The 144179-nt window shown below is 42.9% G+C and overlaps 2 protein-coding genes across 2 annotated transcripts; one reads left to right on the top strand and one right to left on the bottom strand.

The window, feature by feature from the left end:
• Window positions 1-75411: 75411 nt before the first annotated feature.
• PTGER1 (prostaglandin E receptor 1) lies at window positions 75412-101588 on the top strand. The gene is made up of 2 exons (XM_082257011.1): window positions 75412-76248; window positions 100340-101588. Exons 1-2 carry the CDS (start codon window positions 75442-75444, stop codon window positions 100583-100585), a joined length of 1053 nt encoding a protein of 350 aa, XP_082113137.1. The 5' UTR covers window positions 75412-75441; the 3' UTR covers window positions 100586-101588.
• A 2524-nt stretch (window positions 101589-104112) lies between these two features.
• On the bottom strand, window positions 104113-138909 carry LOC309552800 (UPF0575 protein C19orf67 homolog; the record flags this gene model as incomplete). Its single annotated transcript, XM_082253714.1, has 6 exons — window positions 104113-104659; window positions 110766-110915; window positions 111005-111181; window positions 113211-113311; window positions 124311-124455; window positions 138773-138909. The coding sequence occupies 6 exons, from the start codon at window positions 138907-138909 to the stop codon at window positions 104452-104454; spliced, it is 918 nt and encodes a 305-aa protein (XP_082109840.1). The 3' UTR covers window positions 104113-104451.
• Window positions 138910-144179: the final 5270 nt, after the last annotated feature.

Below are 144179 nucleotides of genomic sequence, written 5' to 3'. Positions count from 1 at the left end.
ATAAATTCTGCCAGGGTATGTAAACTTATAAGCAAAACGGTATACAAGGCTTCCCTGTAGGTACTGTAAATATCTCCTAAACTTGCAACGTTTAGGAGATATTAACATTGCATGCAGCCGATGACATCATCAGTGCATGCGCTCTGATGGAACGGCTGTCCGTGCCGTTTATTCAGAGCCCTGTGCCATGACCGGTGGCTTCCGCACGCATGCGGCTCCGGCCAGTAGCACAGCTGGAGTCCGCAGACCAAGAAGGAAGAAGTGTGAACATAGATGTGGCCTCCAGCGTGGACGACCTGGGCTTCGCTTGCAGGTAAGTGTCACATAATGTGCTAGTATGCTTTGCATATTAGCACGTTATGCATTTACTTTGCAGGTAACCAAAAATATTTTTTTTTTTACAGGCTTTACTTCCTCTTTAGTAGACAAGAAAATTAGACATGTAAATGAATCAACCCTGTAAGTATATTTTAAGCTAAGCCCGGTGATCTGAGACCAAGGAATCAGCAACTGCAAAGATAAAGCAAATATTTTCCAAGATATCTCAGAATAGGTTTCAGTCTCTGAGCCTTTCTAGCCCATATGGGCTAAAGGATAATGTGAAGGGTAAAGTAAAGGATAGGCATCAAGGGTGAGGATTCACAGCTACCCCTCTTCAGAGGCTCTTGAGGATGAAGGTCTGGGGTTGGGGTCCCAGCATTCGAGCCGCCATTATGGTTATGCTTTATTTTGAATTTGATTGCCAGAGATCTTGCAGGGCTTGTTTCCATAAGGGGTAGAGAGAATTCCTGTTACTAATCAGGAAGATTCAGTGGAGCCAGGTTCAAGGCAAAAGTCAGGAAGATCCATTGGAGTACGCAAAGAGTGTTGCCATCCATTGTGATTGACACAATGACACATTGTGAGTGAAAGGGAAGCGCCACATGTATTTTAGATCTTTTGCTCTCAATTTGTCCAGTAAGGGTTGCAAGGCACTGCAGTTTTTCAATGTGATTTGAGAGAGGTCCTAAAAGAGTATGATGGTTTCTCCATTAAAAATATTTGGTCATTCCTTCTGACTTTGCGCATTATGTCTTCTTTCAGGGCAAAGTTCTGCAAACAACAGATGGTATCCAGATGGGGTGCTGTGTCCAGACCCAGCGCTCTGAGAGCCCTGTGGGCGCGAACAAAGTCTATCTCCATGTCCCTCTGTAAGGCCATGATGATTTGAATATTTTCCACTGTCTCAGGGATCCCCCTAACTCTGATATTGTTCCTCCGGCCCCTATTTTCAACAAAAACCAGGCTGAAGACTTTATAGTCATCTTTATTTTACTAAATAGGTATATATACTAGGGCCGATATTCACTTTTCCTGATATATCAGTACCTGGCCCCGAAACTTGCCGATATTACCGATATTTTCGTGACGTAATTCCGTGTGTTGCGCCGCGCGCCTCCGCGCACTGGGCCTAACCTTCTGCCTTCTTAGGCTGCCAGCCACCCACAGGCCCTGTACCAGCCAGTGACCCACAGCCCCTGTGCCAGCCACCCACCCACCACAGGGTGCCAGATAGCCAGCCACCCACCACCACAGGGTGCCATTCAGCCACCCACCACAGGGTGTCAGCCAGCCACCCACCAGCACAGGGTGTCAGCCAGCCACCCACCACAGGGTGCCACCCAGCCACCCACAACAGGGTGCCAGACAGCCACCCACCACCACATGGTGTCAGCCAGCCACCCTCCACAGGGTGCCAGTCAGCCATACAAAACAGGGTGCCAGCAAGCCAGCCACCTACCACAGGGTGCCAGCAGGCCAGCCACCCACCACAGGGTGCTAACAAGTCAGCCACCCACCACAGGGTTCCAAAGAGAAAAAGTGACTGCACTCAGAGATGAATGAACGTGAAGTGTTTATTCCCATTCATAAAAGACAACGGTGCATCGAACAGACATGGACACGGTTTACTCTGTTCGATGCACCATTGTCTTTTATGAATGGGAATAAACACTTCAAGTTCATTCATCTCTGAGTGTGGTCACTTTTTCTCTTTGGAAGTTTGATTACTGGACGGCGGATCCGACCAGCACCTGGATATCTGTGCCTCACCTGAGCGGCTTTCCCTGTGTTGCTTGAATAACCCACCACTGGGTGCCAGACAACTAGCCACCCACCACAGGGTGCCAGACAGCCAGCCAGCCAGCCATCACAGGGTGCCAGACAGCCAGCCAGCCACCCACCCACTACAGGGTGCCAGACAGCCAGCCACTCACCACAGGGTGCCAGTCAGCCACCCACCACAGGGTGCAAGCCAGTCATCTGGAAGAGCAGGATGCTGCAAAAAGAGAAAAATGTCCAAAAAGACAACAGACAGAAGACAAACTTTATCGTGGTCGAATAGATGCCATGATCAGTGTTTTATTGGGGCCTCATGCAGAGGATTCTTCTGAATCTGCATTAATCAGCCTGGATGATGAACTTCATCTCTATTTGAAGGAACCAGTAATTGACAGAAGAAGTGGTGATCCTCTTCAGTGGTGGAAAGAAAATGAAGCACGCTACAGAAGACTTGCCTCTCATGCTAGAAGATACCTTTCTGCTCCTCCCTCCTCTGTACCAAATGAGCGTGTTTTTAGTGAAGTTGCAGCAATTTATGAAAAAAACAGAAGCCGTTCAACTGGTGAACATGCTGAAATGTTATGCTTTCTGCACTATAATATTGTACTACTTAACTGGGAGTATTGAAAGCGATTGATACTAGTGTCTAGTCCACTGCAGTGTTGCCAACCCCCCGGAGGGAAATTTTCTGGCAGAACGTCCAAAATTTACGGACGGCACCAATTTTTTACTGGCACTGCAAAAATGTACATATACAGGCTGTTTTCAGTGCTAAACCGTGCAAATATCAATACTTAAACTATAAACATGTAGATAGTGCTATTAGCAAAGTGTTTAGGCTAAACAAAAAACATATTTCCCCATTTACATGAAGATCAGATTAATATAACCCAGCCAGCACAGAGTTCCCCCATATATCAGAGTGTGCAGGATTTCCCTTACAGTGTAACTCTGACATAAAGAGGAATGCTGCAGATCTGGATTTAAGGGGGAACTCTGATTTAAGTGGGTGCTCTGGTGACCAGAAACCGCCTTATATCAGAGTCCACTGCATTCCCCTTTACATCAGAGTTCCCTTTTACTTCAGGGTCCGCAGAGTTCCCCCTTCGCACTGTAAGGGGAGAATCCTGCAGACTCTGATGTAAAGGGGAACGCCAGGAACTCTGATGTGGGGGGCAATCTGGTGACCAGAGACCACCTTCCACAGAGTGAATACATTAAGATATGGGGGGTGGGGGGTTACTAATATAGAGGGATCTTTATATCAATGCCCCCTTACATCAGTGACCCCCCCCCCATCAGACTGGTCTGGCGGCACTGTCACTGACCTCCTCTCAGGTGCACTGTGCAGGGCTCAGTCAGATGGCTCTGGTCTCCACTCCGCAGGCCCCACACATCTGACTTCTCCCATGACCCCCATCCCGGCGGTGCTCTCACTCTTGACTCCTCTCCAGAGTCCAGACTCCCCTGCAGACATGATAAAATACAAGAGATGGTCAGAGACTGCGGACATAGTACAGGAGGTGGTCAGAGACTGCAGACATGGTACAGGAGATGGTTAGAGACTGCGGACATGGTACAGGAGGTGGTCAGAGACTGCGGACATGGTACAGGAGGTGGTCAGAGACTGCGGACATAGTACAGGAGGTGGTCAGAGACTGCGGACATGGTACAGGAGGTGGTCAGAGACTGCGGACATGGTACAGGAGGTGGTCAGAGACTGCGGACATGGTACAGGAGGTGGTCAGAGACTGCGGACATGGTAGAAGAGGTGGTCAGAGACTGCGGACATGGTACAGGAGATGGTCAGGGACTGCGGACATGGTACAGGAGGTGCTCAGAGAAATGCATCGGGAACACAGAACTTGTGGTGTGAAGTGATTTCAGCGATTTTGCTGACTACACGAGGCGCAGCTGAATCTTCATCACTGAGCGACGAAATACTGTACAATGGCAGTGTTTATGATCATGGACAATCCTTATAGATTTATCTGCTGATGGTGAGGAGGAAATGGCCTGGGTGTCACCAGCCTAGGATTTCATCTGGACTGGATCCCCTGTGAGGGGACAATGAATGAACACTAATAGGGGGACCTCATTGTAGGATACAGAAGGCAGGGTCCCCACTTTAATGTAGTTTTATCTCCTTCTCCTATGGGACACTCGGGAGATCAGATCACAGGGGATGATTGAGTCCCCGGGACAGGAGGTCATCCTGGGTGCAGTGAGATGGTGACATCGCTATGTACTATGTCTGATCGCCCACCGATCACATCTCCCGATGTGCCTCTTCTTCCACTGTGTAGTTTTATCTCCTATGGGACACTCGGGAGATCAGATCGCAGGGGAGGATTAGTCCTGGGACAGGAGGTCATCCTGGGTGCAGCAGCAGTGACTGAGATGGTGACATCGCTATGTATGTACTTACTGTGCCTGTCTGTGCCGTGCCACGCAGCGCTGCGCCGCCTGTGTAGAATCCAGCTCCGAGTCCTCAGCTCCACCCACTCGGCTCCTGCAACGATATGGTGGGAGCGAGAATGCGCCATGACATCACCACTGACACTCTCAGTAAGGGGCAGGGCGCCGCACAGCTTCTGCTAGACCCTCTCACCGCCCCCAGCCCAGCATTGGGCCCGCCCTGCCGGCCGAATGCAGCGTCGGATCACTCAGATGATCATCTTCTCGGTAATCTCCAGGACCGGCGCATGCGCAGTTCCGAGCTAAGCCGTTCACAGCCATTTTTACTGGCACTTTTCTCCTGCTACGGGCATTTACGGGCAGGAGAATAGTGCCCTGTGTTTACGGGCTGTCCGTAAATATACGGACGGTTGGCAACACTGGTCCACTGTCTTTTGCACTGCAGCTACTAGATTTAATCATTGCAGACAGTGAGTGCACTACTGCAGCAGTTTATGTATATTTTGTTTTGGGAAGCCTTTAGTTATTATTTTCCCAGCACTTTATTTTTCACAGTTGTCTACTCTTCTAGAACTCGTTCTTTAAAATGGTGTGATGCTGATGTACCTGCAAGTGAAAGCTGTACGATTTTCCTATCAGTTTTCATGCAGGTAAGGTGTGAAGAACGAGACTTTAATGTTAAAAATGTTAATAAACAAACAAAACCTTGTTCAGTACCAGATTTGTGTCAAAAAAATTGTCTTTAAATGTACAAAATATTGGCCCATATCGGTCGATACCGATACTTTGTGATCAAAATATTGGTATCGGCTCTGAAAAAACCATATCGGCCTATCCCTAATATATACACATTTGAAAAAGCGGACTATCTATATACAATTGATACTTTATTTTAGTTTTTGAGTTCACTAATTAATGGTTGCGGCTGTTCATTGCTACAGTGAAGAAAAAAAGTATTTGAACCCCTGCTGATTTTTGTACGTATGCCCATTGACAAAGAAATGATCACTTTATAATTTAATGGTAGGTTTTTTTTAACAGTGAGAGACAGAATAAAAACAAAAAAATCATCCAGAAAAACGCATTTTAAGAAAGTTATGAATTGATTTGCATTTTAATGAGTGAAAAAAGTGTTTGACCCCTTTGCAAAACATGACTTAGTACTTGGTGGCAAAACCCTTGTTAGCAATCACAGAGGTAAGATGTTTCTTGTAGTTGGCCACAAGGTTTACACACATCTCAGGAGAGATTTTGTCCCACTTCTCTTTGCAGATCCTCTCCAAGTCATTAAGGTTTCGAGGCTGATGTTTGGTAACTTGAACCTTCAGCTCCCTCCAAATATTTTCAATGGGATTAAGGTCTGGAGACTGGCTAGGCCACTCAACTTAACGTGCTTCTTCTTGAGCCACTCCTTTGTTGCCTTAGCCGTGTGTTTTGGGTCATTGTCATGCTGGAATACACATCCACGACCCATTTTCAATGCCCTGACTGAGGGAAGGAGGTTCTCACCTAAGATTTGGGGATGGTGTTATTGGGGTCATAGGCAGTATTCCTCCTCCTCCAAACATGGCGAGTTGAGTTGATGCCAAAGAGCTTGATTTCGGTCTCATCTGACCACAACACTTTCACCCAGTTCTCTTCTGAAACAAACAGATGTTCATTAGCAAACATCAGACAGGACTGTACATGTGCTTTCTTGAGCAGGGGGTCCTTACGGGCAATGCAGGATTTCAGTCCTTCATGGCGTAATGTGTTACCACTTGTTGTCTTGGTGACTATGGTCCTTACTGCCTTGAGATCATGTAGTTCTGGGCTGATTTTGCACCATTTTCATGATCATTGAAACTCCACGAGGTGACATCTTGAATGGAGCCCCAGGCCAAGGGAGATTGACAGCAAAGTCCTTTCTTGTATTAACAGAGGCATGGACTCCAGAGAGAGGGATATCAATTTGCCCCTATACAAATCATTAGGAAGACCTCATCTGGAATATGCAGTTCAGTTTCGGGCACCAGTTCTCAAAAAGGATATCGGGGAACTGGAGAAAGTGCAGAGAAGGGCAACCAAACTGATAAGAGGCATGGAGGAGCTCAGCTATGAGATAAGAATAGAGGAAATGAATTTATTCTCTCTTGAGAAGAGGAGATTAGGGGGGATATGATCAACATGTATAAATACATGAGGGGTCCATATAGTGAACTTGGTGTTGAGTTATTCAATTTATGGTCATTACAGAGGACAAGGGGGCACTCTTCATGTCTAGAGGAAAAGAGATTTTGTCTCCAAAAATGGAAAGGTTTCTTCACAGTAAGAGCTGTGAAAATGTGGAATAGACTCCCTCCAGAGGTGGTGTTTGCTAGCTCACTAGATTGGTTATAAAAAGGCCTGGATTCTTTCCTAGGTGTAAATAATATAACTGGGTACTAATATTAATAAGTAAAGTTGATCCAGGGAATATCCGATTGCCTCACGGGGGATCAGGAAGGAATTTTTTCCCCTGCTGTAGCAAATTGGATCATGCTTTGCTGGGGTTTTTCGCCTTCCTCTGGATCAACTGCGGGTATAGGATTGTGTATATGGGATTGTATGTTGTGTTGTCTTTACTGTTTTTTGTTTTTTATTGGTTGAGCCAGATGGACTTGTGTCTTTTTTCAACCTAACTATGTATCTACTGTATATTTTGTGTTACTTCTACTTATACGAATAATCGCACCAACTGTTGTCACCCTCTCACCAAGCTGCTTGGCGATGGTCTTGTAGCCCATTCCAGCCTTGTGTAGGTCTACAATCTTGTACCTGGCATCTTTGGTCTTAGCCATGGTGGAGAGATTGGAATCTGATTGAGTGCTTCTGTGGACAGGTGTCTTCTTTACAGGGATCTTAAGGGGCAAAAAAATACCAGGCGTGCGGACCATCCTCCTCAAAGCACACACGGATTGTCGGACCAGAGATCATGTGGGATCTCCCAAGCGCTTTTTGATCTTTTTTTGCCATTTGGTAAAAGAGATCGACAACATCTCTTTTCAATCTCCTAGTACGCGGATGTCACCATCACTATTGGATCTGGCGAATAGCACTTTACATTTGGCACCTTTTGAGAAGGATTTATGCACCTTTCCACCTTTGGGAAGAATATATGTTGTTTGGAATCCAAAGAACAAATTGTTTTTTATTGTAGATACATTTTTTACACTTGGACTGATTTTGCACTTTATTTAGGACTACACGCATTTTTGGAATAATATTGCACCTGTTCCTTCATTTTTTATGAATATATTCATTGCACCTGAGCACTTTATATATGTTATGAATTTTTTGTCACATAAAGTCACACAGGTTATGTTTATTTATTGAGGAATTGTGCTGCTAATAGTTGTTTGACTATTTTATCTTATATTGCTCACCCTGAGGGGTTGTAGTAGCAGCAGTCCTACTAGTAATTATAACTCTATTTTGAGTTCACGCTGATATATTGCCCACAGGATATACTGTTTTGGCAGTAACACGCTGAGGTAACACGCTGAGCTAATAATCTCAGCTCATTACCTGTATAGAAGACACCTGGGAGCCAGAAATTTCGCTGATTGATATACAAATAATACATATATCAATAAAATACAAATAATACATATATGATAAATACATATATCAAATACTTATTTCACTCATTAAAATGCAAATCAATTAATAACTTTTTTGAAATGCGTTTTTCTGGATTTTTTTGTTGTTGTTCTGTCTCTCACTTTTAAAGAAAAACTATCATTAAAATTATAGACTGATAATTTTTTTTGTCAGTGGGCAAATGTACAAAATCATCAGGGGATCAAATACTTTTTTCCTTCATTGTAGATCAAGTGGAGTTTTTTAGCTAGTTCCATAGCAGCGCAATGGTTTTTTCACAATATTTGATGCTTAGAGTGCTGTTGACAATGAATGACCAGCAACACGCTAACGCTCATATTGTGTGTTGCATCAACATGAGCATTCCTGCAGCGTACCATCCCAAAGAGGTGTGAATAGGAGCTAAATGAAACCTTATTGCATATTATTACTTACTATTATCTGCTTATACTGTAAGTATTGATCTCCTCCCTGCTTTACTCTTCTAACCTGAATGTAATTATTGATGTACTATAACACATTTGAGCAGAGTTCCTCTCCCTGCCCGGATGTCCCCGGGTCTGTGCTTCTTTATTTTGGATGCAGCTACTTCCCTGTCTATAGGGAACTGGTTGTATTCATCACACACAGTTTGCTAAGATCTGCCTTCATTATTAATTCATATCCCGAAGGAGCCATCTGTAAACAGTAATCACTACAAGGCTATTACCACCCATCATTACAGGAAGAAGCCAAGCATGTGAGCGATATGTATAGACAGATAGAAACCATTTGGTGACTACAATGACTGTGGCCAGCCAGTGATATCTTCCGACTGGTTATATGGGATATACAGTATATAGCAAACCTACGGGATGCATCATTGAAAAAAGCGACACCACACAGGATTAATGTGAGCGCTTCTGTGAATCCATTCCACATTCTGGTTTGTGTCTGCATACCTCTATATATGTATGCATTTAGGGACGTGTTGTTATGTGTGGGAATTTATCCGCAGCCTCTGTGAGAAGATTAGCAGTTCCCTAAACAGTGAGAGCCCTCAAATCCCCAGAGACCCGCAGAACATTGCTCCATTAACCCTTCCTCTACTGGCGGCGCCTGCACTGTGTCAAGTCTCCAGCAGAAGGACTTAGCTGTAAGAGACCAGGGTCACCTACTGTGTCATTGACACGGTGCTGCGCTCAGAGGCGCAGCACGTCATAAAGCGAGAGGCCTTGAATCATCAAAGACTGTTATTGTTACTCTGTGTACAGCCAGCGGCCTCTGCGATTCCAGCCATCAACATGCATTTATCACTGTGATCTGCCACTGCCTTGTCCGCACGCCTCGCTTTGCTGTTACTGCGCAGCCAGTCTGTTACATAACATGCCATATTTTTCGATGACTAACGTCTCCTGTTTTAAGAAGGCAATACATTACATTTTATTTCACAGTGCTTTAGTGGAAGGCTTTTCTTTCCCTTGGGCTTACTGCTCCATAGACGGACCAGCTATGCTACATTATATGGCCAAAAAGTATGAGGACCCCCCTCCAAGTTATTGAGTTCAGGTGTTCCTACTGAAGGGTAATGTTAGTGCTAGAACATACAAAACTTTTTTAAATAATTGAGGGCTTTTTAACAAAGCCAGCTCCATAATAACATGGTTTGATTAGGTTGTTTTGGAGGACCTTAGTGACTAGCCTCAATCCTACTACACATTTTATGATGAGCTAGATTGCCAATTATGAGCTAGGACTTCTCATCCAATATCTGTACATGACCTCACAAATACTCGTTTGGCTGATTGGGCACAAGTTCCTCAAGACACGTCCCCTCCAGCTCGCCGGGGTAACACAAAAACTTTGAGGAAACATTTACCAGGCTTTTATTAATGATTAAGCACACAGTCAGTGTGTGAAACGCGTCTACCTTGTCACGATTGTCATATTTGGATGTCCAGTCAATAAATCTGGATTTTGACTCAACCTGGAGTGCTGCCAATTCCTTTTCCTTTATCAGGCTTTTATTGCCGCCAAGGGTGGAGTAAGGAGAAGGGGCAACTTCATTTTAATGACCATGGTTTTGGAATGGGTTACCCAACAATCTCATATAGGTGTAATGGCCACGTAAATTTTATTGGTACTTTGTTAGCCCCATTCTGTAGAAGCCATGTATTCCGTATCTTGATGGTGGTTTTAAAGCCTGAAACAGCCCAATGCTGCTTGGAATATATACAGTAGATTTGCAATTTGATGATACTGTAAACCAGCAGTTCTGGGTAATCACCCAGGTATTCATAGGTTTATAAAGTTATGATTAGAATTCTTCACATGCGACCCTAACATAATTTCTTTGCATTTTAGATACAGGTAGTGGCATGTAAAAGCCTTCTGTTGAGCTTCAAAAGATTTATTCAGATGATATTGGTAAAAGGCCATGAGTAAGAAGAACCACATAGGAGGTTCAAAGGTTAGAACAGTAGGCTGGAAGTAACCGTATGAACAAGACTATATAATACCAACCTACATCTGAAATAACCATCGTGTAAATTTTTGAGTTGTTACAAAACTACAACATAGTGCTGGGGATTACGTAAATATTCTAGGGTGAATCCTATAAAGATAATTTGGCAGAGTTTATCTCTACATTGGAGCTATATTTAATTCAGGATAACCAGGTGTTTTCACAGAGCTCACCCTTGCCATTCCCAACAGCATTAATTATGTTTTTAATAGTATTCGTCATTGTGTCAAGAGACAGAGCCTCCCTTTTTGCTATATAAATCCAGGCGACTTTGGATATATGATGAGTTTATCCATGTGTGGGAAAATGTATTTTGGGAGGGTTGTCAAGAATACTATAAATGTCTAAATATAGTATAGTATATAGCTAGTACTAAATACAAAAAATGACTCTTGGCGCCTACGCTGACCATTAAGACTTCAATTACAAATCCTACAAAGAATGTACTGAGGTTTCATTAGATTTCTTCTACTTGCTTCAAAGGTTGGTATGGATCTACAGCCAAAATTTTGTTTGTATGTCTTATTCTCGCTACCTTTTTTGCAGTGAAAGAACTCTGTTCTGTTCTGGCCATCAATATGACAACTCCTTTGAACTAATTTAAATGGAACTATGATCCCATTTTAACGTCAATCTATGGCTCTGGAATACTACTACAATGTCATGGTTAGGCAATGTTTACCACACAATAATGGTTACAGGCTGGGAAAGGAAATTAATTAGCTGCAGGAAGAGAGACACAATTGGACACGTCCACCATATATCTGCTAGAAACCTTGGTTAATTACAGCCTCTGAAGCAAGAATGCGGTAGATTTAGTTTGAATCTCAGTGGCGCAAAGTACATCCAGGAGGAATAGAGTTTCTATTGAAGTTCCAGTCATCACAGTTTTGCAATTTCCCTTAGCCTCCCACAGCAATAATGCAATCTTACTATGGACATCTGAATATACAGTGCCTTGAAAAAGTATTCATACCCCTTGAAATTTTCCACATTTTGTCATATTACAACCAAAAACGTAAACTAACCACTTCAAGACTGAGCCTATTTTTGACACTTTTTGTTTACAAGTTAAAATCAGTATTTTTTGATAGGAAACTACTTGGAACCCCCAAACATTATATATATATATTTTTTTTAGCAAAGACTCTGGAGAATAAAATAGCGGTAATTGCAATATTTTTTGTCACGTGGTATTTGTGCAGCAGTCTTTCAAACGCCATTTTTTGGGAAAAATTAAGAAAAATCACATTTCACTGCATTTAAAAAAAACTAAACAGTAAAGTTAGCCCATTTTTTTTTGTATTTTGTGAAAGATGATGTCATGCCGAGTAAATAGATACCCAACATGTTACGGTTTAAAATTGCGCACACCCGTGGAATGGCGACAAACTACGGTCAATAAAAATCTCCATAGGCGACGCTTTAAAAATTTTTTAACGGTTACCAGTTTAGAGTTAGAGTGTAGCGACTTCCATATATGTTTTCTTTCGTGCGCGAGCTCGCAGAGACGTGGGCAGCAAAAAAATTTTTTTTCCTATTTTTATTCTATTTTTTTTTTTTTAATTCTAACACCGGTTTAAAAAAAAAAATAAATCTGATCACTTTTATTGCTGTCACAAGCAATGTAAACATCCCTTGTGACAGCAATAGGCAGTCACAGGTACTCTTTGTGGAAGGATCGGGTCTAAAAGACCCCAGACCCCTCCACTGCACTTCCATGTATTCAAAATGCCGAAAGCCGCATTTTTTAATACATTCACTTTTTGAAACTGCCGCCTTTAGCAGCCGAGTAACCCGGATGTGACGTCATGGACACCGCCTCCGGATTACGTCATCGGAGACCCGATCGAAGCCGCATCCGGCTTAGATTGGGACTCCATCCAGCCGGCGGACGCACGGGCTGGTTGCTTGGGTCTCCAGGTAGGACGGGAGACCCGGGCAGAGCTGCGGAAGGCGGCAGGAGGGGGGAGGACGTCCCCTCCAGCTCGCCGGGGTAACGCATACCGCCGGAAAGCCGACCGCCGGCTCTAATCAATGGTACCGGGATGATGCCTCTAGCTGAGACTTCATCCCGGTACAACCACTTAAAATCAGCCGACGTAGGCCTACGTCAGTTTGCGTTAAGTGGTTAATTAGATTGAGATTTTGTGTGAAGTGGAAGGAAAATGATAAATGGTTTTTCAATTTTTTTACAAATAAATATTTGAAAAGTGTGGCGTGTATTTGTATTCAGCCTCCCGAGTCAATACTTTGTAAAACCACCTTTTCCCGCAATTACAGTCTTTTTGGGTATGTCTATGCCAAATTTGCACATCTAGCGAGTGAAATTTTTTCCCATTCTTCTTTGGAAAATAGCTCAAGCTCTGTCAGATTGGATGGAGAACATATGTGAACAGCAATTTTCAAGTATTGCCACAGAATCTTAATTGGATTTAGGTGTGGACTTTGATTGGGCCATTATAACATATGAATATGCTTTGATCTAAACCAGGCATGTCCAACCTGCGGCCCGGGGGCCACATGCGGCCCGGAACCCCAGGCAATGCGGCCCACTGCCCCCTGACAATTTTTTTTTTGCTGGGGAGGAAGGAAGTCGGGTCGGATCGGGGGCATGGCCACAGTGGCTTCCAACGGTAACGGTAGACAAAGGCTGCCTCGGAGGGGAGGGGGGGGGGGGGAGACAAGCATGTGCAGTGTTTCTTTTTTTTTTTTTTTTTTTTTTTTTTTAGCCCCCCCCCCCAATCCCCCTAACCTATTCCCTCCTATATCTTATATCCAAAGATGTTTCCAACTTTCTTTAAATTTTTGCCATGTCTCCCACATCTCAATCCTATTCTCGTATTGTTCTTCTCCCCACACTCTTAAAAATTCCAACTTTCTCGTTTTTTCTACTCGTATCGGCCATTCTTTATGTAATGGGGGTTCTTTCTCATTCCATTTACGGGGAATTAAACTTTTTGCTGCATTTAACAGGTGTGGAATCAAAGTTTTCTTATATTGTTTTATTGATAATTGGGTCCCATGAAATAAGCAGACCCACGGATCTTCCATTATTTCTATATTGGTGATTTTTTTAATTGTAGCTAATACGTCCTGCCAGTATTTTCTAATTTTTGGGCAGTTCCACCAAATGTGAGTCATTGTACCAGTTTCTTGACAACCCCTCCAGCAATTTTTTGAGTTCTCCCCGTTGTAATTCCCCACTTTGTCTGGTGTATTATACCACCGGGAGACCAATTTATAATTAGTTTCTGCCGTGCCCATGTCAATGGCGGAGTTATGGACCAATTTCAGACTTTTTTCCCGTTGGAACCCTTGACTATGGGCACCTAACTCCTTTTCCCACTTGTCTACGAATGGGGGTGCCGCCAGCTCCTCCCTCTCGTTAAGAATTTTATAGATATTTGAGACACTATTTCGAAATTTCTCCGATACACATATCTGTTCAAATGGCAATAATTCTTTTATCTCTCTAATCGGCTGAGGGAGGGAGTCCACGAAGTGTTTCAGCTGGCGGTATCTCCATTCGGTAAGGTTCCAGTCTCCCCTCTTTTTCAAATCTACAAACGTATTCATTTTTCCCTGTGTCATAATATCCTTTAACCTTACATCTCCTTCTCCCATCCATTTTCCAAATTCCTTTCCCTCCCCGGGAGGAAAAAATTTTGTGTCCTGCAGTGGTATTAGTGGTGAGTTGTATTCCCATTTTTCTCTAGAGTATATTATATCCCAAATTTTCAGTGCCTGTCGTGTAATAATATGTGTATTGTTGTCTAATTTTCTATATTTTGGTGGAATCCAAATCATTTTACCTAAATCCGTGTCACTCATTATATTTTCCATTTTAACCCATTTTTTTCCACTTTCTTTTTTTCCCCATTCCAACACCCGTGTAAGTATTGATGCCTGGTGATATTTTTTAAGATCCGGGAGTGCTAAACCCCCTTCATCTTTACTTTTACTTAATGTTGTGTACTTTATTCTTGGTTTTTTATTTTTCCATACAAACTTGGTTATTAGTGCTTTTAATGTTTTGAAAAATACCTGAGGGATCTGTATTGGTATCATCTGAAATTTGTATATTATTTTGGGTAGGATTGCCATCTTTATAATGTTAACTCTTCCTATCCATGATATAGCTCTCAGTATTAGTCTATTTATTTCTGTCTTGATTTCATTTAATAAGGGCAGGAAATTTATTTTATATAATGGGAGTTAATTTGATTCCTAGATATTTTAATTCACCTTTTCTCCACAAAAAAGGGAATTCTCTTTCCAACCTATTCCTCTCCTGTTTATCCATCTTTATACTTAATATTTCTGATTTCGTTTGGTTAATTTTGAAATTAGAGAGTTCTCCATAATATTTCAGGTTCTTTATTAAATTTGGCAGGGTTGTTCTGGGGTTGGAGACATAGAACAGCAGGTCGTCTGCGAACGCAGCGACCTTATGTTCCATCTCTCCCACTTTTATCCCTTTGATATCCATACATCCTCTTATAGTGGCTAATAGTGGTTCCAATGAGATCACAAACAACATTGAAGAATTAAACCTCTGTATACTAATTCCATTTCATTTGATCATCCTCTGGTTGTGCTAAATTAGTGCGGGGGGTGCGCCGGTGCAGGAAGGGTGCGGCGGCATTTTATTACTTATATACCTTAACTATAGTATATATTTTATATGTGGCCCGAGAACATTTCTCTACACTCAATGTGGCCCAGAGAGGCCCAAAGGCTGGACACCCATGATCTAAACCATTCCATTGTAGATCTGGCTGTATGTTTAGGGTCGTTGTTCTGCTGGAAGGTGAACCTCCGCCCCAGTCTCAAGTCTTTTGCAGACTCTAACAGGTTTTCTTCTAAGATTGCCCTGTATTGGCTCCATCCATCTTCCCATCAACTCTGACCAGTTTTCCCTCTCCCTGCTGAAGAAAAGCATCCCCGCAACATTATATTGCCACCACTATGTTTCACAGTGGGGATGGTGTGTGTGCAGTGTTAGTTTTCTGCCACACATAGCGTTTTCTGCCACACATAGCCAAAAAGTTACATTTTGATCTCATCTGACCAGAGCAACTTCTTCCACATGTTTGCTGTGTCCTCCACATGGCTTCTCACAAACTGCAAATGGGACTTCTTTTGGCTTTCTTTAAACAATGGTTTTCTTCTTGCCACTCTTCTATAAAGGCCAGATTTTTGGAGTGCACGATTAATAGTTGTCCTGTGGACAGATTCTCCCACCTGAGCTATGGATCTCTGCAGCCCCTCCAGAGTTACCATGGGCCTCTTGCTTCTTCACTGATTAATGCTCTTCTTGCCTGGCCTGAGAGTTTAGGTGGACAGCCATGTTTAAGCAGGTTTGCTGTTGTGCCATGTATCATCCATTTTCGGAGGATGGAGTGAACAGTGCTCCGTGAGATGTTCAAAGCTTGGGATATTTTTTACAACCTAACCCTCCTTTAAACTTCTCCAGAACTTTATCCCTGACCTGTCTGGTGTGTTCCTTGGCCTTCATGATGCTGTTTCTTCATTAACATTCTCTAAGAAACCTCTAAGGGCTTCACAGAACAGCTGTATTTATACTTAGACTAAATTACACACAGGTTGACTCTATTTACAAATTAGGTGACTTCTGAAGGCAATTGGTTCCACTAGATTTTAGTTAGGGGTATCAGAGTAAAAGGTGCTGAATACAAATGCATGCCACACTTTTCACACACATATTTATTTGTAAAAAGTTTTGAAAACCATTTATCATTTTCCTTCCACTTCACAATTATGTGCCACTTTGTTGGTCTATCACATAAAATCCCAATAAAATACATTTACATTTATGGTTCTAACATGACAAAATGTGGAAAAGTTCAAGGAATATGAATACGTTTTCATGGCACTGTAGATCTCCATCTCCCACTCCTGAGAAACCTAAGCAAGTGGAATATACATTATATGCAGATTTGACCATTTCCCAGCACAGAAGGTTATATTTGGACTGATATTGGTCCCGAGAGATAACATTGTCCCCTGACATTAAAGATTGAAAATTTGTTAATTTCTTGAAGAGTCACAACTTTTGTTTCCATTCCAGGATTAAAGTCAATGGAAATATTTCAGTCAATGGAAATTCGTTTTTTTTTTTTTAATCAAAAGAAAGTTTTATTGAGAAAACGCACAAAAATACATGGTACTTCATACACAGCCAAAATAACATTGCAGTATGTACAAAGAAATACAGATCTCAGCCAATGAGTAAGAATACTGTAACAGGCCAGTGTCTACCCCAATCTTCAGAGCTCTACTTGTCTAGGCAGCATGACAAAAGAGTAAAAACAATACAGCGAGAAAAAAGGCAAAGGCAAAAGGAAAACAACAAAATTAGTCAGGTCCCCTTTGAAACTATGGAAGCGAGACCACAGATAACCCTGTTAGTCTAAAGTAATAGCCGGTCCAGGACCAATTCCGTTGGGGCCATACCCGGGGAACTCAACCACACTCCCCAAACTTTAAAAAACTTAGCTGTAGACCCTCTATGCTGGTATATAGATTTCTCCATGCGAAGAGTGGTGCCCAATTGTTCTAACCACATCTTATAAGTTGGAGGATCCTGGGCCACCCAGTGACGAAGAATGAGTAGACAAGCCTGAAACAAGGCCCGCCCCGCTGCTTTACGTAGATATTTATCTGGCACGATGTGTTCTAATATATCTAGAAGGCACTGTCTGGGATCCTGAGGAATCCCCAATCCCAGTACCCTGTTAATAGCGGAAAGCACCCCAGACCAATACCGGTGTAACTTCGGCATCTCCACAGTAAGTGCACCAGGTCCCCCACCCCACTCCCGCATTTACTGCACAGATCATCCGGCCGAATGCCCATGGAGTGGAGCTTCAGTGGTGTGTGATGTACTCTAAGGAGAATGTATAGTTGAGACACCTGGTGAGACACATTAAGAGAACACAGATGGACAGACTCCAAGGCCTCCTCCCATTGCTTGTTAGGAATTTCTCCTACATCAGCGCCCCAGCTCTCGCACGCCCTACTGGGGTACAGCTCCAGATAAGCTCCCAACAAGGAAGCGTAACAACTGGAGATGAAGCCCTTGGTGGAGGTAAAATGTTGCATCAGGTAGAATACAGGAGTGGGAGACAACTGTGAATGCTGCAGGGAGGTTTGAGCTTGCATAGCATGCTGTAATTGTATATAATAGAACACCATAGACCCAGGAATGGAGAACCTAGTTTGCTGCTGGTAGAAGGACAGTAAGGACCCATCATCTAAAACATGTTTAAGATGAGTCACCCCATAGGTACGCCACCTGCCTGCCTGGTCCAACTTGCACAGTTCAGGATACGTACAATTATTCCATATCGGGCTATACGTAGTGTAGCCCGATGCCCGCTGCAGCTGTTTGGTCTTGTCCCACACTTTTTGAAGCAGCCTATAAGTAGGGTATATTTTGTTGGATTTGGAGAAAAGTTGCGCCTCCAGACCTTCCGGTATCTCACAGGCACCAGTAAAGTGTTGCATAACCGCTAATGTGGAACCACCCTGCATCCCGGACATAGCACCCACCAGATGCTGCAGCTGGGAGGCCAGGTAGTATATGCATGGGTTAGGAAGTGAAAGACCTCCCTCATCCCGGGGTTTCTGTAGATGTTCTATTCTGATCCTGGCCGGCCGCCCCTTCCAAATGAGAGATCTAAACAGCGTGTTCACTACATAAAATATTTTTAGTGTGATTACAACAGGGCAGTTATGTAGAAAATACAGCAGCTGTGGCATGAGGATCATCTTTATAAGATTCACCCTGCCTGCCACAGACAACCATAATTTGTTCCATATTTTGATCTTGTCCCTAAATTTCACCAGTAGTGGGGCTATGTTAAGCTGGTAATATTGCAGCGGGTTCGCAGAGACCACCACACCCAAGTATTTAAAGGAGGATACCACTGGGACCGGGCAAAGTGATCCCAGAGAGGGGTCTGCCCTCCTATCCAGCGGGAGGAAGGCCGACTTGGACCAGTTAATGGTAAGGCCAGAGAAGCACCCAAATTCGGTGATAGTGGCCATGACTGCACGCAAAGAATTCCCCGTGTCACCCAGCGTCAGGAGCATGTCATCTGCATATAGCAGAAATCTTCTCCTGGATGGGGCCAAAATGAAAGCCAACTATGGAATCCTGGGCCCTTATACTAGCCGCGAGCAGCTCTATGGCTAAAGCGAACAGTAGTGGGGACAATGGGCACCCCTGTCTTGTTCCCCTCCCTAAACGAAAGGTATGGGAAATCCTACCGCCCTCCCGTATGAAAGCCGGGGATGGTGGTAAAGCAATCGCACCCATGATGTGAAAATTGGTCCAAACCCGAACCATCACCGCCCACAAGAAGTCCCACTCCACACTATCAAAAGCCTTGTTGGCGTCTAACGACAACAAGGCCCGGTCTCCCCCATTGTCAGCCGGGGTTTACATTGTGACAAACAGCCGGCGGAGGTTGAGGGCAGTGGACCTATTGGGCATGAAACCTGCCTGATCTTCATGGATAATATGCGTAATACTTTTATTCAACCTCCTCACCAGGACCTTCGCCAGGATCTTCACGTCTGCCTGGAGCAGGGAGATAGGCCGATATGAGCCAGGATCTGTGTCGGGTTTCCCCCGGTTTAAGTAGAAGTACAATGCAGGCCCTAGCCAAGGAATCTGGCAGTGCTCCCCCCTCCCTGGCAGCGTTGAAAACCTCCAGTAGGTTAGGTAGCAGTGTCTCTGAGTACTGATGATACAGTTCTATGGGGAGTCCATCGTCACTGGGGGCCTTGGAGCCCGGGAACAGAGCGACAGCCTCCCATAACGCCTCCTCTGTAATAGGAGCCTCCAAATCCACCCTCTGACGGTCCATCAGGGAGGGAAGGGAAATAGATTGCAGGTAAAGCTGTAAGTCCTCTGGAGTGTAACTCACTTGAGAGGAGTACAGGTCAGTGTAAAAACGTGTTAGTTCAGTCAGAATGTCCTCCTGAGAGTTAATCATATGACCATTTGAGAGCCGAAGGGCACCAATAGAGAAAGCTGAAGGGCACACCCTACAACAATAATACGTGAAAGCAGGCGGCCCGTCTGCTCACCCTCTTCATAGAAAGTAGTTTTATCAAAGAACCATTTTTTCTCAGCTTTGAAATTAAGTTCTTTAACCCATAACGCCTGAGCAGAAAACCAGGCATCTTGAATATCATCAGTAGGGTTGGTGACATACTCCTCCCCCAGTCTGCGGGCACACAGGCCCAACTGTTCCTCGTAGCGCTTGGAATTATTCTGTACTCCCCGTATGTTAGTTATCAGGACTCCCCTAAGAAAACACTTAAAGGAATCCCATCTCAAAAGTATGTCCCCGTAATGGGCATTTTCCGTGAAATAAGAGGAGATGGAGGTCTGGATATCATTATCCGGTGGAAAGAGTTTTAACCTAAAGGCATTCAGTAGCCAGGGGGCCCTACGTAAATTAAACTGCAGTCTTACGGTCAGCCAAACCACCAACGGGGAGTGATCCGATATCCCCCTCAATGCATATTCCGCTCGCTCCACCATAGGGAGGGCAGCACTAGACCCAATACACAGGTCAATGCGGGACAGGGAGGAGTGTGTTTTTGAAAAACAAGAGAATTGGACCACGCCAGGGTGTTTCAAGCGCCAGACATCCGTCCATGCCAACTCCCCCAAAAAACGGGATAGAGCCGTGCCCCTAGCAGAAGCCAGAGACTGAGCAGGAGGGTATCTGTCCCTGACGGGGTCCAAGACTCCATTGAAATCCCCAATGACAAAGAGGGGCACATCAACTTTATCTAGCGTAAACAGTAAAAGTTCCCTGAGTATTGCAGAGGAGAACAGAGGAGGAATATACAACACCGCTAATATACAAGTAACCCGAAACAGTGTACAATATATAAACACATAGCGACCCTCCTTGTCAATCTGTACCTGCAATTCCCAGAAGGCGAGGGATTTATGCACAAGGACACTCACCCCCCTGCAATATGAGGAGTGAGTGGAGTGGTACCCCCAGCCCACCCAGGAATAGCCCAGGCACTTCACCGAATCCCCCAGAAAGTGAGTCTCTTGCAGGCCAACAATTGCTGGTAGGTATTTCCACAACTGGGTGGCCACTATAGTTCTTTTCAAAGGACAGCCAAGACCCCGGACATTCCAGGAAACTAGTGGAACTAGTGGTATAAGGCAAGGGGACCATCCCAGGCCAGCGAAGGCCATCGGTCCAGTCCAGGCATACAACCAAGTGTAGACACAGTTAGCAGGCAAAAGCGGCCATGCATGGCATGTACCAAGAGTTTGTAATGTGTGCGATTTCCCAAAAACAAAAATAGTGAAAAAAAGGCTAAGTTTCAACAGGACAAGGCACAACGGTGCCGCAACATACATCCGTAGGCAGGCAGAGGAACCAACCCGCCTACTCAGGACGATGGCTCGACAAACACGCAGCGGCCATCCATCCCACCTTGCGCAACTGCACACCGAGATCATAGATATCCAAAGAGAAGAATGAATAAGATCCGTCTGTATTAGTGAAAAGTCGCAGAAGTAGGAGCGCAGCAGCGCATTGTAATCCGAAGGTCATGTCCCCGGCCGCGGGGAATTCCCAGGAGATCCCAGGCAGCAGATGAAACATGTCAGCAACAGATATCTCCTCACGCACCCGGATCATCTCGTCTGCGTTGGCGCAGGGCAGGTTCGTGGACGTCCAGCCATTGTGCTGCATCTGCAGCCGAATCAAAGAAATGCACCCTGCCCTCCGCAGTAACCCGGAGGTGCGCTGGATAAAGCGTGGCATAAATCAGGCGAATGCGTCGTAGACGTTGCTTCACATAAAAAAACTTGGATCGCTGTTTTTGTACCTCTGCTGAGAAGTCCGGATAGAAGGATACTCAGACGCCATTAAATTTGATATCAGCCCTGTCCCTGGCTAAGCGTAGCACCTTCTCCCTATCCCTATAGTGCAGAATCCTGGCCAGCATAGGTCTGGGGGCATTGCCCGGAAGTGCCCTGGCCGGTACATGGTGCGCCCGCTACACTGCAAACAGGGGAGAAAAGGCCTCCTTGCCAAAAACCTCATGGAGCCAGGTTTTAACAAAATCAGTGGGGTCCCTGCCCTCCACCTTCTCGGGAAGACCCATGATGCGGACATTGTTGCGCCGCAAACGGTTCTCAATGTCGTCTGTTTTATCTTTATTAATCTGTGCTTGCCTGGCAGTGGATCGGGATTCAGTAAGCAGGGCTGGTAACTGATCCTTTAAGTCGCTAATGCGACTCTCAGCAGCCGTGGTTCTCTCGCAAATCTTTTGCAAGTCCTGGCGCAGGAGGTCCACCTCCTCTGTGAGCCCCCCCCCAACCTGTCCTTAACAGAATTAACCGATGCAGTGCATTTATGAACAGCCTGTAGGATCTGAGTGAGAGTAGGTTGATCGTCTTCCAACATGCCCTCCTCTGTATCAGGAGCAGCTTCATGCTGCATATGAGAACCATCAGTGGCCATGTCCTGTGTCATCTCATCAGGGGGATACATGTCAGCAGAGATGGCAGCGTCAGGATCGTCAAGGGCTTGAAGCTCAGAGAGCTTTTTAGCATAAAGGAGGATGTCACCAACACTATCCTTACCCTGGGGACGGGATGGCTTATTCTTGTTCCCAGATTCCTTCGGCTTCTCAGGGCCGCGGGTGGCGTGCTGCACGGAGGCCTGGCCGGCGCCATCTTTGGCGGCCACACTGTCTTCTTCAGTCTTCCTGCCGCGGGTCATTGCGGCACCCGATAAGAGCATGAGAGGTATCGGGTAAGTCAGGGGGATCTCCTAGGTAAAGATCAAGTGGATTCAGAGCGAATTTCGGCCAGGGGAAGGATCATTCAGCAGGATCAAATGCGGGAGCTCCGTGAGATGGATCCTCTCACATGCCTCCTTTGGCCACTCCCCCTAATGGAAATTAGTTTGATCTTCATTTGGAATTTTCTCTATAGTAGTAAGGAAACTTTGGAGTAAACGGATTTGGAATTGATGAAGAGAAGGGTAGGAATTTCCATATCCACAAGGAACCATTAGTATTGAACGAGAAAGTCCCAAAATAATTTAGACAAATGCATTGCTTGTCTAGAGATGTGTTACTTCTTGTAGGACCATATCAAGTAAAAATTATATAATATTTGAATACTGAGATTGGGAGGTACAATATTCTGTACAAAATAACCATTTTTACATAGAAAATAGAGCCCAACCATAAAATTGTAAATGTATTCCAACTCATCAAGAATAAGCTAATCTTGTAAACAATGAACAGGGACATAAGTGTTAGTTAAAGTATAGTATATATGAACCAGATTTTTAAGTGTGTAACATTGGATGGATTTCCCTTTTTTAGTACTGTAGTTATGGCAAGAACCTAAAGGAAATCCTATTTTAGACAGTTGTCGCCACTTTGGAAGACTTCCTCTCTATTCCTGTTATGGTGATACCTCAAAATTTTTGATTTTTCCTCATTTTCTGTCCTACTGACTGGTCTAAAGTCCTCTGACATCATCAAGACCATAGCCCTGTACTGGACATGTGGACGCCAAGGGATAGTTCACCTCCAGAGCATGGAGGAGCACCGTCAGTTCGGGTAGTGGAGGATTGTATAAGTAAACATACTTTTTAATGTCCCCTTGACTAACACAATTTTAGGTTTCCTGGAGTTGGGCATGAAAAATACATTGTCTGGAATGAAACTAGGTTTAAGTGACCCGCTCTCAGGGATATCCATGTTGTTCCATGTGTAAAATCACAAGACATTTTATTGGAAGAGCAAACAGGGTAATTGTAGATGACTGCTTTCTTTCTCTTTGAATTGTAATCAACTGGTTTAAAGCGGAGTTCCACCCTAAAATAATACTTACCTCCATCTTCTCGCTCCGGGTCACCTGAAAAACAAATGGATAATCGCAATTTTTTTTTACTTACCTGGTTTAGAAGAACATATACTTACCTTACTTCCTCTTCCTCCCCTCAGGGGCCACTTCCTGGCTTTGCAATGATTCCTGGGAGTTGAACGTCATCGCTCCCAGGAATCAATGCGCCTGCACCGGCCCCGACGTCAGTTCCGGTGCAGGCGCCGTCATACCTTGCTAAACAGCTTCTGGGCATGCCCAGAAGCTGTGCAGGGATGACGCCGAGGCACCGGAAGTGACGGCAGGCCCGGCGCAGTGCATCGTGGGACCGAAGAAGACGGAAGAGGACGCAGAAGAGGATCGCACTGGCTTCAAGCTGCCCACATCTGAGATGGCAGCGCTGGAAAATACATTTTCAAGGTAAGTATTTCTTCTAAAAGGTAAGTGCAACCCGGGACAGATCAGAGGCTAGCCATTGTGGAATGTACTAGCCCTGTACTAGCCCTGACTGTCCCGGGGGTATTTTTATAAAAAAAAAAAAATTTCCCAGGGTGGAACTCCGCTTTAAGTACAATGTCTTAATAAAAGCTTTCAAGTAGAGGGCTTTTTTGGCATTAAAGTCTAAACTACATACAAGGAGAGAGAGAGAAAGAGAGAGACCCCATCTTCCAACTTTCTAAAAGAAGAATTGCCCTCACTTTCTAGAGATTTCCCTAAATTTCCTGCTGTGTCTCAGGGGCAGGGAATCAAAAGAATTCTCTCCAAGGGGGCACAGAAAGCAAGAAAAACTCCCTTGGCTTTTAACTCTTTCATACACTATCCAAAAATGATTTTAAAAAGTTTGGCTATACATTCACGTAAACAAAATGACCATGGATTCGGTATGTACTATCCAGGGACAATGGAGGATTTTCAAGGCTTAGATCAGGTGTTGGCAAGCTATGGGCCGCACCCGGCCCGCCGCCGTTAAATGTCCGGCCTGTCAGTGCATGTGATGAATTCATGTGCACCTGGCCCGCGGACATTTTAAAGTGGTTGTTAAGATATTTTGTTATGTTTACACAAACATCCCTGTTTGCTAATGAAAATGTTCCAGTGCCTGTGCTTTATTAACAAAACCTGATTTCCCAGCAGCGCTCATGTGACCGGTCGGCTCTCCCCTCTCCCGATCTGACAGATAGAGCGGGAGGGGCTGAGAGTCTCCCGCTGATGTCAGCAGGGAGGGGAGGAGGAGAGAAGTGGCCAGTCATGTGAGCACCAAGCCGCGCTCAGAAATCAGGTATACAGCGGCATTTTATTAATAAAGCACTGGCACTGAGACACTTGTCATTAGCAAACAGGGATGTTTGTGTAAACATAACAAAGTGGCTTAAGTAGTAGCTTAAGTAGCTGCAGGGAGGGGGGGCTGTGTAATATGCAGGGTGTGTGTGTAGGGGGGCTGTGTAATATGCAGGGGGGCTGTGTAATGTAAAGAGGTCCAGAGGTATGGGGGCTGTGTAATGTAATGGGGTCCAGAGGTGTGGCGCTGTGTAATGTAAAGGGGGCCAGAGGTGCGAGGGTTGTGGAATGTAAAGGGGTCCAGAGGTGCAGGGAGCTGTGTAATGTAAAGGGGGCCAGAGGTGCAGGGGCTGCGTAATGTAAGGGGGTCCAGAGGTGCAAGGGCTGTGTAATGTAAAGGGGGCCAGAGGTGTGAGGGCTGTCTAATGTAAAGGGGTCCAGAGGTGCAGGGGGCTGTATAATGTAAAGGGGGCCAGAGGTTTGGGGGCTGTGTAATGTAAAGGGGGCCTGAGGTGCAGGTGGCTGTATAATGTAAAGGGGCCAGAGGTGCGGGGGCTGTGTAATGTAAAGGAGTCCAGAAGTGTAGGGGGCTGTATATTAAAAAGGGGACCAGAGGTGCAGGGGCTGTGTAATGTAAAGGGGGACTGAGGTGCAGGGGCTAAGTAATGTTATCTTCATTTATTAGCTGGTGAATTCACATACATTGATTCCGGCCCTTAAGTGGAAAAAGGTTGCTGACCCCTGGCTTAGATATTGATAGCCACAACCATTGGGGGGCTGCATGTCATGTTAACTTTGAATACATACATTTAAAGACTTAAGCCCCGTACACACGTACTGATTGTCGGCCGAACGATCGGCCGTTTTTTGTCCAGGGCTGTCGTGTCTGTTGAAAACTGCAAAAGACTGCACACAAATTTTGTCGGCCAACAACAGCCGACTGCAGAAGTGATGTCATGTGATGGTTAACTATCCTTGTCTTTTTTCTTTTCTGAGCATGCCCAGTCTTGCTAATCTGCTGTCTGTCGGCCGAAATCTAAACTGACTGGCGAACAATCGGCCGTTCTGGTGTTGGCCAACAAAAATTTTAATGCCTGCACGACAGATTCTGTTCGGCCGAAAATGCGCTGTCGGCTGTCGGAAGCATCATACTAACAAGCCTACAATTGGCCGATCGGTCGTCGGCCGAATATTTACGGCCGACAATCGGTACGTGTGTACGGGGCTTTATATGTTGCCTGTGTGCATGGTATGAATTCAGATCCTTGGGAACCAGGAAGCTAAGTAGGTAGGTGTTTTGATGTGTCTCTTTTAGGTCACTTTTCAGTAATAGCGAGGAAGCATAAACCTCTTTGGTAAATTAATGTTCTTTACTAAACAAGAATTCTGTACATACAAGATACTTATAATTGTGGGAAAATAATATAAGCCTTACAAAGTATTACAGATATACATACAACCAGGGCTTTTTTTCTGAGAAAATAGGTGCAGGAACTACCCCCTTGGGAGCCACTTCTTGTCTCCGCCCCCTACCCACCTCTGAGCAACATCCCTTGGTTTCACCCCCCTACCCACCTCCTGTACAGACACTTGAGTCTTCAGAACCAAGTAGGATTTTGTGGTAATAAGTCATTTTTATGGAATTTGTTAACAAGAAGAGCAGTACAGTAGACCCCCAGCAGAAATCGACCCTTCTCAGCCACAAAAGATTCCCCCAGCAACAATGGACCCCAACAACAATAGATCCCCAGTAGCAACAACAGATTTTCCAGCATCAGCCCAGCATCAATAGACTCTCCAGCAGTCAGCAACAATAGACCACTCCCTCAACAGTAGATCACTTCCAGCAACAATTCACCCCCAGCAACATAAGCCCAAACAACAATGGTTCATCCACCAGCAACAATAGACCTCCCCAGCAACAATAGACTGCCACGCAAAAATAGATGCCCCCAGCAACAATAGATCCCCCAACAGCCAGCAGCAATACACCCCTCCCTCAACAGTAGATCCCTTTCAGCAAAAACTGACCCCACCAGCAACATAAACTCACCCCCAGCAACAATAATAACCCTGAGCCATGCAACAATAGATCCCCCAGCAGCCAGCATCAATAGACTCTCCAGCACCCCTTGCCATCTCATATATTCAGTGCTGGAGGTGGCGGAACTGTGTTGCCCCGTGTTCCTGCTGAAAAAAAAGCCCTGCATACAACACCTACTCATGCTATCAAACCTTCCTAGTGAAAAAGCATGAACAATGGTCTATGTACAGTAGGAATATGCTGAAAGTTAGCTTGGTTTATAGTGATATAGATCTTCGTAGGCAACCAAGACTCCAGGCTCTACTCAAGCGATTGCAAGAAATCAGGCGCTAGGGTCATCCCCAGGTGAGATTCCTTCTGGCACAAACTTTCTTTCTTAGTTTTTTGTTGTAATAGAGTCATCAGGCACAGACCTTCCTAGGTATTATGGAGCCCTCTTTTCAGTTTATGCTGCTGACCTTTTATTTAGAAAGTGTAACTATTCGCTGTGGTCTTTTCTAACTACTTATTTTATATGAGTGAAACATTTTTCAACTCAAACTCTAGATGACATTATTGTATCTTACATGCCATAGGTGAAATATGTGAAAAGATCAAGCTATTGTTGACCTTTATTGACATAGCTTGGGTGCAGTGTTTGACCAGAACTCATGTAAAACAACGGAAGCAGCTAAAAATGTGTACACTGCCGACTGACTCATTTACATTGGCTCAACATATAACAATATTATCTATTTTTCCATTGTATTTGAGGAAAACTTGTGGAAATGTCCCAATAACAGTCCACTTTACAAATGGTCTGTTTGTGACTCTGTGGGTCTAATTTTGTGAAGGTGATAATATAGGGAAAAACTCCTATATATATATATATATATATATATATATATATATATATATATATTTATTTTTTTAAAGCAAGTTCTGTGTAATATAGGATATGTATGGGGTTACACAACCTAAGGTCAGATGCATTGGAGAAGTGAGACTCTTGGATATATATACTATCCAGGCAATGTTTATCATTATCCAGACTGTGTTGGGCCAGGGATGTGCAAGTGTATCAGGGAGGGTAATAGTGTTTTGGTAGATGGCCAGATGTTTGTGGGTCAAAAGTAGGTGGATACCCCCCTAAATGATTGCTTTTAGGTGTCTCCAGTGAAGAGTAGAATCCAAAAAATTTCAGCGCTGCTAAGTATAAATGTGCATATTTCAAAGTGCTAGCAACTGAGATAAAGTGCTAACTGTGCAGTAAAGTGGTCAGTGCAATCCAATAAATAATACCAGTATATTACAAATCCACTAGCACAAATGCAAAACACAAATAATAAACACAAATATTAAAGTCCATATAAAGTGCTTTTGGTGCTAAAATACACTCCTTAAGGTGCTGCAATCGTGCTTGGAAAGTGCTCCCCTGTGGTGTCCCCACTCACCGGAAAGACTTTAATCTTAAGCCTGTGTAATCTTATGCTGCTCCTAGTCACATCAGGGTAGGTAGTTGTAGATGCTATTACGTCCCGGCATTGACTGTTAGATATTTTCCGTGACCCAAATGAAAAAAGGAATCTCCATAGTGAAGTATATAGCAAAAGGTTTTATTGAGAATAAGTATCAACTTATATTAAAAATGACACTCTTCCTCCTACCAGTGTGCGGTGTGGTGGTTCCGGCGTGCGTTGCACCAACCGAAAATGGCGTTGTACGCTCTGGTATCGCTAGACGCATTTCGCCCTCCCACTAGACGTTGTCAATAGCTCTAATTTATGGTATCTATGCACTTTATTTAATTTATTCATCCATAAGCACGAGGTTTCTTTGTTGCATTTCTCCAGTGAAGAGTATTGTTAAAGCTACAGCATACAAAGTCATTTTAGACCATTGTTCCGTTTCCAACTTTGTGGCATCAGTTTTGGGAAAGGCTTTTTTCTCTTCCAGCATGAAAGACTAAGACAGCCCATACAATATTCATTTTTTGGTCAAGCAGAGGGTTGAATGAAAACAAATACCTGATTCACCCATCCACACACTCGATGTGAATGGGGGAATCCCTCCTGCTGATGTATTCTGACGGCAGAGGGACTTCCCCGCCAGCAGAGTACACTGATTCCGGGTGCTGGCTCTAACTGGTCGGTTCTGCAGAATTCGCTTGGTAGATTGACATCTGTACAACCAGCCTGCCCATACATAGATGGAAATTTGGCCGATCCCTGCTGAACCGGCTAACTTTCGATACAGGTATGGCTGGCTTTAGGCTGATATCAGACAGGGTATTCTGCCGCTAACAACAAATCACTAGCAGCAGGATCACTAAAAAGGCTGCTTGTCAGTCCCTATGGAATAGCTCCCCTTGGAGCTAGATGCAGCAAGTTATTGTTCTGTTGCTGCCCTAAATGCTGCTGAATCTCGACTATTAGCGATTGGAGTGACATCTTGCTGCCTCAGTTACAGCGGGAATGATTCCATGAGGATAGGCACCTTCTTAGCGATCTTTCCTCTGGCAATTTCAACAAATCGTAAGTGGCACCAGTCTTACATCAGCCTAAAAGTATAGCCTGCAAAAGGACAATATACTGGAAGTAAAGCCCTGTGTTTTCCTAGTTCATTACATAAATAGGAGAGCAGTCCATACAAAGATGCCTATTTTTGATTTTTAGGAGACACTGTTGCCTAGCCCATTCAGGATAAAGTGATAGTGTCTGCACATAGCCCACCCCTCCAGGCATGTGTACTTACCTTGCCACACTCCCTTGATGCAGAGCATCTGACTATGGCGGAACACATGACCTCCCATAATGACAAATCACCAAACACTTTGGTGGGGGGGAGCCATGACATTATTCCTCTGTCTAGTCTCTGATATCAGAGCTTGGATGGGTGGAAATGCTGCAGAGAGGTGTAAGAGAGTGTGGCTGGGTAAATGCTTAGACTGATAGATGCTTTTTTTTTAATATATGCCTAGAGATTTGCTTTATAATATTGTTTTACCTGATACATTTTTGCTAATGTTGATGTTCTGCCTTAGTTTATCAACTAAAGTAAAAGTAGTCTACAACATACAAAACGTATAATGCTCAGCATGGCCCCCATTATTCCATTTTATTTTTGCACAAGCAATTAAATTACTGGCTTATGCATTTAGTCGAAGTACATACAGTATATTAAAATAGTAAATATTCTCAATGATCGCTATAAAATGTTCACTATTGATTCAGTGATAATTATTATAAACCCAACTAACATATTACATAAGCAGTAGTCTGACTCTGTGCATTTTAGAATAATAAAAAAAGCTCAGATATAAACCCTACTTAAAAATAACAGTTTGGATGTATTATTTCTTCAATTACCCTATTGATTTAAAAGTAAAAACTTGCCGCACACTGGAAAAATCACAAGCGTCCGCGTTTATTGTTAGAACTATGCACAGACATCGCAATGACAGTCAATTCACCTCTCCGATAAAGCCCTGATTGGGTGAAATGGGATAGCATCATTCATTGGCAGTGTTTCTCAACATTTTTTCAGTCAAGGCACCCTCCACAATTTTGGACAGTCTTGAGGCACCCCATTCTAAAATGTAAAAACTATTCTAATAGTTTTACATAATGCAGAAACAACCACATATGTGGGAACCCAACGTTGGAGGTGATTTATTCTTCTAAAGCAAATACACTTTTGCAAACTGGTACTGACTAGTATTCCTATGTTTCTCTTCTTCCTCAGTTTTTCTCCATCACTCAACTAATGTGACCCCAAATCTGATGGAGAGAGGCAAGGGAGGGTCAAATATTGATGCTATGTAGGCAACTAACATCTGCCTTATCAACTAATGATGTCATTGGTCGTTAGGAGGTCGGCAGGTAGAAAGTCGTACTGGTGCACAATGAAAACCTATGGCTTTGTTCAACTATAAGGAAGGCTTTATCCACGGCTTGTATACAATTTTTTTGACAATTTTTAAGCGTTTTGCTAAGGCACTCCTGAAGAAACCTCAAGGCACACCAAGGTGCCAGGGCACTCTGGTTGAAAAAGGCTGATCTATGGAAAGTTCCTATATGAAATGTAGATTCTTGTGATCTATCCAGTGTATGGCAGCCTTTCCTTTCATTTCTGGTTACAGATCAAGGACAGTTCAGTTTGCAGCACCTGCAGTTTGAGTGGCGTTGGGGGCAGTAGCTTGGAGCAGAAAGTTCATAGTTACATATCGTTACATAATAGGTGAGGTTGAATAAAGACAATAGTCCATCCAGTTCAACCTGTGTAGGTGTGTGTGGCCCTAATCATCTCACATACCCCTGAATGTTCTGATCCTTGAGATGTAAGTCTAAGAGTCTTTTGAAAGCCACCATACTTCCCGCAGAAACCACCTCTTGTGGTAGAGAATTCCACAATCTTGTAGCTCTAACAGTAAAGAACCCCCCACGTTGCCTGAGGTTAAAACACTTCTCCTCTAATCGCATTGTATGCCCTCGAGTCCTAATGCAATCCCTTTGACTGAATAGCTTTTTTTCTATGCCGAGATCACCATTGAGATATTTATAAATTGCTATCATGTCCCCTCTCAGGTGTCTCTTCTCCAGGGAGAATAAATCAAGCGATTGCAGATGCTCTCCATAATTAAGGTCCTCCAATCCCCTAATTAGTTTAGTTGCCCTTTTCTGGATCCTCTCCAGCTCCAACACATCCCTCCTGAGGACTGGCGACCAGAATACTCCAGATGTGGTCGGACTAGAGTTTTATAAAGTGGAAGGATTATAGTCTTATCTCTGGATAAGACTATAACTACTATAAAAGTCTATAGTTCTTTTACTTTGATGCTATAAACACTGATGTATCATATCTAGAGTAGAGTTCCCCTTGTCCAGATCAACAGATGTGTATAGAGTTAAGGATGCAGAAATTTTGATAAACTAAACAGTATGGACTAGCCTGGATTTGCAAAAAATGGAACCAATCGGCTACAATTTGTTTATTTGCTCCGCAAGACAAAAGTGTGATCCACAGGAGAAATATGGCCAAAAGAGCTTTGGCTGTACTTCTCCTTTTCTCAGAGGTTGCTGTGGAATGTAAGTGGGGTTCCTCACCCCCTGTTATGTAATAGGCCAAATAGGAAAGTACAGAGATTGCCAAAAAAATAAAGGTGGGATTCCCCACCCCTGGCTGTGTCAGTTACTGGCCAAATAATAAGTAGAGAGGTTGCTGGGAAATGTAAGTGGGATTATCCATTTCCTATTATGTAATAGGCAAAAATATAAGTAGAGAGATTGCTGAGAATTCCCTACCCCCTGTGATATATTATCATACCTCCCAACTTTTTGAGATGGGAACAAGGGTCACCTAATAGCAAAAGTATGTAGGGATAGGAGACACCCTCCGCCATGCCCCATTTAAGAAGAATTACACAAAAAATTATTAGTTAAACCCACAAGTGCTTCGTTTGAACCACAAACTATTTCTTTATATTGACTTTTTAACTTTACAAATTCAGCAATTTAGAACTTGAATGAAGGTTTACCACTGGGAAACACTTTTTGAAAGATAAAAAGTGCTTTTTATATATAACTATATAGATCAGACTAAAATGAGGGACAAATGAGCAGGAAACATGAGGGACAGAGAGACTTTATTCCAAATCAGTGACAGTCCCTCGAAATCAGGGACAGTTTGGAGCTTTAGTAATAGGGCAATAAAGCGGAGTTCCGGCCACAAAATCGACATAGTCGATTTTGGGCCATCCGCTTGCTATAGCTCACCTGAAAAAAATGGGTAGTTAGGATTTTTTTTTTTTTTTTTTACTTACCTTGTAATTGCAGAAAAAAAATACTCACCTTCCTTCCATTTCCTCCCTAGGCCGCACGCAATGATTCCTGGGAGCTGAACGTTTTGCAATGATTCCTGGGAGCTGAACGTCATCGCTCCCAGGAATCAATGCGCCTGCACCGGCCCCGCTCGTCATTTCCGGTGCAACGGGAAGCTGTGGAGGAATGCGGCGATGCACCGGAAGTGACGAGAGGGGCCGGTGCAGGCGCATTCTGGGAGAAGAAGACACGGAAGAGGACGCAGAAGAGGATCGCGCTGGCTTCAGCTGCCCACAACAGAGATGGCAACGCTGGAGAAGAAATTTTAGAAGTGAGTATTTCTTCTTGCAGGTAAGTGCGAACCGGGACAGATGTTTGTGGAATGTACTAGCCCTGACTGTCCCGGGGGTATGTTTATTGAAATTTTTTTTTGTGGCCGAAACTCCGCTTTAAGGAAGTGCAGAGGTTGGTGAGGAAAGTGATCAAGATTTCCCACTCCCTGTGATTTAATGAATCAAATAGGAATGTACAGAGGTACCTACAGTGGACCCAATACTTGTATCTGATGCACCCAGGACCCTCTATGCCGAAGACCAACCCCTCCATCTAAAAATATAAGCACCAGCCCTGGAATCTACTGTTTTATTATCTTTCTTCACCGATGCAGAAAACGCATGTGACCAATGAGGAGTGGAGACCTTTTCCAGGCCACTGAATCAAAAAAGTAGTAAAGGAAGGATAAAAATGGCAGACCAGACCCTGTATCTGCAAAACAAAAGTCATCATTTGCTCCCACAATTCTCTCCAGATGGCTTTTTTTCTAAATGATTATTTTCAGAGAAAGACAGAGAGGCTTGTTTTTGCTGATACTGCCTTGGGGTTATGTTATGTGGTCAGCTTAAATGGAAATGGTGCTTTTCATAACTCCTCTTTAATTGCTGTGGCAAAGTCGTCGGCTGTTGAACACCTCTAAAATACACCACAATATTCACGCCACATTCTTATTAAACACCTCAAGAGCACAAATATTAATTATGACCTTGCTCAGGATGCAGTGCGCTATTCCCTTAAGCCACGTGCACACTACTTTGTCCCGTTGTTCTAGCTTAACCTTGACACAGTCCACACGTCTCTGTCGCTGCTGTTGGGGCTTTGAGAATGCTGAAAAGAATGAAGTTTTCCAGGGTCCCAGAATTGGGGAATATCCAGAACACAATGCCTTATTAGGAGAGGCACCCTCTGCGTACAGCAGTGCCTCTCCCGGAGGATGGGGGGTGGAGGCTATGTTTGATATCTCACAAAAGGCCAGAAATCATGATAAACAAGAAACTCTGCCAGACAGAACAGAGACAACCAGGAAGATAAAAAGACAGAGGAAACCGGAGGAAAGAAAATCATTAAAGTGCACCTGTAGTTAGAGAATACAATATGTCATATAAGAGGCAGGAAAGGAAAGCAAAGCACCCTGGTTTATTTAAAGGCTAATTGAACTCCCAGTTCAAATCAACTAAAGACATTCTAGGTCAGCTATGTCCAAACTATGGCCCTCCAGCTGTTCAGGAACTACAATTCCTAGTTATGCCTGTGAATGTCAGAGATTTTACAATGCCATCATAGGAATTGTAGTTCCTGAACAGGGCCATAGTCTGGACAACCCTGTTCTAGGTTCACCAAAGATAAGGAGTGCAGAGGTGTGCTCACAGATCCCCTACTGAACGAAGTAGAGCAGCACGGTGTGAAAGAGCCCTTAGAGTGCATGCAAGGGCAATAATATATATATATATATATATATATATATATATATATATATATATATATACAGTGGGTACGGAAAGTATTCAGACCCCCTTAAATTTTTCACTCTTTGTTATATTGCAGCCATTTGCTAAAATAATTTAAGTTCATTCTTCTTCCTCATGAATGTACACATAGCACCCCATACTGACAGAAAAACACAGAATTGTTGACATTGTTGCAGATTTATTAAAAAAGAAAAACTGAAATATCACATGGTCCTAAGTATTCAGACCCTTTGCTCAGTATTTAGTAGAAGCCCCCTTTTGATCTAATACAGCCAGGAGTCTTTTTGGGAAAGATGCAACAAGTCTTTCACACCTGTATTTGGGGATCCTCTGCCATTCCTCCTTGCAGATCCTCTCCAGTTCTGTCAGGTTGGATGGTAAATGTTGGTGGTCAGGGCTCTGGCTGGGCCATTCAAGAACAGTCACGGAGTTGTTGTGAAGCCACTCCTTCGTTATTTTAGCTGTGTGCTTAGGGTCATTGTCTTGTTGGAAGGTAAACCTTCGGCCCAGTCTGAGGTCCAGAGCACTCTGGAGAAGGTTTTTGTCCAGGATATCCCTGTACTTGGCCGCATTCATCTTTCCCTTGATTGCAACCAGTCGTCCTGTCCCTGCAGCTGAAAAACACGCCCACAGCATGATGCTGCCACCACCATGCTTCACTGTTGGGACTGTATTGGACAGGTGATGAGCAGTGCCTGGTTTTCTCCACACATACCGCTTAGAATTAAGGCCAAAAAGTTCTATTTTGGTCTCATCAGACCAGAGAATCTTATTTCTCACCATCTTGGAGTCCTTCAGGTGTTTTTTAGCAAACTCCATGTGGGCTTTCATGTGTCTTACACTGAGGAGAGGCTTCCGTCGGGCCACTCTGCCATAAAGCCCCAACTGGTGGAGGGCTGCAGTGATGGTTGACTTTCTACAACTTTCTCCCATCTCCTGATTGCATCTCTGGAGCTCAGCCACAGTGATCTTTGGGTTCTTCTTTACCCATCTCACCAAGGCTCTTCTCCCCCGATAGCTCAGTTTGGCTGGACGGCCAGCTCTAGGAAGGGTTCTGGTCGTCCCAAACGTCTTCCATTTGAGGATTATGGAGGCCACTGTGCTCTTAGGAACCTTAAGTGCAGCAGAAATCTTTTTGTAACCTTGGCCAGATCTGTGCCTTGCCACAATTCTGTCTCTGAGCTCTTCAGGCAGTTCCTTTGACCTCATGATTCTCATTTGCTCTGACATGCATTGTGATCTGGAAGGTCTTATATAGACAGGTGTGTGGCTTTCCTAATCAAGTCCAATCAGTATAATCAAACACAGCTGGACTCAAATGAAGGTGTAGAACCATCTCAAGGATGATCAGAAGAAATGGAAAGCACTTGAGTTAAATATATGAGTGTCACAGCAAAGGGTCTGAATACTTAGGACCATGTGATATTTCAGTTTTTCTTTTTTAATAAATCTGCAACAATGTCAACAATTCTGTGTTTTTCTGTCAGTATGGGGTGCTGTGTGTACATTCATGAGCAAGAAGAATGAACTTAAATGATTTTAGCAAATGGCTGCAATATAACAAGGAGTGAAAAATTTAAGGGGGTCTGAATACTTCCGTACCCACTGTATATATATACAGTATATATACATATACACTTTAGACCTCATGCACACAGGGCGTGTGAAAAAAAACGAGCTGCAAAGCCAGTTCTGAAGCCAGGAAATGCAACTGTGCTTTTAGAAGCGTTTTGTATTGGCGTTAATGCACGTTTTAGCCACGTTTAGCAGCATTTCTCTGCCCTCTTCTATTTTCTGACCTCAAATCCAACTACTACAGCCTAAAAATGTCTGACCTGGCCTAACGCTGTATGCAGCGTTAAGCAGCCTTTAGCAGCGTCAGGCGTTTTTACAGCTTAAAGCTGCTGCTCCAGAACGCACTGGCCCTGGCTTTTTTTTAACGGCTTAAAAACACTTATGCCACTTACAGCTCCTATAAGCCTGTGTGTGCATGAGGCCATAGAATAACATGGAGGGGCGTTTTTTAAGGTGCTAAAAAAAAATGCTTGATGCTCCTAAAAGCAGCTTTAAAAACACCCTGTGTGCATGAAGCCTGATTGTCAAAAGTATTAGGACGCCAGCCTTTACACACACATGAACTTTAATGGTATCCCAGTCTTAGTCTGAGGGGTTCAATATTGAGTTGGCCCATCCTTTGCAGCTATAACAGCTTCAACTCTTCTGGGAAGGCTGTCCACAAGGTTTAGGAGTGTGTTTATGGGAATGTTTGACCATTCTTCCAGAATGAGGTAAGGAACTGATAGGGACCAGAAGGCCTGGCTTGCAATCTCTGCTCAAATTCATCCCAAAGGTATGCTATCGGGTTGAGGCCAGGACTCTGTGCAGGCCACTCAAGTTCCTCCACCTCAAACTTGCTCATCCATGTCTTTTTGGACCTTGCTTTGTGCACTGGTGCGCAGTCATGTTGGACCAGGAAGGGGCCATCCCCAAACTGTTCCCACAAAGTTGGGAGGATGATATTGTACAAAATGTCTTGGTATGCTGACACCTTAAGAGTTCCCTTCACTGGAACTAAGGGGGCAAGCCCAACCCCTGAATAACAACCCCACACCATAAATAACCCCTCCTCCAGCAAATGATTTGGACCAGTGCACAAAGCAAGGTCCATAAACACATGGACGAGTGAGTTTGGGTTAGAGGAACTTGACTGGCCTGCACATAATCCTGAACTAAACCTGACAGAACACCTTTTGGATGAATTAGAGTGGAAACTGCGAGCCAGGTCTTCTTGTCCAACATCAGTGCCTGACCTCACAAATGCACTTGTGGAAGAATGGTCAAACATTCCCATAGACACACTCCTAAACCTTGTGGACAGCCTTCTCAGAAGAGATGAAGCTGTTATAGCTGCAAAGGGTGGGCCAACTCAATATGGAACCCTACAGACTAAAGCTGGATACACACTATCCAACTTAGATTTGGTTAGATTTCCTTCAGATTTACCTTTTCTATGTAGTGCAAGGGCCTGCCTGATTGCATACAAATTGAAAGTTTTTAGGTTTGACCTCATATTATATGGCTTTGGTAAGTCTAAAGGAAAAAGTCTTCAGAAAATCTTATAGTGTGTATGGCCCATTAGACTGGGATGCCTATAAAGTTCATGTGCGTGTAAAAGCAGGCGTCCCAATACTTTTGGTAATGTAGTGTATATGCAGTCCTTGTCAGCAATACATGCACATTTATTTATGTTCTATCCCTTTAAGGGGCCAGCAAACAGAAAATTAGCTGTTGAGCTGCCAAAAATGCACTTAGCTCCTAATTCCACAGCATTGATATGGACTGAGTGGTGTCAGCCCTGCCCAGTTCTCTTTTGCTAAACAAATCAAATCTTCCTTTATCTGTCGTTCCAAGAACTGGGAGGACTAATTAGAGTCCCTAAAAAGACACAACAAGGACATTGGACAGCTCTGACTTTTAACGGATTCAACAGATTTTTTGCACTTATAGAACAGATATAAAAACACTTTCAATGGTAAATTTACCTAGCTAAAAGGTAGCCAATAGGAGACGTTCATCATTCATTGTCAGGCCTCATTCAAACCTCAGCAGTTTTGTTGTAGTTGAAGAACAAAGCTCCAAAAGAAAAAAGGAGAAAAAAATAAATTATTCTCTATGGGGATGGTTCACATCTCCACTACAATTCGCCTGAAGCTCAGAAAAGTTCTGGAGCTTTTTTTGTAGCTCGAATCGGGCAACTTGGTGTGTCTTTGAAGCGTTTTTTTGGTCCATAGAAATGCATGAAAATGCTTGATTTGCGCGTTTTTGAGTGTCTTAGCGCGGTTTGTCGCGTAATGTCAAATGCAATAATTAAAGATATATCATAATAAATAATTAATAAAATATAAATAAAATACATAAATAAAAATAATCACAATTAATAAATAAAAATAATCACAATTAAATAAATAAATAACAAATAAATACTAATGAAAATAAATAGATAAAATAACCCTAGTCCCTAAACCTAATATTAACCCCTAATAATATCTCCTAACCTTAACTCCTAATATTAACCCCTAACCCTAATATTACCCCTAAACCTAACCCTAACCTAAAAAAATAATAATAATAATAATTAAATAAATAATTATAAATGAATAAATTAAACCCTAAACATAACCTTTAACCCCTAAACCCCTACAAAAAAAGTTTAAAAAATTAATAAATAAATAAATAATAAATAAAAGTGGATGAAAAGCTGAAAAACATAACAACAAATGATAAAACGGATGATATTTTCCTCTATTGGCTAATAAAAAACGGCAAAGCTCAAAAACGCTTTAAAAAGCTGTACGAAAATGATCAAAAGCGTCCATACAAACGCTTGAACAAAATCCCGAAAAAACTCTCAAAAACACAACGCTCAGGTGTGAATGCAGCCATAGGTTTTGCATACACTTTAGGTAAACCTGTTGCTCTTCCCTTCGTGGGCAAAGCACAGGTTCTCTGCAAAGCCCTAAGGATTTCTCACAGTCATCGGTCTGCGGCAGTTGGAAACGCACATTTAAATGGCAACTGGCTGTGAATTTGGAACAACTCTATTAGTCTGCAAACAGGAGCTAAAAGTTAAATATCATGTAAATATCATCAAAATTCTGTCTGGGAAACCACATGATAGAAAAACTATGCAAACTGGCTGAAAGCCACAGTGCTTGGAGATGAGCCAAGCATCCAATCATGCATCATTAATGGAGGAAAGATCTCTGTTATTCGGTAATGTGCCTTTTGAGATAAAACTAATACACCAGCCTCTGCCTTTGTAAATTGCATAGCTGATCGTCCTGTGACTCTGCATGCACATTTGTCCTCTCTGATTGGAGGCAAGATCGAATGTTATTAGACTATTTTCTCTCCAGGCTGAGTGTTATACTTCATACAGAACCGAGTTAATCTGGAAAATATTGCATTATGGCCACTAGATGGAGCTGATAATTATAGTAAATATTTCCTATACTCATTAGCGCCATCTAGTGGCCATAATTAGGTATTGTCCTGATTAACGGAGAAGTAGGGCTGAAGCTCTTTTGGTCATAGTTCTCCTACTGGTCACAGGAGTACATTTATATCTGCATTCCCGTGATCCAGATTTAGCCAAAAGCGGGTTAAAGTCTGCTGTTGGTTAACATCACAGAGCCGTTCCAGACTTTGCAGGGATCTCAAGAATAATGTTGGGATCCACCCAGATGCCTGATCGTCAGCTGGCCCATCCTCTCAGCTTATCAGTGAGATCCTGAGCCAGCTGCTCCCGCCCCCTCCCTAGCCCAGAGCTCCAGTGAGCACAGGAGGGGCAGAGCTGGTGACATATCCAAGAACTGAGTGATCAGCAGTCTTTGATTGCTTAGTTCTTGGTGTGGAGCTGGCGGGGACAGCTGTAGCAAAGGTTTAACCACTTTACCACTGAGTACTGGAATAGTACTGAGGCAAAGTGGCTCTTGTAGGTCTGACGACGTAGACCTACGTCGCCAGACTCCTCCCCTGTAGGCGGCGCTCGCGCGCCGCTGGAGGCGCGCTCCCGCTGTTTTCATTCACAGCGGGAGTCGGGCCAGGGGAGGAGCCGCGGCGATCGCCGCTGCTCTGCCCCGATCGTCGGGGATCTAGTGTGGAGATCCGCCCGCCTGTGTAAACACAAGCGGGCGGATCTCCTCGGTGACAGGAAGTGACAGATCGGAGTGTTCAGCATAGCTGGACATCCGATCTGTCCCTGTCTCACACAGTCACCTCCCCCCCCACACGTCAGTAAGCACCAGGCATACATTAACCCCTCCCTCTCCAATAAAATTAACCCCTTCCCTGCCAGTGTCATTTTTACAGTAACAGTGCATATTTATAGCACTGATTACTGCAGTAATGTCACTGGTACCCCCAAAAGTGTCAAAAATGTCAGTCAAGGGTCCGATCTGTCCACCGCAATGTCGCAGTCCCGCAAAAAAAATCGCAGATCGCCGCCATTACTCGTTAAAAAAAAAACCACCAAAAATGACATAAATCTTTCCCTTTGTTAGTAAACGCAATAACTTTTGAGCAAACCAATCAAAATACGCTTATTGCGATTTTTTTTACCAAACATAGGTTGCAGAAAACAAATTGGCCAAAAATTAAAAAAAAATTGGTTTTTACATCTTTTTTGGGGGGAATTTCATATAAAAAAATGTTAAAAATATTGTTATTTTTTTCAAAATAAGCGCTCTTTTTTTGTTTATAGCGCAAAAAGTAAAAATCGCACAGGTGATCAAATACCACCAAAAGAAAGCTCTATTTGTGGGAAAAAAAGGACATCAATTTAGTTTGGGTATGGCGTCGCACGACCGCGCAATTGTCAGTTAAAGTCGCACAGTGCCGAATCGCAAAAAGTGGCCCAGACGTAAGACAGCAAAATGCTTTAGTGGTAAAGTGGTTAATGCTGCATCTAAATAGGTGAGTATAAATGTTTGTTTTTTTGAAACCCACACTTCTCTTTAAACTCCATTATGTTTCAAGAATAACATTTGACCTGCTCTCTGTGCTGCTTCCCTGAACTTCTGTCCTTCACAGGAGTTAATAAGAGTTAATTATTAACAAAAGTTAATATTGGGCAGTACAGTCTCCAACCAGTCTGTAAGCTTGGATAAGAGAGGGGGAGGAGGATGGAGGAGCAAGGGAGTGCCTGGCCACCCTGGATTATGTGTGTTTCTATTGATGCACACAGTGTAGGAGACACATATCTAGTTCCTACATGCAATGGTGGCTCCATAGGATGCTGCAGGAGAAAAGAGCCACCCTAAAAGAAGAGACCTGGGGCAGTGGTCTGTGCACCAGCCGAAATTTCAACATAGACAAGGATAAAAAGATAAAGAGTTCAAGTAAAACTGTACAGTAATGCTCTCCCTGGACCATGGAATATTCACCTCTCTTGCTGCCCGTGCCACTGATCTCTACAGGAGTGAAATTCAAGCTGAACATTTTGTAGAATCTGACACTTCCAGGAGTATCGGATTCCTGGTCCTCCCCTAACTCAGTGGTACATTCTACAGGCCCCTACATCACCACCGTGGGAGGAACCACAGCACATCTTGGGAGACCAGAAAGTCAACACAACCAGAAGTCTGAGATTCTGCAGGATCATCTCCCAGAGGTTCCTCTTGCAGAGATGAGTGGTGAATATTCCATGTCTTCTTTGCAGGGAGCCCTTTACTGTACACATTGATTTTACCAACTGATTTGAATGAATGGAAAAAGCATAGTACATGCATTATGCTTTTCAGCCCATCTGTATCATAGAACATCTTTTAAATATTTATTGGATATTTCGGCTTCAATTTGCAAAGCACATTAACATTAAATATAAATGTAAGTATTTTTACAAAAGAGCTCTAGCCAAGTATAAAAATAAATAGCCTATTAAAGGATAAACTAACAACTTTTGATGCAATATTCATTTGCAATCAGACTGCAGTACTTTTTTCTGCCACTAGAGAGAACACTAGGGTGTTCTGAGCCTGCCCCAGCCTGTGACTGAACCATGAAAGGAGAAGCAGCACAGTGATGAGCTAATTTCTCTGTTCTCTTCCTATCAGCATGCTTCTTGTCAACACATGATCTGATTGGCTCCTTGTGCTGCTTCTTCCTCTCACACTCTAGCTCTGCTGCAGTGACTGCAAGAAGCTGATACCAGGACAAAATAAAGTACTTGCAATACCTGTGTAGCGCTTACCCCTTAAGGAGCCACTGTTGTTTGGGTCCCCTGTTTCCACAGCCAATGTCTCTGTATGCAGAACTGCACTCTCCAACACACACAGGTTCAAGAGGGTATATTTTTTCTGTATATATATATATATATATATATATATATATATATATATATACTGCTTGCCTGTTGCATAATTTTTTTACTTTGATTTTTGGGGTGTCTTTGAATGCAGCCCTCTGCAGGTTTATTTTTTTATTTCCATCAAACGATCTGGCATCCTTTCATTCCTAACACATTACCCAGTCCATATCAGTGTAGATATCCAACATGATATTTTTCCCCATTGAGGTCTAAAGTGTTTTCAAAGTGTTCCTTTAATTTTTTTGGAGCAGTGTATATACACTGGAGATCAAAATTTGATACCAACCTACAATTTTCCAAATTGACTGCTTAGTCCTATTTGAAATCATCTAAGCAGGAGAAAAAGAGCAGTTTTGTTAATGACTTACATATATTTTGAAGTACAGAATAAAAAACTTCAATGAGATTTGAAAAAGAACATTGATCAAAATTAGAGAACACTTTCAGATACCTCCCAGTTATTAATCTGGCACCTTGTGCTAATTTCTTTAATTTTCTGACAAACCCTATTTAACTGGCAACCTAATTTTCAGTTTTTCACTGACTTTGCAAGATAGTGAGCCGTTCTAAAGTGACTGAAACCCTCCAGCAGCAGGTTGTCCAGATGAAGGCCAAAGGGATGACCCTTTCTGCCAGAGCAAGAGAAATCTGCGATTTCTAGAATATTACATCTTTACAATGTCACAAACTCGTTCATGTAGAAGAGAATAAAGGGCTAGCCGACTGCCTTAATGAATACTTCTGTTCAGTTTTTACAGAAGAAAAAGAAGGAGAAGGACCTCCACTTGAAAGGATGACTAATGAATTGTTTGATGCATGTGTCTTTACAGAGGAAGACGTTCTAAGATTGCTGTCTAAAGTGAAGACAAATAAGTCACAGGGTCCTGATGAGATACACCCAAAATTATTAAAAGAGCTTAGTGGTGAGCTGGCAAAACCATTAACAGATTTATTTAACCAATCATTAGTAACAGGAGTCGTCCCGGAAGATTGGAAATTGGCAAATGTCATGCCCATTCACAAGAAAGGTAGTAGGGAGGAATCGAGCAACTATAGACCAGTGAGTCTGACATCAATAGTAGGCAAATTAATGGAAACCCTATTAAAGGATAGGATTGTGGAACATCTTAAATCCCATGGATTGCAAGATGAAAAACAACATGGGTTTACTTCAGGGAGATCATGTCAAACAAATCTTATAGATTTTTTTGACTGGGTGACTAAAATAATAGAAGGTGGAGGTGCAGTAGACATTGCATATCTAGATTTTAGTAAGGCTTTTGACACTGTCAAAAACTGCAGTCATTGAGCATGGACTCCCATATTGTTGAGTGGATTAGGCAGTGGCTGAGTGACAGACAACAGAGGGTTGTAGTCAATGGAGAACATTCAGAACAAGGTCATGTTACCAGTGCGGTACCTCAGGGATCTGTACTGGGACCAATTTTGTTTAATATCTTCATAAGTGATATTGCAAAAGGCTCGATGGTAAGATTTGTCTTTTTGCTGATGACACAAAGATATGTAACAGGGTTGATGTTCCTGGAGGGAAACGCCAAATGGAAAAGGATTTAGGAAAACTAGAAGAATGGTCAGAACTCTGGCAACTGAAATTTAATGTGGATAAGTGCAAGATAATGCACCTGGGGCGTAAAAACCCAAGGCCAGAATATAGAATATTTGACACAGTCCTGATCTCAGTATCTGAGGAAAGGGATTTAGGAGTAATTATTTCAGAAGACTTAAAGGTGGGAAGACAATGTAATAGAGCAGCACGAAATGCCAGCAGAATGCTTGGATGTATAGGGAGAGGTATAAGCAGTAGAAAGAGAGAAGTGCTTATGCCGCTGTACAGAACACTGGTGAGACCTCACTTGGAGTATTGTGCGCAGTATTGGAGGCCATATCTCCAGAAGGATATAGATACTCTAGAGAGAGTTCAGAGAAGAGCTACTAAACTAGTACATGGATTGCAGGAAAAAACTTACCAGGAAAGGTTAAAGGACCTTAACATGTATAGCTTGGAAGAAAGAAGAGACAGAGGGGATATGATAGAAACTTTTAAATACATAAAGGTAATCAACTCGGTAAAGGAGGAGAGCATATTAAAAAGAAGAAAAACTACCACAAGAGGACACAGTTTTAAATTAGAGGGGCAAAGGTTTAAAAGTAATATGAGGAAGTATTACTTTACTGAGAGAGTAGTGGATGCATGGAATAACCTTCCTGCAGAAGTGGTAGCTGCAAATACAGTGAAGGAGTTTAAAGAGGAAGTAAACCCTCCACAGGAAGTTGTACCTATAGGTAAGCCTATATTAAGGCTTACCTATAGGTACTGTAAATATCTCCTAAACATGCACCGTTTAGGAGATATTTACCTTTAATGCAGCCAGTGACGTCACTGGCGCATGCGCTCTGAAGGAACGGCAGATCGTGCCGTTCCTTCAGAGCCCCGTGCCGTGACCGTCGGCTCCCAGATCAGATGGCCAGATGCCGCGATCCCGGAAGACGGGCGACTATACATGTCGCCCGTCATACAGGTAAGCGGACGGCACGGCGGGGGCTCGTTCTAAGGTAAGTATTTCATAATGAGCTAGTATGCGATGCATACTAGCTCATTATGGGTTTCTCTTTCAGGATGTAAAGAAGAGAACATTTTTTTTTCTCGGTGTACAACCTCTTTAAGCATGCATGGGATAGGCATAAGGCTATCCTTCATATAAGATAGGGCCAGGGACTATTCATAGGATTCAGATATATTGGGCAGACTAGATGGGCCAAATGGTTCTTATCTGCCGACACATTCTATGTTTCTATGTTTCTAAGTCACCCAAGAAGGCTGGTCGTCCATGAAAAACAAATGGAAGATAGAACAGGATAATGCGGAGAATCTCAAGGGGCAATCGGTTCAACACTGCACCTGCGATTGCTCGCCAGTTCAGCACGGAACAGAGTAAGGATCTGTATCATCATAGAGTGTCTCGCCATTTAAGAGAATTTGGATTGAAAGCCCACTCTGCATGGACCAAACCTCTCATTAGCAGAAAGAAACAATAGACTAGACTAACCTTTGCTGAGGAGCATGTTGTGTGGACAGAGGAGAACTGGTCCAAAGTTCACTTTAGTGATGAAAGCAAGTTTAATTTATTTGGGACTGATGGAAAACATTGTTAGTCGTCAAACTGGGGAAAGACTGAACCCAAAGTGTGTAGAAGTCAGTGAAAGGTGGAGGGGGAAGCGTCATGGTTTGGAGGATATTTTCTGCAGCAGGAGTTGGGCCTCTTATAAAGCTACATGGCAAAGTTAATGCAAATGTTTATCAGAACCTTCTTTGACAACATGTGGTTCTTTCCCTGCATTCATCACCCAATCAGCCAGCAATTTTCATGCATGACAATGCCCCCTGGCACACAGCAAAACGGTTAGAGCCTAAAACATTGAAATGATGATATGGCCAGCCCAAAGTCCTAATCCAAACCCAACAGAAAACCTCTGAAAAATCCTTGGCGACAAAAATTATGGCCAAGAAACCCACTACAGTCACAGAACCATGGAAGAGCCTGAAAGAAAAATTGAACAAAATGACACCAGAGAAGTGTGAGAGATTAGTGATCTCCTGTGGCCCCAGATGTGCTGAGGTCATTCAAAGCAAGGGCCGGTACACTTCCTACTAATTGTTGTGACCTTCAGAAATTTTAGTTGTAGTATTTCTCCGTGCTACCGTCATTGCTGTTCTCTCATTTTGATCATCGTGTTTTCTACAAAATAACGTTTATTTGTTAAAGGGCTTTGATTATTTTGAAAAACACTGTTCTATTGGTGTGGTATAATCACAACAAAAATTCCATCAAATGTGGAGCAATGAAGATGACATTATTTCTGAAAAAATCAAGTGTTTATAAATTGTTCTCTAATTTTGATCTCCAGTGTATATATACTGTATATGCAGTAACCAATGAAATTAAATGGCAACAACCCCTCAAACAAATATATAAAACTGTAGCCAATAGAGTGTTGGTAATCAAATATGTAAACAGTAGCAAATAAGATATACCGAAGATAAGATATACTGAAAACAATAAGATAAGATATACCGAAACAATGATAACAAGCCAATGATCCAGAAAATGACCCTAAACCCTATACTGAGAATGGGCCTGCCTAATGTTAGAATGATAGTCTGTCATTCTGTATTAAACCCTTTCCCTGCTGGCCAGCAGATTGTGACCCAGATTCAGAATTGAAAGGCTCCAGATACTGTAAGTACCTCCGTCCTAGCCTGGGTACAGGTGCCTGCACCGTGTCCCAAGCAACACTGCTAGCCTTTAATGGGGTGTAGTGGAGTGTGGCTGGCTACCTCTCACCAAATTCCTGGGGTGAAGGCTGGTCTCCCTTTGTTCTCCTTTGGCCGCTCAGAGAAGTCTGCAGCAGCGTTCTCTCCAACAATCAGGTAGCAGAACCAGTAAGAGACAGTTGTGTTCTGAATTGTAGTTCCTGAACAGCTGGAGGGCCATAGTTTGGACACCCCTAGGCAATGGCACTAGTCAGCAACAGTGGCATTCTCATGTACTAGGAGATGCCCGCTAATCCGCCGCTCTGCATCCCTGATGTGGTGGCAAAGCGTTCTGCTAATAGCTTGCAGCACGTCCTGTCTCCCACAAACACCTCACCACATCTCCCCCGCACCCGGGAACAGACTTTCCTTTTTCTCTCCACAGAGCCCCGATCATGCTGAAATGTGTTGCTTCATTGCCAATCTAATATACAGACTCAGTCTGTCTGGGGACTAAATTTCCCACAAGTCTTAATTTCTCCCAGCAGGCTGTTGTTGTCCCAGGCTGCACAGCAGTCCATATCCCCTTACTCTGTATTCTCCTGGTGGTGGGCGGGACTTCCTTCCAGCTCTCTGTCTCTCCATTGCTCAGCACTTATCAGGGTCCTTTCTCTATGTCTCCCCACAGCCACTCCTCTGCACTGCGGCTGCCCGAGGGGGACAGAGAAAGTACCGGACGGTAGCAGAAATAATAGTCCGGTCCATGCAGCCACTCCTGTACTGACAATGCTGGGGACTGTGGCTAAACTTGCATTAAAAAACACATTTAATAAAGTATTAATTTTTACAGAGTTGCATTAAATTGTGTAATTTACTGTATATCTTCTTGGAGTTCAGCTTTAACAAAACAAATGTGCATTACAATGAGCATTAAAAGCCCAAGGAATATAAAGATGTTATAAAGATGCGTTACTCTATGTACATACCTGTGAAAAGTCTGTTACCCACCACAGATAGTCTTTCATAATGGGGCAAACAGCGCAGAGAACACATGAGGATATGAGGATTATTAATACATTGTTTAAACTATCTGTGTTATTCACATGTCACTGCTTTTTGTCACCATGATCAAAGTGACATCTATTTTGCTCATGATAAAAAGAACATTCCACCTGTTTTTGTCTGTGTAGTTTCACACCTGTTTATGGTGCTGCTGACCTGAGTAATACAGTAGATTAATGGAACGTTCCTCAAAGGAGTATCACTGCCTTCAATGTTCAGGTTTGTTTATACTTGCCTCACCCTCGCAAGAGCCATCTGTGGTGGATCCCTTTTCAGAGGGTGTTTGAAAGGCAGCTGGGAGATGTTATGTCGTCTACTCATTGCCTTTTTTTTACCCTGAAAAGCCCACACTACCGCACCTCAACCACGTGTATTCAGTTTTTTTACAATAACATTTTCAGCAAGTACAGAAAGTCCTTGTTGATCTTGTCAGAAATGCCGTGTCCTTGTCACTTCATATGACCTGCACTGAAGAACCTCTGTAAACATGAACACAAAAAAAGAGGGCACACCAGCCTAGCGCATTATCCTCAGTAGGCTTTTATTAATAAATTATTAAAAAATGTCTACTCACTAACAAGTGATGTAAACCAGCATGTCAAATCCGAATAATAACGTCCATAGTGTTGGAGTCCACTGTCTTAGTCAAGGAAATCGGCTGACACGTTTCTGAGGATAATGCACTAGGATGGTGCACCCTCTTTTTTTGTGTTTATGTTTACAGTTTTATGTCGACCACCCCGGTCGTAGAGGGCAGCAAGGTCTAGCCATTTGGGGATGCCAAGTGCGAGTCCCGTGACAGAGGTTGTTTGAGAACCAGGTTCTGAGCACACAAGCAAGGTGCCAAGCATTGCTAATTTTCTACTGAAGAACCTCTTCCTTCCTAGCTCTCTTCTGTAAACTACCAGTGGTGGCTTGTCCATTGGGGGTGCAGGGGTGCCGCCCCCCCCTTTCCATGCATCGGCCCCCTAATCTACATGCAGGGCGCCGGACGCATGGATTCCAAGGGTTTTTTTCTTTTTTTAAGCATGGATTAGAGCCAGAGACTCTAATAGGCTTCAAAAAAGGGTGGGCTTGGGGCGCAGAGCACTGCGCCCCAAACCCACCCAGTTGTTTGACAATAGCGAATGAATATTCACTTTTTTCACATGGAATCTCCTCCTGGCCAATCAGGAAGCGGGTCCTAAGGCCCGTTTCCTGATTGGCCGAAAGGAGAAGCCACCCTATTGGGGAAGGAGGAGGGAGGAGACGCAGGGGAAGCCCGACCCACAGGGGAGACTGAGGGGGAAGCTGCCGCTGCTGCCAGGGTAAGTGAGCCGGCGACCGGGGGGGGGGGGTAAGGTGTGCAGGCTGGAGCTGATATGGTCTGGGGGGGGGTATGGTGTGCGGGCTGGAGCTGATGTGGTCTGGGGGGGTATGGTGTGCAGGCTGGAGCTGGTTTGGTCTGGGGGGGTGGGTATGGTGTGCGGGCTGGAGCTGATGTGGTCTGGGGGGGGGGTATGGTGTGCGGGCTTGAGTTGATGTGGTCTGGGGGGGGGTATGGTGTGCGGGCTGGAGTTGGTGTGGTCTGGGGGGGGGGGGTATGGTGTACGGGCTGGAGTTGGTGTGGTCTGGGGGGGGGGGGTATGGTGTGCAGGCTGGAGTTGATGTGGTCTGGGGGGGGGGTATGGTGTGCGGGCTGTAGTTGGTGTGGTCTGGGGGGAGGGGGGTATGGTGTGCGGGCTGGAGCTGATGTGGTCTGTCTGCCGCCCTACTACCAATGGCTCTGCACCACATCTAATGGAGATGAAGAGATACCGACATGTTTGTAGTCCTTTTCAGGGAAGCAGCCTAGGGTGACAACCATGGCTCCCTCCACAGATACAGTGGAGGAGTGACGTGGCCACCCAGGGAGGGGAATTGTAATATTTGCAGGATGACCCAGAGAAAAAAAAAGCAAATGACTCTTGAAAAAACAAATGCAGCCACCACACCAAAGACTACAAAGCTGTGATATATTACATTTTTGGTTTAAGGTTTAGATGGACTTTAAAGGGTTAATAAACCCAGGAGGCTGCATTCACTATATCTGGTCTTCTACAATACACAGAACATGGACATGTAATCATTTTAGTAAATATAAACTGCTAAATACCTTTTCTCATCAGCAGTATGTAGCAGTCTTGTGACTTCTGTCAGTGTCTGGTTAAAGCTTGTAGGTGGAGATTTCATTTTGCTCTGACTGTTCTATGAGGCTGCAGGACCCCTGACCCTCTGTCTAGACAGTGCTGAATGGCTCTGTGCTGATCACATGCACCCTCCAAAGAAAGAAAACGAAACACTCTAGGAACACACACTAAACTGAGCATGTGCAGAGTGCCTCTAAGACTCTGTTCTATCCGGAGATGGATTGGGGACAGCAAAGGAAGGGGAGGATCAGAAAAGACAGGATCAAACAGCATTTTTACACAATGCAGAGGATTAAACCCTTAGGTTTCACAGTGAGTATAACAAGCATGCTTTACTGCACATACAGACTGATTTTACTGTTGTGGGTTTAGTAACACTTTAAGTTACACTTACAGGATAGCCTCTGTTCAGACAGCAAAAGGAGAAGCAGCAAACTGATGCACTCACCTCTCTGTCACTTTGCTCTCTCCTGCTATCAGCATGCCCTTGAGCACTGCAGTTGATTGATTCCTTGTTCTGCTTCTCTGATTCTCAGTCTAAGCTCTGCTGTACAAGGGATTGAAGAGGCCGATACAAAGTCAGGTTCTTATACTATTGGTATAAAAACTACACAATGAATATTCACTATTGTCACACAGATTCTCCTCCTGGCCAATCAGGAAGCAGGTCTGAGACCCGTTTCCAGATTGGCAGAAAGGAGAAGACATGCCATTGGCCATGGAGGAGGAAGGAGGAGACGCAGAAGACTGGGGGGAAGAAGCTGAAGCCGCCACCGCTGTGTGCTGCTGCTGCCTGCCCTCCCTCCACATATCCAGGCAGGGTAAGTGAGCCCGCGGGGGGGGGGGGGGATAGGTGGTGTAGTTATTGGTGTGCGGCCAGGGGGTAGTATGGTGTGGTCCGTCTGCTGCCCCCTCCCGGCCCATGGAGCACCAGCCGCCACTTCTGTACATTCATATGAGTCCCAGTCCTCAAGAAGCTTACAATCTAAGATCCCTATCACACATATATACATATATATACCGCTACTAGGACCAGGTGACCTCACAGCATGTCTTTGGAGAGTGGGAGAAACCCACAGAAGCCCAGGATGAACATACAAAGATCATGAAGATGTGCTCTGGGCGGGATTCAAACCAAGGACCCCGGTGCTACAAGGCAGCAGAGCTAACCACTAAACCCCGTCACCTTATACCGCAGAGATTTATTACCTGAACCATATGATGCAACAAAATGTTTCACCAGATCGGTGTCCTGATCAGTGTTAAAGTGTATGTCTGGGTAAAATAAAAACAATGACTCAGATACAGTACATCTCTGCAATACACACACATTTCCTAATACTTTCTTTAACCAGTTCCCGACCGCCCTATAGCAGTTTTACTGCTGCAGGGCGGTCATGCTACGCAGGATCATGTGTGATTATATACGTGATTCTGCAATTCTGGGTATTGGATGTGAGTGCATGCCGCCGGCGGATCGCTTCCACTGTCATTGTACACAGTGGGGGCTGATCAGCGGGTCCCGCGGGTCCCACATCTCCACCGGCGCCCCCTAATTGTTTAGAACACAGGCAGAATAATTCATATTCCCATCGCACACCTTCCTGGATATCGGCACATCAGTTGTGGGTACTGCAGCGATCACCAGCTGGACATTGGATCTATCACAGATACATACATATTCACCAGCACACCAAAGATCTTGCACAGCAGTCCGAAGAAATGTTTTAATGCAAAGGATCACATCAGGATAGGTGCAATGTTTCAGAGTCCTTTTTTTTTTTTGATGTGATCCTTTGCATTAAAAAGTTTCTTTGGACTGCTGTGCAAGATCCTTGGTGTGCTGGTGAATATGTATGTATCTAGGACACAGGCAGAACGGCGATCTACCTATGTAAACAAGGCAGATCGCCAGTCTGTCAGTAAGGAAGGCATGGATCCTGTGTTCCTTCAAAGCAAGCACACGGATCCATGCCTTCCCCTTGTAAAAGCACCCCCATCCCACTACACTAATACACTAGCTAGACTTAAATTTAACCCTTTGATCACACCTGATGGTAAAGCGATTGTACAGTCTCCTTTTTTTTTTCCTATAAAAATAACAAACATGTTAAAACTTACCTGCTCTGTGCAGTTGGTTTTGCACAGAGTGGCCCGGATCCTCCTCCTTGCCACCCCGGTTGCCACCCCGCTGAAAACATTACACAGTTTGACAGTGGCGGCCGGTGTGTTGGGGGCGCAGGGGCACATGGAGTTCAATGGGATTTTTTTTTTGTCACCTGATTAGAGCCAGAGGCTCTAATAGGCTTAATAAGAGGGTGGACCGGGGGCGCAGAGCAGTGCGCCCCGAGCCCACCCATTGTGTGACAATAGCGAATGAAAATTCGCTATTGTCACACATATCCTCCTCCTGGCCAATCAGGAAGCCGGTCTAAGACCCGCTCCTGATTGGCCGACAGGCGAAAGCATGCCATTGGTCGAGCCGCCAACGAGGAGGCAGGAAGACTCGAGGAGACGCCGGGGGATCTGAGGAGAAGCGGCGGCTGCAAGTAAGGTAAGTCTCTCTGCATTGATGGGGGCACGGCACGCTGGTCACTGCATTGATGGGGGCACAGCACGCTGGTCACTGCATTGATGGGGGCACAGCACGCTGGTCACTGCATTGATGGGGGCAGGGCACGCTGGTCACTGCATTGAAGGGGGCACGGCACGCTAGTCACTGCATTGATGGGGGGCATGGCACGCTGGTCACTGCATTGATGGGGGGAATGGCACGCTAGTCACTGCATTGATGGGGGGCATGGCACGCTGGTCACTGCATTGATGGGGGCACAGCACGCTGGTCACTGCATTGATGGGGTCACGGCACGCTGGTCACTGCATTGAATGGGGCACGGCACGCTGGTCAGTTAGAGTCCAATTTGCCCACCGCAATATTGCTGTTCTGCTCTAAGTTGCTAATCGCCACCATTACTAGTAATAAATAAATAACTAAATAATTACAAATTCCATAAATATATCCCATAGTTTGTAGACGCTATAACTTTTGTGCAAAAAAATCAATATACGCTTATTGAGATTTGTTTACTAAAAATATGTAGCCGAATACATATTGGCATAAATGAATGAAGAAATTAGATTTTTTTTATTGGTTATGTTTTATAGCTGAAAGTAAAAAAAATATTGTTTTTTTTTTCCGAAATTGACAGTCTTTTTTTGTTTATAGCGCAAAAAATAAAAACCACAGAGGTGATCAAATACCACCAAAAGAAAGCTCTATTTATAGGGGAAAAAAAATATATCAATTTTATTTGGGTTCAGCGTCGCACGACCGCGCAATTGTCAGTTAAAGTAACGCAGTGCCGTATTGGAAGAAATGGTCTGGTCATAAAGGGGAGTAAATCTTCCAGAGTTGAAGTGGTTAAAAAGTACTGCAAGAACGCAAAAATGCCTGTTGATCTACAAGGAATCCAATGCACTTCTAACTTCCTGTAGTGAAGTGACAACCTTGCCTCTGCTGTACAGAAATTACAAGCAATGTTGTCAGCTGTGTCAGTTCTCCCCGGCTGGACTACAGAACACCTCCCCCCATGTCAGTGAAATGAGAAGTGAACTTCAGATTATTATAATTCTCACAGTGCAACAATCTGATGGACAATAAATTCTTCTAAATATCTGAAGTTCACAACTTATTTCTAAGATCCAGTCATACAACAAGAGGACAACGTATGTGATATATCCCTTGTATGTCAGTAGGAGAAAAAAGTCCACCAATGTGGTGAAACACATCAATGAGTCACATGACGGTGATGACGGAGATATCAGTCTCTTGGGGTGAAGGTGATAGGCAGGTTGGAGAAGCCGGTTAGAGATGGAGTGGTTTTCTTGTGTTATGTACACAAAAAGTATTTTGGGTAATCAGATTGAATGCTTGTTTTCCTTTTGGACTTAACTCTGAATGTTCCGTCTATTCACCAGAGATGTATAGTAACGAAGTAGAACTACTTAAGTACTGTACTTAAGTACCGAAATGCGGTATCTGTACTTTCCTTGAGTAGAATTTTATTCTCCTACTTCTACTTTTACTTCACTACATTTTTTCGATGATTTCGATACTTCTACTCAAGTATTTTTTTTTTGTGCTGCATAGTTACTCGTTACTTTTAAAAAAATTTCCACTGCCAGAACAGTAGATGGCAGGTTGCATAAAGCTCAAAAAAATGTGTATAATGTCATTTGTAAATCAGCGCATACGGAAATAAAGGCTGTGTATAATAAAAGCTGCTATACCAAATCTTTCCAATAAAAAGAAAATATGAAACAAACAAATAAATGGTGCTACAGCACTTAAAGTGCATCAAGAAACTACTAACAAACACAGGTTAATCATTTGAAATAATAAAAAACAATATGATGTTCAAACGTTTGACTTCTTTCTTTAATAACTACATAACACAGTACTTGTACTTCTACTTTCAGTACTTGAGTAGAATTTTTTTTTCAAAACTACTGGTACTTTTTACTTTTAGTACTTAAGTAGCAAATTTTTTTAAAAAACTACTTGCAATACTTAAGTAAAAAAAATGTTGAATACTTTAGTACTTCTACTTAAGTAACTTTTTCTGCGAGCACTTCCACTTCTACTCAAGTCACTTTTTGATCGAGCACTTGTACTTTTACTCAAGTAGAACTTTCGAGTACTTTATACAAGTCTGCTATTCACCTTATTTATATTCAAAATTTTATAATCGTCATCTAATTTAATTTAAAGGGCCAGTTCACCCAAACGTGGAGCCTGGTGGGTTGAGTCAGCCCCTGAGGTCTTGGATGCTCCAACAGCTTTAACTATTGCAACTGTCTATTTTTTGGCCTATCTCTACGCAGGCTGCCATCATTCTATCATGATTACCTCTGGCAAACTCATCCACCTTACTAACCACTCTTTGTGTCTGCTGCCCCTCTCTACCAATCACTGCATTGGCTTCCGCTAGCCCAGTAAATAAAATTCAAAATACTAACAACATACAAGAACGTCCACAACTCTTTTCCCAGCTACATCATCAACCTCATCTCATGATATCAACTTTGTAAATCATCCTCTTTGTACCTCAAAAGACCTCTGTGTAAGCAGGTGTGGTTACCTAGTCTGCCACAAGGTGGCTCTGCCCCAAAATAGTGTGGTAATAGGAAATTATGTTGTGTAGGTTGTGATGCCTCAGGTCAGGTATGGGATTTTAAGGGCAGGAGTAAAGGAGGTATGCAGTAGTAAATAAAATAAAATTTATTATACAGTGTATTTATATACAACAGAGGAGTGAATATATGGGTAAAGTCCCATTGTGCAGGTGAAGAGGAAATATAGGTTGTGTTACATGTGATAAGTACGTGACTTGAAAGTATCGTGGATAGGTCCAGCTCTGCAGTTCCTCTTGTCAAAGGACAGGGATTGGTGCAGAGAGGGGACCTGATCGGTAATCCGACATGTTTCGGCCTATCAAGGCCTTTATCAAGGATGTGTCACCGATTATATTTGTCCACTTCTTAGGGTATTGCCTCCCCAAAGTTTCTCCAGGTGCTACAGGAACAGTGTGTTCTTGGGTAGCATGTCTGGTCCCAGGGTCCAATGTGGTTGAGGTTAGGGAAACTCCCACATTGATAGTAATCGTATTTTGGTTGGTTCCTGAATGGTAAAGTAACCGTTGCAGGATCTTAGTCCGTTTGGAGACGATTCCTGTGAACACAGTGATGAACAGCCGTTGTCTGCAAGGTCCGTGTTCCTCCCTGGGTTCGGGAGAGACTCTCCCGAACCCAGGGAGGAACACGGACCTTGCAGACAACGGCTGTTCATCACTGTGTTCACAGGAATCGTCTCCAAACGGACTAAGATCCTGCAACGGTTACTTTACCATTCAGGAACCAACCAAAATACGATTACTATCAATGTGGGAGTTTCCCTAACCTCAACCACATTGGACCCTGGGACCAGACATGCTACCCAAGAACACACTGTTCCTGTAGCACCTGGAGAAACTTTGGGGAGGCAATACCCTAAGAAGTGGACAAATATAATCGGTGACACATCCTTGATAAAGGCCTTGATAGGCCGAAACATGTCGGATTACCGATCAGGTCCCCTCTCTGCACCAATCCCTGTCCTTTGACAAGAGGAACTGCAGAGCTGGACCTATCCACGATACTTTCAAGTCACGTACTTATCACATGTAACACAACCTATATTTCCTCTTCACCTGCACAATGGGACTTTACCCATATATTCACTCCTCTGTTGTATATAAATACACTGTATAATAAATTTTATTTTATTTACTACTGCATACCTCCTTTACTCCTGCCCTTAAAATCCCATACCTGACCTGAGGCATCACAACCTACACAATATTCTCTCGGGATGGTGGCAGAAATAACTACCTAACTTTCCACTATAAGATCCAAAAACTCACCTTTTTCAACGAATAGGAAATTATGTAATTGGGTGTTAGGTCCCTTTTAGACAAAGCCTTTCTTTAGTGATGTAATGGGTGGAGTTAGTGTCTGTTCAAATGCCAGGAGATGAGGAGCTTTAGTGAGGTGGGGCATGGGAGCCAAACATTCCACAGCCGTCCAGATGTAGTCAGCTACTGCAAAGGCCCTACACATAGCGAAGGGGGGAGGGGAGGTAGTCTAACACCCAGCTGTAGTCTTTCAGACTTGAAACATGGTGTAAATGGAGCGGGATGCAAAAGGCCTTTTAGGCCAGGCTAAGTGTTCTCTGTAATGAGTACTAATACCCATTGCTGGTGCTACCGCTAGGCAAACTAGGCAGTCACCTAGAGCGCACTGCCACCAGTTTCTCTACGCTCCGCTGCAGGGACGTAGATAAGTGGGGATTCTGAACCCTCCCCAGAGCACCCTGCCCAAATGCCCCGTTAGACCCTGCTGCTGCATGGAGCCATGGTGTGGTCCCCAGACTTCCCACTCCTTACTGTTCTTGACCTCGGGGCCTGGGGATGAGCAAGCAAGTGATTGGTTGCTAAGACTTTGCCCCCATGCCCCTATATTCAGAGGAGGAGGAGCGCAAGAACGGAACTTCCTCCATCAGACTTACCTGACCATGGAGTAACATCACTGCAGGAAGGAAATCGGGACACAGAGTGGGCTCTGCACAGATGTTCCAGACTGACCAGCGACACTGAGGGACTCACTGCCTCACCCACCCCTCATACTGCCTCACCTACCCCCCCATACCGCCTCACCTACCGCTTTACCAACCCCTATACCGTCTCACCTACACTACCATACCGCCTCACCTACTTTACCATACCGCTTCACAATCCCCTGTACTGCCTCACCTACACTACCATACCGCCTCACCCACCCCCCCACACTGCCTCACCTACCCCTTGAACAACCTCACCTTATCTCTTCCAGGTATAGCGCCTCCCTTAATCCCTTCCTAATCACTGCGTGCCACTGTCACCCACCCCAGGATACAGCAACTCCTACCCACCTCCCCCTCATTCCACCGCTCTCTTACCCACCTAAACCTTCCTCTCCAGTCAAATCACCTTATTGGTCTGCTGATCCATAAAACAATGCACTCTCTATGTGGTTGGTATCTTTTTCATTGGATTAATAAAGTGGTATTCCTGTCTAACCATAACTATTTTAAAAAATGTCCCCACCTCCCACTTTCTACTCACCCCTAAAATCTGCCTCACTTACTACAGACCCCTGAACTTTGCATTTCTTACTACGGACTCCTGAACTCTGCATCTCTTACTACTGACCCCTTAACTCTGCATGTCTTACTATGAACCCTTTAACTCTGCATGTCTTACGGTGGACCCCTTAACTCTGCATTTCTTACTACGGACTCCTGAACTCTGCATTTCTTACTATGGACCCCTGAACTCTGCATTTCTTACTATGGACTCCTGAACTCTGCATTTCTTACTACGGACTCCTGAACTCTGCATCTCTTACTACTGACCCCTTAACTCTGCATTTCTTACTACGGACCCCTTAACTCTGCATTTCTTACTACGGACCCCTAACTCTGCATTTCTTACTATGGACCCCTTAACTCTGCATTTCTTACTTTGGACTCCTGAACTCTGCATCTCTTACTACTGACCCCTTAACTCTGCATTTCTTACTACGGACCCCTTAACTCTGCATTTCTTACTACGGACTCCTGAACTCTGCATCTCTTACTACTGACCCCTTAATTCTGCATTTCTTACTACGGACCCCTTAACTCTGCATTTCTTACGAGGGACCCCTTAACTCTGCATATCTTGCTACGGATCCCTTAACTCTGCATTTCTTACTATGGACCCCTTAACTATGCATTTCTTACGAGGGACCCCTTAACTCTGCATTTCTTACTAAGGACCCCTGAACTCTGCATTTCTTACTATGGACCCCTGAACTCTGCATCTCTTACTATTGACCCCTGAACTTTGCATTTCTTACTACGGACCCCTGAACTTTGTGTCCCTTTATGCCACAGCCAATATTCAGCACAATAAGAACCACACCCAATATTTGCTGTGCGGCAATTTCTTTTTCACGGCCAGGACACTTATATTTTGCACACAGGACAAGTGCTTTTAGAAAACACCCCCTGCAGCCAACCTTACTGAGCAGTACAAGAGGCGCCATCGTGTGTCCCTGTTACAGTTTGAGAGCTGAACCCCCCTGGAAAAAAAATAAAAAATCCTTTACCGCCCTGCTTCGCCGGCTTCCTAGCTCTTGCTGGCTTCCCCACACAGTCCACTGATGTTCCCCCAGAGTTGTATAAAGTACTCAAAACCCATACTTGAGTAGAAGTGGAAGTGCTCGATCAAAAAGTGACTTGAGTAGAAGTACTAAAGTATTCAACATTTTTTGTACTTAAGTATTGCAAGTAGTTTTGTTAAAAATTTTGCTACTCAAGTACTGAAAGTAAAAGTACAAGTACTGCGTTATGTAGTTATTAAAGAAAGAAGTCAAAAGTTTGAACATCATATTGTTTTTTATTATTCAAATGCAGCTTTTATTTATACATACAGTAGCTTTTATTTTCGTATGCGCTGATAATACACATGTTTTGAGATTCATGAAACCTGCCATCTACTGTTCTGGCAGTGGTAATTGTATAATTGTAACGAGTAACTATGCAGCACAAAAAAAAAATATTGGAGTAGAAGTATTGAAATCATCGAAAAAATGTAGTGAAGTAAAAGTGGAAGTAGGAGAAAAAAATTCTACTCTAGGAAAGTACAGATACCGCCTATCGGTACTTAAGTACAGTAGTGAAGTAGTTCTACTTAGTTACTATACATCTCTGTGTTCCCCACACACTGTGCTGACATTCCGCATACGGCTGCAGGATTGTATGATGTTAGCTGGAGGCAAAGTCGTCTCCTGCAAACTTCAGCCAATCCATGAAGAAGAGATATCCAGCCAATGAGGTGCCATGCAAGCCGTAATGCGCGCAACATCACTTCCTCCCAACCCCCCAGTCAGTCTCCACAAGGAGGTGAGAAAGTATCCCTGCACAGGCTGCATTTGCCGATATGTTTATAAATGCATCAGTAGTTGGACTTGGGCTGCAAATCCTATGCTTTTTTATTACATTACTCACAAAAATGAAAGAAACACTTTAAACACATCAGATCTCAATGGGGAAAAATCTCATGCTGGATATCTATACTGATATGGACTGGGTAATGTGTTAGGAAGGAAATGATACCACATTGTTTGATGGAAATTAAAATGATCAACTTACAGAGGGTCTAACCTGTAGAGGTCTGTGCGTCCCTCCATGGATATGCCTCCCCAGACCATCATTGACTCACCACCAAACCAATCATGCTGAACAATGTTACAGGTAGCATAACCTTTTCCACCGATTCGCCAGATCATTTCACGTCTGTCACATGTGATCAGGGTGAACCTTCTCTTATTATTTAATTTTTTTTTAATTCTTTATTTAATTTGTTATATACAATCATTTAATTCCTTTGTCAAATATTCACATATAAATAAAAACATTGCATATATTTGTCTAATAATAACCCTTCCACCCTTAGGGTCCTTTCACATGGGGCGGACCATTTTTTGATCCGCTCCGGCACTTTTTTTTTTTTTACGGACACGGATGGCACTTGTGTCATCCGGTCTGTATGTCCGTTTGCGGATGATAAACGGAGATAATGCATGTCAATGGGATTGCGGATGTCAGCGCATGACACCGCTGACATCCGTTCCGTTTTTTTAAACGGAAGAAAAATAGGGTTCTCTTCCGTTCCAAAAAATTGAACTGATCGGAAAGGACGCAAATCAGATGTCAGCGGATGATCATCCATGACATCCGCAATCCCATTGACAGGCATTATGTCTGTTTTTCATCCGCAAAAAAATTGGATGAAATACGGACATACAGACAGAGCGCCCGTGTGAAAGGACCCTTACCCTCTTACCCTCCCTCCCTATTTTCCCTTACACCTTATAACTCTTCTTATCTGGACTTTTCTCCTTCCCCATTACCTCTTCCTTCCCATAGAGAAAAAGAAACTCCATGATACAAAACAAGTTTGCTCAGGGAGATAAAGGTTTAGTGGACTTTAAAGGCACATATTAAGTAGGCAAAAGACTACCATAAGTATAAAAAACATATATTCTTTTATTTAACCAAAGTTTTTTTTTTTTTAAAAATAGAACAAAAGTTCAAGAAGCAAAACTATACAATGACATACATATTATTTGAAATAAGAACATTCATCATATCTATAGGTCAAAATATTAGATACACAGATATTGTAGTAGTTACACTTTGTGAGTATTAGGATCGTGGTCTGAAGAGGTCGACGCGTTTCGCCTTAGCTTCTTCTGGACCTCAGACGCTAATATACAATTTTATCTCTTTTAGTAGAAACAGAAACATGCAATTAGTACAAAGCATTTTATGTTACATTTTATTCCTATATCTTTTATTAATTTGTTAATCAAAACAACACACCTCTCAAAATGCAGAAAAACCGTGTGATCCGTGGTCATCAGTATCAGTATATCATATTGATCATAGAGTAGTAAAAAATAGGCGGGAAGTGAAGAGGGAGAAAAAAGGCCCAAAAACTGGTGGAATGGGCCACCTATATATATGGGGCAAAGGGGAAACATATAAATCTCAAAAAGGTATTTCAATATCCTCAAATATTAGTAATGATTTATGTTATATTTACCTCAAATTCCCACACTGGAATCTATCGAGGATTCAGGTCGGGATCAGAGTAGTGATATGGAGGCTGCTATTGGCTGTATCGCATGAAGGTCTAGTAAAAGAAGTAGTGTATATATTTATTTGTTTCCATCTCATCCATTCAATAGAAATGGAGAGACAAAAAACATAAAACCACAGGGTTCTATACTTATAAATATATCTCCAAATTAATTCATTTTACCTTTGTATCCTTCTGTCTAATCTTAGACCATATTGGGACCCAGTCCCCTTATAGCAGTAGATATTGATGTCTTGTAACGTTAGATGGAAAAGTTCCCCCCAGATTTGTAGTGTATCCGCTAGGGTGTAATCAGATAATAGTAGATTATATTCACAAAAAGGGGGTATATATCTCAATTTAAATCCCTTATGTTAATGTATATATTCATATATACATATATTTTATTACTTACATAGTAGAGTATATTCCAGTGTAAAACAATGATATTATGGATATTGCAGCTGAAATTGCTTGTGAATATAGTTCCCAGGGATAGAAAAGGTATAGTCATCTGGTTCAAAAGGGGGCGACCTAAGACAATTTCAATAGAAAAGCATGTCTAGATTAGTTGGACTATATTGCCAAGATTGGGGTAGATAGTTTTAAAAAAGCTCAAAAAAACTTACTGCGCCAAGAGCCTCCATCAGCCTGTTCGTATCCCGCCATGTCCTAGGTGTGTGTGTCGCATATATACCTGATCATTACCTAATGAATTGTGATCTGGTGTTTGTTTGTTGTCTCCGCGCACCGGAAGTGCGTCACTTTCCCGCCTTTGTCTCTTACCTTAGGACGCAACCGGAAGTGCGTCCTTTGTTTACATCCGGTCATGACGCTCGGCGGAAAGAGCACCCGCCGGAAGCGTCAATGAAGCCAGGAATGATCTGCGGAAGTGACGTGCGCTCACCAACAACCTCGTAAGAGGGTGGGTCATCGCCGCCCTGTCACTAAACGCAGATAGGTCCTTATTGGCTCAGAGTGCAAAATAAGATCGCTGTGACCAGTATAACAACGGCTTCTGCATAAAAGAGAGGGGTCAAATTATCATTATGTCATTTGCACTTTTATTGCATATTATAATCTATATATCCACTCTCTTGAGAGAACATTTTATATTTGTTTATTCTGAGGCATATATAGTACTTTTAGTTATAACTTGCATATACATCATATATCAACATTTGAATTAATATTCTTTGAAAGGTATTTTTACATTATGAATATGGCTTGTATCTAGGACTCTTTACAGGAAGTCAAGGAGAAAGTCATTGCTACAAATACATTGTATAGTAAAAAACAATGAGAGGAAAGGAGAAAAAGGGAAATAAAAGAGATCGGATAACATCATAATTATTATGTCTCTTATCACCCCAAAAATCACTTTAGAAAAAGTTGTTTTTTTGGGGCTTATTTTATTTTATCTGTGAAGAAGGATTCCACATATGAGGGGGGGGGGGGGGGTTTATTATTTCCTCAGGGGGGCCCTTCTAGAGAAGCCCCTCAAAGGAAAGGTTTGAAACTTAGTGCCTCATTTAGTCCTGGACTTATTGTAGCTTTTAACAGATAAATCCAACGTGCTTCGCGCTGTAGTATAATTTTATCAAATTCCCCCCCTCTCGGGTTTTCCAATATACGTTCTAAGGCTGCGAATTTCACTACTTTTGTATTATTTTTGTGGTACACCCCCAGATGTCTTCCAATGGGTGTAGACAAAAGATTATTTTTTCCGTATCCTATATGGTCCTTGATACGGCGCCAGAAATTTCGTTTTGTTTTTCCTATATAGTATGCGCCACAGTCGCAGAACATAATATATACTATGCCTATTGTTTGACAGTCAACATAATGTTTTATAGAATGAAGTTGTCCATTAGGTAGATATAATGATTGGTTTTCGTAGATCCATTCGCAAAATTTGCACTTCCCACAGCGCCATGTACCTGGTATATCCTCGACTGGTTTATCTCTTTTATCATCAAAATGACTTCTGATGACTCTATCCCTGATTGACTTAACTTTTTTAAAAGTAATCTCTGGGTAATCGTTCACATATTTACTTAAAATACTATCATTTTTGAGCAGGTACCAATGTTGCTGTAGGATATTGCGAACTAAGTGATGTTGACGATGATATGGAGTGATAATACGTACCCTTCCCTCTTGATTTTTATCTTTTTTGTAAAAGAGAGTTTCCTCTCTCGTTTTTTGGAATGCCCTGTTATACGCTTTTCGTAATGTTGTGGTTGTATATCCCCTTGCTCGCAACCTGCTTCTAAGTTTGTTTGCTTCCAGACGAAACTGATCATCATTTGAGCATATTCGTCGAAGTCGCAGGTACTGCGAGTACGGTATACTTTGTATCAGTGATTTTGGATGGAAGCTATGTGCATGGAGCACAGTGTTTCCAGCTGTTGGTTTACGGTACAGAGTTGTCTCTACTTTTCCTGTTTCTGTGATGGATATTGTGATATCAAGAAAGGGAATAGATTTGTGACTCCATTGATTAGTAAATTTCAAGTTGAATTGGTTATTATTTAAAGATTTGAGGAATTTCCGCAGGTCCTCCTCCGGCCCCGACCACAACATGAACACGTCATCTATGTAGCGGAGCCAGAGGAGGACATGCGGAAAAAATTGGGCTAGGCCTTCGTCTGAGAAAAGGGTTCGCTCCCACCCCCCCAGGTACAGGTTGGCATACGATGGGGCACAGGAGGTCCCCATCGCCACCCCCTGCACCTGGAGGTAGTGGGAGCGATCAAAGACGAAGGCGTTCCCTGTCAAAATAAAGGCCAAGGCCTCCAGAATGAAATCAATATAGCCCCTCTGTTTGAGGGGACGTTCATACAGAAATTCCTCTATCACAGACAGACCCCTGGTATGTGGTATGCTACTATATAAGGCCTCGATATCAACGGCCACCAAGACCGTGCCCGGTGGTACCACTAGGCCTTCTAAACGTTTGAGAAGGTCCGGAGTATCTTTTATGTATGATGGCAGAGAAGTAACATGTTCTCTAAGAATTAAATCTATGTACTGGCTGGTTGGCTCTGTGTATGATCCTATTCCTGATATTATCGGTCTACCCGGGGGTGATCTTAAATTTTTATGCGTTTTCGGTAACGCATAAAAAGTTGGAACTTTAGGATTTTTAACATATATCGCCTGGTAAGTATCCTTATCTATAAGGCCTCCAAATTGTGCTCTGAAGAGTAACTGAGCAAAATCTTTTTGTAGTGTATTTATCATTTCTGATTCTATCAGCTTGTACCATTCCCTGTTATTTAGAATATTCAAGCACATGTCTCTGTACTGTTCCACATCCATTACGACAATGTTGCCGCCTTTGTCGGCAGGTTTCACCACAATTTTGTCGTTGGTACTCAGAGACAACAGGGCTTGTTTTTGCTGTTGGGTAAGATTGTTTTTACTATTTTTTGGTATCTGAATAGCCTCAATTTGTTTTGTCACCTGCGTTATGAATGCTGCAATATTTCTTTTTTTACGGACACGGATGGCACTTGTGTCATCCGGTCTGTATGTCCGTTTGCGGATGATAAACGGAGATAATGCATGTCAATGGGATTGCGGATGTCAGCGCATGACACCGCTGACATCCGTTCCGTTTTTTTAAACGGAAGAAAAATAGGGTTCTCTTCCGTTCCAAAAAATTGAACTGATCGGAAAGGACGCAAATCAGATGTCAGCGGATGATCATCCATGACATCCGCAATCCCATTGACAGGCATTATGTCTGTTTTTCATCCGCAAAAAAATTGGATGAAATACGGACATACAGACAGAGCGCCCGTGTGAAAGGACCCTTACCCTCTTACCCTCCCTCCCTATTTTCCCTTACACCTTATAACTCTTCTTATCTGGACTTTTCTCCTTCCCCATTACCTCTTCCTTCCCATATCTCCTGAAATATCTTGGTTTTTTTAAACTCTTCCCATCTTTTCCATATATTAATACATTTCTCTACTTGGGCATCTTCTTGATTACATTGTTTTTCCATTTTATATATATATATATATATATTCAATCCTTACAAACCAGTCCTTTAGAGACGGGCTTTCCACCTCTAACCATTTTTTTTGGGGATAGTTCCCTTTGCTGCATTCAAGAGGTAGGGGAATAATATATTCTTATATTGCTTTAATGGAATTTCTGTATTATGAAAAAGACAAAGCCACGGATCATCAGCAATTTCTTCTCCTAAGATCTCTTTTATAGGTTGTATAAGTTATATCCTGCAAAAAAATTTGTATTTTTGGGCATTCCCACCAGATATGAGCCATCGTACCCCTTATACCACGTTCTCTCCAACATAATGACGATTTCTCTGGGTATCCTTTCTGCGCTTTGGCTGGAGTTATATACCATCCTTTCAATACATTTATAGTTCATTTCTATCGTATTATTACCTCTGGCCAAAATATGAACTGCTCTCAGAATTTTATTTTTTTGTTTCCAAATTCATTTTCCCATTTAGTAATGAATGGCGGTCTCTCCAATGTTTCACACTCTGTGAGATTCTTATAGATTCGGGAAATGTTTTTTTTTAAACTATCTGTGAACTACACAGGCGTTCCATTGGAAGATATTCATCTACTGTTCTGATTGGTTGTGGCAAAGATGTCACAAAATGCTTTAATTGCAGATATCGCCATTCATTTATTAACATTACATCATTTTTATGTACTGTAGCAGGTTTTCCAGGCATTGGGCCTAATGTGGGTCTACCATGGTTACCGGTGACACCTTCAGCCCATTTAAGCTGAATACCCAAGTGTAAGAGCTGATACAATGACCATTCCTGCATCTTTAGTTTGTTTTGTTTATTTGATATTGGGGATGGGAGAAGGGAATGAGTGGGATACTCCTCTGGCTCAACTAGGTAAAACTGGGACACTTTGTAGAAAAATGCCTTTCAGCGCTGTCTTGGCGCAGGCTGGATGCCGACCAATGCTTGCTGACGCTTGAAAATTGCTTTATAACTGAACTGTGCTAGAACTTGACTTGTAACACCACTGGTTAACTCAAAAGATCCTGGACTGTAGTAAGACTTGACTCTTGACACTCTATTAAGCTCAAAAGTCCTATAAACAACTTCCTCCAGCCCTTCACTGACTGAGGTAGCTCCTTGTAACTGCTTGTGCTGCTGCAACTCTCAACACTGTACACTGCACACTGCACGCTGTACACTTAACTCTTCAGGGCCCAACCGCTAGCGCCCCCTTTGACACTTCAGGGTGCTCTCACTAGGCACCCCCTCTGACACTTCAGGGTCCTCTCACTAGGCATCCCCTTTACCGCTAGCTAGCTCCTGGATCCCTTGGACCTTCACCGGAGCGGTCCCCTCTCAGCTAGGCAGACCCCCAGGGGCAGTTACAGTACTCACAAACTTGGAATGCTTTCCTGAAACTGGTCCCCCTCAACTCCGCTGGTCCTCAGCACACCGGATCCTCTCTGATGCTCAGCTCAGCTTTCTCTGTATCCTCAGGCAAGCCGCCCAGAACACCCAATCCTTCTGACAGGAGGAGAGACAGCCGTACTCTCCCTCCTGGGACTCTGCTTCCTGCCAAAGAAGCTGCGTCATGCGCTCCCCTCAAACTTATACCCACTCCCAGAATCCTGTGCGGCAGAATCTGCCTTTCTGGGGTAGATACAAGCCTGAATGTGTCTCTGATTGGGTTTCCTCCACTGCCCAATGAGAACCCCTGTCATGGAGCCAGTGGAGAGACTTACCTATAGGTGCTATAAATATATCCTAAACGTGCACCGTTTAGGAGATATTTACAGTGCATGCAGCCGATGACATCATCGGCGCATGCGCTCTGAAGGAACGGCCACCCATGCCGTTCCTTAAGAGCCCTATGCCATGAACGGCGGCTCCCGCGTGCATGCGCGGGAGTGATGTAATCGCGCCTCCGGCCAATCAGATGGCCGGAGGACACGAACAAGGAAGCAGGACGGCCGGACATGTCGGCCTTCCTGTCGCTGAGTGGGCGGCACTGCGAGGGCTTCGCTTTGAGGTAAGCATTTCATAATGAGCTAGTATGCGATGCATACTAGCTCATTATGCCTTTGTCTTTACAGGTTTTTCTTTTCTAATTTCTTTTATCAGGGTTTACTTCCTCTTTAACCACTTGCCGACTGGTCACGTTGACCGTACTGCGGCAAAGTGGCTCGATATCGTCCAGCGACGTAGACCTACGTCGCTGGACTCCTCCCCTTGTGGGCGCCGCGCGCGCGCCGCCGGAGTCTCGCTCTCGCTGTGACTGAAACACCGCCGCTTTTCCCCGATCGTCGGGGATCGAGTGTGGAGATCCGCCCGCTTGTGTAAACAAAGCGGGCGGATCTCCTAAGTGACCGGCAGGGACAGATTGTAGGATTCAGCATAGCCGAACCTGCGATCTGTGCCTGTGTCACTCAGTCCCCTCCCCCCACACACGTCAGTAAGCACCAGGCATACATTAACCCCTTGATCACCAATAAAAGTTAACCCCTTCCCTGCCAGTGTCATTTTTACAGTAACAGTGCATATATATAGCACTGATTACTGTAGTAATGTCACTAGTACCCCCAAAAGTGTCAAAAATGTCAGTCAAGGGTCCGATCTGTCCGCCACAATGTCGCAGTCCCGCAAAAAAATCGCAGATCGCCGCCATTACTAGTTAGTAGTTGCGATAACTTTTGCGCAAACCAATCAAAATACGCTTATTGTGATTTTTTTTACCAAACATATGTAGCAGAAAACAAATTGGCCTAAAATGTTAAAAAATTTTGATTTTTACATTTTTTTGGGGGAATTTCATATAAAAAATGTGAAAAATATTGTTATTTTTTCAAAATTGTCGCTCTTTTTTTGTTTATAGCGCAAAAAGTAAAAATCGCACAGGTGATTAAATACCACCAAAAGAAAGCTCTATTTGTGGGGAAAAAAGAACATAAATTTAAATTTGGGGCTGCGACATTGAGGCGGACAGATCAGACCCCTAATTTACATTTATGTGGGGACCAGTGATATTACTACTGTGATCAGTGACACTGGCAGAGAAGGGGTTAACCCAGGGGCGATCAAAGGGTTAAATGTATGCCTAGGGGGTGTTTTCTAACTGTGAGGGGGATGGGCTTGTGGATTCAACACAGAGACCTGTGATCCTAAATAGCAGGAACACAGGCACTCTGTATTGATTCCTGAGAGAGCAACGGTCTGCTGTGTTTACAACAGCAGACCGTCGCTCTCTCTCCACGGGGAGTGATCGCCGGTGCCCAGTGGCAATCACAGCCCCGCGAGTCAGCTTCCCTGCTGGCAAATGGGGGTGCCCCCCGCAGATTTCTCCCGCAGATCGCTGTACAGGTACGGCGATTCGTGCAGCCGAGCCAGCCTGCCGCAGTATAAAGGCGGCGGGCAGTCGGCAAGCGGTTAAAAAAAAGTAAAAGTGGGACCTCTACAATCACTTTAAAGTATCTCCTGCATCTTCAGGGTTGAATGATGCTGGGGTTTGTTCAGCCAGACAGACTGAGGACATCTTGTGGTGAAAAAGAATTACATCAGAGCACAGATCTCTATTGAAGGTTAATACTGCAGCCTGAGTTGCTTTTTTGTTTTGTACCCTGCCTGTGGGACCATTTACATTTTTAAAAATGTCTGGAGCTGGAGGTGATCTTTCAAGGACTGAAGTGCCAATTTTTTCTTTCCTGGTTATTTTTTCCCTCTACAACCAGGACTAAAGCCCTGTACACACGGGCCGAATGCCGAGCATAAAAACCAGCCAACATTTGGCCGTGTGTATGCCAGCTGGTGCGACAGAAGCTGGGCGTTTGGCCGGCTTCTGTTGGACGTGCATGCTGGAAAACCAGTAGCCAACCGTCTCCCAATCAGCGCTCTCCGCCAATGGCCAAGATCGCTGATCAGAGGTTCTGGCGGGGGGCCGCCCCCTTTTCAGAACACAACAGCTCAGTGGGAGAGATTGCTGTACTAACGTCGGATCGTTAGCACAATGGCTCAGACCCGCTGGGTTGAACGGAAAAAAACTCATAGTGTGTAGAAAGCATTATTTATGGATTCATTCCATTTACTGTTTTTTTTTTTTTTCATTCTGGATACAGTACAGGAGGGTTCTAACTCCTGTCAGTTGTTTTTGCCACCTGTGTCCCCTTGGGGAGATTTCCCTTCACTTCCTGTTCCATAGCTAAAACAGGACTTGAGAGGAAATCCCTCCAAAGTGAGGCAGTCTTTGGTTGTCACCAGAACTAGCATCTCATTGGAAGATTTCCCCGCTATTCCTGTTCTGGGGACAACCACAAATTTGGGATTTTCTTTCACTTTTTTCTTTGGATAATGTAAAAAGATACTAATATTTATAGGTAAAGTTGATTCAGGAAAAATCAAATTGCCTCCTGGAGGCTCAGGAAGGATTGTATCATGCGTTATGGGATTTTATTTTCCTTCCTCTGGATCAACTGTGGGAATGGAATAGTGTATATGGAGGTTTTCAAGTTGTGTTTTGTTTCTCTGTTAGCTAAACTGGATGGACTTTCTTTTTCAACCAGATTAACTATGTAAACATGATACATACCGTGTTTCCCCGAAAATAAGACCGGGTCTTATATTCATTTTGGCTACAAAAAACACACTAGGGCTTATTTTCAGGGGATGTCTTATTTATTTATGGTATGTAAAAAGACGATCTTAAAGGGATTGTAACCCTAAAATAAATAAATATCCTGATCCTTTAAAGCATGGTAGACAGCACAGTGCTTGTGTTGTGTCATTTACCCCTTTTTATGTTCTAAAAAAACCTGGAATAAAATAATAAAATGTTAAAAAAAAGTTCTCTCCCCCTCTCTCCCTGTCAGCTCAGGAGTCAGCATTATGACATTCTGTAATCCCAAAAAGAAACCTTGGTTAAAGTAATTGTAAAAATATGTAATGGATTTTGTAAAAAGATTATGTAATGTGCAGTGTGTCTCCTTTCGTAACTTTATTGTGGAAAATACCTTATTTACAGCGCCGATCGGCACTCACGTGACCCACCGGAGCTCTACTTTCCCTCTCCCAATACTGCAGAAGGAGGGGCTGAGATCAAGGATTTTACTAGGGCTTATTTTTGGGGTAGGGCTTATATTGCAGCCATCCCTGAAAATCATGCTAGGTCTTATTTTCGGGGTAGGGCTTATTTTCAGGGAAACAGGGTAGTGAGGGTAAATCTCCCTAACAGGGACACAAACAGCAATAAAAACCTGGCAGGTGTTTTAAAATATTTCTAAAGTCAGAATGTTTTTTATCTTAATGCATTCTATGGATTAGGATTATGGCTTTTTTTCAGTGGGAACGTGGGGGAACGCATTTTCGGTCCTTTCAGCACTGAGTGTGTATAATGGCAAGGAGTGCTGGGTTGTGCTACAGTGTTTATTGAGGCTGGCTGTCTGATCTATTGTTGCTGGAGGGGATCTATTTTTGCAGGAGGGTTTATTGCTGCTGGGGAGGTCTATTGCTGCTGCTAGGGGGGTCTATTGTCTCTGAAAGGGATCTATTTTTTTGGGGGGGGGGTCTATTCTTGCTGGTATGGGATCCACTGTTTCTGGGGGGGGGGGTCAATTGTTGCTAAGAGGGATCTACTGTTGAGGGAGCATTCTTTATAGCTGGCTGCTGAAGGGTCTATTGATGCTGTCTGTGAAGAGACTTGATGCTGCGGCTGAGGGGTCTATTGTTGTTGAGTGGGGTGGGAGTATTTTGTTGCGGGTGGTCCATTGTCGCTAGGAGGGGGGGGGTCTATTGTTGGTTGCTTCAGGGGATCTATTTTACTGCTTTTCTTGTTATCACAAATTCCATACAGATTATTTAGTACTACAAATGTTATTTGGTTCCGTATTCCCTAAACATGGCAGTACTGGGAGGTGGGTAGGGAGTGGAACCAAGGAACTGTGCTCAAAGGTAGGTAGGGGCAGAGACAGGGGGTAGCCGCGAAAGGGGGAGTTCTTGCACCTATTTTCTGAGAAGAAAAGCCCTGAATAGGATAAAAAAACTTTCTGTGTGCAGCAGCCCCCCCCCCCCCCCCCCTCAGTCCCCGTAATACTTACCTGAGCCCCATTTCTATACAGTGATGTTGCATGAGAGTCTCATCTGTCTGGGACACTCCCTCCTCATTGACTGAGACAGCAGTGGGGTGCCATTGGCTCCCACTGCTGTCAATCAAAGTCAGTGAGCCAATGAGGAGAGAGAGAGAGAGGTGTGTGACCAAGTCGCGGCTCAGTGTCTGAATGGACACAGGGAGCAGCTGTTCAGCTCAGGTGCCCCCATAGCAAGTTTCATGCTGTGAGGGCAATCAGGTAGGGGGGAGGGGCCAGGAGAGCCAATGAGGGACCCAAGAAAAGGAAGATCCAGGCTGCTCCGTGCAAAAACCAACTGCACAAAGCAGGTAAGTATGACATGTTTCTTTTTTTTAAGGGAAAAAAAATGAGATTTTAGTATCACTTTAATCCCTCCATATTGTCCAAAACTGTCCACTTTGTACCTGGACAGAAAAGAGAAGCATCAGACCAATGAGCCTACCACTCTGTTCTCTCCTCCAATCAGCATGCTGCTTGTTAGCACATGAGAACTTCAGCACAGTGTCCATGTGCTGCCTCTCCATCTCCCAGCCTGGGCTATGCTCCACCGGAGACTGATATGGTAATTACATTAAAACCACAGTACATTTATTAATGTATTAATTAATACAGAGCTTCAATCATTTGTGTTTTTTTTTTCTATTTGCCTGGAGTTGAGATTTAAGTAAAAAGCTTTTAATATGTTCTTTCTTATCTGACATCTCATCACTACTTTTCCTCCTTTTGTCTGTCTTTTCTCGCCCCATTCTCTCACCCTTCTCCTGGTCCTTGTGGAAGGAGGAGGAGGAGGAGGCACCATCCAGGGGAGGATGAGAGAAGCACAAGAAGATAGGAAGAGTGGAGCTCAGACAAGGGACATACAAGTACACAGAATGAACTGAGTGGAGACACCAAGGGGATAGAAGAGAAGAAGAAGAAGAAGAAGGGGATGTTTGGCAAGAAACCCCCTACAGGAAAGGGACAAGAGTGTAACTGAGAAGAAGACGGTAGGACTTTTATGTAATCAGCAAAGTGAAATAAGACAAATACATCATGGACTGTGGTTAAAGCAGACACACCCCAGGATTGTCACTCAAGGAAGAACAAGACGTACCCAACAGAGATCCCAGACGTCCCAAAAAGAGGTGAGTGTTATAGGCAGATTGGCAAAAAAGGACAAACCATGGTAGGTGACATACTGTAACCCATAAGGACAATCTAACAATCTTGATGAATATGGAAATTTAGGATAATACACAATATTTGATGGGTTACAGAAAAAAATCTGACATGTTTATAAATCAACCTGTTTATGAGGTCTCCAGCAGGTGTTCAATATTCTATAAAATAATGATATCCTTTATTAAGTATCTTTAGGATTGTAAGGCATGACAGGAAAATAATCAAGGAGTATTTATAACTTGTTTCATAATGTCTTTTCAGGCTGTAGAAGGATCTATTGTTTTCGGAGGCATATCTTCACATTTTCCTTTTTGTCATAGAGGAAATTTAAACACAACTATTTGCAGTTATTTACGTAATGATCATCTGAAGCATAGCTTTTGTTTTTGTCTTTATTAAAGGGGAGCAGATGATTGCAGATGCAGAATATTATTTAGGGAATTACATATTTTGAAGCCCAATTAAAAAGGTAAAAGTAACACTTTGGATCTTTTTTTTTTTTTAATTAAAAAAAATAAATAAAAATTTAGCACTTTGAATCTCTGAACAGTGGCCACTTTAAAACTTTAGTTCACATTTTCCTTGTCATCATGAAGGAAATTTAAACATAGCAGTTAACTAACTAACAGCAGTTATCTATGTAATGTCACCTAAGCATAGCTTTTGGTGTCTCTACATCCAAGGTGGTCATTGCCCTAGACCAGGGGTATTGAATTAAAATTTACAAAGGTCCAGTCAATAAAATATTCTTCCAGCAGAGGTCCGAATCGCATGTTTGTGCGATGGCCACCTTGTACCCTCGCAACCAATCACTTGCTTGTTAACTTGGATAGCCCCCGTCTTCTGTCTATAGCTGTCCTGCCTCCAGCTGTTGGCTCTGTGAGACTGGCAGCGGTGATGGCTGTGGGCAGAACAACTCTAAAGGGTGGGACCGCAGGGGTCCGGATGAGACATTAACTGGGTCCGGATCCGGACCCCGGTCCGCCATTTAGTGATGCCTGCCCTAGACAGTCATTAGTGCAGAATATTATTCAGGGAATTACAACTTTTGGGGCCCCTAAAAAAGGTAAAATTAATACATTGGATCTTTTTTTTTTTTTTTGCAAAAAAAAACTTTCAATCTTTGAACATAGTAAAACATGATTGATAACTTTGAAAATGATTGATAAAAAAAATCGAGATACCGAGATAAAAATTATTATATGGACAATTTCTATTAGACACTTAAAGAACCTATATGACCATACATGAATGATATAAGTACAAAATGCTCTTTACAAATTTTTTTTTTTTTTTTGTAATGTCACCTAAGCATAGCTTTTGGTGTCTCTACATCCAAGGTGGTCATTGTCCTAGATAGTCATTAGTGCAGAATATTATTCAGGGAATTACATCTTTTGGGGTCCCTTAAAAAAGGTAAAATTAATACATTGGATCTTTTTTTTTTTTTTTTGCAAAAAAAAAAAAAAACACTTTCAATCTTTGAACAGTGTCCATAGTAAAACATGATTTATAATTTTAAAAATGATTAATACAAAAAATCAAGATACAGAGACAAAAATGATTATATGGACAATTTCCATTAAACACTTATTATGGCTCGTTTCCACTGAGCTTTCTGGTACGGTTTGGTTCGGTACGGTACGCTATTTATGCCATTTCCATTATGAATGGTACCCTAATTCCGAACCGTACCGTACCACTTTTTGGTACCCTTTCGTTGGGGTACCAAGCACATTAGTACCGTACCAACAGGGTGGAGCTACACTCTGCAGAACTTTGATTGGTTGACAGAGAATCGTCTATCACAGCTTTCCTGCTACACCACGCCTATCATGAAAGGGTACTATTGGCAGTGGAAACGCAATGTGTACCGTTCCAAACCGTATCGTACTGAACCGTACCGTACCGTACCACTCAGTGGAAACGAGGCATAACCTATATGACCATACATGAATGATATAGGTACAAAATGCTCTTTACGAAATTAATTTTTCTGACATATTGTAGCATAGCCCTTCACTGGCCTTTATCTGGCCCTTAGGGCACTATTCCACCAACTGACAACAATGATGGAGCACTATTCTTTTCTTTGATATCAACACAGGGGCATTATTCCTTCCATAAAAAAGAATGAAGGGGCATTGATGTTGGGCCATTTTCTACTCCTGCTGGCCACAGTCTGCCCCCCCCCCCAAAGCCTATAGGACAGTAAACCTGCCCTGCTTAGAAAGTTTGGAGACCCTTGTGTCATAGTATGCCAAGTTTGCCCCAAGAGAGGAGTTGAGTTTTAGATAGTAAAAAGTAATAAACTTGCATAAGTGTTGGGAATGTTTTTTTAATAGATGTACAGGCGGTCCCCGGGTTACAAACATCCAACTTACAAATGACTCCTACTTACAAACAGAGAGAGACAACAGGAAGTGAGGAGAAATCTCCCCCTAGAAAGGGAAATTCACTCCTGTAAGGATTCTCACGGGAAAAAGGTGTCTCCAAAGCTTTATCACTAATCCTTGTTTCCACAACAACCCAAAATTTTCAAAATCCAGTTGTCACAGGGACAGAAAGTGATGTGAAATCTTCTGAACGGGGGTACAGACAGCAAAACAACGGGTACAGGGGTGGTAACCCTCCCCTATGCTATCCAAAAAACTTAAAAATTATTCTTTTGGATGGAGCTAAACTTAAAAAAATTGACCCGTTCCGACTTACAAACAAATTTGACTTAAGAACAAACTTACAGACCTATCTTGTTTGTAAACCGGGGACCGCCTGTAATTGTTTATACCTGTGTGTTGTGGAAAATCGCTATAAATGATAAAGAAAAAAATTAATTTTTGTTGTTTTTGTTTTTTTTTTGTTTTTTTCTCCCTCTAACTTCAACCTCATGTTCATAATTTTGATAACATCTCTACACCTATCTTCTGAATTGGTCCACCATCCACCCCTCTGGAAAGTTTGCCTTGGCACATATTGAAAATTACTGCTGCATCCTTTAGTATCCACATCCCCATCACTGCTTCTCCTTAGCTTGCCACCCTCTAATGTCCCCACCTATACATTCCAACTCTTCTTTTTCCTCAATGATCTCTCCTTGGCCTCCAACCTCTCCTTCCTATACCACCGCACCATCTCGTTCCACATCATCCACCCCACTCCTTCCATCCCTCTCCATGGCAATAGGAGCGTTATCCAATGCTCTTGGTCTCTGGATCCTTGCTCGGGCATATTCCCACTCTCGGCGCCTACGACGTTCCAGAGCTCAGTTCCTCCTTTTAGCGTCAGGTCTTTTATTGACAGACTTGGCTGGACATGTCATTGCAGGATCCTTTGTTCTCTGGCTCTACTCTCATGGAGGAATATCAATAGCTGGATGTCAGTTTCTCGGATGCTGTATGGTGTTCTTTGGTCTTTCTCCACTCTTTCTTGGCCTTCTTATGTCATGTGAACGTTGCCTAGGACTTACAAGACCTCTCTGGCATTCTATTATGGTTACCCACAACCGAGCACGGATAAGCTTGGCCTTGACCTGGGCAGTAGCTCTTCTGGTATCCACCCTTCCATTTATTGGTTATGGAACGTATGGGTTACAACCTTCAGGAACCTGGTGCTTTTTGCAGGAGCCCCCCGGATTTTGCTTACTGTTTTCTGGATTAGGTTTGGGATCTCTGGCTGCTGCTCTGATATGCAACATGATAGTTGGAGTTACTTTACTGAGAGCTCGGATTAAGAGAACATCCGGAGGGGACCGCAGGAGACACCGTCGGGGAGCCCGTTCCCATGATTTGGAGATGATGGTACAGCTGTTGGCAATCACGCTGGTGTCATGTGTGTGCTGGAGCCCTCTGCTGGTAGGTTCTTTTCCATTATATACTGGATGTTTCCCCTTCTAGCATGATTGATTGATTGTGGTTCATGATTCCTAAGACTATTTATTTGTAACAATGGATATGGAACCTATATAATTATAATGTGCCACAAAGTAAAATTATAACTAAAAAGTAACCTAACAAATATTTTTGGGGAAAATTACATGTCATTTAAAAAAGAATGAACTGCAGAAAATAAATCTATAAGCCACCCATTGATGTGGTCAATCCAACAAAGATTTAGTCATCTACACTTTACCAAGAAAAGGGAAAAGTGCTTTTAATGAGTATGGGTTTTACTGGAATAAAACAGGAAAATCTTCCATGTCTGCTGGAGGGGATTAGCGATGATTTGAAGAGCGGGCAATTACCACTTTCTGTGTGATTATTGATGACATTTATGTCTGGCAGAAAACACTGAAAAAGAAAACAACCACTTCGGTGGTAATGAGAACAAACAGGGACTCAAATTGAGGACTTGTAGTAGTTGAGAAAATGCAGGAAACTTTCAGGTGCATTCAGTTTTCATTTCAGATCAGTTTAAGAGGCTTTTGACTTCCTTCAGAGATGCATTTGACCTGCAATTGCCTTTCTACGTCAAGTTTCTTTGGCGCTCCCATTGACTTTTCTAGAAAGAAAGTCAGTTCCGGTAAGAACAAAAGGTCATTAAAACCCTCTCTTTACCCAAGCCAAGCTTCAGCAAGTCATTTAAAGTGTATCTAAACCCAGGAAAAAATGTATTCTTACCAGTTCTTACACATGGTGGCTGTATTAGTTTTCTTTTCAAGGTTTTTTCTCCTGGTTTTGTCCCGGGTGTTTTTGCCAGTAACACATTTCCTGTCCAAGGGTGACAATGCTCCCTTACTGTACTCTATATGAAGAAATAACGTTGTCTCCATAGAGTAAGACTACAGAACACTTCCACCTCTCCTCTTCTCCATAACATATACCGGAGTGTTCCATAGTCCACAGAGAGAGATGGGAACAATGCTAACTTTTAACTGTAAGAAATATATAGAGAGACTGACAATGATTACAGAGGAATATATAGAGAGACTGACACTGGTGTATGGAGGAATATATAGAGAGACTGACACTGATATACAGAGGAATATATAGAGAGACTGACACTGATTATAGAGGGATATATAGAGAGACTGACACTGATGTATAGAGGAAGATATAGAGAGACTGACACTGATGTATAGAGGAAGATATAGAGAGATTGACACTGATAACAGAGGAATATATAGAGAGATTGACACTGATAACAGAGGAATATATAGAGAGACTGACACTGATTATAGAGGAAGATATAAAGAGACTGACACTGATTAAAGAGGAATATATAGAGAGACTGACACTGATGTATAGAGGAAGATATAGAGAGACTGACACTGATAACAGAGGAATATATAGAGAGACTGACACTGATTATAGAGGAATATATAGAGAGACTGACACTGATTACAGAGGAATATATAGAGAGACTGACACTGATTACAGAGGAATATATAGAGAGACTGACACTGATTACAGAGGAATATATAGAGAGACTGACACTGATGTATGGAGGAATATATAGAAAGACTGACACAGATTACAGAGGAATATATAGAGAGACTGACACTGATTATAGAGGAACATATATAGAGACTGACACTGATTATAGAGGAATATATAGAGAGGCTGACACTGATTAAAGAGGAATATATAGAGAGACTGACACTGATTAAAGAGGAATATATAGAGAGACTGACACTGATATACAGAGGAAGATATAGAGAGACTGACACTGATGTACAGAGGAATATATAGAGAGACTGACACTGATTATAGAGGAATATATAGAGAGACTGACACTGATGTATGGAGGAATATATAGAGAGACTGACTCTGATTATAAAGGCATATATAGAGAGACTGACACTGATTACAGAGGAATATATAGAGAGACTGACACTGATTAAAGAGGAATATATAGAGAGACTGACACTGATGGATAGAGGAATATATAGAGAGACTGACACTGATGTATAGAGGAATATATAGAGAGACTGACACTGATGGATAGAGGAATATATAGAGAGACTGACACTGATTATAGAGGAATATATAGAGAGACTGACACTGATTATAGAGGAACATATATAGAGACTGACACTGATTATAGAGGAATATATAGAGAGACTGACACTGATTATAGAGGAACATATATAGAGACTGACACTGATTATAGAGGAATATATAGAGAGACTGACACTGATTAAAGAGGAATATATAGAGAGACTGACACTAATTAAAGAGGAATATATAGAGAGACTGACACTGATATACAGAGGAAGATATAGAGAGACTGACACTGATTACAGAGGAATATATAGAGAGACTGACACTGATGTACAGAGGAATATATAGAGAGACTGACACTGATTATAGAGGAATATATAGAGAGACTGACACTGATTACAGAGGAATATATAGAGAGACTGACACTGATTAAAGAGGAATATATAGAGAGACTGACACTGATGTATGGAGGAATATATAGAGAGACTGACACTGATAACAGAGGAATATATAGAGAGACTGACACTGATATATGGAGGAATATATAGAGAGACTGACACTGATTATAGAGGAATATATAGAGAGACTGACACTGATTACAGAGGAATATATAGAGAGACTGACACTGATTATAGAGGAATATATAGAGAGACTGACACTGATGTACAGAGGAATATATAGAGAGACTGACACTGATTATAGAGGAATATATAGAGAGACTGACACTGATTACAGAGGAATATATAGAGAGACTGACACTGATTATAGAGGAATATATAGAGAGACTGACACTGATGTATGGAGGAATATATAGAGAGACTGACACTGATGTATGGAGGAATATATAGAGAGACTGACACTGATTATAGAGGAATATATAGAGAGACTGACACTGATGTATGGAGGAATATATAGAGAGACTGACTCTGATTATAAAGGCATATATAGAGAGACTGACACTGATTACAGAGGAATATATAGAGAGACTGACACTGATTAAAGAGGAATATATAGAGAGACTGACACCGATTATAGAGGAAGATATAAAGAGACTGACACTGATGGATAGAGGAATATATAGAGAGACTGACACTGATTATAGAGGGATATATAGAGAGACTGACACTGATGTATAGAGGAATATATAGAGAGACTGACACTGATGGATAGAGGAATATATAGAGAGACTGACACTGATTATAGAGGAATATATAGAGAGACTGACACTGATATACAGAGGAATATATAGAGAGACTGACACTGATATACAGAGGAATATATAGAGAGACTGACACTGATGTATGGAGGAATATATAGAGAGATTGACACTAATGTGTATAGGTATACTCTAATCACTCATCCCACAGGACACTGAATCAAGTATAAGTAGCGCAGACAGTACAAAATTGTGCATCATCAAGAATATATAGAGAGACTGACACTGATGTATGGAGGAATATATAGAGAGACTGACACTGATATACAGAGGAATATATAGAGAGACTGACACTAATGTATAGAGGAATATATAGAGATACTGACACTGATGTATAGAGGAATATATAGAGAGACTGACACTGATTACAGAGAAATATATAGAGAGACTGACACTGATTACAGAGGAATATATAGAGAGACTGACACTGATATACAGAGGAATATATAGAGAGACTGACACTGATATACAGAGGAATATATAGAGAGACTGACACTGATTACAGAGAAATATATAGAGAGACTGACACTGATTACAGAGGAATATATAGAGAGACTGACACTGATTAAAGAGGATTATATAGAGAGACTGACACTGATATACAGAGGAATATATAGAGAGACTGACACTGATATACGGAGGAATATATAGAGAGACTGACACTGATTACAGAGGAATATATAGAGAGACTGACACTGATTACAGAGGAATATATAGAGAGACTGACACTGATTACAGAGAAATATATAGAGAGACTGACACTGATTACAGAGGAATATATAGAGAGACTGACACTGATTAAAGAGGATTATATAGAGAGACTGACACTGATTACAGAGGAATATATAGAGAGACTGACACTGATATACAGAGGAATATATAGAGAGACTGACACTGATTAAAGAGGATTATATAGAGAGACTGACACTGATATACAGAGGAATATATAGTGAGACTGACACTAATGTATAGAGGAATACACAGAGAGACTGGTTCCCACCTGTCATTAACACATTAAGGGCTCATATACACTTGCAGTTGAGGGCGGCAAAAACCGGCTGTTTAGCTGTATTTATATTGCAAAGTCAGTGAACAGGTTTGTACACATAGAACAGCAGAAGTGGTCCCACCTGTTGCATTTAGTGGTCAGTACCAGCAAACACCACCCATTGAAGTGAACGGGACATCGCTGCAACCGCCCTCCAACCATGTGCAACGCACACCATTACAGTGTGATGATGCAGCATATGCAGGGTTAGAAACAGGCAGACAGCAGGCAACATATGCCTTCTCACTGCCTATTAAATGCTTCTGCAAAGAGATTCATCGCAGATCGCTTCTAAACCTTGCTTTACGTTGTCATTTGGTTAGTATGTTTACTGTTAGATAACACCATAGAAGTTAATATGGCACAAAATAAGTTCCATTCTCAGAGTCCAGGTACCCCGCTGTCTGTCCTGTCAGTATGTCTGTTTTTCCTCAATGTGGAAGAGTCTCTACCCTGTCCTCTCTGTGCTCCCTTCCCTCCTAGACTGAAAATTCTCTCCATTTTTATCCCTGAACTTTCTTGCGGGGTTTTCTCATTCTTCACATACTCAATAGAAGTCAATGATTTATTCTAAAAACCTGTGCTCTGTATCCAGGGGGTGAAAGGAATACTCTGGAAACATCAGCAATAGTTGTATATGATAGTATAGGATGGGGATAGCAGAGGAACCTGAGGTTATGAAACAGGCCATCACTAACTTCTGCTAATCCCAAAGCTCTACAGCCACTTATCTATTCCAATGCCATTGCTGACTATATACAACAGGGATCCTCAAACTACAACCCTCCAGCTGTTGTCAAACTAGTTTTGATAGAGATTATAGTACAGAGACCAGAGTGGCTCGCTGCTGCACAGCACAGGGGACAGGGAGCGAGAGATTGAGAAGGGGAATTGAAACCAGCGGCCGGGCGCCCTAGGCGGCTGCCTAACTTGCCTAGTGGTAGCACCGGCCCTGCAAACTACACATCCCAAGAGGCATTATAAAACTCTGACATTCATAGACATGACAAGGCATGATGGGAATTGTAGTTCCCGAACAACTGGAGTGTTCTAGTTTGAAGACCCCTGATATACAACATATTGGGATTCATGTGCAGAATATAGAAACACTGCAGCTAATCTTGCTTTTTTACCTAGAGCCTATATGATACGCTATTCTAAAAAGTGTTTATATAATAAAAGGTTTATAATCTAGGCTACGCTAAACTAAAAACAGCTTCTCTCAAATGCTCCAGAAGGTAAGTCCTGTGGCTAGTGACACTGTATGCTGGTGTTAGTTGGGATGTAAGGATCATCAGGCTCAGACTACAAGAAAATGGTGCCTGGCCCCACTCAGATACAACAGACTGCAAAGCTGAAGTAGGAAAAAAATGATGAACATTGACTTCAGCTCGGTTCTTCACCCATAAAAGAAAGATCCCCAGTGCATTTCGCTCTTGTGCGACTTAATCACCTCGCATCCAGGCCAATTCTGGCATTTCTCTCCTATGTGTAAAAAAATCAACATTTTTTTTTTGCTAAAAAATTACTCAGAATCCCCAAACATTATACAGTGGAGAAAAATATTATTTGATCCCCTGCAGATTTTTTAAGTTTGCCTACTTATCAAGAAATGTAGGGTCTATAATTTTTTATGTAGCACCCTACAAGGTAGGGGCTAGGCAAAGTAAGGCCTAACAGTAGGGAGAAATCTGTAAAGTCCAAATAGGAAAAAGACCGCTCCAGGTGAGATATTGTCAGGTGCTGGTCGGATCCGTAATCCAAGTACTATTCCATCAGAAGAAAGAAAGTGACCGCACTCCGAGGTGAAATCAAAACAGGAGTATATTTATTCCACACCAAAAATAGGCATCAAAATTCCACACTGTGAGACATAGGACAGCAGGTAGACGCGTTTCACGACTAGAAATGTCGCTTACTCATTACCAAGTGTCTAACAGTAGGGCCATGATTTTCAGCTGGCTGTCATGTCTCCCAGGTGTTGCTATTGAGACTGGGGAGTCTCCCCACTGGCTCCATGAGAAGGGTTCTCATTGGGCAGTGGAGGAAACACAATCAGTGGCACATTCAGGCCTGTATCTACCCCAGAAAGGCAGATTCTGCTGCACAGGATTCTGGGAGTGGGTATAAGTTTGAGGGGAAGGCATGATGCAGCGTTTTTGGCGGGAAGCTGAGTCCCAGGAGGTAGAGTACAGCTGTCTGCCTGAGAGTACAGAGAGAGCTGAGCTGCAGAGAGGATCCAGTGTGCTGAGGACCAGCGGAGTTGAGGGGGTCCAGTTTAGGAAAGCATTCCAAGTTTGTGAGTACTGTAACTTCCCCTGGGGGTCTGCCTAGCTGAGAGGGGACCGCTCCGGTGAAGGTCCAAGGGATCCAGGAGCTAGCTAGTGGTAAAGGGGGTGCCAGTGTGACCCTGAAATGTCAGAGGGGGTGCCTAATGAGAGGACCCTGAAGTGTCAGAGGGGGTGCCTAGTAAAAGGACCCTGAAAGTGTAAAGGGGGCACCAGCGGTAGGGCCCTGAAGAGTTGAGTGTGCAGCGTGCAGTTTGCAGTGCACGGTGTTGAGAGTTGCAGCAGCACAAGCAGTCACAAGGAGCTACCTCAGCCAGTGAAGGGCTGGAGGGAGCTGTTCACAGGACTTTTGAGCTAAATGCAGTGTCAAGAGTCATGTCCTACTACACTACAGGATCTTTTGAGTTAACCAGAGGGTTAAAAGTCAAGTTCTAGCACAGTCCAGCAAGACAGCATTTTTCAAGTGCCAGAAAGCCTTGGTCGGCATTCAGCTGGCGTCAAGACAGGCATTTTTCTGCAAAGTGTCCCAGTTTACCTAGTTAAGCCAGAGGAGTATCCCACTCATCCCCTTCTCCTATCCCCATTATAAAATAAACAAAACAAACCAGAGATGCCGGACTGGTCTTTGACTCAAATCTCACACTTTGGTATTCAGCTTAAATGGGCTAAAGGTGTCACCGGTAACAATGGCAGACCCACATCAGGCTCAATGCCTGGAAATCCTGCTAGATTTATCATAGGTGTATTTTAAATGTTAGAGACAGAACCAAAAATCCAGAAAAAAACACATGATACAAATGTTATAAATTGCGTTACAGTTCAGTGAGTAAAATAAGTATTTGATCCCCAGGCAAAACATGACTTAGTACTTGGTAGAGAAGCCCTTGTAAGAGGTAAGACGTTTCTTGTATTTAGCTACCAGGTTTGCACAGTTAGCTACCAGAATATTGGTCCACCCGCTTCCTGATTGGCCAGGAGGAGAATCAGTGTGGCAATAGCGAATATTCATTTGCTATTGTCACCAGGGCTGCCGCTAGAAATCCTGGGGCCCCATACAGCCTACATGACAGGGCCCCCCCCCCTTCCACCGAAAATATCAAAATTATATTATCACCCCCTCCCCCCAATCCCTCTTCCTAGCAGAAATCCCTCCCAATCACCCCTCACAGCGCAACCCCTCAAATCCCTCCACAAATTCACAACCCCATCCCCATACAGAGTGCAGGGGTCAGGAATACGTTCAGGAGAATGCTAGATACAGAATGCATGGTTCTGGAGTGCATTATGCACAGGGTTCAGGAGAGTGCTAGATAGGGAGTAGTGCCTTACTAAGCTGACCAAGATTTCCCATAGATGCAAATGTTAGACAGGGAGCAGTGCCATACCAGGTTGACCAAGATTCTCCATTGAGGACAATGTTAAAAAACGGGAGTAGTGCTATACCAAGGTGACCAAGATTCTCCATTGAGGACAATGTTAAAAAACGGGAGTAGTGCTATACCAAGGTGACCAAGATTTCCCATTGAGGCCAATGTTAAAAATCGAGAGCAGTGCTATACCAAGCTGTACATAGTAGCGAATGTACGTAAAAGCCTCTGTACTGCACCTCTTCCCAGCTGCTACAACATCTGCAACACACACACCTCTCCTCTGCCCTTATCTTCCCCAAATACCTTTCTGTTGCTGGCTGCCATATCTTCCTTCTCCTTCTTCCCTATGCACGTGCTGCTTGACACAGGGGGTGGGTCTGAGTAGCAGTCCCGCCCATTACCGACATCACAGCATGAATTTGACAGGTGCAGTCTCTCATTGCGACTGCATAGGGCACACCCAGCTGGTTTGTTAGCCAATCCCTGGCTGTTCTAAATGTTCCCACTGCTGCAGGTCCTTCTGAGCTAGAAGGTAACATTTATCACCAGAATTATGCCGGACAAAGCCTTTGTACAGCGGGATAGTCCTGCCCAGGTTGGGAGGTATACTGTCATCCTACCGATCTTCCTGCTGTCCGGGCCCCCCTATGGGCCGGGGCCCCATACAGGAGTACTGGCTGTACCCCCCTGATGGCGGCCCTGATTGTCACACAACTGGGTGGGCTCAGGGCGCAGTGCTCTGGCTCTAATCACATGCTTAAAAAAAAACCCCCATTGGAATCCATGCATCCAGCGCCCTGCATGTAGATTAGGGGGCCGGATGCATGGATAGGGGGGGGCAGCTTCCCTGCGCCCCCAATGGACGGGCCACCACTGGTTAGCATTTTTCTTCCTCCAAACACGGCGAGTCGAGCTATTGCCAAAGAGCTCAATTTTGGTTTCATCTGACGACAGCACTTTCTCCCAATCCTTCTCTGAATCATTTAGGTGTTCATTAAAAAACTTAAGATGGACCTGTACATGTGCTTTCTTGAGAAGGGGGATCATGTGGGCACTGCAGGATTTCAATCCATGGGGGCGTATTGGGTTACCAATGGTTTGTTTGGTGACTGTGGTCCCAACTGCCTTGAGATCATTCACAAGCTCTTCCCGTGTAGTTCTGGGCTGATCCCTCACTTTTCTCATGATCATCATTACCCCATGAGGTAAAATCATGCATGAAGCTCCAGACCGAGGGTGATAGATGGTTATTTTGTATTTCCTCCACTTGCGAATAATTGCTCCAAAAGGTGTCTTTTATACACATTACGAGTTGTCTTAGGAGCACCTTCTTAAATTGACAGGACTAATCTTTGTACCACATGAGCTTATACTGTAGCCACTCTGTGGGTAGCAAGAATTGTTGGTTGGTAGGGGATCAAATAATTATTTTCCCCACAGTATGTATATTTGTTAGCAAAGACCCTAGAGAATAGAATGGCGGTTGTTGCCATTTTTTTATGTCACACTGTATTTGCACAGCAATTTTTTTAAAGCATAAAAAAAATAAAATAAATAACAGTACATGATACAGCAGCCATATATCAGAAATATGAAGTTTTGGAGTAACAAACGTTTTAACTATGGTAACAGAAGCTGCATATAAACTCTACTTTAGTAAAGTGTTTAATAATAATAATAGCATATTGCAAGGTGATAACCACACACATACAGAAATAATAACAGTAAAGCCTTGTTCACAGGGGCGTACTACAGTGTACACCAGCGTGAGAATGAAGACAGTGTGCGTTTGGAATAGAACACCTATTAGGCTCCATGTACACGGGACGCTGGAAATGGCCGTTTAGGAGCAGTTGGGCGTTTTTTTCAGAAGCCCCTGAACCCATCTACATTTTATCTTATCTGTCCATGTACACCAGGTCGTTTACAGTCATTTGCAGGCAGTTGCGTTCAGGGACTGTTTTTAGAACGCAATTATTTGCGTTCGAACGTGTGTTTCCCGGCGTTTCAAACGCACAAACGCGTCCGAACGCGTCTAAACGCGTCTGAACGCGATGACCCACGTTTAGCGTTCGCGTTTTTCCATTTTAAAGGGGAATAATTTTTTTGACCTCTAGGAACGCTTCTAAACGCAAACGCCCGCAAACGCTGCTAAACGCCCACTAAACGCGGGTACAAACGCGACTGAACGGACGTTTCAAACGTCCTAAAAATTCCAGCATTCAAAGGGACTTTTAACAACGTCCCGTGTACATGGAGCCTTAGGCTTTTATTGCTGTCTGTACCCCTGCTAGGGAGATTCACTTTCTCTATTTGTTCTGTTTACTGTTATCAAAAATGAAAGTAAACGAAAATTCAAAATGCAGCAAGGTGCTTGGCTAAGAATGGAGAGTGAGAGAAACACTGGCTGCATCTGCTCTCTGTAGCTGCTACCCTGCGGTGCTGAGCTGGTTAAAAGCTATATCAGCAAGAGGAGGGAACTGCTGAGTAGGAAGAGTTCAATAGACCCAAGAGGGATTGCACTGTGGGAATTGTAGTCCTGAAGAGAGAGAATCTACTGTAATCAACAGTTTTTGAACTGCATTTCCCAGAGGGAGATTACCAGGTGGGGTTAGGAGAGTGCATATCGCTGCCCAGTGTGTATCATCACTGCTGTATATCGGTGTTCTGAGCGGGATCTGGTGTGCTGAGTTTGGGAATGCTGACAGAGTCACTTGGGTGCAGAGCAGAGATTGGACTAATCGCTGTGTGTGACTGGATGGTGAGCAGCAATATCCCTGGGACTCGTAAGTTGCTGCTCTGGGGTATTACTATCTGCTGCTAGAGGGACTGAACCCTTTAGGAACTGACCATACAGCCATTTAGTAGCCTTATTTCTGCCTGCAGGTTTGTCTTGGATTAGTCTCACCAGCTATACAACTGGGCCCCAACGCTAACTGGCTGAAGAGTTAGGACAAAACACTGTCCTTTTACAGCTTCTACACAGAGACTTTTACGTATTTCTTATACTAAGAGGTACCTCTCAGGGGGCATTGCACTATACCCCAGCCATTCTCCTGGAGTGCACTGTAGACTAGTTATAATATTATCATTCACATTGAAATTAACTCTTATATGACTGTTTATTGCTGACTTTGTTGATTCATGAGTAAATTGCAGTCTAGTGGCACAGAACTCTATTCTAAGTTACTTTGGCACAGGTATTACATTGTCTGGCAGGCTGCATGCTCATTTATGCTGCTACTATCACTTTACTGTAATCAGTACCAGTACATGGAGTTAATTTACCACTAAACCATCTTGTATCTATTTGCTGGTACTAATTCACAGTTGAGCTAAAGGTATCCATACTGGTGTTTTTATAAGTGTTTGCAGTGACTTTCAGCTAACTAGGTGTGGGTAGTGCTACAAATTTTGGGTTGTCCCCAGAATAGTAATAAAGGGGAAATCTTCCAATGAGGACACTAGTCCTGGTGACCTGGGGGGTGGGGGAATTAATGGATTCCCTTAATTTAAATTTTCCTATCCCTGCCTGCTTTAGCACAGAATGTATAGCTCCCCAATGAGACACAGATGGCATTAAAAACGGGAAAAAAAATAACCTTCCCCTACTCTATTCAAAACAAATAAAAACAATTTTGCCTATAGTTCTACTTTAATTTATCTGAAAATTGTATCTTCATTAAAACTTGAAAAAATCATCCAATCTTTCATTGCATATCTGCCCATAGATCGATCATAAGTATTTTACACTAGGGTCACCATCATAGCTCCTCTTACATCACAGTCCATCTTAGGTGTGCACCCTCACATCAGAATCCACATGTAGGGATCTGCTGCCCTTCACTGTTTGTATTTGTGAATAAACTAGCTATGTATAATTACATTTCAAATGATCCCCACTCCATGATAAATAACACACCGACAAAATTAAATCATGAGCTCAGATACAAAAAAAAGTATGTGCAAATCACATATTATCTATATATTCATTATGGAATTATGTATTAACACTTCCTGTCACTGGCAGGCTGGCTTGGAAACCCTAGAAGAGGGAACTGGTGAGAAAGAAAGATGAGCTGAGACCATATGTCCACATACAGGAGCTGCTGCTGTGTTTTATCCAGAAGCAGAGACTATTAGGTAATTGTTCCTGTGTTCTGGCTGTTTAACTGCAGCTGCCCATAACTTCTTGATCTGAATCCTGGTGACAAGAAGTCTCTGTCCTATTATTAATATTTTACAAGCACAGCGCCAGATAACAAGGTTTCTGCTACTATATGTGTGTAGGTGAACCTGTTTATTGCAATAGAGTTTATATGCAGCTCTTGTTATTCTAGTTAACCCTGTCCCTTCTGGTCTGAGATTCTTTAGCTAGTTTTAGTTTAGGGCTCAACTAGCATAGGATAGAGTCTGATTAGGCATTTGGCAGCCAGTTGAAAATTTGAGGTGCAGTTGCATGACAGATTAGAAGCAACTAGGAAAGAAAAAGTAAATGAGAGAGTGCAGTAATTTAAATCTTTATTCAGTAAAAGTACTTAAAATTGGACACTCGCATGTCTTAAATGCAGCAGAGCACATATAAATCATCAGGTGCAAGAGCACCATTCAGCTCTCCCACCCAGTTTAGAGTCATCTCTCAAAAGCTGGCAAAGTATTTTGTGTATGATTTGTTTTCCGGTTAGAAACTACTAGGGACTAAGATACAGGGTAGCTAACTCTGAGTTCCATGTCCACACCATGGTCCCTGCTGGTGAGAAGCTGCGTTCCAGGCTGGTTGAACAGCTGAAGAATCTCGCCATCATTGAAGATCTTGTTTCTAGGTGTCTGACACCAAGAGAGGCACCACATTGCAATCATCAACAGGGGCCCCTGCAACTGAACTTTGCTGCAACATTCATGTGAAGTATCTTTATTAATAACTATATATACCCAGGTATATGTGCACAATTCCACCAGGACTCCTGTTGGGCTTGTTGCTGATATTATCTTTTTGTACATTGGATGTATGCACTATTATTATTCTTTTCTTTTATTTAGCTCATATTACTTCCATATTGGTGTGCATCTATAAACTTATAATTAATGTTATATGCTGGTTGCAGTAGTATCTCTGGTTCTAATTACTTTGATTAGATTACTGGTTATTTTCCCATGAAGGGAATCCCCTCTGTACAAAGAGGCCCTCTTCTGGATGGAGGCACTGCCAACATTTGCACCAAACATACTCTTCCACTTAGCAAAGGTTCCCCTGTTACATTAGAATCCCCATCAGAGTTCACCTTGCATCAGAGTTCACCTTAGAAGTCCCTTCTTACATTAGAATTCCCACAAGATCCTTCCTTACATTTAAGTGCCCGTCAGAGGTCCATTTACGGCATAGTCCACCTTAGGAGTCCTGCTGAGAGATTGCTATACTAACTAATAGGGATGGGCTGAACACCCCCTGTTCAGTTCGCAGCAGAACTCCCGAACAGGGGCAATTCTCTAACCCGAATGGCATAAAAACCCAACAAGTCAAAAACTGTGTGCGTGTGTTTATTTTGGGGGATTCCGATAAGCCCCCCACCCGCAGACTCTGACAACCACAGCCCAGGATTGTCGGGCAGAGGCGACAAGGTGCTTTGGGGTGGGGGGGGGAGGGGCAGAGCCAGCAATTGTAACCACAAGCCATTTAATATGTGATTTGATTCAGTTTTTTTTTCTTTAAAAATCTAATTTTTGCTGCCCCTGAGCACCTACCCATGTTGAGAGCATACTGCTGCGTGCCCGGATAAGGGTCTGGTATGGATTTTGGGGGGGACCCCACGCTGTTTTTTTAAAAAAATTTGGCATAGGGTTCCCCTTAAGACCCATACCAGACCCAAAGGGCCCGGTATGGACTGAGGGGAGACCTACAAGTTTTTTTTCTTTAATTTTTTAGAAACTGGGAGTCGGCAATTTTAACCGCGAGTCATTTTGAATATGATTTTCTTTCTTTAGCTCGCCTATCCTTACTAACTAAGCAATGTTAGTGCAGCAATCTCTCCTGCTGTGCTTTTGTGTTCTGACAGAGGGGATGCCCCCCCACCCCCACCAGAACACAATGATCAGCGCCCGCAGCCATTGGCTTTCCAGCATGTCCCTTAGACCTTAGACCAGCTCCTAGGTGTGCGAAGCCTATGGCATTAGGGTGTACACCTCAAGCCAAAGCTCAAACACATGTGCGTGTGTGTGTGTGTGTATATGTGTGTGTATATATATATATATATATATATATATATATATATATATACACACACACATTTATTTAATTTATATATATAAACACACACACACTTTTTTGGGCCAACCTAGGGTTCATATTGATTTGAATTGGCAGGCAGCCCTGCTCAGTGTTCAGTCTCACACACTGACACTGCTCACCTCTAGCTGCCACCCGCCTGCCGCTATCCTCTGCTGCTTTTGGCAAACTTCCAAAGCGGGGATAGAGAGGCCAGAGGGGAGGCAGAGTGCAGCTGTATATCACTCCGCCAACGCCAGTGGGACCTGCAGCCGGAACTATAGAAGTCGCATTGGAAAATGCGGCTGAAATTACTCCGCGACTGTGGTCCCCTAGTCCCTGAACAAACACCTCTGACCTCCCACTCGCAGCACAGCTGTTTTTGCCGACCCGCACCTGACCACAGTTAGTTATTGGTAATACTGGCCAGAAAGAGGCCAAGCAAGTTATAAGAACTTCTAAAGCGCAGGCAGAAGAAAAACTAGCTCAGTCTATGAAAAAGGGGGATAAGACATTCTTCAGATATATAAATGAAAAAAGGAAATTAAAACAAGGAATAACTAAATTAAAAACAAAGGACGGAAGGTATGTAGAAGAGAATAAAGGGCTAGCCGACTGCCTTAATGAATACTTCTGTTCAGTTTTTACAGAAGAAAAAGAAGGAGAAGGACCTCCACTTGAAAGGATGACTAATGAATCGTTTGATGCATGTGTCTTTACAGAGGAAGACGTTCTAAGATTGCTGTCTAAAGTGAAGACAAATAAGTCACAGGGTCCTGATGAGATACACCCAAAATTATTAAAAGAGCTTAGTGATGAGCTGGCAAAACCATTAACAGATTTATTTAACCAATCATTAGTAACAGGAGTCGTCCCGGAAGATTGGAAATTGGCAAATGTCGTGCCCATTCACAAGAAAGGTAGTAGGGAGGAATTGAGCAACTATAGACCAGTGAGTCTGACATCAATAGTAGGCAAATGAATGGAAACCCTATTAAAGGATAGGATTGTGGAACATCTTAAATCCCATGGATTGCAAGATGAAAAACAACATGGGTTTACTTCAGGGAGATCATGTCAAACAAATCTTATAGATTTTTTTGACTGGGTGACTAAAATAATAGACGGTGGAGGTGCAGTAGACATTGCATATCTAGATTTTAGTAAGGCTTTTGACACTGTCCCACATAGAAGACTTATCAATAAACTGCAGTCATTGAGCATGGACTCCCATATTGTTGAGTGGATTAGGCAGTGGCTGAGTGACAGACAACAGAGGGTTGTAGTCAAGGGAGAACATTCAGAACAAGGTCATGTTACCAGTGGGGTACCTCAGGGATCTGTACTGGGACCAATTTTGTTTAATATCTTCATAAGTGATATTGCAAAAGGCCTCGATGGTAAGGTTTGTCTTTTTGCTGATGACACAAAGATATGTAACAGGGTTGATGTTCCTGGAGGGAAACGCCAAATGGAAAAGGATTTAGGAAAACTAGAAGAATGGTCAGAACTCTGGCAACTGAAATTTGATGTGGATAAGTGCAAGATAATGCACCTGGGGCGTAAAAACCCAAGGGCAGAATATAGAATATTTGACACAGTCCTGACCTCAGTATCTGAGGAAAGGGATTTAGGAGTAATTATTTCAGAAGACTTAAAGGTGGGAAGACAATGTAATAGAGCAGCACGAAATGCCAGCAGAATGCTTGGATGTATAGGGAGAGGTATAAGCAGTAGAAAGAGAGAAGTGCTTATGCCGCTGTACAGAACACTGGTGAGACCTCACTTTGAGTATTGTGCGCAGTACTGGAGGCCATATCTCCAGAAGGATATAGATACTCTAGAGAGAGTCCAGAGAAGAGCTACTAAACTAGTCCATGGATTGCAGGAAAAAACTTACCAGGAAAGGTTAAAGGACCTTAACATGTATAGCTTGGAAGAAAGAAGAGACAGAGGGGATATGAGGAAGTATTACTTTACTGAGAGAGTAGTGGATGCATGGAATAACCTTCCTGCAGAAGTGGTAGCTGCAAATACAGTGAAGGAGTTTAAGCATGCATGGGATAGGCATAAGGCTATCCTTCATATAAGATAGGGCCAGGGACTATTCATAGGATTCAGATATATTGGGCAGACTAGATGGGCCAAATGGTTCTTATCTGCCGACACATTCTATGTTTCTATGTTTCTATGTTGCAGCACCAGCTCTAGCACCAGCAGGCAGCAGTGAAAGCACAGACAGGGCACGAGTGTGATTAGGGTGTGCCTGGGCACACCCGGCACACCCCATGCGCATGCCTATGAACCAGCTTCTGTCAGAAAGGACAGTTGTACACATGGTCCAAGTGTTGGCCAGTCCTGCCAAACTGCCCGATATTCGGACTTGTGTGTACCAGGCTTTACTTCAGGGTTCCAATAATATGAGCCCCCTTACATTAGGGCCCTCATCAAAGCCGCACTTACATCAGAGTCCACTTTAGCAGTCCTCCTTACATCAGAGTCCTATCATATATTAAAATTAATTAAAAACAATCATAACATCAGAGCCCAATTCAGGGTTCATAACATCAGAGCCCCTTTAACATCAAGGTCCCCATCAGAGTCCCCCTTACATCTGGGTCCCTATCGGCATCTATTTTCAGAGTACTCCTTACATCAGGGTACCCATCAAAGCTCCCCTTTCATCACAATCCACCTTAAGTTCCCCCCTTATATCAGAATCACAATCAAATTACAGCTTACATCAGAGACTCCCTTACTTCCCAGTCCACCTTAGGAGTCCTTCTTACATTAAAGTCATATATAAAAATTAATGAAATACAATCATATTTATACTGTCTTTTCACCAGTACAGTTCAGAGCAACGGCTCCAAACTATTGGCTTGGGAGCCTCATTCTGTTCTCAAATTTCCTATGATGTGACTATGAATATGGCTGGGGACTTTAGATTCTATTGTACATGAAGCCCATTACACATTCATATATGTCCTTTGGGACATACATAAGTGTTCTGTCTGTCTAATACTGAGTGCTTCAGCTTGCTATCCCTATTGTACTGATAGTTAGTGTTCATCCTGATCTCTTGTCTAGACTATTTCCAACATTCTCTGTTTGCTTTTTCCATCACTCTCTCCTAGTCCTTGTTCTAACACTCACTTTGCCATTGCGCCCATAATCTTTGGATTCTTTCCAAAGCTCCATGTGTCTGTGTGCTAATGATCTCTGTATTCATGTCTAAGTATGTGTTATGCTTTATTCCTGTCTCTCTTATCATCTTGGCTTGTTAACTATCTTGTATGTCTATCTTGATGTCTTTTCCATTTTCTACTCTTTATTATTTTTATAATTTCTTTCTTTCCCTACCTCTCCTTTTTATTGATTTTATTTAACATCTTTTTTTTTTAAATTGCGCTCTATATTATAGTTTTAATAATGCATCAACACCTTCTATTTAAATAATCTATTGCTGTACTTCAAAGTATTCTAGTGGAAGGTTTTTAGGGTGCATTTTTTTACCTGACTGCTTATCGCGTATCTTCCCATGCGCTATTCCATGGCAGTTATTTTTAGTTTCCACACTTTTTTTTAGATGTTCTTGATGTTTATGGCTTAGTTTTCTTTCTATTCTCATACATAAACATTTATGAAAAGCAATTTGAATGAAACTTCCCTTTCTTCTAGAACAGCGTCTCTCTACTCAGTGTCTTGCTAGCCACACGTTGTCCTTGGATTCCCAAGAATGTGATTGTAACACACTGTCAGAAGATGTATTTATATATTTGGATCTCAAAGGAATGGTCTTATAGAAAGGCCAAATACAGCGCTTGTATATAATTTTTATATATATTTGGATCTGTCATGGTATTTTGGTGCACCAAAGGAACCTTCCACTTTCGCCCCAGTGAAGTATGTAAGACACTTCTGAATGCCAATGCAAACACAAATGATATACTATCACTCGGGGGTTCTCAACAGATTACCTTTAAAAGGGTTTGTGAAGCTCCTAAGCAATATTCTGCAACTTCAGAAAATGTACTTGGCATGCAGTAGGTTGAATAATCTGGGTTCTGGTCTGTAAGCAGGGGCCTTTAGCCTTCCCTCCTGTAGGTGGCTTCATGCCATTATTGCATGGGAAGGGGAATCTCATAAGGTAATTGATCACTTCCGTGATTCCGTACAGTGTCTTGAGAGAGGAAAGTAGCCTGATTGGACACTGAACTCTTGTGAGATTTTAGCTGCCACCTTGGGTAGGGGAATCTTTTAAATAAGGGACCCCATGTAATTTTTGGCACTTCTGGCATATGTGTGTGGTAGGGAAAGGAACTCTCTTGTCAGGGACAGTACTTGGCACGGGGTCAGATTCCTGATGATGGTTGATAGCTCAGGAAAGGCTTCTTTTTCACTTTGTACAGTCTAGTAAGCGTTACAGAGGTATGGAGCCAGTACAGACGGCAGAAACATCTACAGCCTATGCCAAGAAGGGTCATTACCTCTGGTAACAGAAGCAATCCTTCAGTAATATCTCTTGTAAAAAAAACTGGGGCAGTATATTCTCTGGAGTGCTTATACTAGTGTGGAAGATCAGTTTATTTGTGCTGCCAAGAGACTGTGCTGATTTACATAAAGACATCAGTACCCTATACACTGTGTGTAAGCATTTCCTCGCAATGCAAAATACCTAAAATAGGCCCCGTCTACAAGTCAATTTAGTAAGTCGACAATGTTTTATTCAAAAAAGTATTTTTTTTATACTTCTGAGGAGCAGGGTGATAGTTAAACAGCATACCCTACACCAAAACGCAGGCATAGTCTATGTCTCTTTGCAGTGATTGTTCATCAATCATCAAAGTTCTTGTAGACGGCCTAAATATCACTAACTGTGAAGGTTCCTGTGGTTTTCTTCACTTTTTTTGGACAGTTCAGCTCCACTTCCCCTAAGTATCCAGCTAAGCACCTTAGTCTGAATGCAGACTAAGGATAGGCTTAAAAAATACACATTTGCTTTTAAAGAAAGCTCCTCTGGAAGGTTTAGAAATGCTACAGCCACAAATATGTATTAGTTCTCTAGCGCAACCCATTAAAAGGGATTTGCAAAGTAATGAATATTTAGAACTCTGGCAAAGTCTACTGGAACTAATCAACAGTAGCTGGTATAAAAACTATTTACTGTATAAGTGTTTTCATACAACGTTCACCCAGGATTCACACATTTTACCAGCTGAATACAAATAGAAATATCTATGAACCTTGGGTGAAAGTTGTGTGAATCTTGTGTATAAACATTTATAAATAGACCACTGAGAGGCAGTTGCACACCTCTAAGGCAGCCTTTCTCAACAGGGGTGTCCTGGAACCCATTGGTTAGCAATCACAAATTGCTAACCACTTAACTCTGCATCACAAATTACTGACCCCTGAACTCTGCTTCACAAATTGCTGACCACTGAACTCTGCATCACAAACTACTGACCTCTAAACTCTGCATAACTTACTTCTCACCCCCAAACTCTGCATCACAAACTACTGATCCCTGAACTGAGCATCACAAATGACTGCCCTCTCAACTCTGCGTCACATATACTGACCCCTGAACTGTGCATCACAAATTACCGACCAGTTAATTCTGCATCACAAATTACTTACCTCTGAACTCTGCATCACAAACTACTGACCCCTGAACTCTGTGTCAGAAACTACTAACGCCTAAACTTTGTGCCACCAACTACTGACTCCTGAACTTTGCATCGCTTAATACTGACCCCCAAACTTTGGGTCGCTTACTACTGACCTCTGAACTGTGTCACTTACTATTTACCCCTGAACTCTGGATCACAAATTACTGACCTTTGAACTGTGGGTCACAAATCACCAACCCCTTAACTGTGCGTCACAAATTACTGACCCCTGAACTGTGGGTCACAAAGCACTGACCCCTGAACTGTGCATCACAAACTACTGACCCCTGAACTATGCGTCACAAACTACTGACCCCTGAACTATGCGTCACAAATTACTGACCCCTGAACTATGCATCACAAATTACTGACCCCGGAACTGTGCATCACAAATAACCGACGCCTGAACTATATGAAGGTCCAGAGGGGTAAGGGGAGACATCAGACCTTCTAAGAGAAACTGTAACAAATCTGAGTTAATTTTAGTAGCATACCTCCTAAAATATATAATTAAAAGTATTTAATTCTGACCCACCGTAAAGAAGAAATAATGCAACCTAACTTTATACAGTTCAGCAAGGTGGGTTAAGCCTCTTTCTTTGGTCCCTTTGGGTGTAGTGCATCAAAATAACATCTCTAATTCAACATACAATAGTGTCAATGGTACAGACGTTCATGTTCTCAACATAATCATAAGAGGCATTCCTTCATCAAAGGATCACTGTGACAAAACATCATAACAGGGCACGGTTCCAACATTCAACCAAATGCCATTTCCTCACCAAGGGAATGTAAGAGTGGAAGTAAATCACACTGTTTAGTAACAACAAAGAAGAACACAATCCATGTACATGGGCCAAAGGCACATTAATACGGTATGAGGTTCATAACTAGGTAATCCTACAAGTGGACATACATAGACTACACACTCAACATTTCAACAGGACTACAAGCAAAGCTGAGTTCTGACAACTGTGTTAGGTAGTATACGCAATCTTTAATATAATTAAATCAGAGCAGTTTCATTGCATACAATGGAAGAATCCTTACGGCCTTTTTAAAAAACAGAATCTGAGATCGAGTAAACTCACTCCTTAGGTTCAAGCAAAAATTCATGCTAAGGGCATATTGCTTTGGAAGCTTCCAAGTACTATGTCATCTCATGCTGAGTCCTTGGCATATAATGGGTTAAAGAATCCGGGTGTATGAAGAATTTATTATCCAAACAACATCATGGGCAGGAAGGTGAGTGTTAAACAGGATATCCCAAGAAAACACAAGAATCCCCAAGCACGCTATCTGTCTCTTTAAGGTATTAGCAGACACTGGCTAACTGATCACATAATACAGGTTGATGTAATGATTTTCCAGCAGGTTCTTGCTTCAGCAGAGGCAACATGTTGGCTGTGAATGATTTTGGGGTTTGCCCCACTTCTTGTTGGATTAGATCCACTTGCACTACCTTCCCTCAATTTACTAGAAATAAATTGTGTTGTTGGTTTGTCTCCTTGCTAGGAAGCAGTGGTGGAAATCTCCCTAACAAGGCCACATATAGCAATACATTTGTGATCAAAGTTTTAAATATTCCTCGTTCTAGCTAAAAAAATAAACAAAACATTTTTTTGTTGTTGTTGGAGTTCCACTTTAAGTGCAGGCAAAAGGCCAAAATATTTGTTAGTACATTAGCAAAGCCCATTGGATCATAGCAGACCACATATAGGATCTACTCACTAGGCTGTATGTGTATGTTCTCTCCCTGTCACCCTGCATAATGGACCAATCCAGCCTAAAGCCTTGTACACACGCAACGATTATCGGCCAACCGATCGTCCGTCTTTTGTCCAGAGTGGTGTTTTGTTGGTTGGAATGTGCCTAGACTGCACACGAATTTTCTCGCCAGACAAAATTCTACTTCAGAAGTGATGTCATGTGTTGGTTTGCTTTCTTTGTGTTCTTTCTTCTCTAAGCATGCCCAGACTAGCTCATTAGATTTTTCCCTGTCGAAATCTGTACTGACTGCACGAAAATCGGCCGTGTTTTGACGGCGGACAAAAATTTTATAGCCTGCACACCAGATTTTTTTCAGCCGAAAAGTCCGAGTCGGTTGTCGGAAGCATCATACTAACAAGCCGAAAATCGGCAGATCGGTCGTTGGACGGAAATTCCCTGCCGATTTTCGACGCGTGTGTACGAGGCTTTACTCAACCAGGGTTCCTTCAGAGGTTGTTAGGGGTTCCTTGAGCTGTAGCTAATTGACCTTCCATCTGATGGTGCCTTCATAAATCTAGGTCCATCACCACCTGGCAGAGCCAGTAGCAAGGTACAAATGATTTTTAAAGCTGCCTGTAAGGGATGGGGGGGGGGGCATTCTTCCCACTGACCACCAATGAAAGGGTCATTTACCTAATGAAACCCGATGAATTAATCTTAGTAGTGGTTCCCTGACACATAATAGCTATTTCCGGGGTTCCTCCAGGGTAAAAAGGCTGAGAACGGCTCTACTAATCTTTCATGATTTACTTTTACTAGAGGCCTGATCTCTTCCCTGCATAGTTCCCAGGTGACCCTAATTTTGCAAGACAGTCCTTTTCTGCTGTTTTGTTTACTGTTTTCAAAAGGTTGACAACATTTTCATATAGTATAGACTAGTCTTTCTCATCCTTTTAAAATGGAGGAACCCTTGAATGATCTCAGAGAACCCCATGCTAATATTTATTATATCTACAGCAATATGTATCTGTTGACATGACCAAAAAAATAATGTGACATACATAAACTTTTTCACAACCAGGTCTGCTCTATATACCAGTTTATTTCAGTAATAATAATGAAAATAAGTAATAATATTGGCCAAAAATACTCTTCTGATACATTGATGGTTAGTGAAAAGCTCCCCTACTTCGGTGGTCAGCAGAGAAGGGTCCCCTTAGACTGGTGGTGATTGGAGAAGGGTCCACTTAGACTGGTGGTGATTGGAGAAGGGTCCCCTTAGACTGGTGGTGATTGGAGAAGGGTCCCCTTAAATTGGCAGTCAGTGGTGCTCATTGGTAAGGGGCTTCCATTATTATGAGAAACAAGGGGAAGAATATCCCCTATTTTGGAGGTCAGTAGGAAGACTGCCCCTCTTCCAGATAGCTAAATAGTGGTAACAATTGGTATCATTGGTTACTTATCTAAGAGACAGAAATGAATTATCAAAGAACCTCTGGAGCAACCTCTAGAGGAACCCTGGTTGAGAAAGGCTGATATAGATATCGCATACTGAAATGTTTGTTATACATTCTTGATATAAGAGGCATGTTTTCTGTATACTCAGTATAATTCTCAGTATCCGTTCTTTTTCTGTATGTATGGACAATGCTTAGTACCAGTTTACAGGGTCAAATTAGGGTTCTGTATACAGGATCTAATTCTCAGTATCTGGTCTTATTCGGCATGCATGGATTCTGCACAGTATCATATCTCAAGCCTCAGGTTGGGTGTAGTTATAAATATCTATCTGTTTTCTGATCAATCTGAATGAATTACAGCTTCGACAGACAACTTTGGTGGAGCTCAAAGTCCATTTCCACCCAAACCACTTTTTTTTTTTTAAATTTGATAGGAATCAGATTTTATTTGCTGCCTGTGTCCCAGTTAGAGAAATTTCCCTTGCTTCCTGTCTTTATGACACTAGGACAAGAAATGAGAGTGGCTGGATCTCACGAGGACAGGAAAAATAAAGCAATAAAAACCTGACTAATGTTTTAACCCCAGTCCATTCTACTAAATAAATGTACTTTCTCTCTATTCCCTTTGGAAATATATCTAATAATTTACTGTCCTTACAACACCCTAAATCTTCCCAATGGGAAAGCATAGAGCAGTAAAAACTTGATATGTGCTTTTTTCCTTCCCCACTCTGTAAAAACTAAAAAGAAACATTTTGGCTAAAGTTGAGTGATGGGGCTTAATTTGTCTTTGACAAAAGTTGAGCCGAAGGAAGAGCTTAATATTAACATTCCAAATGACTGAAAAACATAGTAAATAAGAACACTTCCCTGCCTCCCTTATTTATAGCATATTATTTTCTCTAAAAGTACATTTACACGTGTTAGATTCCATCACATGTGTCTTTATACTCTTAATGTCTTCCTACCTGCAGGTCTCTGTGGTGATGTTACAGACTGGTACCCCTCTCCCTCGTCCCAACTGGCTGCTGTTAACTGTACGCCTAGCCTCCTGCAACCAAATCCTAGACCCCTGGGTATATATTCTCCTTCGCCGCTCTGTGCTTCACCATCTCTGCAGTATCTTTGTGAGAGTGGCTCGAGTACGAGGGGGAAAAGCAATCCGCTGGGATCCTGGAGACTTCCAGAGCTCTGACCGCAGTGCAGTCAGCCATCTATAGAGTCTTTGCATCAAAACATCATACAGGAACAATTTATAAACTCTTTGAAGGAGAAAACTGCTTGTTGTGCGTAAAGATCTTACACAGGAATGCAAAGATCTTTGAAAAATAAAAATTGCACACATCACTGGATTTTTTCGCATGAATGGTTGTAGTAACCAGTTCTACAAATCAAGGAATGTGTCTTATTTTGGCCTTGGATGATTACAAGGCGAAATACAAAAACACAGCAGAGAAGACAACCTCTTACTGTACATATGGATCTTGCACAAGAATGCAAAAGTCCTTGAGAGAAAAACCATTGGACACCTCATTAGAACTTTGAATCTGCAAGGTAGTAGTCTTGAGAATGCTAGTCATCAAGGAATCGGATCATGGACTTGGACATACAGTATAAGACTTGGATGACTTGAAAATAAAATGTTGCTGCTCGTTGGAGTCTTAAGTTGGTCATATATGAAATGACTATACCCTCAGTAGATCCTTTTCCCATGTCAAGTACACATTATTTCTTTGTGTCTACTGGAAGAGCTTTCCCTAATGGCTTATCTCTATTAAGTGCTAGATTATCTCTGCACATTTAACAGAAGACAATGGGTAATTTGATGAAAATCTCCAATATACTGGAGATTAATGTGTGACAATGTTCTTCTGAGGTTCTCTGATGTGATGTTTTGTACTCCAAACAATGTGAAATGATTGCATGGTAATAGTTCTTGCTCCATGTATAGATAGGCTTTAGGGCTTATGGACATTTGACCAGTGTTATCTCTCCAGCTGACCTGTGGCCTGCTCCATCTAATGTAGATACTTGCAACTTAGCCAAAAATGAAACCACATGTCATTTACCATATCGGTGACAATATAGGCTGCTCTTATAGTTTTTTGAGATACTAGAGGATACAACTTAAAGCAAATATTTAATATAAAAAAGCATGCAGTCAGGTATAAACTGCCTACATGTAAAGGTGCTTATATAAACTTGCAGAAGACTCCTAAGGCTGGCCATACATTATACAATTTTTTTTGTTTTTTCAATTTCCTTTAAATTTACCTTCAACTATGAAGAGCAGGGCGAGCTTGATTGCATACAAATTGGTGATGTTTAGGTTTGACCTTATAATATATGGTTTTGGTTAATCTAAAGGAAAATTGTACAAGAAAGTTGTATAATGTATGGCCAGCTGGCACTGGTGTCACATTATTATTGATTTAATATACAGAGAGCACAGTAGAAGATATTTTCATTCAGATAGTATTATCTACCTTTGAATTGAATTGAAATCCCCTTTCTAAACTTAAACAGACCCAGTGGCTGAAAGGTGGAATGGGGGGGGGGTTGGGGGTGGTAAATTTGAACATTAGCACAAAAGGCTTTATTTCATCAAAGCAGCTGAGTTGAGCCTGCTAAATATGTGAAAAGGAACCTGAGCTCCACCTGCTGGCAGGAAAAGTATTTTTTAAATATTCACAGGCAATACTATACAACTTTAAATTCGCTGTAAAAAAAAAAAAAAAAAGAACATATACACAAAAACACCACACATTTTCTTTACGTGTACAGAACATACCGGTGCATATCATAAAATTAGAACATCATCAAAAAGTTAATTAATTTCAGTAATTCAATTCAGAACGTGAAACTCATATATTTTATTTAGATGCGTTACACACAGAGTGATATCATTCAAGCATTTCTTTCTTTTAATTTTAATGATTATGGCTTAAAGCGGTTGTAAACTCTAAAAAAAAAAATAAAAAAAAAAAACCTGCAAGACAAAGGCATAATGAGCTAGTATGCATCGCATACTAGCCCATTATGTGTAACTTACCTTAAAACGAAGCCTCGACACGGACCCCCGGACATCGCTGCGGGCGCTGCCATGGTCCCTCGTCGTCTCTTCCAGGTTCGGCGGCTCCGGCGCGCTGATTGGCCGGAAGAGACGGCGCGGGAGTGATTTTTCCGGCAAGCTCCCGGCAACTTAATTGAAGGTCCCCCGGACCTTCAGAGCGCATGCGCCCCTCGCGCGAGCGGCTGCATGCACTGTAAATATCTCCTAAACCGTGCCGGTTTAGGAGATATTATTTGTACATACAGGTAAGCCTTATTATAGGCTTACCTGTAGGTAAAAGTGTCAAAAAGCGGGATACTACCGCTTTAAAGCTAGTGAAAACCCAAAATTCAGTAGCTCAGAAAATAGAATATTACATAAGACCAATAAAGAAAAGGATTTTTAAAACAGAAATGTTGACTTACTGAAAAGTATGTCCATGTACCGTATAGTATGGACTCAATACTTGGTCAGGGCTCCTTTTGCATAACCTACTGCGTCAATGTGGCGTGTGTTGGAGGTGACCAGCCTTTGGCACTGCTCAGGTGTTATGGAAGCCCAGGTTTCTTTGATAGAGGCCTTTAGCTTGTCTGTATTGCTGGGTCTGATGTCTCTCATCTTCTACTTGACAATACCCCACAGATTCTCTATGGGGTTTAGGTCAGGCAAGTTTGCTGGCCAATCAAGCACAGTAATATCATGACCATTAAACCAGGTATTGGTACATTTGGCAGTGTGGGCAGGATTCCTGTCCTGCTGGAAAGTGAAATTAACATCTCCATAAAGCTGGTCAGCAGAGGGAAGTATGAAGTGCTCTAGAATTTCCAGGTAGAGGGCTGCACTGAACTTGAGCTTGATAAAACACAGTGGACCAACACCAGCAGATGGCATGGCTCCCCAAATCATCACTGACTGCGGAAACTTCACACTGGACCTCAAGCAAGGTTTCTGTGCCTCTCCACTCTTCCTCCAGACTCTGGGACCTTCATTTCCAAATGAAATGCAAGATTTTCCACAGTCTGTGATGCTGGTGTTGGTCCACTGTGTTTTATCAAGTCCAAAGTCAGCGCAGCCCTCTACCAGGAAATTCTAGAGCACTTCATGTTTCCCTCTGCTTACCAGCTTTATGGAGATGCCAATTTAATTTTCCAGCAGGACTTGTTACCTGCCCACACTGCCAAAAGTAACAATACCTGGTTTATTGAACATGGTATCATTGGCTATCAAACTCACCTGACCTGAACCCCCTAGAGAATCTGTGGGGTATTGTCAGGAGAAAGATGAGAGACACCAGACCCAACAATGCAGATGAGCTGAATGCCACTATTAAAGAAACCTGGGCTTCCATAACACAAATCAGTAGTGCCACAGGCTGATCGCCAGTAAGCCAACATTTCTGTATTAAGAATCTTTTTTTTTTTAATTGGTGTTATGTAATAATCTTATTCTCTGAGATACTGAATTTTGGGTTTTCACTAGCTGTAAGCCATAATCATCAAAATTAAAAGAAAGAAATGCTTGAAATACATTATTCTGTGTGTACGCAGCTATATAAAATATATAAGTTCCACTTTTTGAATTGAATTACTGAAATAAATAAACTTTTTGATGATATTTTAATTTTATGAGATGCACCTGTATATTTCCTGCAGATAGAATACAACTTTTACACTGTTTTGCCCTTGTGGCCTGCTTTGTGGCCTGGGAAGTCACTGAGTTTATTGGCCAAAGAGCATATACAACAGCTTAACCAGAAGAGGTAAGCTGGGTAAATATCCATGTACGAATGCCACGACAATGTGAGAAAACGTTTGTAGGCGTGACAAGATCGCACTTGTGATTACAAACCCGTCCAGTCACAGATGCTGCCTTGTGACAGCTCTACATGAAGCCTTCACAAATTTGATGGAACCTCACAAACTTGTATCAGAGAGAGAAAACACAATGACTTGGTCACCTTACACAATATTTTGTATTCAAGATTACATTAATAAACTATGGTGTCTCATTTCTCTCTTCTGCATTATGATCCATCTATTCCTGGACCTCAGGAAAGTCTGGAGTATCAGATGTTAGCTCATTGGCACTGAAGTCAGGGGGTGCTGCTTGCAAAGTTGCATTGCTTTCCTTAGAGCCACTGAAGATTTGTACCAGCAGATCAGTGGCTGCAGTGTGAGAGGGTTCCTGGAAGCCAACTATGAAAAGAAGATTGTAGTATGCAGTAGGCTGTGAGCATAAGATCCTGAAAGACAGGCAGAGATTACACATAAAATATGAAGGTTTAGGAAGATAGATTATAATAATTTACCCCTAATAATCCCTACAATTTAAAAATACAACATCATGCAGAAAAACTTCTAAATGGCAAGAGCTTATTTAAAGGGATTGTAAATGATCACCTTGTAAAACAACCCATTCAGTTTAAAAAATAAATGAGAGGCAAAACATTTGTGTATAGATATAAAATAACCATTATAAAATACATGTTTCCCCTTTTTTATAAGGCCTCATGCACACTGCTGCTGTTAACCACTTAAGCCCCGGAAGATTTTACCCCCTTCCTGACCAGGGCCTATTTTGCGATTCGGCACTGCGTGACTTTAACGGACAATTGCGCGGTCGTGCGACGCTGTACCTAAACGAATTTGACGTCCTTTTTTTCCCACAAACAGAGCTTTCTTTTGGTGGTATTTGATCACCTGTGCAATTTTTTGATCATGTGCTATAAACAAAAAAAGAGCGTCAATTTTGCAAAAATAACAATATTATTCACATTTTTTATATGAAATCCCCCCCCCCAAAAAAAAATTTAAAAATCAAAATTTTTTAACATTTTCGGCCAATTTGTTTTATGCTACATATGTTTGGTAAAAAAAAACGCAAAAAGCGTATTTTGATTGGTTTGCGCAAAAGTTTACTAACAAAGGGAAAGATTTTTGTCATTTTTGTTGTTTTTTTTTTTAACGCGTAATGGCGGCAATCTGCGATTTTTTTGCGGTACTGCGACATTGCGGCGGACAGATCGGACCCTTAACTGACATTTTTGACACTTTTGGGGTTACCAGTGACATTTCTACAGTAATCAGTGCTATACATATGCACTGTTACTGTAAAATTACACTGGCAGTGAAGGGGTTAACTTTATTTGAGAGGGAGGGGCTGTGTGTGTCCCTAGGGGCGTAATTCTAACTGTGATTGGCTGTGGCTTGAGCTGTAGGAACAATGATCAACAGTCCTACATAGTAGAACCGTATGATCATTGTTTCTACACAGGGGAGAATGACAGGCGGCTTGTTTACACTAGCCACCTGCCTTTCTCCCTCTCCCCCGACGATCGCAGAGTGACCGGGCACACGCGCGGGGGGTCCCGTGACCGCGCGGGAGCGGGAGCGCGCCGCCGGCGGCTCGCGCTCGCTCCCCAGAGCCTCACAGGCTAGTGACGTATATATACGTCACTTTGCCTGTGAGGGGCTGACCGCCGCAGTATATGTACTTGCGGCGGTCGGCAAGTGGTTAACCACTTGTCGACCGCCCGCCACAGATTTACTGCGGCAGGCAGCCGCTCCTGGGCGTAACGACGTAGCTGTACGTCGCTCGCTCTCAGGAGGCTAGGGGGCGAGCGCCCCCGCTCGTCAGCCGGGGAGCCAGTGAGTGTGTCAAGTGGCTCAAATTGCCACCTGACACCGGCGATCTCCCCCCACTGACAGAGAAGGACGGACTGCTGAGATGATCACAGAGACTATGTGATCCTGCTATATAGGATGCCTCTATGGTCATCTCACAAGCCCACCCCACAGTTAGAATCACTCCCTTAGGGTCACATTTAACCCCTTGATCACCAACACTGTTAACCCCTTCCCTGCCAATGGCATTATTACAGGAACAGTGCATATTTTTAGCAATGATTACTGTAGTAATGTCACTGTTACCCCCAAAAGTGTCAAAAATGTAAGTTAGGAGTCCGATCTGTCCGCCGCAATGTCGCAGTCCCACAAAAAAATCGCAGATCGCCGTCATTACTAGTAAAAAAAAAAAAAAAACAATAAAAATGACATAAATCTTTCCCTTAGTTAGTAGACGCAATAACTTTTGCGCAAACCAATCAAAATACGCTTATTGCGATTTTTTTTACCAAAAATATGTAGCAGAAAACAAATTGGCCTAAAATTTTAAAAAAATTTGATTTTTACATTTTTCTTGGGAATGTTATATAGCAGAAAGTAAAAAATATTGTTTTTTTTTTCAAAATTGTCGCTCTTTTTTTGTTAATAGCGCAAAAAATAAAAATGGCACAGGGGATCAAATACAGCCAAAAGAAAGCTCTGTTTGCGGAGAAAAAAGGACATTAATTTTATTTGGGTACAGTGTTGCAATTGTCCGTTAAAGTAACGCAGTGCCGAATCGCAAATTAGGGCCTGGTCATTAAGGGGGCAAATCCTTCCGGTCTTAAAGTGGTTAAAGGGTAACTCCACTTTCATGGGGGAAAAAATACCAAATAAAGAAAAAAACAATATAACGTATACAATTGCGACACAAATCATATTATAATTGAATGTTATTAAAAATGACCTTTCCTTTTCAATCTGCAGCTGTTGTAAATTTCTGAAAATACAATGCAATATGGCCGCCTGGAGCTGTTCTGTACACAGAATGTATACTGACCACACCCCAGAAACATAATTTCCTACTTGTGTGATTGGCTCACCAATTTTCCCAGAAGTCTGCACTAAGATACAAGTCAGATTTCTGGCATCCCCTGCAACAAAAATGTCATTTTTGGTAAGATACTCCCAATTGGAACACGTCTAAAGGGCTGCAGGCCCAGCAGCTTTCCTCATTAGAGCCCTGCAGCTGCCACAGCTGATAGATTATTATGAAACCACTCCCATTTGACCTACTCAGCACAGAGGCACAGAGGACAAACAATGATTTCTTCAGAATTACAAAAGGTAGGAATCTGCAACAACGTTTGTTTAAATCATTGTTATGTACAGAGATCACCCAGATGGGAAAGTTTTTTCTCAACAAAAGTGGAGTTACACTTTAAAGGATAAGTCCAGTCAAAACCTAACTAATGCTAAACCTGCTCTGTGCCACATTCTAAGACTATTCTATCCAACCCTGTAAAGCAAAAATCACTGTACTTACCTTTTCTACACCCAATCTGATCCGGGCTCCTGCAACGGAAGGTCTGTGCAGGAGAGGACTGACAATGGCTGTGAATGGGAAGTGTCGTCACCCATAGAGTTACTATGGGACTTCCGTTGTTGAGTTCCTCTCCTGCACCCGCCTCCACACTAGCCGCTGCTGATAGCTCAGTGTGGGACCGGATCAGATCGGGTGTAGAAAAGGTAAGCACAGTGATTTTTACTTTACAGGGTTAGATAGAATATGTAATAAAATGAACCCGCGCCTTTAAGGAGCAGCGAACTCAAAACACCTGGAATGTAAAAACAATATATACAAAAAGAGTCGCGCTAAATTACAATGATGTGTTCTCTCATATATGGACCTCCCAAGCCTCAAAATGAATGATGAGAAAGAGCACAATAGACACTTGATGGCATCAGCAATCAGCGTTACGCCCCCTTGATAACGTCTATGGACGAAAAGCTTCGGGAGGAGCCGTATCCACGTCTCACGTCACACCCGAATACCGGAAGTGCCTGCCCTGTTCCTTGGTGTCATCTATCATGCTACAGGCTCTTATTGTTCACCTATGGGTGAGTGTATTTCTATTTTAATAAATTTAGTTTCAAGCAGTATTATGCTATGGGCTTGCTTCGTTTTGTATCCTATGTTATACAGTCGATCCAGCCTATTCCAGTTGATTTGGAGATCTACCTTGGTGGTCTTTTCCCTTGTGTATATCAGAAGTCTACTGGAGCTGTTTTGCTGGATACAGGTGGTAGTAGTCCTCTAACTACTCACTGCTTAATTCCTCCCATCCTCTGGTAAGAGGCTTCATGTGGTGGAGGGTTTCACGGAGTGTTTTTTTGTGTCATCCTAACACACACCAGGGTGGATATCTTTACATCGCATCACCTCTATGAACTAATACTGTTCTTTTGAACTTAGAGTGGACTTTATATCTCTCTTTGATTCATTGCTGATGCCATCAAGTGTCTATTGTGCTCTTTCTCAGCATTGATTTTGAGGCTTGGGAGGTCCATATATGAGAGAACACATCATTGTAATTTAGCGCGACTCTTTTTGTATATATTGTTTTTAGATAGAATAGTCTTAGAATGTGGCACAGAGCAGGTTTAGCGATAGTTGGGTTTTGACTGGACTTACCCTTTAAACTCCCCTCTATGTTATCCTATGTGTCCATGCACACATGGGTATTTTTAGCAGTTTATTAGCAGAGAAGTTTATGGGATGTTGTCTGAACACCCAAAACCCAATTGTGTTCAAGAGCAGTTCTTCTGACCACAAAAAGTGCTGAACGCTGAAAAACGTGCATAAACACTGGCTAAAATCTAGGCACGTTTAGCACTTCAGCATTTATTTATTTCAATGGGAACACCAGGGATTTCACATATAGGAAGCAATACAAAGAGAACACGAGACTTTCTCATACAGGTACATGGTACAGCAGGCACATATTATGAATATGAAGTGTTGGGGTAATAAACACTTTAAAGTAGAATTATAGGCAAAACTTTTTTTTCATTTCGGATAGAACAAGTATTATACCCACTGGAAGATTTTTTTTTTTTTTGGCCATCTGTGTCCCATTGCAGAGATTATACATAACTTCCTCTTCCATAGCCAAACAGGAAACTAGAGGACCCCCAGGTCACCAGTACTAGTGCCCCCATTGGAAGATTTCCCCCCTTATTACTTTTCTGGGGACAACCTAAGTGCCCATTCAGACTGGCGCGACACGACTTGCTGGGGCGACCTGTGAAGTCGCGGTGCACGCGCGACTTGCAGGGACTTCATATAATTGAAGTCAATGCAAGTCGCCTCCAGGTCGCCCCAAAGTAGTACAGGACCCTTTTTCTAAGTCGGAGCAACTTGTGTCGCTCCTAGTAGAACGGGTCCTGTACTACTCAATGGCGAGCGACCGACCGCGACTTGTCAGGCGACCAAGTCGCCTGACAAGTCGCGCTAGTGTGAATGGACCCTAAAGGTTTTCTTTACTTTCCCTTTCAATGATAATGGTAAACAAGACAAAGAGAGAGTGGATCTCCCTAACTGGGCCACAGACAGCAATACAAACTGACAGGGGTTCTAATCCCGCTCCCCTCTATCCAAAATTAACAAATAGTTTTAACTTTAGTTATACTTTTAATTGGCCAATGAATATTGTGCAAAATCTAAGCTAAAAATATTAAGCTTTGTTTAACAGGCTTAACTGTGATTGACAAGAGAGTGATACTGAACCCCTCTGAGAACATTGGCAGTAACTGGGTCTGATTCTTGATCAAAGTCTTGGTGATAATAGGGATCCTTTTTCTAGATGGGGCTTTGGAAGCTACCTGAAAAAAGACTCTAATTCTTGTGGCTATCACTGATGTCTCTGTTTTTTCTTAGTGATTTTCAAATTGTGGGATCGAAGGCAAGATTGAAACTAGAGGCCTTTAAATGCCTACAAATTACATACTCAATACAATGATTTTATGTAGCCTGAAACTCAAAGCCTCCACCGAATTGCCTCTAGAGTACCTCTACTTTTGTTGAGAAAAAAACATTCCCCACTGGGTGTTCAATGTATATACAGTATCTCACAAAAGTGAGTACACCCCTCACATTTTTGTGCGTATTTTATTATATCTTTTCATGTGACAACACTGAAGAAATGACACTTTGCTACAATGTAAAGTAGTGAGTGTGCAGCTTGTATAACAATGTAAATTTTCTGTCCCCTCAAAATAACTCAACACACAGCCATTAATGTCAAAACTGCTGGCAACAAAAGTGAGTACACCCCAAAGTAAAAATGTCTAAATTAGGCCAAAAGTGTCAATATTTTGTGTGGCCACCATTATTTTCCAACACTGCCTTAACCCTCTTGGGCATGGAATTCACCAGAGCTTCACAGGTTGCCACTGGAGTCCTCTTCTACTCCTCCATGTACAGAACACCTCCAGGTAGTGATATTGCATTGCATTTACAGATAACTATGGTCGTGCTAATTAAAAGGAAATGTAATTTGTAATAACATTCAATTACAATATGACTTTTGTTGTAGTTTTTTTTATTTGCTATTCCCCCCCCCCCCCCCCACACAAAAGTGGAGTTACCCTTCAAGTTGGCCACGTTGTGTACCTTGTGATAGACACGGCAAATAATTGTAAGCTAAAGGCCATTTTATAGCAAATTGCCAATGCCGTCCTCACCAGGACTCTATATCTGCATCTTCTGTTGGATCCAGGGCACTCCATTGTCCTATGGACCATACCATCTGTTTCTCAGATTCAGAGGGACCAGGTGCATAGATAGGTTTAGATACTCTCATTATCGTTTCTTCACTACAGCATAAGAAATAACTGTGAAGAAAGGCAGAAAGATTAAGGTGGACCAGTAATGAAATGTTTCCATAAAGATAGGTGCATGGTTTATAAATACAATGTCATACTATTGGGTAGTGATCATGTTTCCTTCAGCACTCCCTTTCGTGACCTCAACGTTCCAACGCAGTCTCTTGAAGAGGTTAGGCAGAGCTGGAGAGTATGGTGCTTGGCTGAAATATCGGAAGATTGATATTTGATAGCTGCCTCCAAGACAGAAGCTCCCACACAGGACAGCGGGCATACTGGGGGGACAGACAGCAAAGCACGCATTTAGCACTGCAATTCTTTGCATACTTTTTATTAATTTTTTATTTTAATAAAGTCTTTACCTTTTGTACAATAGGGAAACAATAGCGTGTTTAATGACGAAATGTTTCTTTTTTATGTTATAGTATATCAGAAAGAGATTTGTCTTTTAAACTTAAATGCATAATATTTCCGTGCATTTTAGATCCTCCCTTTACTGACTAATTGTATGTCAAGGAGTGTACAGTTCTGCTCAACAAATGCTGCGCTGAAATCAGCCAGCCACCTAGCAATCTATTGTTATTATTAGTCAGTCCAGGGCAGACTAAAGCTGGCTTTAGATGGATCGAAATTTGGCCAGTTCAGCAGGGGTCGGCTAAATTTCAATCCATCTATGGCCATTCGCACTAGAGAGAAGTAGAACGAGAGAGCGGAAAAATGTTTTCTCGATCAGCGGGCTGTGGACAATCAATTGCAGCGCTGATCAGTATATTCTGACAGCAGAGGAGTCACCACTGTCAGAATATAATAGCACAGCGGGGATGACTCCTCCATCCCCCTCACTTGTGTCGATAGGGTAATCTGTTCATCAGCCTGTTGGCTGATTGGAAAAAAAAGAATAATCTATGGCCAGCCTAATAGACTTGCATTGCAAAAGAAAAACATTAAAGTACAATCACTGTGCAGTACTTGGAAGCACAGCCTGAAATTGTGATGACAAAAATAAGTTTGCCCCATGTACAGACATATACAGTATAGTAAAAGCATTATCAGTCCTACTAGAATATGAACTGTCAGTCCCAGATCTAATATAGTGAGTATTGTCAGTCCTGGGTATAATGGCAAGTATACTCTCAGTCCAAGGTATAGTGAAATATGTAGAGTCATGTTTAGGTATACTGCATTTTATATGGTCAGTCCCTGATATAATGCAATATCTAAGATCAATCCCAGGTATAGTGAAATATGTGTCTTCCATCCCAATTATAGTGACATGGGTATTGCCAGTATCCAGTATAGTGGATTGTGTAGAGTCACGTAAGTAGAAAAATTGAGGATTATATTGTGGATGCAGGGCATCATGGGCTTGCACCATGGCAACCTTCATTCACTGTGTGATTGTCATGGGAACTGATGGATACTGGACCCTCTGTATCATCTGAATATTGGAAATATCTTAATATTGGAGGGCCCTAAAAAGGGCAGAGGGACAGAATCTAAGTGTAGGCAATCAGATCTTCACCAGAGCTTCCGGTAAGGAATGTTGGACTCTACTAAAAGGTATACCGGGTTAAGGCCCACAAGCAGCTGACCTGAGGTTAGTAACAGAGCATGATACAAAGTTGACAGGCAGATACAGAAAGAGGAGCAGGCCAAAGGTCATAGCAAGTAGTGAATGAGCGTAGTCAATACAAATACGAAGTCAATGACCAAAGAAGTACGAATGTAGAAGCATAGGAGCTAACACAGACTTGTTAGCTAGGAATTAAATAAACCCAATGTAAAGGCAATTTGTTTTGGCTTGAGCAAAGCTAAATAGTAAGGTTGATTGTGGATGCCATAGGTGAAATCTACACCTCCCAACCCTGTGGATCAAAGCAGGCTGCAGTGTAAAGTAATAAATATTACAAAGTGATAGAACTACAGAGTTGCAGATTAACTTTGCTGTTGATCTGTGACAACAATGGGGCAGAGAGTGGCATTGATGTCATCACATCACATCATCAAGACTGAGAAAACTGAGGAAGGAAAAGGACCCAGTGAGTCATGTGACCAACCGGAAGATTATGGATAAAGATAAGTAAAAGCATAACATACATACTGAGGGGATTAGTAGGAAAGGGAGGAGAGCTAAGCCCAAAGTTTGGCTTTAAAAAACAGAGACAGCTTTTCATTGTTGAACTCCTCCTGACTTCACTATAAATTCTGAAATTAATTTCCTCTCTCTAGTGGATTTCTGTGCTATGTCTTTATTCCAAAATTGGTGTAAATTGAGCCTCTTCAAATATTTAGCAATTCACTCACCCTTCCGGGTCTGTATCATCCAGAGAGATGAGGCCAAATGAGCTGTACAGAAGAGACAGATGTTCCAGATGTTTCATCAGAAGCTCAGACATATCCAGGAGCTAAAGAAAGACATTTAGAAACTTTTAACTCAATGTTTCTACATACTGTGCGACCACAAGTTTCAGCATCTCCAAGAAGCATCTGCACCGCTACCAAAACACATCTGGGGAAAGTATACTAAACTTAATGTTCTGAATTTTTATCAGTTTTAAAGAGTTAGTCTAATTCATGGGTGTCCAACCTTTTGGCTTCTCTGGGCCACATTAAGTGTAGAGAAATTTTCTCGGGCCGCAAAATATATACTATAGTTAAGGTATATAAGTAATAAAATGCCGCCGCACCATTCCCGCCCCGCTACACCCCCCGTACTAATTTAGCACAACTAGAGGATGATCAAATGAAATGGAATCAGTATAAAGAGGTTTACTTCTTCTGAGAGATATTAAAGGAACACTCTAACCACCATGACCACTTCAGTGATTTGAAGTGGTCATGGTGGTAGGAGTCAGAAACACTGCACATGCTCACCCCCCCCCCCCTCCGAGGCAGCCTCTGCCTACCGTTAGTTGGAAGCCACTGTGGCCATGCCCCCAACCCAACTTCCTTCCTCCCTAGCAAAAAAAAAAAAATTGTCAGGGGGCACTGGGCCGCATTGCCTGGGGTTCCGGGCCGCATGTGGCCCCCGGGCCGCAGGTTGGACATGCCTGCTCTAATTAAATCTGTTATGGCCAACAACAAGTGTGATGACCAGTGTTTTTCAGCACTGGACGAACTATTATTTTCTAGGTGTCTTGTCCACACCGCAACGCTGCCTTCAGGTGGGTTGTAAAAAAAAAAAAAAGAAATGCTGAAGTTCGAAGTTCCACTGATGTCAGTGCCAGCAGCTGAGGTAAATAAAGGAGAATAAAATTTCATTGTGAGATTTAAAAAATAAGGCAAAAGGTTTTTGACAATGTCATTGACCAAGTATAGCCATAACCATATCTGGTTAATGACATCACTGGGTGTACCCCACCCCTTTGTTTATTGGCAGGGACCAGACCTGTCATTTACAACAAGTGTACAATGTGATTGGATATGCCCATCGGTTTATTCTTTCAGAGAATTAGCTGGCATCCTTTATCATGATTCACAAGGAACTGCATCACTGGACTACTTAATTGACAATAGATTTATATTATGGGACTTTTTTGTGTGATTTTATTTTTTTAATAAAGGACTTGTCAAAAAATGAGTGTCTTCTTTTACTATTTTTTTTTTTTTTGTGAATAAATAGGGGCACCATTACTTTATCACCTAGACTTAGAGGGTGGAGCTGGTATCTGGGGACCCCACTCATTTTTTAAAAGGTGCTTCCAGATTCCATTAAGCCTGCTACCTGGAGACCTCCATGAACAGCAAGGGCCTTCTCCCCATCAACACTGGCAAGCTACCCCCAACATATTGAGGGCATTTGGCCTGGTAAAGTTCAGGAGGGGGGCCACATGCTTGTTTCTCCCTTCCTTTCTTGGTCTCCCAGGCTGTATGCTAGAATAAAAGCCCGGTATACATTTTATTATTTTTTTGGAAGGGGGGTCCACGCTTTTTACAGGGAGTTTTCCCTTAAAATCCATGCCAGATTTAAAAGGAGTTTTGCATTATTAACGTTGCCCTTTAAGCAATAATAAAAATTGCTGCTCCCTGCCTAACCTATTGAGGATTTTTTTTTCTTTGGTAAATGTTCCCCAGGGCAGTGCCCAGCCCCTATGCAGTTTTTACAGTTTTTACAATTTCCATGCCTATTAGCTGAGACAAAAGAGTTTGGATTCAGCACCAGACCTTTGGTAAGGTTCACCCAAACCAGACACATTCAGCTCATCCTTACTGGTAAAATGCAATATTCAATTTTTTTGCTGTAGGGTTTAGATACACTTTTTTTTACAAACAAGGTTGCTCTTTATTGAAGAAAATCAAATGAATACAGTATACAACAAGTGTGTAGCCAATGGCCACCATGAGAACAGTCAGGAGGAAACATTTCCAGAAAAACAGTAAAAATAAACGATGCATAGGAAGGCTCGGTGGGAGCACAATACAGTTTAGATACACTTTAATGCAGGCATTTTAATAGTGCATCTACCCACACCAAGTCCTTTTGCTGATAGTCTGAAGAACACATTCCAACCTGCCTGGGAACTACTTTTAACCCAACTGTCAATGCAGAACAACATGGTGGAGGGTGTTACAATGCACAGGCTTCAGAACTGAACATATTAGTTATAAAACCTTTGCAGAGCTGTAGTATGGTTGAAGTGGATTGTAGTAAACACAAATACAGAATATCTAAGTGGGCTTTCTGCCTTTAGCACAGCAGCAGGCAATTGGTAATTTTTCTGCTAAAGTTCCCCATAGGCGGCTTGGATTTTGGCTGGTTCCTGCTGAATCAGCTCAAATGCAAGCCGTATGCACCTTGTCAGAAGCAGATTTAAAAATCAACTGAGTCAGGTGCAAAAATTATTGAACAATGTCACTTCCCTTCCACTGTAAACCCTGCCCTGTAGGTGGAGAGAGAAGTCTCCCCTAGTAATTAAAGGATGAAAAGGATTTAGTTGCACAGGCTATTGCAGGAGAGAACCCAAAGATGTAGAGAATGAGAGCTGTGTGTGGGTTCTCCCTTCAGAGGTGAGGCCTAACCTGAAGTTGTTGGCTATGACCATGGAATAAGCTCAAGAAGTCTTTGCCCGTGTGTGCGGCATTGTGGTCTGCATGGAAAATGGGGTGGAAACTGTATGGATAATGTTGCCCCAGGATAGCCCTAAATACACAGTGCCTGTATCATATGAGATGTAGTCACTATTCAGGTATTTAGGCAGTCACAGGAGTCACTATGGCCTCAATTCTTTAACTAGTATGAGAGATTCCTCCATCCATGTTGTGAGTGTGGAAAGGGGGGGGAATCAACTGATTTTCTCTCATTCAGCCCACAGGCAACCATTTATAGTGGCCTTAAGGGGGATGATCCCCTAATTTATACCCTTATAAAGGGAAAAGATGCAACTAAATGTTTGGGCTTTTAATTTTATGACAGACACCAGAGGGAACCTGGAACAGTGATTTCACCAGTAAAAGTAGTATGTCAGACTAGTAAAGTCCATCATCAGCAGGACTGGTTCTTGCTAGCTCTGTGTTCTAGTACGGATGTAAAACAAGTAAAGGTCTCATCTTGCTTTTTTCTTGTGAAGTTTGGGTAGCAAATACCTGTAATTTATGGCTCCTACCACAGTCAGATCCTATGGAGGGATAAGTAGGTGCCCATAAAGTCCATCATCAGCAGAACTGGTTTTTGCCAATTCTGTAATGTTCTAGTAATACGGATGTGGTACGGGTAGAGGTCTCTCCCCCCTATTTTTCTTGTAATGTTTGGGTAGCAAATACCTGTAATTTATAATTCATGGATCCTACCACAGTCAACCCCCCCCCCCAATCCTACGGAGGAATCAGTAGGTGCCAATAAAGTCCATCATCAGCAGAACTGGTTGCCATTTCTATAATGTTCTTGTCATGGGTCTGCCACCTAAGGGTTAACTTAGTGCAGACTAATTGCAATGATTGGTAACAGGCTGCCCTATTTAAACACCTCAAAAGCACTGTGTCATTGCTGTCTGATCTGCAGCTTTACTTTGAGTCTGTTCCTGTGCTTGTATTGATTCCTGTATTGACCTGGCTTGTCTGACTTCGTTGCTATCTCCAGTCCTGATCCCGGCTTGCTTTGACTCTGCTATACCTGCTTTCTGCCTGATATCCTGCTGCCAACCCCTGCCTGTACACTGACTACTCTCTGCCTGCTGCTTGAACTGTATCTGATTACCTGTGTCTGAAACCGGCTTGTCTGACCCTGCTCCAGTCTTTGCCCATCCAGCTCCTTCCAGTGCCTGGAGACGCTGTCCTGCATCCGCTGTGCATCCGCACCTCTTTACCTGCTTCTTCCTGCTGCTCAGCAATCCAGCCGCGTTCAGTGACTTATCAGCTACTCTTCTCAACTGCCAACAGAAGACCAGCGCAGGCACTCTTACCTCACTGCGCTCTTGCATCCACTGTTGCAACTCCAGTGGTGCCTGAGCCAGGGCTGTACGAGAGGTCTCCCTCTGCACGTCAGGCTCTGCTACAAGGTACGTGACAGTATCAGACAGCCATGTCTGAGCCTGCAAGAGGGACCTCTGCAATGGATGAGATCTGTCAACATCTCACAGCCCTCAACCAAGCCGTCAAGTCCCTGCAGGAAGGCTACGTCCAGCTGGATGAACGTGTGCAGTCTTTAGCCACCTCTGCAGGACCTATCACAGCTCCCTCTCCTGCTGCTGCACCAACGCTGACTACTACAGCACCCACTGTGATGATGCTACCACCTGAACCCAGGGTTCCTACACCTGAAAGGTTCTCGGGGGATCAAAGCAAATTCAGGGCATTTCGCAACGCATGCCAGTTATTCTTTGCCCTGCAACCCCGGACTTTCTCTCTGGAATCTACTAAAGTAGGATTCATTATCTCCTTACTTCAAGGGGAACCCCAAACCTGGGCCCACTGTCTGCTCGAGGAAAATAGTGCTCAGATTCATGCTATGTCCTCTTTCTTTGACGCAATGGCCCAGCTGTACGATGACCCCCAACGAACTGTCACCGCGGAGGCTGCTCTCCATGCGCTCCAGCAAGGCCGCAGAGCGGCTGAGGACTATGTCACGGACTTCAGACGCTGGAGCGCGGATACACAATGGAATGACGCAGCTCTGCGACACCAGTTCCGCCTTGGATTGTTGGAAGGTCTTAAAGATGAGTTAGCCCGGGTTGGAGTACCTAATACCTTGGAGGGCCTTATCACCCTGGCTATCCAGATTGACCGTCGGCTCCGTGAGCGTCGGTCAGAAAGATCTTCCCCGCAGTTTCGTCCTACATGGATGATGCCTAGAGCTCCAGTTCCTGCTCATCCTATGTTTACAACTTCAGCTCCAGCCAGTTCAAGTTCTATTAACCCTGCATCAGATGTCCCTGAACCCATGCAACTCGGGTTAATGCGTACTGCATTGTCTCCTGAAGGGCAACAACGCCGCCGACTAGGCAACCTATGTCTTTACTGCGGAGAAGCCGGCCACTATGTGAGGACCTGTCCTATTAAGATGCGTAAGTGTCCATCTGTCTTCCCTGCTAACCTGTCAACTTTATCTGCTAATGCAACTCACCTAGCTCTCCCACTCTCGTTCCAGCTTCCAAAAGGAACTATCTCAGTTAACGCTATTATTGACTCTGGAGCATGCAGTTGTTTCATTGACTTAAATTTTGCCACTCAGCAGCAAATTCCTCTGCGACCTAAGACTCAAGGACTTTCTGTCTACCTGGCAGATGGCTCATGTATTAGATCAGGACAAGTTACTCAGGAAACACCTCCGTTACCCGTGATTACTCCTACTAAACATAAGGAGTTATTGAGCCTGGATGCCATCTCTTCTCCATTATTTCCCATCATCTTGGGCCTACCTTGGCTTCAAGCCCATAACCCTCAGATTGATTGGAGTTCCGGAGAGGTCAGTTTCCAATCACGCTACTGTCAAAAACACTGCTTTTCTGAATTCCCTGACGCCTCATTGACTCTGTTATGCACGGATCCTGATTCCGAAATACACCAGTTGGTGCCTGAGGCCTATCATGGGTTTGTTGATGTTTTCAGCAAAAAGGGGGCTGACACTCTCCCTCCACATCGACCATATGACTGCCCGATTGAACTATTTCCCGGGGCAGAGATCCCCTTTGGGCGAATATTTCCACTCTCTGAACGCGAGCAAGAGGCCTTAAAGGAATATGTTGATGAAAATCTAAAGAAGGGATTCATCCGCCCATCTACTTCTCCTGCAGGGGCGGGAATTTTCTTTGTTACTAAGAAAGATCAGTCTCTGCGACCATGTGTGGATTACCGGGAATTAAATAAAATCACGGTTAAAAACCGCTATCCCCTTCCCCTCATGCCTGAATTATTCCAGAGATTAAGGTCCGCGACCATTTTTACCAAGTTGGACTTGCGAGGGGCCTATAACTTGGTCCGTATCCGCGAAGGAGATGAGTGGAAGACCGCCTTTCGTACCAGATTCGGCCACTTTGAATATCTGGTCATGCCCTTCGGCTTGTGCAATGCCCCTGCCACCTTCCAGCATCTTATAAATGATGTGTTCAGAGACTTTCTGGATATCTTTGTAGTCGTGTACTTAGATGACATCTTGATTTTTTTCTACGTCCCTTGACCTGCACCGAAGACATGTCAACCACGTTTTGGGCCGGCTCCGCCAACATGGACTGTATGCTAAACCCGAGAAATGTGAATTTGAGCAGCAGAGCATCCAGTTCTTGGGGTTGGTGATTTCCGCAGCAGGAATTAAGATGGACCCCCAAAAGGTTTCTGCTATATTGGACTGGCCTGCACCTACAGATAAGAAGGGGATACAACGTTTTGTGGGGTTTGCAAACTTTTACCGGAGATTCATTAAAGGCTTCTCTGCTATCATTACCCCAATCACGCAACTGACCAAACAGAACCTGCGGTTCTGCTGGAGCCCAGAGGCTCAAGACGCCTTCGAAACTTTAAAGAAATTATTCACTTCAGCCCCTATTCTCAGCCACCCTGATCCATTGCTTCCCTACATACTTGAAGTGGATGCCTCTGAAACAGCAGTAGGGGCAGTTGTTTCACAACGTCAGGGTCTTAAAGATTTAAAGCATCCTGTAGCCTTCTTTTCACGCAAACTCTCCCCAGCAGAAAAGAACTATGATGTAGGGGATCGAGAACTACTAGCCATCAAAACAGCTTTGGAGGAATGGAGGTACCTGTTGGAAGGCGCAGCACATCCCATATTAATATACACGGATCACAAAAATTTGGAGTACTTGAGGTCTGCCAAGCATCTAAAGCCTCGTCAAGCTCGATGGGCATTGTTCTTTTCTAGGTTTTCTTTCCATATAACATAAAAGTGTAGCGCTACAAAAAAAATGATAACCATAAAACTAATAGTAAATAAGTGTCCAAATGAATGAGTTCCTAATAATCACGATAGTGTATGAAAAAATGTCCAACTGAATTAATCTTCAATAAAAGTGAAGAAGACATAAATCCACAAGTGCAATGGTCCAAAAGAAAAGGGAGGAATTCTTCCCAGGGCACCAGGAGTGTATGAAGGAAAGGGGACACCTCTGTGATGGGATATGATAAGCAGCTTACCAAATTTCCATGGCTGCTCAGATTAGTGAGCTAGCCTCTCCCAGCTGTTAAATCCAAACCACTGAAGGTTGAAAGGTACTTTTTTAGCTCCAAGGAATCGCCACTTGAGATGTAGTAGGATCGGTATGGGATTGGCACTCATCAATAAATATCGTCAATCATACATGAATATGTGAAGAGAGGAGAGAGGCAACACACATAGCGTAATCCCATTTAAAACTTGTAGTCTTGTTTATTTAAAAGTTATACTCACAGTGTATCTTAACAAACAGGCATATCAATAGCGTTATCAGGGATGAGGATGCGGCGTCCCGCAAAACAGTCCCAGATGGTAGGTGATGGAGGCCGGCTAGTTTCAAGGGGCGTGTGGACGTTGCGTCTGGAGTCGCCAACGTTTCGTCTCAATAGACTTCGTCTGGGCGACTTCGTCTCACGCCCAGACGAAGTCTATTGAGACGAAACGTTGGCGACTCCAGACGCAACGTCCACACGCCCCTTGAAACTAGCCGGCCTCCATCACCTACCATCTGGGACTGTTTTGCGGGACGCCGCATCCTCATCCCTGATAACGCTATTGATATGCCTGTTTGTTAAGATACACTGTGAGTATAACTTTTAAATAAACAAGACTACAAGTTTTAAATGGGATTACGCTATGTGTGTTGCCTCTCTCCTCTCTTCACATATTCATGTATGATTGACGATATTTATTGATGAGTGCCAATCCCATACCGATCCTACTACATCTCAAGTGGCGATTCCTTGGAGCTAAAAAAGTACCTTTCAACCTTCAGTGGTTTGGATTTAACAGCTGGGAGAGGCTAGCTCACTAATCTGAGCAGCCATGGAAATTTGGTAAGCTGCTTATCATATCCCATCACAGAGGTGTCCCCTTTCCTTCATACACTCCTGGTGCCCTGGGAAGAATTCCTCCCTTTTCTTTTGGACCATTGCACTTGTGGATTTATGTCTTCTTCACTTTTATTGAAGATTAATTCAGTTGGACATTTTTTCATACACTATCGTGATTATTAGGAACTCATTCATTTGGACACTTATTTACTATTAGTTTTATGGTTATCATTTTTTTTGTAGCGCTACACTTTTATGTTATATTGCAATTTGAATCACTGTTGGTTGATTTTGTGTTGGCTGCTGATATTTATCATTTCCTTTTATTCATTATTATTAGCGCGGAAATATTTTTATATTTTTTCTTTCCATATAACCTACCGACCAGGATCAAAAAATATTAAGCCAGATGCTTTATCCCGCATGTATGATGACCCCAAGGAATCAGTAACCCCAGATTCCATCTTACCCGAAGGTAACTTCCTGATGATACAGTCTGACCTACTCTCACAGATAAAACTGGCCTCCGTGGGCATCTCTGGCCCTGCCAGAAACACTTTGTCGTCTAAGGAAGGGTTGTTGTGGCAGGAAGACCGGATTTTTGTGCCAGAAAATTTACGGGTGAATGTTTTAAAGCTACTTCACGATCACCCATTGGCAGGCCATTTCGGCATCCATAAGACTCTCGATTTGGTACGACGTACCTTCTGGTGGCCAGATCTGGAAGGGTTCTGCAAGAGATACGTGAGCTCATGTGCTGTCTGTATCCGAAACAAGACTGCAAGAAGCAGGGCTTGGGGTTTACTCAAGCCTTTGCCTGTCCCTGACAGGCCTTGGAAAATGATCTCTATGGATTTTGTAGTAGAACTTCCACCTTCTGAAGGTTGCACAGCAATCTTTGTAGTGGTCGATCGGTTATCTAAGATGGTCCATTTTCTGCCCTTAAAAAATACACCATCTGCCTTGGAAACAGCCCAAGTATTTATTAAAGAGATTGTTAGGTTGCATGGAATCCCTGCAAACATCGTGTCTGAGGTGTGCAGTTCACATCACGTTTCTGGAGGGCCTTATGTGGGGTACTGAAGATTGAATTATCCCTTTCCTCAGCTTATCACCCTCAAACTAATGGGCAAACAGAAAGGACTAACCAGACACTCGAACAGTACATTCGATGTTTCACTTCCTTCGTTCAAGAGGACTGGGTGTCTTTATTACCATTAGCAGAATTTGCTTATAATAATGCCAGTCACTCAGCTACAGGACAATCACCATTCTATGCCAATTATGGTTTTCACTTATCTTTTTTGCCCGATTTTATTCCAGAATCTACAGTTCCAGCTGTCCAGAGCACAGTGGACTTCCTCAAACGCAATAACCAAGTACTACAAGAAGCAGTAACAAAAGCCCAGGCAGACAACAAGAGAGCATTTGACAAGAAAAGAAGAGGGGAACTAAGTCTTCAGTTGGGCGATCAAGCATGGCTATCTACAGCAAACCTCAGACTGGCGTGTCCTTCGAAGAAACTTGCACCCAAGTTTATTGGTCCATTCCCGGTGAAGAGGAAATTGAACGAGGTATCGTATGAACTATCCTTACCTGACTCGTTTAAAATTCACCCTGTATTTCATGTGTCACTTCTGAAACCTGCAACACCAGATCCTTTTCCTAATAGGGGGGCGGGCCCACCTGAACCAGTGTTGGTTGATGGAGAAGAGGAATATGAGGTGGAAGCAGTGTTAGACTGCAGAAGGAGGAGGAACCAATTGCAGTATCTAATTAAATGGAGAGGTTATGGTCCTGAGGAGAACTCTTGGGAACCAGAATGTAATGTCCATGCCAGAGAGCTAGTTCGTGCCTTTTTCCGTGCCCATCCAGAAAAAGAAAACCAGCTAGGCATCCGGAGGCTGCCCGTCGGGAGGGGGCAATGTCATGGGTCTGCCACCTAAGGGTTAACTTAGTGCAGACTAATTGCAATGATTGGTAACAGGCTGCCCTATTTAAATACCTCAGAAGCACTGTGTCATTGCTGTCTGATCTGCAGCTTTACTTTGAGTCTGTTCCTGTGCTTGTATTGATTCCTGTATTGACCTGGCTTGTCTGACTTCGTTGCTATCTCCAGTCCTGATCCCGGCTTGCTTTGACTCTGCTATACCTGCTTCCTGCCTGATATCCTGCTGCCAACCCCTGCCTGTACACTGACTACTCTCTGCCTGCTGCTTGAACTGTATCTGATTACCTGTGTCTGAAACCGGCTTGTCTGACCCTGCTCCAGTCTTTGCCCATCCAGCTCCTTCCAGTGCCTGGAGACGCTGTCCTGCATCCGCTGTGCATCCGCTGTGCATCCGCACCTCTTTACCTGCTTCTTCCTGCTGCTCAGCAATCCAGCCGTGTTCAGTGACTTATCAGCTACTCTTCTCAACTGCCAACAGAAGACCAGCGCAGGCACTCTTACCTCACTGCGCTCTTGCATCCACTGTTGCAACTCCAGTGGTGCCTGAGCCAGGGCTGTACGAGAGGTCTCCCTCTGCACGTCAGGCTCTGCTACAAGGTACGTGACAGTTCTAGTATTATGGATGTGGTACGGGTAGAGGTCTCTCCCCCCTTTTTTTCTTATAACATTTGGGTAGCTGTTTCCTGTAATTTATAACCCCTACCACAATCACTCACCCCTGGATCCCACGGATGGATCAGTATGGTGCCAGTAAGGTCCATCATCAACAGGACTGGTTCTTGCTAACTCTGTATGTAAAGTTCTAGTATGTCAGCCCTTCTATTATTATTTTCCATCCCAGCAAGACTGTTAACATAGCTTTGAAGTTGGAGTTGACACAGGGCTGTCTACCCATCTTCATGCAGCAGCGCTGGCCCAATCACCTGACAGGTTCCCTTTAAATAAAGCAGGTAATCTGATTGGTTTACACAATTGTTTCCTTTTTGCTCCCATGTTATTTGCATAAATCCTTATCTTACCTGCCTCTTGAAGGTTTCAAGCTCTAGGTTTCCTTTGCTATATGTGCTTCTCACAACAGATTCCAGAAAGACCAGGAAAGGCTCACATTCTTTCATTAAAATGGGGAGGTCTGTAGAGTAGTGGTTTTCAGGTATTAGGTTGTTGCTGTAGAGAAATAATAATGCCACAATAAAAGGGATAAGAACACTTGTAATTAATGTAATCAGACTCCAATTTTGGTTTTGCGTTCCCCTTGAATGAAAACTGAACTCCAGCCAAACAGATAAGAGCACAGCAAACATATTCTATCTCAGTAAACTATGTTACCCAGAAAAATTTTGGGGTTCCATTCAGCCGTTTTTGTGATTCACATATCCCTGCCACCTGCATGTTGATGACAGATACATGTGTATTAAGTTTAAGCAAGAGAGGGGTCCAATTTGCTGTAAGGGAAAAATAAATAACTTCCTAATCGCCAAAGGTACTCATTGGATACATTGAATCACCATTCTACAATGTTATTTCATACTAATATTATAATATATAAAAACAAGAGAGGCACTGTAATAGGTGACACTGGCAGGCTGCAACTGTAAAATCACAATACAGTGTTAAAAATTAAATTTTTTTTAATTATTATTTTTTTTAACATTTTGTTTATTGGTCAACCTATAATAACAGTAAGGTAAAAAAGATTTAGGTAGACAAACTAGCCCCCTATTAATTTTGTTGCCTTTCCCTGGAATCTAGTTCAGGGACATCCTTTCTGTGAATTGGTGACCACAACTGAACTGCATACTTAAGATGAGGTCAAACTAGTGTTTTATCAAGGAGCAAAATTATTGAATATTCGCCAAAATAGATACCCTTTTTTTATGTACGTATAAGAGAATTTACCATGGAGGCTGGTGTAGTCTGCTTTCTCTATTGCTGGTGATGCTGATCCGTACTGGCAGTAGAGAGGAGAGGAAGTCAGGAGGAACATGGTTCCTTTATGGTTTCCTGTGTCACTGGGGGAGCTATCCAGTTGGATGCTGCCTTCCTATGTGACTCTGGTGGCCATCTTGGGACAGGCAGAGTTTATTTAAGACCCTCCCTGGCACCCGATCTTGATGCGCATTTCGTGTGCTGGTAGTGTAGGGACAGGTCACCCGTCTTGCAGGGACAGTGATTAGCAGCATAGGGACATGCCATCTTTCCTGCAAACCTATCCATTTGGGCACAGACCAGCCAGGCTGCATTCCGTCCCTCCAGACAGATGCTGTTGGCACATTTGAGACCACTCTCCTCTACACACCGCTGATATATGCTGTGAGTGTTCCCGGTCGGGTGCCCTCCCGTCGGGTTGTTTTGTATTATTGGACTCTGCATTAATACAAGTTATTTTCTCTTCAACTAGACTGCCTTTGCCACGCGCTGTACCTCCCCACATAGGACCCCAAAATTCTTACATTTTGCTGAATCATCCTGAGGAGCTCCTTTCAATGGGTATTTTACATGCATTATTTTGACCCTCCAAGTGCATAACTTTTTATTGTTTGGTATTAAACCTCATTTTCCATGTAGTGGCCCATCACTCGATTTTATCAAGCTCTTCCTGCAAGGTTGATAAATCTTATGCCAAGTTAGTACTGTGCACGATTTGTTATCATCAGCAAACAATGACATTAAACTCTTAATTCCTACCTATATATCAATATCATTAGTTAACAACTTATATAGCATTGGTCCCAAGACAGACACCTGGCGCACACTATTCACAACCTTAGTCCATTTATAGAATAGGCCATTTATCATTATCATCTGGACATATTTCTGAATACAGTTATCCATCCATGTACATAGGAGACAGCCTGGCTTGTTAAAATATTATTTACTATTCCATAGTAATTGTTATTTGTGGTGCCTTTGAAATTGTAAATGCAAACTGCCATGTTCATTTTCATACACAAAGCAAAAGAAAGTGTTTAGGTTGGCTTTCTCTTTGTCCCCAGTGATCACAGCTGATCTAATTTTAGAAGATTTACGTGATCACACCTCACTAGTAATATATTTAAATATTTTTTTTCAAGATGCAACTTCCTCTTTTTAGCAACTTGCCATTCATTTTGAATTATTGCCAACCTGATTTCCTTTTTACAGCTCTCACTGTATTCGTTGTAACTCTGAAATAATGAAGCAGTTCCTTCAGTTACATATTTTTAAAAATGCCCTTTCGCTTTGTAACCTGCTGTGCAGGCTTTTCTGATTCTTTTATAAGTATTGTCCCATTAAATTTGAAACAATCTAATTTATGTTTTCTGTCTTTTGATGGTGTAACATCCTGTCTTACACAGGAACTACAACCTAAATTTAGTTTTGATGGGTTGCGGTCAGCCCAGGCTGATTTATAAATTGGTTCTTCACTTGGTCTTACCCTAAACTCAATGTAGCTGTGGTTTCTCTCTGCTGCCAATAGATGTCATGGTACCCCTAGTCAGGGCTGCTGTTAGAAATCGCGGGGCCCCGTACAGACTACCTGGCAGGGCCCCCCCAAGAAAATATTAAAGATATATTTAGCTAAAATTACAGCAAAATCACTATTATCAGACACAAATATAACATAACTCGCATAAATCCTGCTAAATCTAAAAAAAAAAAAAACATGTTAAATAAAAAAGAAGATGAGATGAGAAAAATATACAGGCTGGGCAGTTGGAGCTCAGTGATCAGAGAGACAGAGGGAGAGAAACAAAGTTACAATTTACAAATAAACTCCTGAGCAGAGATAAGTGCTGGGTGGGGGGCCCACACAAGGGAGGGGGATTAGTGAGGGACAACTGTCTCTTTCTCAACAGATAAAAGCTGATAGCAGGGAGAGGGACAGATCAGATTCAGGTGCTGGAGGAAGATTTCTGTATTTGTTGTCCATCACTAATCCCCCTCTCTGTGTGGGCCCCCCTGTGTGCTCGGGCCCCCTACAAGAGGGCTGGTGGTCCCTCCCTATAAGCGGCCCTGCCCCTAGTAATAGTAAGAGATTCCACCGTGAAACTGAGTTATGAATATTTATATTTCCTCCAGCCAACCAGTAGGTGATTTATTACCACTGGTTCATGTTGGGGAAGGATATAAATATTTGGGGCAGGCCTTGTGATCTCTCTATTTCCTCAAGCTGTAGTCTGGGGTGGTGCTACATAGTTACATAGTAGGTGAGGTTGAATAAAGACAATAGTCCATCCAGTTCAACCTGTGTAGGTGTGCGTGGCTGTACTCATCTCACATACCCCTGAATGTTCTGATCCTTGAGATGTAAGTCTAAGAGTCTTTTGAAAGCCACCATACTACCCGCAGAAACCACCTCTTGTGGTAGAGAATTCCACAATCTTGTAGCCCTAACAGTAAAGAACCCCCCACGTTGCCTGAGGTTAAAACGCTTCTCCTCTAATCGCATTGTATGCCCTCGAGTCCTCATGCAATCCCTTCGAATGAACAGCTTTTTTTCTAAGCTGGGATCCCCATTAAGATATTTATAAATTGCTATCATGTCCCCCCTCAGATGTCTCTTCTCCAGGGAGAATAAATCGAGCGATTGTAGACGCTCTTCATAGTCAAGGTCCTCCAATCCCCTAATTAGTTTAGTTGCCCTTCTCTGGACTCTCTCCAGCTCCAACACATCCCTCCTGAGGACTGGCGACCAGAACTGGACAGAATACTCCAGATGCGGTCGGACCAGAGTTTTATAAAGTGGAAGGATTATAGTCTTATCTCTGGAATACATCCCTTTCTTTATGCATGCTAATATTCTGCTGGCTTTGGCAGCTGCCGCTTGACATTGCATGCTGTTGCCTAATCTATCATCAACCAAGACTCCCAGATCCTTCTCCATTTTTGATTCCCCCAAGGGTTCCCCTCCTAACGTGTATTGTGTTTTTATGTTTTTAGTCCCCAAGTGCAAAACCTTACACTTCTCCACGTTAAACCTCATTTGCCATGTCGTTGCCCACTCTGTAATTTTGTCCAGGTCATTCTGTAGGATATCTGCTTCATGCTGTGCAGTTATTGCCCTGGCCAATTTTGTGTCATCTGCAAAAACTGATAACGCACTACTGATCCCGTCCTCAATGCTGTTTATGAATAAATTGAACAAGGTTGGTCCCAGGACTGAGCCCTGGGGCACCCCGCTTACAACCTCAGACCAGTCTGAGTATGCGCTGTTTATTACCACCCTTTGGACACGCCCTTTAAGCCAATTCCGTATCCAAGAGCAAACTCTGCTGTCGATACCTGCAGACCTTATTTTATAAATTAAGCGCTTGTGGGGAACTGTATCAAACGCCTTAGCGAAATCCAAGTACACCACATCCACTGGTCTCCCCCTATCTAGCTCACAGCTTACCTCCTCGTAGAATGCTAAGAGATTGGTTTGACAAGAACGCCCATTTGTAAACCCGTGCTGATTACTGCTGATGATGTTGTTGTCTTTAGCAAACTCTACGATATAGTCCCTTATCATCCCCTCCAGAAGTTTACATACTATTGATGTCAAACTGACAGGCCTATAATTTCCCGGGATATGCCTCTGGCCCTTTTTGAATATCGGAATCACGTTAGCTTTCTTCCAATCCCCTGGTACATCTCCTGTTCTAATACTGTCAGCAAAGATCAGGAACAGTGGTCTGGATATAACCTTACTGAGTTCCTTGAGTACTCTCGGATGTACGCCATCCGGGCCTGGTGATTTGTTTGTGTTAAGTTTATCCAGCCTTTCCCTGATTTCACCCTCTGTTAGCCATAGTGGCAAATCCTGTGTATTACTACTAACCATACAGTCATGGTCAGTGTACCCCTCCTTTTCCTGTGTAAAGACTGACGAGAAAAAAGCATTCAGCACGGTTGCTTTTTCAGTGTCCTCTGTAACCATCCCCCCATCATCGCTAATTATGTGTGCAATATGCTCTGCCCTAGTTTTTTTGCTGTTGATATATTTAAAGAATTTCTTTGGGTTTTTTTTACTATCCTCCGCTATTTGTCTCTCAAAGTTGATTTTAGCCATTTTGATTTCGTGTTTACTTTTCTTATTTGCCTCCTTGTATTGCTCGAAAGCCAATACAGTACCCTCTGATTTATATTTCTTGAAGGCCAATTTTTTTCCCCTAATAAGTTTTTTAACGCTACGGTTTAGCCAGCCAGGTTTGGCTTTGTCTCTTCTAAATTTATTTCCCATAGGAATGCACTGCAAGATGCCTTTGCTTAATATGTTCCTAAAGCATTCCCATTTTTCCTCTGTGGTCAGGGAACCCAGGGTTTGGTCCCAGTTTACCCTTTCCATCAATGAGTACAATTTTGGAAAGTTTGCCCTTCTGAAGTTTAGGGTTCTTATGTTCCCCACTTGCCTTGTTATATTGTTATTTATACTAAATGTGATCATCCTGTGATCGCTAGAGCCCAGGTTGTCCTGAACTACTACCTCTGAGATTATGTCTGGGTCATTAGTGATCAATAGATCCAGGACTGCATTTTCTCTAGTCGGAGAATCCACCAACTGTGACATGTAATTATCCAGTAAGGTTTCTGTGAATCGGCGGGCCTTCTGTGAGTGTGCAGTCCCCTCATCCCAGTCAATGTCAGGATAATTGAAGTCCCCCAATATGATGACTGATCCCAATTTTGCCACTTTACTCATTAGTGCTAAGGATTCCAGCTCTACCTCCTCCCCTTGGTTAGGTGGCCTATAGCAAACCCCCACAATTACTTTCCCCTTTTCTCCTTCCCTATGGAGTTCAACCCACACAGATTCTAACTCCATACTCATCCCTTCCGTAATGTCACTCCTTTCTATCACCTTTATATTGTTCTTGACATAGAGACATACCCCTCCCCCTCTTTTTCCTACCCTGTCCTTCCGGTACACCGAATACCCTTGGATATTGGCCAGCCAGTCATGTGAGGGGTCGAACCAAGTCTCTGTTATTCCCACAAGGTCTATGTCCTCCTCATGTACTAATATTTCCAACTCATCCATTTTATTAGCTAGGCTCCTGGCATTAGCATATACCCCTCTTAGTTTTACGGAAGCAATTGGTGGTTATGTTTATTCCTGTTTGGTCTGAGGTTTTCCCGCACAGACCTACCGATTGGCGTTGTGGGCCTACTGTCGCTGCTGACCCTACAACTGGCTTCAGTCCTCTGCTCCCTCCTGACTGATTCTACTTCTGAGCCCTCCCCCCCGTCTCCTAGTTTAAAAGCCCCTCCAACTTGGTGGCCATCTTTCTCCCCAAAAGAGCTGTACCGTCCCCATTAAGGTGCAGCCCATCCTTACTAAAGAGCCGGTAGCCGACTGAGAAGTCAGCCCAGTTCTCCAGGAACCCAAACCCCTCCTTCCTACACCAATTCCTCAGCCACTTGTTAAGTTCCCTAATCTCCTTCTGCTTCTCCTGTGTGGCTCGAGGTACAGGCAGTATTTCAGAGAAAACCACCTTGGAGGTCCTTTTCCTCAATCTATTACCTAAGTCCCTGAAATCGTTTGACTGATGTATACTGTTAGCTTGTGTGGGGCCTAACCTTAGAGAGAGAGAGAGAGAGGAGTCTGTTGACCAGCTTAGGAAGTTATCTACAGTGTTGAAGGGTTGACTTAAAGGTTTTTGGATTCTGGGACCTTAACCCTCCCTCCTTGTGATGAGAAATAAAACTTCTAAAAAAAACAGAAAGTGACTAGCACTCAGTGTTCATTCAGTCCCAAATTTTAACCATAGAATCAGTCCTGGGATGAAATGCTGGCCCTCTCAGTCTCCAGGGGTACTCCACCTGGCTTCTGGGGGTTAGGGGGATGCTACAATTGTAATGTAAAAATGTATTGGAGAAGCCATCGGCTTTTTTAAATTCAAAGCTCTTGTCTTTTTGGGGTTTGTTGCTTGTAGCTTAGAATACATGAAAATATGTTAAAGTCGCTTTTCCTAAGAGTTTCCCTAATATGAACATTTTCATAGAGTTTTGTCAACTCCCCAGCCTGCTGACTGGACAGTTAAGGAGCAGAAGAAATCTGAAAAGGTCTGAATAGGTTTCCTATGCAGTTCAGTGTAGCTAGGGATACTGTACAGAATGTCAGGGATGGGTTATGGGTGGGAAATATGTTTCCAAATTATTTGGGTTAAGGAGGACAAATTAAAGGCAGTTTTATAGTATTCAGGTGTTTTAGGGTGAGGGGTTTCTAGGTAGTCTGGAGAAGAGAGGACTGACTTACAGAGCTCTCAGGATTGTAAAGTATTCATTTAGGACCAGGAATTCAGAGACTCTGAGAGACTTTGGGTGGGAAAGAGCATCCAAACCCCAATTTCAGGAACTTTGATCCTGAAGGGGTTAAACCATCTGCTGGAGAGGTCTAAAGAGGAACTAGAATCAGGTGTCTGTGAAGTGGAGTGTGTAGCAGGGCACAGTAAGGAGTTAGAGTGGTGGACTACTTATGGCACTTTTCCACTGCAAGTACCGGCTCGGCTCTACTCGGCCCTGCTTGGCCCGGTTTGCTTTTCCACTGCTGGTACCGCATGGTACGGTGTTGGAACGGTTCAGTACGGTACGGTATGGTTTGCTTTTCCACTAAAGTAGTACTAAAGTTAAGTGGGTGGGATTCTCTGACCAATCAGTGGCTAGTAGTGACTGCATGCAAAGGATTGTGGGATATGGTACCGGGTATGGTACCTCTTGGAACCACAATCGAGGTGGTACTGTTTTTGAGAGCCGTACCGTTCGGTTCCATGCAGTGGAAAAGCGCCGCCGTACCGTACCGTACCGAACCGTTCCTACACCATACCATGCGGTACCAGCAGTGGAAAAGCACAAAAGCGAGCCGAAACGTTCGGTTCCATTCAGTGGAAAAGTGCCATTAGTGGCTGGAAACCACTTCTTTTGGACCATTAAAGCAGGTGGGAATGTAACCTTGTTAAGAGACAAGCTTTGCGGGTGGTGAGCCAAACATTTGCATTTTTTGTACCAGGAGTGTTGACTGTTTTGTTTTGTGCTGCAATCAAGCTGTTTTGTTTTCTTTTTGAGTAATAAAAGACTGCTTTGCTTTTACCAATGTGACTGGCTGATGAAACCGGGTTCTCCAATACTACAATATATACTGTTTACTCAAATGTATAATAATAGCCCAATCTGTGCGTCTCAGTTCGTTATATCATACATTCAGCAGCGCTTCAGCACACACAATGTATGTGTGCAAGTATATTAGTCAGTTCCTGCAGTGCTTCAGAGCCTGCAATTGCAAACTAGTCCCAACTCCACAGGATGTGCAGTCACAGCCAGCAAAAAGATTTCTCCTCTGATGTTCAGCACCAGTGATTGTACACACAGTATCACTAATCCTTCACCACACCGACTGTGCACCCCTATGAAGTGGCCACTCACCGAATTGCCCTTGAAATATCGCCTTTATGCATAAGCTGCATGAGCCCTTGCTTCTAGTCGGTCTGTCGTCTCTTAGGCACGTCCAGATCCTATCCGTCCACCAGGGGTCACTATCAGGCTGTATATCTCCTCAGTGCAATTTGTAAGCAAACGACATGAAGCAAGAGAGTAGTGTAATACTGTTTCGACTTTATTAATTAAATAAAACTTCCCTCCCCTTCAGCGTATATGCTTACATTTCAATCACCCTTTGCACGCATATCATAAACACAGAGGCTTTGAAAGGTACCGCCGCTCGCCGACCGCGAGCTAGTCCCTGCTGTGGATTACAGCGCTCCTGCGGCTAACAGGCGAGATCCAGAACAACAGCGGTATCCTCCCTTCGTCTCCTCAGCAGCAGCGTACGTGCATCCTGACCGGTTTCGTCTGGTAGACTTCAACAGAGGCGATATTTCAACTGACTAATATACTTGCACACATACATTGTGTGTGCTGAAGCGCCGCTGAATGTATGATATAACGAACTGAGACGCACAGATTGGGCTATTATTATACATTTGATTTTGCAAGTTTTACGTTTACAGTGGCAGCTAGTACATTAAAAGGATGCACAGAGTGACATGTTTTACATGATTTTATCTACATGATTTTATTTACTATTTATTCATGATTTGAGTAGATATATTTATTTCTTTATACCTTACACTGATTTATATATATATTTTAGCGCCGGGCGGGTGGTTGACGTTTTTTAGCATCAGTTACCTTTTACAATATACTGTTCACTGTATATATACAGTATATGATATAAAAAATATATATATATATATATAAGTTTTCAGCAAAGAGGCCTCCCATGTGTAAGTAGTGTGTTTAAAGTTGCTTTTCTGGGACACCACTAGAGGCGGAAAGAAAAAATAGAAAGACTGCTTATTTTTCCACGTCCTACCTTCTGCGTCCTCTAGTGGTGGCCACGTGTAGCTGATATTAAATGAATATACTAATGCAAATTTAAAGTATATGTGAGGTGAGAAATAAAAAAACATAAGCAGTATATCTCTGCAATACACACACATTTCCCATGCAAGTACAGAAAAATGCCTGTTGATCTTCCAATAATTCACTCAACTTCTAAATCCTTTTGAGATCTGACAACACACATCCTTTTTGTGGACTGAGTGGTGTTAGCCCTGCCCAGTGTCTTTTCCTAAACTACTCAAACACTTTCACTCTTAGATCTCCACAGCATATAGGCTACTTGGCCTGTTTCCTTGGCCAAATACTTGAACCAGTGGTTGACCAAAGAAACCTAATGCAACAGATGAAAGACATATCATGCTTACCTTCCTTCGACTTTGGAAGATGTCCAGCAGTGCCATCAGCACCAAACTAGTGGAAACCAGTGGGACCCAGGTACACCCAACTACTCCTCGGAAATGTTTTGCCAGAAGTGGTCTTCAAGGAAGAATTGCGGCCAAACAGCCGTACCTTCACCGTGGAAACAAGGCTAGGCAACTCAACTATGCATGCAAACAGGAACTGGGGTGCAGAAAATTGGCAGCAGGGGCTCTGGACTAATGAGTCCAAATTTGAAATATTTGTCTGTAGGAGGCAGTTTGTCCGCCAAAGGGCTGTAGAGTGGTACAATAATGAGTGTCTGCAGGTGAAAGTGAAGCATGGTGGAGGCTCCTTGCAAGTTTTGGGCTGCATTTCTGCAAAGGGTGTCCTCAATGCTGAGATACAAGCAGATACTTATCCATCATGCCATACCATCAGGGAGGAGTGTGAGTGGACCCAAATTTATTCTACAGCAGGACAACCCCCAACAAAGGGGTTGATTTACTAAATCTGGAGCACTCAAAATCTAGTGCAGCTGTGCATGGTGGCCAATCAGCTTCTAACTTCAGCTTGATTAATTAAGCTTTGGCAAAGCTTATTGGTTTCTTTGCAGAGTTGCACCAGATTTTACACTCTTCAGTTGTAGTAAATAATTCCCAAAGAGTCTTGGAAGTGATGGTTTGCCCCCCACATTGCCCAGATCTCAACATAATGGAGTCTGTCTGGGATTACAAGAAGAGACAGATGGATTTGAGGCAGCCGACATCCACAGAAGATCTGTAGTTAGTTCTCTAACAACCTACCTGCTGAGTTATTTCAAAACTGCATGCAAGTACATAGAAGAATTGATGCTGTTTTGAAGGCAAAGGGTGGTCAGTCACACCGAATATTGATTTGATTTGTATTTCTTTTCTGTTCTTTGATGGTTCTGAGGTTGAATTATATCCTACAGTAGTAGCACGACAGAGAAAATAGGTGGACAGTTGCTATTTGGCCGCACGATCGCACAATACTAAAACTGTCACTTTTGTCCCAAAACAGGCCCACATTTTAGGGGCCAGTCACACCAGCAGGTGCATGCTCCCTGTAATAGGCACCCACTGGTGTGTGATGTGTAGGGGGTCTTACACAATGACCTTTATTTAGGATGCAGAGGTAAGTAAAAATGCTGCTAAAAGTGCACTTTAGGTTCATGTCTTGCTGTGTAAGGGATTACAAGAAGTTAATTCACAGAAAAAATGGCAGTACCTAAGCTAGCTGCATTAAGAAAAAATTAAATCTGTTTTTTTAGTCATCTGTGTCTCATGGGGGAGATTTCCCTTCACTTCTTCTGGTGATACCACAGGAAATGAGCATTTGTTCTGGTGATACCACAGGAAGTGATAGTTTGTTCTGGTGATACCACAGGAAGTGATAGTTTGTTCTGGTGATACCGCAGGAAGTGATAGTTTGTTCTGGTGATACCGCAGGAAGTGATAGTTTGTTCTGGTGATACCGCAGGAAGTGATAGTTTGTTCTGGTGATAACACAGGAAGTGATAGTTTGTTCTGGTGATACCACAGGAAGTGAGAGTTTGTTCTGGTGATACCACAGGAAGTGATAGTTTGTTCTGGTGATAACACAGGAAGTGATAGTTTGTTCTGGTGATACCACAGGAAGTGAGAGTTTGTTCTGGTGATACCACAGGAAGTGATAGTTTGTTCTGGTGATACCGCAGGAAGTGATAGTTTGTTCTGGTGATACCGCAGGAAGTGATAGTTTGTTCTGGTGATACCGCAGGAAGTGATAGTTTGTTCTGGTGATAACACAGGAAGTGATAGTTTGTTCTGGTGATACCACAGGAAGTGAGAGTTTGTTCTGGCGATACCACAGGAAGTGAGCGTTTATTTTGGTGATACCACAGGAAATGAGAGTTTGTTCTGGTGATACCACAGGAAGTGAGAGTTTGTTCTGGTGATACCACAGCAAGTGAGAGTTTGTTCTGGCGATAGTGCTCATCTGTGCCTCATCCATGCCACATCAGTGCTCATCCATGCAACATCTATGCCACATCCATGCCACATCAGTGCTCATGCATGCCATATCCATGCCTTGTCAGTGTTCATCTGTGCCACATCCATGCCCCATCAGTGCTCATCTGTGCCACATTCATGCCACCTCAGTGCTCATCCGTGCCACCTCAGTGCTCATCCGTGCCACATCAGTGCTCAGCCATGCCACATCAATGCCACTAAGGTGCTTATCAGTGCCCTACAGTGCCTCACAAAAGTGTAATAGGTTGTCAGGAAATTATATGTGTAATTTATGTTCCCAGAACACCTGGAGGTGCTACTTGAATGTTGGACCTCTGTATGTGGCCAGGCTGTGTAAAAGTCTCACACATGTGGTATCGCCATACTCAGGAGGAGTAGCAGAATGTATTTTGGGGTGTAGTTGCAAGTATGCCTATAAAGTGTGTGAGAAATAACTTGGTAATATGACCATTTTGTGAAAAAAAAAATAATTTTGCAAAGAATTGTGGGAAAAAATTACAACTTTAACCACTTCAGCCCCGGAAGATTTTACCCCCTTCCTAACCAGGCCCTATTTTGCGATTTTGCACTGCGTTACTTTAACGGACAATTGCGTGGTCGTGCGACGCTGTACCCAAACGAAATGTACGTCCTTTTTTCCCACAAATAAGGCTTTCTTTTGGTGGTATTTGATCACCTGTGCGATTTTTCTTTTTTGCGCTATAAACAAAAAAAGAGTGACAATTTTGGAAAAAAAAAAACAATACTTTTCACATTCTGCTATATGACATTCCCAAAAAAAAAATCTAAATTTTTTAACATTTTAGGCCAATTGGTTTTCTGCTACATATTTTTGGTAAAAAAAAAATCACAATAAGTGTATTTTGATTGGTTTGTGCAAACATTATCGCGTCTACTAACTACGGGAAAAATTTATGTCATTTTTATTGTTTTTTTGTTTTTTTTACTAGTAATGGCGGCAATCTGCGTTTTTTAGCGGGACTGCGACGTTGCGGCGGACAGACGGGACCCCTGACTGACCTTTTTGACACTTTTGGGGGTACCAGTGACATTACTACAGTAATCAGTGCTAAAAATATGCACTGTTACTGTAATAATGACACTGGCAGGGAAGGGGTTAACCTTGTGGGTGATCAAGGGGTTAAATGTAAGCCTAGGGGAGTGTTTCTAACTGTAAGAGGGGGGGGGGTGGGCTTGAGAAATGATCACAGAGACATGTGATCCTATATAGAAGGATCACAGGGGCTCTATGATCATCCCAGGGAGAAGGACAGACGGCTGTGTTTACAACAGCCGACCTTCCTTCTCTCTCAGGGGGGAGCGATCGAGGGTGTCAGGCGGCAATCGGAGCCGCCTGACACACGTGCTGGCTTTCCCCACTGACGAGCGGGGTTGGAAGCGCACCGCCCCCTATACTCCCAGAGCGAGCGCCGTACATGTACGTCGGTTTGCCCAGGAGCGGGTATATCTGCAGCGGGCGGTCATCTAGTGGTTATAAAACTCACCATGCCTCTTACTAAATACCTTGGAATGTCTACTTTCCAAAAAGGGGTCATTTGGGGGGTATTTGTACTTTCCTAGCTTGTTAGTGTCTCAAGAAATGAGATAGGCCTTCAGTACATCATGGATGATCAATTTTCAATGATTGGCACCATAGCTTGTAGGCTCTAACCTTCACAAAGACCAAATAATATATACTTATCTGGGTTATTTTTACCAAAGATATGTAGGAGTATAACTTTTGGCCAAAATTTATGAAGAAAAATTACTAAATCTGCAAAATGTTATAACTGAACGAAGAAAAATTCATTTTTTTTACAAAATGTTCGGTCTTTTTTCATTTATAGCGCAAAAAATAAAAAAAAACCCAATGATGAATAAATACCACCAAAAGAAAGCTCAATTTGTGTGGAGAATAAGCCCCGGTTCACACTACTGCGTGTGCGGGGTTCGCATGTCATGTCGGAGCGCACTGCTCCGACATGACATGCGATCAGCTGTGCGGTGCAAGTTTTTTTTTTTTTTTTTAAAGGTATTTTACGGTGCGAGTTTAGCCATACAGTTTGTATGGCTAAATTCGCATCGCACCCGCAGCAAACACGCACAGGAGGCATTTTTGCTGCCGCATCAGGATCGGATCGCACAGCGGTTCACACTTGTGCGATCCGATCCTGTGCGAACTGCACGATCGCACTGCGATATGCGATCAAACTGGGGGTGTCGTTAAGATTACATTGACACCCCCAGCGGATCGCATATGGCAGTGTGAACTGCCGGGGGTGTGTGTGCGATGCGGAAACAGGCTGCGAATTCGCAGCCTTCCCGCATCGCATCAGTGTGAACCGGCACTAAAAGAACAAAAATGTCGTATGGGTACAGTGTTGCATGACTGAGTAATTGTCATTAAAAATGGGAGAGCACTGAAAGCTGAAAATTGGTCTGGTTAGAAAGGGGGTATAAGTGCCCTGTGGGTAAGTGGTTAACCAAACGCAGGGGGAGTGGTTAACCAAACGCAGGGGGAGTGGTTAACCAAACGCAGGGGGAGTGGTTAACCAAACGCAGGGGGAGTGGCTAACCAAACACGGTCGGGGGGTGCAGCCTTTCCAGTTAAAACAGACATCAAATGCCTCCTCACTGTCTGTCAAATGTCTCTGAAAAGCAATTTGAGCACAGATCGCTTATCAGATGTGTGGCAATTTACCAGTACATCATTCTAAACCTAGCCTTACTTGTATGACAGATAACTTTTCAGAGTCTCTATTTTTTGTAGCAGATATAACAGAGTGTCATTCAGGACACTAATCATCGCATCTTCAGGCTTCCCATCCAGGATGGAGATCAGATTCAGGGCATCATCGGAATCCATGTTACTGACCACTGGGACTGCAAACACTGAGCGTTGGAGGCCAGTGAATGTTGGCATAGCAACCACACCTAGCCACAACAACCAATCAGTATGCCCCACCGTTATGCTGAGGGAGCAGCTTTGTTATGTTCCAGTAGGATGAATGTTGGGCCTCCTTCACACTGGGACTCCTGCATCTAGTATTTCCATACAAAAATGAGGGTACCCGAGAATCAGAAACAGCTTTTAGGCTAGGTTTCCACTTGTGCGATGACAAACATCGCATGCGATTTGCCCCGCATTGCTGTGAAGATCACATGCAATGTCTGTGCGATGCGATTTCAGCTATACAAATCACATTCGCACCAAAATGGCGCAGGACCTTTTTTTGGTCTGCACTGAAATTGCATCGCATGGGTGTTCACACCTATGCGATCCAATTCCTGCACCAGTTCACAGTTCGCACGACAATCTGCAAACCGATCCGTGGGTGTCATTAACTTTACATTGACAGTCCCAGCGGTTGGCAGATCTCAATGTGAATCAGTGTGGGATTCAGGTGCAATGCAGGAACCCGGCACCGAATCGCAGGGTTTTCCGAATCGCACCAGTGTGAACTAGGACTTATACTTTCCAAATCACTTTTAGATGGTCCTACTTTAACCACCTTACCCCCCAGGCCAATTCTGACATTTCTCTTATACTACAAAAAATCTGCACTTTTGTTTTTTTTCGCTAGAAAATGACTTAGAACCCCAAAACATTATATATTTTTGAAAGCAGAGGCCCTGGAGAATAAAATGGTGCTTGTTGAAAGTTTTTATGTTGCATGACATTTGCACAGCCATTTTTAAAACACACATTTTCAGGAAAAAACAGACTTTATTGAATTTGAGTGCACATTAATACAATATGATCTATCAAAAATTAGCTCATAACTATAGGTATTTAGAAGTTGGAGGTACCACATCCCATATCATTCAAAACAAATATCAGAACAAAGTGGGGCATATATCGGGACTTTAGAGGTACCGTCTGAGACCAATATTAGTAGTGTCACACTGCTACAAGAATTGTATTAAAAACATTTCTTTAACCTCCCTGGCGGTATGATTATGTCAGGAATTACATACCAAAAGCGGTACAATTCTTTTCATGGAAATTTGGCGTTATGTATTATAGGCCTACAATTCTTAGTAATTACTGACTTAAACCTGACCAAAACAAGAGTCTAGTAGACATCCCAGATGTGATAAATTTGAAACACAAACACGTGAATTATAATCAAATCAATAATATTATTTTATTATTTAATATATAATATATATAATAAAATTATATTATTGATTAGATTATAATTCATGCATTATATATTATATATATATATATAGATATATGTGTGTGTGCATATATATATATATATATATATGCATATATATATATATATATATATATATATATATATATATATATGCATATATATATATATATATATAATATAAAATGTGTTTTGTGTTTTGTGCAACGTTTTTTTTTTAATTTCCCTCCCTAGTTCCGCTCCCATGCAGCATTGCTGCTGCAGGGAACGGAACTAGGAAGTGATCAGAGCGACGGAGACCGACGGAGGAGCGGCGGGGATCTCGGCTGGCGGTCACAGCAATGAGAGATCATCGCTGGATCGCCAGGATAAGGTAAGAGAACACCGCTGCGCTCTCTGCAATCCACCCCGAGCGTGACTCGGGGTTACCGCTCCTGATATGAAAAACCAACCCCGAGTCACGCTCGGGATTACCGCTAAGGAGGTTAATATACAAAAATTGTTACAACAGAATACATAAAGAGAAAATCTACATAAATCAATATAAGAAATCAACATATGCATATCCTCATATCTCAAAGATGGCATCACCAGGAAGTACTGTTGGGCCAGAAAATCCGGTGCCAATCTGGTATTTCCTTAGGTGAACCCCAACCCACTACCCTACATGTTTCGCGGTGCGAGACGCTTCTTCAGGGGTACAGGGGTACAGGAGGGTGTTCAAGAGGATGGCTGCAGAACAATTAAACAAAAATTAATTACAAACCACATATATTCAAAATAGTAATACATCATATTAGGTCTAATTACGTATGTGGAGCCTGGGTGAAAATCACTCTGACCCCTATGCGTATTACAAAATAAATAACATCTAGATAAATGTATAGAAAAAACACAAACTTAATATAGACATAGAGACCAGAAGAGAGCATGGATAATCCCACCTGATAGGCTGTTGATCTGCAGATAGCGCAGGAGAACGTACCAGGGACAAACCAAGTCCCCCAGGCGGACATGGACAGCCTGTAGACATCCCAAAAGGCACATATGAGATCCAAATGATCTAAAGACAATAATAAATAAAGAAAATAGATATATATAATCGAATAATACCATAATAGGTCTGTAGCCCCCCTAGACTAGGAAGATAAAAATCATCAAAAAGTTCCATAGCCAAGGGGATTATGCTTCGGGGATATATATATATATATATATATATATGTATATATATATATATATATATATATATATCACCATTTAACAAATTTAGCAGAGGATAAGAATCCCAGTAGTAATGATTATTCAAGGATACCTACCAATATTATAGCTTTAAAATCTTATATGTCAGATGGTGGAGTGAGTCAGTACAGCTTAGCGGTGGAATGCCAAATACTTGAATAAGATCAAGAGAGTCCAATGAGCTAGACAAGTTCCTAAGAAGTGTCTAAGGGAAGGAAGGGGGAATATCACTGAATGATTCCCTTATATAGCAAACAAGATATAAGCTGTAACATATATGGGGAAACAGAGAATATAGATATCCAATATAGATAAATAGATATACATTAGTGACTGGCTAAGGTAGAGCCAGGAACAAAGGGAGAGAGAGATCCCTGAATAAAAAAAGATAGATCAGCTAGTACTTCCCAATCAATGTGCGGAACAAAGGGAGGAAAAGAGCAATCCAACCATCCTTGACAAGCTGTACATGGAGCCTCTGATGTCGCCAGCAACCACCATCTGCGGCTATTCGGTGCTCGGCATGGGGTTTTTGTAGGCCATCAACACCGGTGTCATCCGAGGTGACGACGCCTCGTGATGACACACCGGTGTCTGATATGCAGACTGCGCATGCGCCCATGTAAGCGCATCACATAGCTGCTACAATGCCTCTCCTCATGGTTGCGTAGCAACCAGGAAGACGCTCGCAGACATAAATTTTTTTAAAAATGGGCACTGATAGGTGGCACTGATAGGCAGCACTGATGAGCACTGATAGGCGGCACTGATGGGCACTGAGAGGTGGCAGTGATGGGCGGCACTGATGGGCACTGATGGGTGGCACTGATAAGCACTGATGGGCGGCACTGATGGGCAGCACCATCAGTGCCCACAATCAGTGCCCATAGTGCTGCCAGTCAGTGCCCATCAGTGCCTAGATGAGCAGGCACTGATGGACACTGACTGGCAGGACTATGGGCACTGATTGTGGGCACTGATGGAGGGCAGTAATTGACACTTTATTTACATTTTCTGTAATCAGGGCACTGCCTGTCCTTGTCTCCCCAATGAGGAGGAGCCGCTGATTGGCTCTCCTCGCCACACACTCTGACAGTGCGAGGGGAGGAGAGCCGAATAACGGCACTTCCTCATTTACATGTGACCGGCTGTGATTGGACACAGCCGATCACATGGGTAAAGAGTCATTGACTCTTTACCGAGATAGGGGTCGCGCCGTGTCCTAGCAACACGGCGCAGCCCCGATCGCCGCTCTGCACACCCCCGGGGGTGCGCGAGAGAGGCTGTTCTGGTACGCCATCATATGACAGCATCCCAGAACAATAGCTGCACCGCTCCGCCGTCATTTTACGGTGGGTGGTCAGGAAGTGGTTAAAGAGGTTGTAAACCTCAGAAAAATAAATAAAAAAAAAACACCTGAAAGACAAAGGCATATTGAGCTACTATGCATTGCATACTAGCTTATTAAGAAATACTTACCTTAGAACAAAGCCCCCTCAGCGCCGCCAACTCACCGGTGACATGGCCGTCATGTTCAGCCCATCTTGCTTCCCGGGCTCTCGTTCTCCGGCCATCTGATTGGCCTGGGCCGCGATGACGTAACTCCCACGAATGCGCACAGGAGCCGCCGTCAAGGCACAGGGCTCTGAAAGAACATGCGCCAGTGATGTCACTGGCTGCATGCAAAGTAAATATCTCCTAAACAGTACATGTTTAGGAGCTATTTACAGTACCTATAGGTAAGCCTTATCATAGGTTTACCTATAGGTACAAGTTACAGAGGAAGCTTTACTTCCTCTTTAAGGGGGCGTGTCAGGGAGTGTGTTCTATACCTAAGTACTTTTGTTGGAGGTGTTCCTCGTTCCGATCTCAAAAAGTTGGTAGTTATGCTTTTGTATGCATTTGCATCTGAGCATTGGGGGACAAGGGTGCTTTACATTTTTTAAAACATTTTTTTATTTAAAACTTTTTTCTACACTTTCTACTTTTTTTTTTTTTGATCAACTTTATTGCAATCACAAAGAATGAAGAACATCCCATGTGATAGCATGGGTCATGACAGGTCCTCTTTATTGAGAGATATGGGGTCTAAAAGACCCCGGATCTCTTCTATGCCCTCAAAAGGCATCTGATCAAACCAAGATCGGTTTGATCAGATGCTTTACAAGCCGATAATGGCTTGTAAACATTAAATCAAAAGCGGAACTGACAAAATCCTCCTCGCTTCCAGTTTGTTACATCACAGAAGGGAAGTGGGTACGGATGTACCTTCCTCCCCTCAGTAGACAGACTGGTGGCGATCCTGGGCTCCCTGATTGCTTGGGAGAGCCCGGTAAAGGCAACGGCGGGAGGGGAGGCCCCCTTCCGTGCCATCTAGAAGTGATCAAGCAGCTGTTTGGATCACTTCTGCAAGAAAGCCCATCACCGGCCGAAAATGTTTCATACCTGGGATGATGCCTGCAGGAGCAGGCATCATCCCGGTCATAGGTGTGCGCAGCCTATTGCAAACATGGATAGTGTCAGTAGAGCAGTGGACTTGTCAGTAGGGCAGGGTACGGTGTCAGTAATTTTATTTTTAGAAGCCCCGTTGGGGGGGGGTTTGGTGAAATATCAGCAGGGGGATTCTGCACACCTGGCACACCCCTTTCGCACGCCTATGATCCTGATAAAACTACTTTAACCCAAGGACATATGGGTATCCCCTCAGAGGTTGCAGTGGTTAAAGCAGCTTTAG

This window comes from Pelophylax lessonae (genome assembly GCF_965119305.1).
Source record: "Pelophylax lessonae genome assembly, chromosome: 4".
NCBI lineage: Eukaryota > Metazoa > Chordata > Amphibia > Anura > Ranidae > Pelophylax > Pelophylax lessonae.
This window is presented reverse-complemented; position numbering and strand designations above follow the sequence as displayed.

Coding starts and splice junctions, on each gene's coding strand:
- PTGER1 (XM_082257011.1), top strand. CDS start 75,442: ATGTCCCCACCTATACATTCCAACTCTTCTTTTTCCTCAATGATCTCT. Junction 76,249..100,339: donor TGTGCTGGAGCCCTCTGCTG/GTAGGTTCTTTT, acceptor TCCTACCTGCAG/GTCTCTGTGGTGATGTTACA.